Consider the following 138293-nt stretch of genomic DNA (forward strand, 5'->3'; position numbering starts at 1 on the left):
CCTGCCTCACAAATATGTCTGTCAGATATATTGGGCCAGAAGGCTGAAGATGATGCTTCCTCATTATAGAGAATTTTGGGTGACTGTTCAGGAAGCAAACTGTCATCTTCTCATTTGGGAAGCTGCTAACCTGCACTCCCAGTGTACTCAGGTAATTAATTTTATTCCTTCTCAAGTCTCTGATGAGGTTGAAGACCAGAGAGTTTAGTTTTACAATTAAGCTTAGTTGTTTAGGGGTTAAGATGTTTTTAGGCCTAGATAGATGTTTTAAGATGATAATGATGAGATATGATAGATATTGATTTATATTCAGAATTTTAGACTCACAGAGATAGGAAAGATGTTTTCTTCAAGGTTGCCAAACACAGGTAACCAAAACACTAGGAATCTAACATATATATAATTCCTGATTGTTTCGTGGCTCTTCTTGCTGTAGGCAGTTTATTGTATATATGTGTAATAACATAAATGTATATGTAAAAATAAAAACAAAACAAATTCCCTTTTAGTTTATATTCATTCTATCAGTTCTGCTCCTTTAGAAAATCTTGACTAATACACGCAGCTCTTGGGAAGGTGAGGCAGGTAAGTCTTTTTTTTTGTTTGTTTGTTTGTTTTTGTTTTGTTTTGTTTTTCGAGACAGGGTTTCTCTGTGTAACAGCCCTGGCTGTCCTCGACTTGCTTTCTGACCAGGCTGGCCTCGAACTCACAGAGATCCACCTGCCTCTGCCTCCCGAGTGCTGGGATTAAAGGCATGTGCCACCACGCCCAGCTGAGGCAGGAAAGTCTTAAGTCAGGGCTACATTGTGACACCTTGTCTCACAAAACAAGAAAATCTTGTTACTGCTTTATTGTATAAGCTATTTCCTTTTTGGGCCTTATTGTGTACCTGCCCCCTTGGAGTATGTTGAGATCAGACTCTAGTTATGAGTCAAATGGGAACAGAGGATGCTCACAGTGAGACTTCTTGCAAGTCACCACAGGGCTTCTAGGATAGGCAGGAGTCTTTTCTGATTCTTTGAACTTTCAAGGCTAAATTAAACACAAATTTTATTCATTCTGGTCTGTCAAACAGACAGGTGTCAGTCAAACCAGGGTAGGGGGTACATTTCTTTTATTTCTATCTCTGATAAAATATCTGACAGACAACTAATTTAAGGGAAAAGATCACAATTTCCAGATTATGAATGAATTTGAGGCCAACCTAGGCTACATAACACCTTGTCTCAAAGAAGTAGTACTCTTGGGCCTAGGATTCAGAGCTGTGAGAAAAAAGGTGATGGCTAGGGGTCTTGTCTGAGAGCAGTAGTGCTAACACCTGTTCCAGGTGTCTCAGAGGTGCATGCAATGCAGCCAGGTTGCCAAGTGCTAGAAGATATGAAAAGGCGAATAGCTAGGGACACAGGGGCTGCCCTGCTCATGGCTAGGTAAAGAGGTCTTGCTAGGGAGCTGCTTGCAGGAAGGAGCCTTGTGGTCTCTTTGGAAGAGACTGAGAGATGTCCAGATGGCAAAGCATATATGCATCTATGGTCAGAGTCATCAAGCAGAGACACAAACTGGATTGGAATGCCCACAAGCCAGCAATTCCCCTCCTAGGATCTATAAATAGATCCCAAGAAAGACCCATAATATCGGAGACAAGGACCAACTCATGCGTGTACTGATGGGAGCATAATTGAGTAAATTGCAGTGTGTCCATACAGTGGCTGCTGCTCAGCAATGCAGAGGACAGAAAGGATATAGTAGGTAATATGGATGAGTCCCACAGACATGACAAGAATCAAAAGTGTACAGTTTCATTGGTGAACATGCCAACAGTCAGTGAGATCCACCTACAGCCTGAGGTGGCAGAAAAAGGGTCAAGTTCTGCAGTGACAGTGGCCTGAAGGAGGCACAAGAAAATTTCCAATAGTTTGCTCAAATGATGTTTACATACGTGGGTACACACAGGTAAAAACCTTAGGCGTATATTTTATGCACACTAAGCCTCAACAAGAATGTATTCAGTGGACAGGCATGATGGGACACACCCTTCATTCTGGCACTCAAGTGAAATGTAAGAAAATCAGGAGTTCAGTGTCATCTTTAGCTACACAGAAAGTTTGAGGCTAGCCTGGACTCTTTGAGACCCTGTTTCAGAGGAAACAAAAAAATGTGTTCAGTGGGTGTTCAGGGTATCTGTTCTATACAACCCTACAATGGTGACTGGATGTCATTATTGGCCATGCATCATTTTAAGATCATGAACCCTAATTAATATTAGGTATGGACTTAGTTAGCAAGAGAGTCTCAATGTGGAGCCTCAACTGCGACAGATGCAAGAGGATAGGGAAAGTTCTGAAGATGAAGTGTGGGGCAGATAGGCACTCTCCCCTTTCCCTTCAGGTTTTCCATAAAGTCATCTGTCTGCAGCCGTTGCTGAGTGAATACACACAAGGATCTAGGTTCCCTACCCAGCCCTTCAAAATTAAAATAAAACAAGGTGCACGCCTGTAATCCCAGCACGTAGGCAGCTGAGGCAGGTGGCTTTCAGGCCAGCCAAGGCCTTGTCTCAAAACCCCCCAAATGGTGATGATAAAATTATAAACACACGCACACACAAAGTGTGGGAGCTGAAGAGCAGTGGTAGAGTGCCTGCCTTCTCAGCAAGTACAAGGTCATAGATTTGATCCCTAGCACAGCAGGAGAGGGCTGCAGGGATAGGGAGATGGTTCACTGCATAAGCACGAGAGCCTGAGTTTGCATCGCTAATGCATGTAAGGCGGGGAATAGCAATCTGTAGTCTTAGTGTTGAGGAATCAGAGACAGTTAGATCCCTGAGGCTTGCCAGACAGACAGTCTAGCTGAGTTCAGTGAGGGACTCTGGCTTAAACAATAAGGTGGATGAAGAAAGATGACTGAGTGGGTAAGAGCACTTGCTGCAAAAACATGAGGACCTAAGTTCAAATCTCCAGTACCTACATAAAATGCAGCCATGGTCACATACTCCTTATAACCTTAGCACTGTGTAATTCAGTGAGAGACACTGTCTCAAGGGAATAAGAGGGAAAGTGATAAAGCAGGACACCAGATCCCTTCCTCTAGCCTCAGTCTGTGCACATAAACTCACACACACACACCGATATACAGTACACACTTACATTAAATCAATAAATAATAAGGTAGGTAGACAGTGATTGAGGAAGTCTGGCCTCCATACATGTGCATTGCATATGCATTTTCACGTGGACAAACATGTACATATACGAAAAGGTATCTTCTTGTTGTTTATTTTATTTTATTTTTTTGGTTTTTCAAGACAGGGTCTCTCTTTTAGCCCTCATTGTCCTGAACTCGTTTTGTAGAACCAAGCTGGCCTCAAACTCACAGAGAACCACCTGCCTCTGCCTCCCAAGTGCTGGGATTAAAGGCATGGGCCACCAGGCCCGAGTTGCTCTTTCTTTTTTTTTCTTTTTCCTTTTTGGTTTTTGGATACATGGTTTCTCTGTGTTTTTCAAGACAGGGTTTCTCTGTGTAATACCCCTGGCTGTCCTGGACTTGCTCCTGCCTCTGCCTCCCTAGTGCTGGGAATAAAAGTGTGTGCCACCACTACCTGGTCAAGTGTGTCGTTTTTAAAAATAGCCTGGGAGGTAGCACAGGCCTAAAGGCTCTCTGAATAGAGGTATAGTTATGTTATCCTGAACATATGACTTCTACTTGGATGTTCCCACACTCCCATGCCACACCTCACCTCTGCCCTCCTCATAGCTGCCTGGCAAGAAGAGAAGTGGAATGTATCACTAGCTGAACTGCCAGATGCCTGTCTGTCTGTCTGCCTGCCTGCCTGTCTGTCTGTCTCTCTCTGTCTCTGTCTCTGTCTCTCTGTCTCTGTCTCTCTGTCTCTGTCTCTCTCTCTCTCTGTCTCTCTCTCTCTCTCTCTCTCTCTCTCTCTCTCTCTCTCTCTGTTTCTCTGCCTCTGTCTCTGTCTCTCTCTGTGTTTTTTTGGTTTTGGTTTTTCGAGACAGAGTTTCTCTGTGTCGCCTTGGCTGTCCTGGACTCTCTTTGTTGATCAGGCTGGCCTGGAACTCACAGAGATCTGCCTGCCTCTGCCTCCTGAGTGCTGGGATTAAAGGCCTGCGCTACAACTGCTTGGCCATTTTTTTCTTTTGAAGCCTTCCACTAATTCAGTCAGTTAATGAAGAAGTAGCTGTAATTTCAACACTGTGGAGGCTGAGATGGGAAGACTGCATCGAGGCCTATAACCCTAGGAACTTGGAAGGCCAAAGTAGAAGGATCACAAGTTCAAGGCCAGCCTGGGCTACCTAGTGACCTCCGGGCCAGTCTGGGCAATTTAGTGAGACCCTGTATCAAATAAAAAGTTAAAAAGGGAGTTGGAGAGGTAACTCAGTGGTAGAGTTTTGTTTGTCTACCAAGGCTCCAATCCTCATCCTGGGGTGGGGGAACTAAGCATCTGAAATCGTCACATTCAGGAGAATCAGGAGTTCAAGGGCAGCCTTCGTTAAATAGTAAGTTCCAGGCCAGTTTGCACTAAATAAAATCCTGTTTGTGGGGGTGAGCTTTATGTTGGCTTCCCATTGGTTTAGGTCCACGGACACTCCACGGATGAGATGACTACACCAGGTTTACACTGGCTTACCTGAACTCTGGGTGCCAAGTGGAGACTTGCAGGTGGCTTTAGTTGCTGTATCCCATTGGGTAAGAAAAAGGCTTCCAAGACTTCAGAGCCTTCAGCCACAGTCTGCCCCTTGAGGTGGTGTTTACCTCCTTTAGGAATCAGGGGTCCTAACGATGAGAGCTAAAACTTGATATCAAGGGGCCATCAGGGAGCTGGAGAGATGGCTCAGAGGTTAAGAGCACTGCTTGCTCTTCCAAAGGTCCTGAGTTCAATTCCCAGCAACCACATGGTGGCTCATAACTATCTCTAATGTGATGTGATGCCTTCTTCTGGACTGCAGGTGTACATGCAGGCAAATACATAATTAATAAATACATCTTTAAAAAAAAGAGGCCATCAGTAGAAAGGGGACCCTGAGGCCCACAGTGTAATAGTAACACCCAAGGCCTGGCAGTGGAGTGAAGAAGAAACAGCGAAGGCTGGATTGGGGCCACAGACCTCAGGGTATCCGCTGTCCACCGATGCAGCTCCCACAGCACGCAAGGCGTAAGAGAGTAAGAACTCACTCAGTCATGGTGAAAGGGTCTCTTTATTTCCAGGTTTTTATTTGCCTGTTATAATTTTGACATTATGTACATATATATATATATATACTTTTGTTTTTTGTAGAGGGCTCATCAACAGACCAAGCAAAGGCATACAGGGAAGCCACAACTACTGGGCAGTAAGTAGCACAGCAGTGCTGGGAAAACCAATCTTTGCTCCCCCCCCCCCTTTTTGTCTGCCTTTATTTTTCCTGGAGTTGGATCATCAAAGCTAACTGCTATAAAACAGAGAAACCACCTAGAGACTCTGACATCTGCCTACACACTAGTGGCATATGGGGAAAGGGCAAGGGCACAAACTTTCAAAGTCACAGTGTATTTACATTCCCAACGTGGGGGACAGGGGAAGGGGCTGAGGATAAGAGCTGGGGGCAGGCAGGGCTGCTAAGGGGTCCTGGGGGTATGGTGACAGCAGGGAGGAACCCAGCCAGTGCCAGTAAGAAGAGGTGTGCCTATCTCCGGCAGTGACAGAGGCCACTTTGATGTTGTCTGGTGGGTACCGAAGGCAATGTGAGTGACTTTGTGTGTGTGTAGCTCCTGAAAGGTGGAATAGCAATGGGAGGAGGGTATGAACCCGGGGTGCTAAGCGGGGGAGAAAGGGGAACAACTCTGGGCTTTCCAGATGGCCTCTTCTACACAGGTGGCCAGCTTGCTCAGGTCCCCATCCTGATTAGAACAAAAATGGCCAAGAATAGGGAACAGATGGTGGGTACAGAGTTCTGTCCCCAGTCAGGCTAGCCAGGGGTGGCTGGAGAAAGAAGAGGTGCCAACCTAGTCCTGAGGAGACCCCACCATGCGCATTCCCAGTCAAAGAGTGAGAAGGACAGTAGCTCAGAGACACCTCAGAGGACATTCCTTTGTCTTCTTTCCCCAAACTGTGAGCTCTCTGTACAAACAGGTCAGCAAGGCAGCACCTGAAGATCCCTGATGTGGGAGTGAGCTGCCCCGAGCTGGGGCAGAGCAGCGTATGCCCAGGAAAGGGTGCAGCTGGGTTTTGGCAATAAGGAGGGTAGTGGGTGCTAAGAAGGGGACTCAAAGTTCCTCTCCTCTGCTCCAGTCAAGTCTTCCATGGGCTGTGGAGAGAGGGAAGAGCCTTGATCCCAAAGTCAGCAGGTCAGCGGCATGGTGCATCACCCAGGTATCTTGGCGCCTGGCTCTCCTGCACCTGTGGCCCTAGGCCCAGGCCTGCTTTACCTGGCTGGATCTCACTATTCTAGGGCTACTGCAGGATTGATAGGCGAGGTGGCCCCTGAGCTGTCATTGCCTCCTGCTGCCTCCTTCTCTTTCTTCCCACTGTACTGGCCGATGAAAGAGCCATCTTCATTGAACTGGACGTCCACACTGCCCCCGTAATCAGCCAGGCTGTCATCACTGCCTAGGGGTTTGATGTCTCCATTGAGAGATGGCTGGCTGCTGCCAAAGGCCTTCTCTTCGTTGTCACTGTGTGGAGAGAAGATGAAGTGTAAGTAGGTGCATTGCAGGGCCCTGGCAGGAGGCTCCAGCAAGTCACCCTGGTAGGTCTTTGTCCTCTTTTATTTGCCTGTCCCCACAGGAAATTTCAGGATTCGTGTTGACATACTTCTGGGAAATCAGGCTGTATACATGATGCCACAGGGCCTGTGCGTACTGCTGGAGTTTTTCTTGGGGTTCAAGGCAGCCAGGAGGGTGATAGGCAGCCCAGCAACTAGAGTTTTAACACGAGAAGAGCTGGGCATGTTGGTTTCTCCCCAAAAGGGTAAACCGATGGGCCCCCAAAGGCAAAGTGAGGGTCCCTCCCCAGTCCCTGGGCTCTAACTGGACATCTCTGCTGTCCCACCTTACCTCTCCAGGGACCTGAAGTCACCCCGAAGCACAGAAAAGAGAGAGGAGTTGAGTAAGAAACAAAGGTCAAGCGGAAGTGGGCCAAGCCCTGCTCCTGCCCCTGCTCACCTGTACTCGCCGAAGGTCTCGTCTTTCATGGGCCGGGCTTCCGAGTCTACCTGAGTATCCTCCTTGTCCTTCACTACAGACATGCCAGAGCAGTGAGCTTCTCCTGCCCTCCCCCATCCCTTGTCCCGCTGCGCTGACAGCCTGTCTTGACAGCACTTAGAAGACTTCAGAGGGACCCACCCATCGCATGTGGGTCCAACTGCCACCGGTTTAGGCTCTGTGGCCCCAGGCTGGGAAGAAGGTGTCTTTGGCCTCTGGTCTGCACCCCACCTCTGTGATTATGCTTATCATGGAACTCTCAAGCATGGGCCCTTGGGGCAAGGTGGCTTTTGGGTTCTCTCAGCTGTGTGCACCCTACCCCTGAGCCTGCACGGTCTCCACGGTTACCTGAGTACTTGCCGCCCTTGCTGCGTTTGATGAAGCAGAGGATGAGCAGGATGAGGAGCAAAAGAATGATAGCACTGACAAAGGCGATGAACCAGCCCTCAGAGGCGAAGCTACCTGTAGTAGAAACTCGCACGGGGCCTGAAGGCACACAACAGGAAAGAAACAAAGCCCAGGCCCTGGGATGAGCTGTGGGGCCAAGGGGCACACCACTACATTTCTAAGCCTGAGCAGCACTCTCTGCTTTAAGGTATGGTGCTCAGGACTCATGTGAAGTTACAGGGGCCCTCTGGGGCCAGGCCGTGCCACAGTCACAGATAAGAAGGAGAGAGAGAGAAGAGAGCCCTCTGTAGATGGTGTAGGGAAAGGCACGCTGGCCAAAGCACACCCACATTTCTGGGAGGCAAAAGAGCTGTGCAGTTCAAGGCTGCTAAGGGCTGCATGCAACAAACCCAGCAGTGTCACCTAGGGCTTCCTGGCAGAGGACGGTGGCCCCAGGGCCTCACCAGTGCCATTAGTCTTCACTGCCAGATGGTGCAGGAGGATCTTCTCCTTCATCAGGTGGATCTCGTACTTGGTGTCAGGCTGTAGGTCCCACTGTGTGTAGGAGCTCTGATTGTAGCTGACGGACTGAGGCTGAGGCTGGCGATCAGGGATCACTTTCCCTTCTGCACAGATGAGGCACGGTGGCAGGGAGACTCAGCAGGAGGACTGGGGACACCTTTGAGGCAGGGGGCAGAGCCTTAGCTCCCCACCCTAGGGATATCTCTGCACTTACCTGGCAAGGGTTTGAACAAGATATGGAATCTGAAATTGCACTGGCCCTCCCGAGGGACCCAGGAGACCACACTGTAGTTTTCACCTGCTGTGGCCGAGATGTTGCCAAAATCTGGGGAATGTAGGAGCAAAGGGGAGCACAAGGCCCTTCAAACACCCACTCTTCTGAGCTTAGCCTCCCAGTCAGCCTCTTCCCCTGGTCAAGCACAGGGGAACAATCAAACTAACGCTACCAAACCCCTCGCTCCAGCTCACCAAACAGGGCCATGGTGCCTCCTTCCCGCACAATGGCCTCTCCAGGGCCCTGCTGGGTAGTGGCCTGAAGCTGGAAGCGGTACTGCAGATCAGGGCTGAGGTTGGTGAGATTGTGTGTCAGGAGCTCCGGGTCGGAAAGGTTGAAGAACAACTGCTCCTTGTTTTCGCCACCCACTGTCAAAAGAAGTAAGGGGTTGGCTTCAGTTATCAGCCCAGGGCCTTTCTGAGTCTCCCAGCCTCCACTCCAGGTACAGTGCACGCACAGGGGTGGTAGGAGAGCAGGTAGCCCGTGAGCACTCCATTGTGGCTGAGTGGTGGCTGCCAGTGCAGTAGCAGGCTAGTGTCCGACTGGCACTCCAGATGTAATGCCTCAGGGTGGCCAGGCACTGTGGAAGCATAGAAGGGTAGAAGGTCCTCACCTGAGTCCAAGAAGAAGGAACAGGGATGCAGGTGTAGGGTTGGGTGCAGGCTTACCTCCCTCTGGGGTGCTGAAGGTCCATTCACTTGCAGGCCCCAAGCCCCGCCCATTAAAGGCCTGCACCCCCACATGGTAGAAGCTGTAAGGACGCAAGCCACTGAGGATGGCACTGGTGGTGTTGGCAGGCACCACCATGTGGCTTTTGTGGATATGCCTCTTGCTGTGCCTTCTCTGACTGCCCTTCCACCAGTATGTGACCTGTACAGTGGGCCAACAGACCTTGTAAGGGCAAAAGTCATCCAACCCAAGAACTTCCAGGAGAGCTGCTCCCGCACGAGACTCCCCATCCTCAATTCCATCATATTCCTCGTTAGTTCCCCCCATATCCTGAGTCCTTACGTTGTATCCCCTGAGGTGGCCCTTAACTTGGGCCGAGTCCACAGGCCTCCACCTGACCAGCACAGTGCTTGAGTTGAAGATTGTAATGTCTTCCAGGTCAGGGCTTACCTGGGGGTCTGAAAACAGCCAGTTATTTGGAGAATTCACAGGCCCTCACCTGAGACAGCAGACCAGACTCCTTTCACAGGAGAGTGAGCTGCAGGCCTCACAAGAGACAATTCAGTGAAGAATGGGGCCTCCACAAAGAAAGCAGTAACTTACACAGAGAAATCACACACACACAAAATCTTGACTGGGTGCTCAAAATTACCATTTGGTGGTACTCCAGACTCAAGGAAATCCACAAGGCATGGAAGCTTAGCTGGCATGCTGGGACTGAAGTGAGTTGGATTCTTTTATATTTTGGAATAATAAGATATCTTGAGGATAAGTTCTATGTCTAAATCCATGGGGTTTCTCTCTGCAGTCTGGGCTGTCCTGGACCTGACTATGTATCCCAGGGTATCCCCCCTCAGCTTCTGCGATGATACACTTAACTTTATACTAAGATATACAGTCTCCTGGAACCCAGGCCAGCCTCAAACTCTATATGCAGCTGAGGATGGTCTTGAACTTCCAATGCCCCTGCCACCACCTCCTGTGTGCTGGGATTACAGGTGTGTACCACCATACTTGCTTTATATGGTGCTGGGGATCCAATCCAGTCTTCAGTATACACTAGGCAAGCACTCTACCAAATGAGCTACCTTCCAGCCTTATATATGCTACACTATTTTTAGCAAGCTTGTATTTTCACTGATCCAACACAAAAAAGTCAAGTGTGGAATTTCCCACTTAGGGTGCCATGTTTCAGCTCCTGGAGCATCTCAGAGTTGGGATTTTCTGATGAGGGATGCTCAGCCTATACCAGATACTCTCTGGACCAGAGAGAGGAAGTGCTGTCAAAGATAGTGCTGGGTCACTCAACTAGAATAGTGAGTGCTATTTCTGCTAATGGCAGAGATGTGGCAATTTGAGCTGTGCAGAATTATAATATCACCTTATCTCTGGGAAAGCATGTCCTTGCTTGTAGGCATTGTACACTGATGCACTTAGAGTGGGGGCACCTCTACGTGGGGGCTGGCTATGGCAAGCGAAGAGTGACATATATATGTGCGCAGGCTGACATACATGAGGACTCCAGCCCCCAGCCTCCAAGCTCCAGGATGTGGGCCAGGCCCACTCCAATACTCACAGTCTTCCCCGGAGTAGCCAATGGTGACTTGGGGCTCAGGGCCCTTGCCCTGGTTGTTCACTGCCTGGACTTTGATCTCATAAGGCACAAAGGTGGAAGTGTTAGACACCACCAGGAAAGGGTCGCTCACAGTCTGTTCCTTCCAGGTCTCCTGCTTGCCCTGTGGGCGCCACTGCACGCGGTACTGAATCTGAGGGGCATTCCAATCCATCCACTGGAGGGGCTGGAGGAGACCGATAGAAAAGAAGGCCGTTGGACAAGAGTGCCCATCTTCTGTACCTTGTCTCTAGCCCACATATTCCCTGAGCATTGGTTTCCTCTGTAGCACAACCCAAGGGACAGCCAATAGCTGGGTCCTGGCTTCATATCCATGATGCAAATCAGGGTAGGGACCCTCACCTGCCATGTGATGACCATGTTGTTGGTCTCATTCCCTTCACCTCTCACATCCATGGGGTTCTTCTCTGGGGCTGGAAAGTAATGTGTCAACCTATCAGTACTGCTGCACGGACAAGGAGCAAATGCTCCATTCTGGTCCCTGAAGCCCTAAACCAGCAGCCTCTAAAGTGCAACACAGCCCTCCCTGCTGCCCCTGGAACTCTGGAAGCAGGGGGCATGGGCACAGCACCTCTCTAGCCCCTTCCCACAGAACCTAGAGCCCAGTGACTAGCACCCCTTCCAGGTGATCTGGGAGAGGGTGCTGCCTTGGCTTACCTGCTTCAGGTGTGACCACAGTCTCTGAGACAGGACTGGGTTCCCCAGGGCCATATTTGTTGATGGCAGTGACCCGAAAGGTATAGTGGATATAGGGGGACAGCTTGAGAGTAGTAGAGGTCTGATTTCCTGGCACCTTGCCCAAACTGTACCATTTCTCAGGAGCCCTTTCCTTGTCCTCAAATTCAATGTCATACTCTGCCAAGAAACAAATCCACAGTGGAGTAATGAAGCACTGGCCCAGGGCTCCCTGAGGGCCACAGAAAGTGGATTCTCATGGAAGGTGAGATACATGCTGTAAAGGAACATGACCTCCGCCCCCAGAAAACAAGCATGGGCCTCAGTGAGGCAGAGAGGACGGGCCCAGCAGGAGGGAGAGCCACACTCCAGCTTCTTACTCTCAATGGGAGAGTTGTGCTCCTCGGCGGGGCTCCAAGACAAGTGCACCTGGCTCTGCTTCAGCAGGTGGCGGTCAGACAGCTCCAGGTGAAGCACTGGCCCAGGGCTCCCTGAGGGCCACAGAAAGTGGATTCTCATGGAAGGTGGATTCTCTGGACTCCTCAAGAGCCATCCACATGCTTCCACCCCCAACTCAGAATGTCCAGCAACAGGGGCTTGGACATGGTGGGCCAAAAGATAGGTACCTTTGTACCTAACACTAGATTAGGACTTACCCACCACTAAGAGCTGTGCCCTGCTCTCCACCTCATCCAGTTCAGTGCTGGCCACACAGCTGTAGTTGCCCTGGTCACTGTAGTTCAGGCTCTTGATGACCAGTTGCCCATATCGTATGGAATACCTAGAGGTGGTGCGTGCGGCAGATGCAGCATTTTCCTGCCATCCCTGAGCATTTCCCTTGTCCCACCATGGACTTCCCCCTCTGAGCAGGAATGCCTGCTGCCTGGATGAAGCTAGTTCTGACTCCCAGTTTTTCCCGCTCTGCTCCCAGTTTAGGGGCTGGGGGCCCTCACTTGTCACTGTTCCCAGGTGCCTGGAGGTTTCTCCCATCTCCACGCCAAGTGATGTTGGACTGTAAAGAGGGATCAAAGGAGGCCTGGCAAGTGAACGTCACCCTTGCACCTTTCTTCTCAATTGTGCTCTGGGGTCCCTGTATTATCTGGGTTGCTTCTGAGGGGAAGAAAGGGGAGGGAAAGTCAATTTGACTGATGGTCTCCACAGACTTTGACCCTACCTCCCAAGAGGTCTGACAGTCATGTGTGGGCATTGTCTAACCTTTAACCTGCAGGTTTGCCAAAATAGTCACAATGTTCTGGTCATTGGCAGCCTGGCAGAAATAGCGTCCAGTGTCATTGGCCTGGAGGTCTCTGATACCCAGGGTTCCATTCGCATGGTGGAAAAATCGTTCATCCTGAAGCACAGTGGTTCCTTCCTCATCCAGCCTAGAGCAAGCAGAGAGCCTGGCTTGGACCAACCAGCTTTGCCTCCCTGCCCTCCTAGGATCTTTGGACAAGAAGATAGCTTAGAAGTCTCCATAGGATTGGCACTCACCACTGGACATTGGGAACAGGAGCTCCAAAGGCTTTGCACACCAAGTAAGCAGTACTGCCCTCAACTGCCATGTATGTCTGATTGTCTTTTGTTAGGATCCTGGCTGGCAGCTCTAGGGGAAGAATAGTCTCAGGAGACAGGATAGGTCTAGAGGTTCCAAGTATGGGAGAAGCCAGTGGCTCCCCAGATGGCACACACAGACCCTTAGGAGCCATACTTGTTGGCTTCCCCATTCCAGGCTGTCCCTCTCAGCCTTGGTTACATAGTCCCCTTAGCCTTGTGTGTACTTCAGCCACAAGGATTCTACCAATTATTGGAGACTCAAAGAGCAGTCAATATCTTCCCCAAAGCCTTCCCTGCCCAGCCCCCAATCTACATGAGTATCTGTGACAGAAGTCATCAGACTATCCTGGGTTACATCTTGTCCAGAGTGCACCCCTGCTTAGATATAAGGACATGACCCTGCCTACTCTACAACTCCCATTCCCAGCTATTGTGAGGATGTAGGAGAGGTGGGCCTTAGAAAGGAGCAAGGCACCCCAAGAAGCTATGCTCCATCAGCTGCTGGCTGAGTGGTTTTGGTGGACTGGAGGGACAGACTGACAGTGATGAAGCAAGGATGAGCAGGTGGGTTGGAGGGAAGAAAGGACAAAGGGAAAGAGGGCAGGAAGAAGGTAAGGCCACACAGCCTATTGGCTCTGCACTCACGGACAACATAGATGTAGGCATTGGCTAGTAGGAGCCCATGTCTGTTGCGGGCCTCACACTGGGTCACCATTGTGTCACTTGGTTGAACGTTACTCAGGATCAAAGACCCCTGCTCAATCCGGTACTTCTGGTCCTTGTTCACCTCTGTGTGCAACAGGCAGGGCCCAAAGGCCCAGGTCAGAATACTGAGCTGTGCTCAGTGCCCTCTTCAGCCTCTTCTTCCTCCCCTTGATGTTTTACTGTACCCTCTACACACCCAACCACTGCTGAGGCCCTGCTTACTCTCCATAGACATTCCGTTGATTCTCCAGGTGACTTCTGGCTGAGGCCTGCCCTGTACTTGGCAGTCGAGGCGGGCAGTCTCTCCTGGCCCATACAAATGGCTCTGGGGCTTCTGCAGCCAATATGGGGCAGCTGAGCAGAAGGAAAGAGCAGCCTGAGCCTGAAGCCTGCTCTGGCCCTAGGTGCAGGCCCTGTCTTTTCCTGTGACAGTGGCCATTGCAGGCCATCAACCCTGAAAGCCATTCCGAGGAGCCTGTGGGGGCTGGGGAAGGGTATACCAGACCCATACCTTCCACAGTGACATAGTAGGCATGGCGGGCACTGCCTAGTGAGTTCTCAGCAATGCAGGTATACTCGCCATCGTCCTCCTCACCCACATTGAGTAGCTGCAGGGTTTTGTTGTGGTTTTGGTAGATCACACGGTCTGTTGGCATAGGGTCACTGGGGTGCAGCCACCTAACAGTAGGTGTAGGGCTGCCCAGGGTCACAACAACAAGGGAGAAGAGAAGAGAGAGACAACAAAATCACTCAGTTCTAAGGCCTCAACCTACTTGGGCCACCCAGCTCCAGCCATCCACCCCAGAAGCCCGCACTCACAATCCCTCAGCAATGCACTCCAGGATCAATGGCTGCCCCTGCAAAGCTACCAGGTGGCTGCTGGAGTTGGTGGGGAAGAGTAGGCGTGGCTTCCGGTCAATCATGCTGTTGGCTACCAGGAGAAAGAGAGTGAGTCACTAGATTTGGAGGACTCAGAAATCCCAGTGGGGTGCTAGGCCGCTGCTTGCTCCTATGTTAAAAAGAATGAGCCTTGGGCAAGGGCAGCCTGGAGAGATGGCTCAGTGATTAAGACCACTGTCTGCTCTTCCAGAGGTCCTGAGTCCAATTCCCAGCAACCACATGGTGTCTCATGGCCATCTCTAATGTGATCTGATGCCCTCTTCTGGCCTGCAGGCATACATGCAGATAGAACACTGTATACATAATAAATAATTAAATCTTAAAAAAAAAAAAAACTAGCTGGGCATGGTGGTGTACGCCTTTAATCCGACCACTCGGGAGGCAGAGGCAGGTGGATCTCTGTGAGTTTGAGGCCAGCCTGGACTACAAAACAAGTCCAGACCAGCCAAGGCTACACGGAGAGACTCTGTCTCCAAAAACCAAAACCAAACAAACAAACAAACAAAACAAAAAAAAAAAAAAAAAGAAAGAAAGAAAGAAAGAAAAGAAAAAAGAAAAAGAAAGAAAGAATGGCTACAGTATGGTTCAGTGGTAGAAAGTTTGCCTAACATTCAAGAGGTTCTGGGTTCCAGGAGAAAAATAGATGCGTGACGGGTACAGTGGCCACGCCTATAATATTAGTATCCATTCAAGACTTTGAGGCAGAACAATCAGAGTTCAAAGCAAGAGTGGTCTACAGAGCGAAACTACTTTTTGTTTGTTTGTTTGTTGTTTTTGTTTGTTTTGTTGTTGTTGTTGCTTTTTGAGACAGGGTTTCTCTGTGTTGCCTTGGCTGTCCTGGACTCAATTTGTAGACCAGGCTGGCCGCAAACTCACAGAGATCCACCTGCCTCTGCCTCCTGAGTGCTGGGATTAAAGGTGCGCGCCACCAACACCCGGCTGAAACTAGTTTTTTAAAGTATGTCCTAGCAACCTGTCATAACACATTACTCCAATCCCAGGACCTGGGATTGAAGCAGGCAGATTTCTGTGAGTTCAAGATCATTCTGATCTACATAGTAAGTTCCAGGCCAGCCAGGCCTAGAGTAAGATTCTGTCTTAAAAAAAAAAAAAAAAAAAAAAAAAAAGGGCATGTCTATCCATCTGCCTTCAACACCTTGGAGAGGCTCTATCTCAGTGGGTAAAGTTGAGAGCCAAGATGCCTTTCAGGACATTTGGGATTGTGTGACCCTTTGCTTGAAGGAAAGAAAAGAGTAGAATAGGGTTGGGACTCACTGGGTTTGACCCGGAGATAAATAGGTTCCTTTTGAATGATGGTACGGGTGCCAGGGAAGTGGGCATTGCAAATGTAGTCTGAATAACTGTCTTCGGGAACCACATTGGCAAAATACAGGTCTCCATTCTGGCCCATGGACACCCGCTCATCTTGTTTGATGTGCCAAATCTCTGCAGAAGGGACAAGGAGACAGCGGTGAGAGTGTGGGAGGAGACCCCAGCCCAGCCCCCAAGGCCCAGGCACCCACTGCTGTTCATCCAGTAGATCCTCAGCGGGGCTGCACTGGGTGGAGGGTTGCAAGGCAGAACTACTGACTCTCCTTCTTCTACTTCCACAGGTTTTACAGTCTCCTTCGGCCACTTGGGGGCACCTAGAAAGGACAGAGGTTGGTACTCTCATCCTGGTCAAAACAGTTGAAGACAGGAAGAAGGAAAGACAGGAGGGGAACTGTCTTGGTGATTCACAGGGGTGTGAAAGAGTGAGGTGGAAGTTCACATAATGGGAGGCAAAAATTCTGGGTGCTTTTGAGGCTCACAGTGGAGATGGAGGCTCCACAGCAAAGAGATGGTAAGCAAGAGGCCAAGTGAGCAAGAAGGGTTAATCTACCACAGTTCTCAGCTCTCCCACCCACCCTGAGGAAAGGACAAGAATGGTGGGGGAGGGCTGAGGTGCAGCAGTGGGGGAGGGGAGCTACGGAGGGATGCAGGAGCCACAGACCCTTCCATCATCTTGACATGGGAAACCATGGCAACGGTTCCCAAGGTAACTGAAGGGGCAGGGAAGGGAGAGGAGAGTGCTTTAGGAGGCAGAAAGCTCAGGGAGGATGGAATACAGAGGGAAAACCCCAGGGAAAGGGAGACGCAGTTAAAAACGGAGCAGGAGCCAGGAATGAGAGAGGTGGAGAAGCCACCCATTCAGCCAGTCCACAGCCCCAAGCCCGCCAGCAGTGATCACAAAATAGGTAATAAGAAGGACTGATAGAAGGAGGGAGCGATGAGGTAAAAGTGGAGAAAGAGGGTGAAATGGTGGGGCAGAGCACCACAGAAAAAGGGAAGGGGCAATGGAGACAGGGTGTGGTAAGGGCTGCCAGGGCACTTAGGCACCTCAATCATCACACAACCAGCTAAGGTGACAGTGGTTGCCAGTCAGACCCGCACCCAGCTCCCAGAATCTAAGGAGCTCCCTTTTAGGTACCCCAAGCCCTCCCTGGCTCTGCAGTGCCTCGCACCCTCAGCCACGAGCTGGATCTCATGTGACATGGCAGTTCCCAGCGTATTGCTGGCATAGCAGCGATAGACGCCCTGAAACCTCTGGGCAAAGCTGTTGTTGCCTTCGATGGTGAAGGAGCCAGAATAGGGCGCCTCATGTACAACGACACCCAGTTCTTCCTTGGGTTTGAAATGGACGCCATCTTTGGTCCAGCGGAACCTGTGGGCAGAGCATGGATGAGAGGTCCTAGCACCCAAAACACGCTGCAACAGGATAGGGATGAGAGTTCATGAAGCCAGGGAACCCCAGGGTGTGGGCCCAGAGTGGGCAGGAACTCAGGGTCACAACTCAGAAGTTAGGTGACCCAGGGAAGCCTGAGGACAGAAGTCACCAACAGGGGCTCAGAGGGTGGGGCTACTTACTCCACTTGGGGTCTGCCTCTGGCCTCACATTTGAGGCTTATGTCATCTGTTGGGAAGACAACCAGGCGCCGTGGAGACTGATCTGTGATGACAGGTGGCTCCATCACTGGAGACAAAATAAGACAAATGGGGAAATTTTTGTCTGATAATACCATGGCCTCAACCTCCATCTCATCCTGAGGAACCCCATGGCCAGGGAGGATGTGGGGAAAACAATAAGCTAAGAGATAGGCAGAGTCAGAAATTGGCACATAATGGACAACAAAGAAAAGGCAGCCATAGAAGTTAGAGAAAGGAGACAGGCAGAGAAACAAATACACAAAGAGACATAAAGACAACACTATGGCCATATTACCCTGAATGCATCTGATGTCAGAAATTAAGTTGGCCTGGTTAGTACTTGGGTGAGAGAGATGGAAAGAACAAAAAGTCAAGAGAGGCAACAAAAAAACCAAAGAAAGCAAGAAGGGCAATTCTAGCCAGGCTGTGGTGGCGCACGCCTTTAATCTCAGCACTCGGGAGGCAGAGGCAGGTGGATCTCTGTGAGTTCGAGGCCAGCCTGGTCTACAGAGTGAGTCCAGGACAGCCAACTCTCCCTCCAAAAACAATAGCAATTCCTAATGGGAAGAGACGGCATAGAGCTACAGAAATAGAGCATGAAAGGGACAGAAACTTTAACAGAAGCAGAGACAGAGCAACGACGCTAAACCCAGCTGAGAGAAGAAGCCAAGAGTTAAAGGACAAGGGACCCCAGTCAGAAAAAGCCCCAACCACACCCACCTACAGCACTAAAGGAAAGCCAAGTGTCCTCCAATACGCAGAGCACAGGTGTGCTGGCTCAGCCCAAGGCCCCCCTCCGCCCTCTGTTTGAAGCCTTTAAGTGCACACTCCCGTTCCTCCAACTTACCATGGTGGCCTTTATCTGAGAATCCAGACAGCAAGGGAGAGAAGAGAGAAATATGCTGATGGCAGGAGGAGAAACAAACTGGAGCAGACTCCCATGGAGAAGAGAAGTGGCAAGGTTATGGAAATTCAGGGGCACTGGATAGAATCCCTGGATGGCACGATGTCCGACAATAAAGGATTCACCAGACACAGCCCCAGGATTTTTAGGCCCAGAAATACAAAATTTTTGCTTTTAGTAAAGGGTGCTCTTATAGCCCCTGCCAAGGTTGGGAAAGGACTACAGAACTAACCTCTTCTCCCAAGATGCCTTAGAAGGTTTGGAGGCAGACAGCTCAGCAACTGGCGCCCTCCCCTGCTCCAGCCCACGTCCCTCCTAATCCAATTAGTGCAGCTCAGTGTTTTCAATTAAGAAGGCCCAGCCTTCAGAGCCTGGTGCCCCTCCTCCTAAAGCCCTCCCAAAGGTCCTGCTAGCATCTGAGTCTCCATAGCCCTCAGGACCTGTGCCAGCTCTCCTTCTTTCCTTCCTTCCTTCCTCCCTGGAGACCACCAAGCTCCCAGGGGCAGAGGGAGCTGCCCCAACCCCAGGACTCAACTGAGCAGCAGAGGGATGGAGGGAGGGGAGAGGAGGGAATAGGAACACTGGGTTGCTTCTGAAAGCTTTGTCTCTGCAGAGTTCTGCTTCGGCAGAAGGCTCCCAGAAGAGAAAAAGGGACTCCCTAGGAACAACACAGACATCTATGAGCTGGGGAGGAGCCAATCTGAGAGCGAGAATGACAGCAGTGACAGGATGAGGGGAATCAACTCAGTGGAAGAAACAAGAAGGGAGACAAAGGGGCCTGGAAAAGCTGTCACAGGAGAGATGGAGGGCAGGTCTCAATAGGGAGGCAGCATGTCTGCCTGCTGCTGCATTGTACAAGAATCAGTACCAAGGGCTGGTCATTGCCCAGGGCAGTCTCAGAGCTGCTGTGGTCTCTGGCCTAGTTATCTGTCCTCACTGTCACTTTTTTTTTCTAAATTCACCCTGCCCCCACCTCACAGAGGCACACCCAGGCGAGATAGGCAAGCCCAGCTGGCAATCGGGGAGGTTGGCACCCAGCATAAGGCCTTGGCATTTCAGATTAGAAAAAGCAAGTGAAAGACAAGAAGGGAGGGAAGAAGGACCAGTACATGCCTATGAGTGTGCATAATTGAGGGTCTGGCACATATGTGGGTGTTCTAGAATGTGCATATCAAGTGTCTGCTGGTGTATGTGTGTGTACCTGGGCCTTAATAGAGCACACATGCACTTGTTTGCGTGTGCTTATATCTCAGTGCACAGTGTTGTGCTATGTAGCCCCTCTGTCTATATAGATGACTGCTCCTTGATGTTTGTGTAGATAACTGTTCCTTTAAACGTAAATCACTTGTGTGTGTTTCTGTTGGTGTGTCCCATTCTATCCATATCTCTGTACCTACTTGGAACAAGTGTCTGGCTCACATGCCCAGCACATTTATATGTCTCTCAGCATCTCTGGTGGATAAGAGACCTCTATGTGAGTGTCTAAGGAAGTAGCCTCAATCTCTGTGTCATCAGTCTCTCTTCACCTCCCCCAAAGCTTGCAATATCCTGATGTCAAGTGCCTCCCAAGTTCACCTCTCTCGGCTCCTATCCCATTCTTGGCAGTCTTTCCCACCCATGCTCCAGAGCTTTCAGTCTTTATACCTCAGAGAAAAAGATGGCAAAGTGTACAGGGATTAAAGCCCAGTAACTCAATATGGTACTCTCTGAAATGCTCTTTCTTTCAGGATGACAACCACTTAGTGCACTGAAACTTGGGAGGAAATCCCATCACTGTAAACATGCCCTTCATATTTAAACATGGTCTACTCATCCCATTACAATGAAATGTTACAGGCAAATATTTTCACATCTCCACAAACATGACCTCTAAATAAGTTAGAGTTACTCACAAAGTTACTCAAATAAAATTAAATTCAACTGGGTGTGGTGGCGCACACCTTTAATCCCAGCACTCGGGAGGCAGAGGCAGGCGGATCACTTGAGTTCGAGGCCAGCCTGGTCTACATAGTGAGTCCAGGACAGCCAAGCCTAACACAGAGAGACCCTGTCTGGAAAAAAAAGAGGAGTAGGAGGAAGAAGAAATTAAAATCATATCCAAAAATAGCCACGTATTCAGTCAAAACACACACATTGTATACACACAAATGCACAACCCAACTCTAAAGCTTAGTCTCACTCTACACCTACATGACACCATAGCCACACACTTACCTGTGGTATTCCGTAAGCATCACAGACACATGTTCCAGCCCTTCCCTCATTGCCTCCAAATAATTACACACCAGAAAGAATTCAGAAGGCTGTTGAGTCAGGAGATCTTTTGCACTGTGTGCTGTCCGCGGTGCTGAAGGCATGTATGTCCTGTCCATGGTACTGACACTCCCATGTTTTCTTCCTGACCCTTCTAAAGGTAAAGAGTGTCCTGGGTACCTTTTGCCCACCCCATGCTACAGAATGAGTGAGGGATAAAAATGAAGAGAAAGTGAAGAGGCAGAAGATTAAATAAGAGCTCATCACAGCAGGAGGTGCTGAAACTCCCTTCAGCTACTCACATTCGTCAGGAATCTGTATGAGTAGGCAGGGGCTGCAGAGGAGGAGAGGCCACATGTACCACAGTGCCAGGACCATCTTCCTGTCGCTCAGTGGCTCGGTGCAGCACAACTGGCCAGATTCCACTCACCCTCCCGCTGGAGGGAAGAGGGGGCTGGTGGTTGGTTTACAGCGGTAGCTGCTGACAGTAGGGGTCACTGAGAGAAGGAAGGAGGGAAGGTGGGAGAGGAGAGAGAAAGAGAGTGGGTAGGACAGCCATTAATGATTAATTTCTAGGCAAAGGCCAGATCTTGGCCCACCCTCAGTTCCACCTCCAGCTGACAAGTTCACCCCCCCCCTGCTTTTCCTCCTCCCCATATTCTTTACACAAGCAATTCCAGCATGGAAGGAGAGACCTGTAAGAGACCACTTTGGGTGGGGCTCCAGATGCCCTTTCATTTTCTCTTGGCTTGTGTTTCCCTACCAGCTGCCACAATTAACTCCCCTGTGTGTACTGCCATGCGTGTACTGATATACCTGTGAGCAGGTGTCCTGTGAGCCTGTGCATGGATGCAAGTCTGCATGTAAGGAGGATTTACGTGGCTATGTATGTGCATGAATGAACATACATTGTGTCTGGAGAAATCAGTGTGTAGTTTCTAGCTTTTTTGTGTGTTTGAAAGTATCCATGGAGGATGAAGACCTGTGACTCCTACCTAGCTTGCACACATGTATGTAAAGAGTGTTTCTTGCTGGGGGTGGAGGCGCACACCTGTAATCCCAGCACTCTGGGAGGCAGAGGCAGACAGATTTTTGTGAGTTCCAGGCCAGCCTGGTCTATAAAGTGAGTCTAGGACAGACTAACCTACACAGAGAAACCCTGCCTCAAAAATCAAACAAACAAAAAAGGAAGAAATAAAGAAAAAGAGGAGGCTGGAGGGATGGCTCAGAAGTTAGGAGCACTGGCTGTTCTTCCAGAGGTCCTGAGTTCAATTCTTATGGTGGCTCACAACCATCTATAATGAGATCTGGTGCCCTTTTCTGGCCTGCAGGTGTATATGCAGGCAAAGCACTATATACATAATAAATAAATATTTAAAAAAAAAGAAAGAAGGAAGGAAAAAAGAACACTTCTTGTAGTTTCATTGTTATCTTTCCAAGAGCTCACTGACCCCTGGGAGCTATTTGCACCTATGAGCTGGAGGCTTGGGGAATAGGAAAGAAGGAAATTGGCCCAAGATAACTGCACTTCACAGACCAGGCACAAGAAATGGAAGAGAGGATGAGGAATGAAGTCTGCTCTTAAGAACTGGGAGAAAGCCGGGCAGTGGTGGCGCATGCCTTTAATCACAGCACTTGGGAGGCAGAGGCAGGCAGATCTCTGTGAGTTCGAGGCCAGCCTGGTCTACAAAGTGAGTCCAGGACAGCCAAGGCTACACAGAGAAACCCTGTCACAAAAAGACAAACAAACAAACAAAAAGAACTAGGAGAAAAGCCGGGCGTGGTGGCGCACACCTGTAATCCCAGCACTTGGGAGGCAGAGGCAGGGGGATCTCTGTGAGTTCAAGGCCAGCTCAGTCTACAGAGCGAGTCCAGGACAGCCAGGGCTACACAGAGAAACCCTGTCTCAAAAACCAAAACAAAAGAAAGAACTGAAGGAAAAGAAACCATTTCTTTGCTATTCTTCAGCCCTCAGAGAGAGCAGTAATGGGACTTATGTCCTCCCTATTGCTACATGTTCCAGGGTCAGGGCATGGTCACAGAAAGCTCGGGGACAACATGTCCCAAGACACTTCTCAGACACTTCTCATGTCTGTCTCAGCACTTGGTTCTTTTTTTTTTTTTTTTTTTTTTTTTTTTTTTTTTTTTTTGAGTCTTCAGAGTTCAACTGCTAGATGCACCCACTCTAAGCCCACGTCATTTCAAGCATGTTCTCCTGGATGCAGTGGGACCTGGAGACTGAGGGTCCAAGACAAGGATCAGGAGCATAAATACATGTCCAAGAAAACAGGCCACTTTGACTGACAGAATAAAAAGAATGAAAGAGGCAAGCGTGATGAACAAACGAACATGCAGACAAAGGAAGAGCTTGTTGGGTGACTGAGCTTGAATTCCTGATCCCCAATCTGGATGCCCTCAATAAATTCATCTGACCAGGATCTTATCAAAGAGAAGACCTTATCTAGAACACATAAACGTAAAAAACAAGTCAGTGGGGTTGATAAGATGGTTCCACGGGTATAGATGGCACGAGTTTGATCCCTAGAACCCACGTAATGGAAGGAGAGAACTGCTCCAAACAAACTGCTCTCTGATCTCTAAGTAAGCACCATGGCATAAATTAATATAATAATTTAATAAATATAAAAGAAAAATGAGAACACCCAAAGGGTAAGTCAAGAGTCCCAGAATGCCATAAGTCAAGAGTCCCGGAATGTTACGGTAAGGCATCTGAACTCCATCAGGAGACAGCCAGGAGTCACAAATCAATTTCATACAAGGAGGTGATCTGAGAGTAGCAGTCAACTTGTAGCTTTGCCCTCCAAAGCTGGTGAGGGTGTCAGAGCACCAGAGTGGGTCAACAGAGATAGCCTGGAGGACAAGGGAATGACTAAAACACTAGGAAGTGGAAAATGGATGGGCAGTACAAACCTTCAAAAACTGAGCTAGGGCCCAGAATAGTATAGCGGTTTTGTTTTACAAACACCTCCCCCAACAAAGCCAGTGATAGCAGAGCCAGGCAGCCCCAGGCAGCCTTAGTCTTGACTTCAAGGCCTGTAGGAAGCTGTAGGAGACTCAGATCAGAGAGCAAGGGATCAAACAACAGCCTTGGGAGCTCTAAGCCCTGGTCTGAGGTGGGGGTAGGGTGGGGACTGGAGCAAGGGAAGCTCAAAGAACTGGCCTGTTTGGGAGGGTACTTTGATGCTCTGTGTGTTGAACTGGTGATTTCTACCAAGCCACTTTGTCATTTTTATCCAAGCCTATGATCCGACAATGAGATCTGGTATAAATGCAAAATGGGAATATTGTGTTATTCTTGTATGTGTCTCATCCTGAATCTATCTTAATAACCACACATTCAATTTATTTTTATGTCTCCTAGTACTTGCCATCCCTCTTGCCACTGTGCTGGACACTCAGAAACAGGCAGGAAGGAGCCAGGAGACTGAGAATCCTTTGACAGTGTGGGAGGGGGCTCTCCTGTCTCCCTTCCTACTGCTGCTGGGTCTCTGATCTCTCACCATTCCTCAGGCAATTATAGAGAGAGCTAAGGTTGTTAGCTCAGCAGGCCCTGACCCCCCATCAGCACTATGGAGGGCAAAGGGAGGGGGGTAAGTGTTCCACAGATGGAGCCAAGGCCCAGCCTGCCAAGGGTGACAGACAGAGTGAGAAAGAGGCAAGAGGCGGGAGGGAGCAGGAGAGTCTGAGGAGCAGGGTTAGGGGGCTGGGAACAGATGACAAAGACAGCTGTTAGATTACTAGATAGCCAAGAGATAAACAAGATGGAGAAGTATAGAAACAGACCTGCGCAGTAAGGACAGGAAAAAAGAAGTGAAAGGGTGAGAGGCAAGCGCTGAGAAATGGCAGAGAAAGAAGAGCTAGGGGTCGGTGTGTATACATGCATGCAAGCCACTGCTGCCTCCCTCTGCAGTAGTCCCAGTCCCTAGTAAGGGTGCCAGGCAAGGGTTACAGGAAGGAGAGACAATGAGTCGTGATTAGTGGAAGGGCTTCTCAGCTTGGAGGTCAGTCTGGGTGCAGAAGGGCGGGGTGGGGGTGGGGGGAGTAGAGATGCTGAGCACTGAGGCCCGAGAGACAACAAAGCAGCACAGTGACAGTGGTGAGCCCCTGCCCACTTGTGGCACTGGAGCAGGAGGACAGTTATAAGACAAGATAAATGATTCACTGTTGGCTAACGCACATGTGCCGGAGAACAGGTGGAGCTTACTGCAGGGAGGAGGGATGAGAGGGAGAGCCGCTAGAGGAGCTCAGCGCAGTCTTCCAAGATTGCCGCTGAGTGCACGTTGGCACAGAATAGGCAGCCGCCTGGCTGGGGGAGGAGCACATGAAATCACAGGCACAACGGTGTGTGTGGTGTGTGTGTGTGGTGTGATGTGTGAGTGTGTCTGTGTGTGATGCGTGTAGCAATCATGTACACCCGTCGCCGTGTACACTTACCACCGCATTGTGGAGTGTAAGACAAAGCTGAGTGTGCTCCCAAGTGAAGCCAGCCCCCAATCATCCTGCCCACATTGTGGCAGTCTTATATTGGCAGGGAGGAGAAGGGTGTGGCAAGCACCGAGAGGGGCATGCCTAGGAGGTGATGGTCAAGACCACAGGTCTATGAGGTGGAGCTCAGTAACAGCTCTTGAGGAGCCTCACCTTGCGCCCTGCCTGAGTCCCACGGGGAGTCCTCTTGTCTACACTACACTATGTCATTGTCATCAGTACTGCATTCCTGGCAAAGCCAGTTGTTAGGGAAAGGCCTGAGAGGTCATATAACCTGTCTGAGGCCTGGGGTCATTGCATCCCTGCATACACACACACACACACACACACACACACACACACACACACACACACACACACACATGCTCCAAGAATGCCCTGCAAATGCACACTCCAAGGATGCCCTGCAAATGCACTTGGAACACATGCCTAACCAGCTCCAGTCTTTCCCAAAGGAGCAGCAAGAAGAGGACCCTTCAAAGGTGGATCAAATAATCCCTGAACTTCCTAGTCAAAGTCTAGGGGAATGGCATCAGGCCAGAATGGTAGCAGTACTGGGGGCTCAGTGCTTTGGCTATATGTCAGGGTCAGGATGGATGACAAGTACCTGTTTCTCAGGCCTGGGAGAAAGTAGAAGAGCTTTGGCATCTTGCTGATAGTGACATGATGGTATCAGTGTCACCTAAACCTTATTTATTCACTATGCCCCTTTAAGGCCCCCCCATCCCAGCCAAGTAGGCTATGGCTGTTGGGTTTCTATGGTGATGGAGCCTGACAGCAAAGGTGGGGGAAGCCCTGCTGTAGCCTTTTGGGTTATTTAGATAATACATAAAGAGGACCGCTTGAGAAAGCCCCCAGAAACACCTGGAAGCCCAGAAGTCTTAGTCTCTTCTCTACCTCCTCCTTAAGGGGAGACTGGAGAGAGTATACCCCATTCTACCTCAGCATCCCTTATCCCAGCCCCCTCATCCTGCCTGAGGCTTCTGTCTCCAAGGCAACTAAGGCTCACCTGTTAAGGACTATTCTCCTTAAATGGTGGGAAGGGAGTGGATGGAGGTTAACCCTTTGTGAGGAAAGGAGAGAGGATCCTCATCAGTGGCTGGTCCCACCCTACACCCTTCAACCAGGATTTCTACCAGCCCCACTTTCCCACTTTCTCTTTTCTTTTTTGGTTTGTTTGTTTGTTTTTGTTGTTGTTGTTTTGTTTTTTGTTTTTGGCTTTTTGAGACAGGTTTTCTCTGTGTAACATCTCTGGCTGTTCTGGAACTCACTCTGTAGACCAGGCTGGCCTCGAACTCACAGAGATTCCCCTGCCTCTGCCTCTGCCTCTGCTGGGATTAAAGGTGTGTGTGACCACGCCCAGCTCTTTTTTTTTTTTTTTTTTAAGATTTCTTTATTTATTATGTATACAGTGTTCTGCCTGCATGGACGCCTGCACCGTAGAAGAGGGCACTAGTTCTCATTTTAGATGGCTGTGAGACACCATGTTGTTGCTGGGAATTGAACTCAGGACCTCTGGAAGAGCAGGCAGTGCTCTTAACCTCTGAGCCGTCTCTCCAGCCCCCAGCTTATTTTCTTAAGTGAACTCTTAGCACCTACCAGGGACTGTTCTAAGCACTTTTCCACAGACTCATTTCATCCTTATGAAATTTGATACACAACAACATTGAGTCCTGGAGCGGAACTGTGTGAAGTTTTAAATGCAGCTGCCAGAAGTTCCTCTAGTATCCTAATTTGTTTCTGCTTGGATCCTAGAAAACCAGAGGCCTGGTCAAGGATGGCCTCCAAGTCACTCTGGCCCCTGGGAAGGGCTTATTTGCTAGGCAAATATAGGAAGTGGAGTGGAGTCTTGGGAGGGCAGGCATGAGAAAGTGCCTTGTAAGAAACATGTCTTCATGGAGCAGGCCTGGCCCCAGACAACCTATCTGCCCCTCTGTGTGCTTCCCTCAGCCTGAAGCCTGTGGGACTCATGATCCAAGTACTCAGTTTAAGAGAAGCCAACTGCTTTTCTTGTCGGACTCAGAGGCAGGCTGGGGTTCCTTGTCCCTCCCTACTAGCCAGAAGTTCAACCTGCTATTGTTACCTAGGCTCACAAAGGTCTACGGACCGGACCGCAATGACTCTGTTTCTAAGGGGTGAGAGAGACCAAGCAGGAGCCAGAGATCACCCTGAGAACAGAGACCTGAGTTCCAGCTTTCCAGAGCCCTGAAGGCAGAGTCATGATGCAGCAGTGGATGTCAGGGCTCTCCTGGCCCTGGATTTCATGGGCCTTACACTGAGGGGCTTCGGGGGCCAGGCCAGAGGAGACAACCAACCTCCTTGGGTAAGATGCCCACCAAACAAATAGCTGCAGGAGGCTGTGAGTGAATGTGGTGAACAGAGCAGCAGCTGACTTGTCTCCAGTTCCAAAATGACTTCTGGAAATGGCTCAGACACTGCCAGGCCCCAACAGACCCTTGGGGCTTTTATTCCCAAAAGGTTAAAGGGCAGAAGAGGCACAGGAAGCCTGAGAGTGGACAATGGTGCTTCTGTCCTTCCTGTGGCCTGAGCATTCCTAAGGCATGAACGAAGCCATCTGGGGAGGGGGCCCATGGGAATAGCCCCTTCCATTGAGGCCAAAGCCTGTCCCGGTCAGACTCTGTGTCCCCAACAAGAACCAGTGATGCATCACCCAGCCACCACCCTGGTCCCACCTCTTCCCAGCATAGACTCTTTTCAAGCCACTGAAGGGACCCTTGGAAACACAGGATGTGCATGTGTGCATCTCAAGACCATACATACAGATATATATACAAATAGGAGCCCAATGCAGGCAAACGAGACTAATTCAAGTTACACAGATACACACTTGAGACCAGATATATGAGCCTCACACATGCAAATAAAAACACTCGAACACATACACATAGGCCCAAAGCTTCTCAGCAACCCAATTCTCCCAGGCAAAACTCCAGATTAGGACTACCCTCCCCCCAGTTCTGCTTGGCACTGGATGCTTTATGCTGAAATTCTGAGGAAGGAGGGATCCCCTAAAGAGAGTCCTCATCCTTCAAGCTCCATCTTCAGACCAAAATTGAGATGGACAGGCTCCAAAGTCCCTCATGGATAAGTGCATATTCTACTACCTTCCTGCCCCACCCAGCCCCAGGCTGGGTTTAGGGACCAGGAACTGGCACAGGCTGCTGGATTTAGGGGCCAGGGACTGGCACAGGCTGCTGGGTTTAGGGGCCAGGGACTGGCACAGGCTGCTAAGTGGAGACTGAGTTGGCCTTGCAGCTTTGCAACCTAGAGAAGCCATGGCAAGCTCCTGGGTCCTTGGGTTGGGGGTAGTGGACAAAGAAAAGCTTCCAGAAAGGCCAGCAGAGCACACTTCCCCCTGGCAAAAGGACTCCCCGCCCTCTTCTGACTCCTCCCTCTCTCTCCAACCACAGCCATTAGGAAGCCACAAAGATCCTGTTGATATTTGGGAAGTAGGCAGGGTGGTCATAAGATGCTTCTCTCTACCCTCCAGGGTCAGGCAAGGCCATATGGGGGTGTTTAAGCACAATTTAGGGGAATGGTGACAATTGAGGTACACTAAGGGTCACCTCTATTACTGGGACTAGCAACTTAGTCCCAAGCTCACAGCCATCAGGAGCTCTTGAGAGAGGGCAACACTTTAGGGGAAGTACAGCGTGGAGCAAAGAAATGCAAGCTAAACAAAAGGGCAATCAGAATAGAGCAAAGGACACCAACTGGAAGGGGAAGTGGGCAGGCAGAGGCACGGAGGAGGAAAGACAGGAGAAGAGGATGCATGCCACCCTCCATGAGCAAATGAGGAAGGAAGAGCATGAGGATGACAAGGAGCCTGGGAAAGAAGAAAAGATGACCAGATTAAAACAAGTGACAGATAGAAAGGTTATAGGGCCCCAAGGATGGGCTACTGAGGGCCTATTCAAGTTGGCCCCACACAGGGACCTAAGCCTTCCTCATCATGGGAGAGGTGAGAGGGCAAAGACACAGCCAGCTTGGGACACTAGTCCTGGAATTCAGACCCACCCCCAGAGCCTGAACTAGACCCAGACATGCCTTGGCCATAAAGGGAGGCATGGCAAATCTCCACACTGGGACACATGAGGTCTCAGAGGCCAGTAGGCACTGATAGGATCATTGGGCTGGATCACTCTGCAAGATCATGTCATCCTCACAGTGCATTTTGGGTGGTATTAGTGACCATTTGCCTTGAAAAAGACCTTCAATACAGCGATGAATCACCATTTCTCACATGATAGCCAGCAAAACTGAAGCTCAAATTCAGTGTGGTGGCACAGGCCTATCATCCCACCATTCAGGAAGGTTGAGTTAGCCTGGTCTACAGAGAACATTCCAGGACAGCCAAGGCTACACAGAGAAACCCTGTCTCAAAAAGAAAAAAGAGTTTAAAAATCACAGAGAGGAGCCGGGTGTGGTGGTACATGCCTGTAAGCCTAGTACTCAGGAGGCAGAGGCAGGAGGATCAATGTGAGTTCGAGGCCAGCCTGGTCTACAGAGCGACTTCAGGACAGCCAGGGCTACACAGAGAAACCTTGTCTTGAAAATCAAAAACCAAACCAAGCCAAACAAAAATTCAGAGAGAAAGAAAAAGGGTAGGGATGAAGCTCAGAAATAGGTATTTCAGAGGGACAAGGGTGGTATTGGACCGAGGGGAGGCGGCACCCGGGTGGCAGTGGCTGGTGCTCTGGCCCAAGCAGGTACTCAGCAGGGAGAATCTGTCTAACAAATGGCTACCCACCCATGCTTGCTTCTTGAACAGTCATTCTTTGAACAGCTCCCATGCCTGGCTACTTGTGCCATGGTGCTCTGCAGAAGGCTAGGGGATGGGCACTGGGGGAGGAGTCTCTTGGGAGTAGGTGGTAGCAATCCAGGAGGGCTGCGCTACGCTGTGCTGATCCCTCTCCTCGGTAATCAGATCACCAGCAAGTCCTAATTTCTTTTGTTCTTCTCTGACTATTTGAAATGTATTTCAATAAGTTGCTCCTGTATATTTCAAATGTATTGTGACAAGACGTATTGCTTTGGGGATCATACACACAAAAAAATAGAGAATGACAGACGTTCAGATACAGCAAGGAAGCAGAAAAGTGGGGAGTTCCCAGCCCTGCCACCAACTCCCCATGTGGCCACAGACACTTGAGTGTGCCTGAAGGCTTGGTGCCTGAACAGTGCACCAAGCATACAGCTATATAGACGCTGCGCCAGGTGAAAAGCTAGGTTTTGCAAGTGCCACCACCTGCAGCTAGGAGCCCATCAGAAGTCATGGGCAGGCCCCACCCTAGCCACCCTACTAAAGGATTATAAAGGTAGGAAGAAAGCCTGCTGGACCTTATTCACCACAAGGGCCATGTGAGTCAGCAAAGATAATGTCTTTAGGCTGCCAGCAACCCCTACCATTGGATTCGCATTATTCAGGATCAAGGCATCTACCTAAAAGGGACGTTAGGCCCCCAGACAGATGGTGGTCATACCTCCCTGAGACAGATGCAGTGGCTTATACCTGTTGTTCTTTTCAATTCCTGTCAATCGACACCCTAAAACTCTGAACCTGACAGAAGAGAATAAGGTATGAAAGCTTCCACCTCCCATAATTAAAGAGACTGTAAGACATGAAAATGGCCAAAATTGCTGCAGTCTCTACAGAAAGGGTCCCAGGCGCCTTGCTTCCAGAAGTCCCTGGTCCTGAGCCACCGAGGCCCTTCTTTCCTTATTCCTACCTGATGAACCGATGGTCTACACCCATGTGCACCCAGAGGCACGTCAGGGGTGCCTAAACCCATCTCTCCTAGTGTAGCCTTTATTGGTCCAAAAAAGCCTAAGGGAAGAGGCCCCCTGCTGCGCCTGAGAAGACAGATTTTGCAGATTATTTGAGGGGATCCCCGGAGGGAATTTGGAAAGGAAGAGGTGAAGAACAAAGCTCCCTCCCCACTTTGGGGTGGAGGGATAGGCAGCGCCCATCTCTGTTCCCTCTCCTCCCGCTGCCAGAGGAGCTTCGCTCAATCTCCCTGACACCATGCTAGACACTGGGTTTTTCCAGCAAACAGGACTTTAGAATGGGGGTGATGAGGAACAGCCACGCCCAGAGCCACACCCCACAGCGGTCGACCGCGTTAGAGGGACATTGCGCTGGGTTCACATTTCCCTCCTCACACTTGCATATACACCCATAAGGATATGCCCATTTCAGCCTCACCTGCCCACACAGAACCTGCTTGACCACTCTTGTACCCCTCCCTAAGCGTGCATTTGGGGTGCCGCCCAGTTACCCCTCACCTGTCAGGCTCTGGCACCTAGCCATCTTCCCCAGTCCCATTCCAGACCGCAGTGCTCAGAGCCCGGTGCCTAGTATGGGTGGGGCTCTAGCCTCCCTTCGCTCTACCGAGGCAGGCACGAAACCCGCTAGTCCTTCTGCCCAAGGCAGGGCTGGTCTGGAACGCAGATTCTCGCTGCTGCAGCCAAGGGAACAAACCAGCCCGCCTTACCTGCGTCCTTTGGTTTCCTGCCCAGCCTATATGCACGCCGACCTCGGACCGGCCACCCAGCGCCTCCGTGATGCTGCTGCCTACTCGGATGCTGCTGCGGTGGCGGCGGCAGCGGCGGGCGGGGCGGCGTGCGCGGAGGGGAGGCGTGGGGGGGGAGAGAAGGAGGAGGAGGAGTGAGATCACCTCCCCCGCAGCAGGCCCCGCCTCACCACACCCTCGCTCCTTGTTTCATCTGAACCCAGCCACAGAGCCAGGCGCGCGATAGGGACCCCTCGGGGGTCCTCTCCAGGAGTTCCGCAGTCCCGGAATCCCCGAGACTAGAGTGACCCCAACCTTACCATCGGGGATACCCGCTGCCCTGGAGGCTTGGATTGGGAATCGTTGATAGGAGTATTTTCGGGATCCCCGGGCTGGGAAGCGGGGAGAGGATCCAAGCTGGGAACCAGATTGCCCCGCCTCTGCTTGGCCTTTGAGGGTACTGACCAGTGATGGGCACTCATATACAATTGGGTCCAGGCCGCGCCCTGGTCATGTGTTTGAATGTCTCCACACCCTTTCGGCAGAACCCCGATAACCTCGAGCTCCTTTTCGAACCCCTGCCTATCCAAGACGCTAGGTTAGGGTCTTTCAGGGATGTGCGCATGAACCTGAGCCCCCAATCTACGAAGGAGGTGTGGCGGGGCATGGGCTCCTGCACACCCCAATTGCCTAGGCCAGAAGCGAAAGGTCGCAGAGAGGGCGCCCTTCGACCTGAAACCCCCTACTCCTGATCTTCCTCCCACTTCCCGCCTGCTCAATGCCTTATTTCTTTGTCCTCGGGATTGGCCTCTTCCTGACCTTTCCTGCCCACCCCACTCTTGCTTACAGCCCTTTGGGGAAAGCTTCTGGAAGGAAGGAGCTCTTCCCAGTGGCACCCCCTCCCAGGCTCATGGCTGTGACTTCCCAAGCGAGGCGAAGTGGAGGAGGGTGGAATTCCAAAGTGAGTCCAGCTAGCCAAAGCCACAGGGCAAGGAAGGCCTAGGGCCCAGATGGCAGATTGCAGCCCTGGTAGGTATGGTATTTTTATGGGCATGCCTGTTACTCAGTGAAGCATGCTGTGGGCCCTCTGCTCAGCCTGCCAACACTCCGTTCGTGCTGCAGTGCCCTGATCCCAGGAAATCACTTTTGGCAGTTTGACCTGGTCTCCCTCCTCATAGGATCGCCAGCTTCCTTTCTCACAAAAGATAAAAAAAACTTGAGAGCACCCACCAGCCCTCTATGAAGGTCTGGAGGTTGTGTTTGACCGAGTCTTTAGGAAGAGGCACCTGAGTGAAGGTGGAGGCCCAGGCAGGGAGCTCAGGGGACACTGCCCCTTCCACAGGCCTACCGCTTGACTCACATGGGTTCAGAAGGAAGCTGCCAACAGTCCTCATGGTGCAAGTCTTCAGGAGACAGCAAGAGACAGAACCTGCCTGGGTCGTGAAACCAGGGCCCTCCTGAACCGGGCAGAGAAGGGTATTTTCCATGAGGCATTGAGCTGAGATCAGCTTCCTGGCTGCACTGATATAAAAGTGATAGGCCACACCATTGGCTTCTCCTGGCCAGCTGCTGCCTCCACGGCCCCACTCCCAGACTGCACCCAAGCCCTAGCTCGACCTAATCTAGGCTTGATGCTGTCCTGGAACGCACTCTATAGCCCAGGCTCGTTTTAACCTATATCTCCCAGTCTCAGCCTGCTGAGTGCTGGGATTACAGGTGTTCAGAATGCACAGCAAATCCTAGGGAGGCAGAGACAAACAGATAGATATCTTATAAGTGTCAGGCCAGCCTGGTTTACATAATGAGTTCCAGAAGAGCCAAGGCTATATAGTGAGACCCTGTCTCAAAAATAATCAATTACAAAGTAAAAATCTGCTTACCAGATATAAGAAACCATGCCTCAAAAATAACCAAAAAGAAAAAAATAATGTAGAAATTATTTTTAACCATGTGTATGTTGCTTGTCTATGCCGGTGCCCAGGGTGGGCAGAGGTGAAGATCCCCTGCATCTGGAATTATAAGCTTGATAAAGATGCCGGCACTGAGATGAAAGACTTGTGCTGCCGTGCTTACCTCAGTTTGATGAGTTTTGATACTTATCACTGTAGCCACCACCAAAATTAAGCTGTAGAATATTTCTATCACCTCCTCAAAGCCTCCAAAGCCCTTTCACAGCTATCCTTTATATTTTGGTCCCTAACTTCCACTCATTGGTGTGCTATCTTTTCTAGAATTCATTATAAATACCATCATATCATATTTATTCTTTTGTGTAGCTTAATTCACAAAGCATAGCTCTTGAGATTAAGCACAACTACCTCTTCCCACCCTCCCAGTGTGTGTGTCTGTGTGTGTGTGTATGTGTGTGTGTGTGTGTGTGTGTGTGTGTGTGTGTGTGTGTGTGTGCTGAGTAATAGTCCAGTGTTTGAATGTATCATGATGTATTTAGCTGTTTACTCATGGAAGTACCTAGGTTGCTTCCAGATTTTGGCAGTCGTGAATGAAGATGCAGTCATAAAATTTCATTTGTCTAAGTTATCTACCTAGTATAGAGTTGCTAAATTGTATAGTAAATTTATGTTCACTCATTTTGTCTTATAACTGCAGTTTGTAGCTGAGTATGGTAAGGCATGCCTGAAATCTTACTACCTGAGAAGCTGAGACAGAAATATCAGGAATTCAAGACCAAACCCAGTCTATGTAGTGAGTTTCAGGCCAGTCTAGTATGGAGTGAGACCCTGTCTCAAGTTGGATTCCACCCATGATGCTTGCTGGTGTGTTTGGGTTAGCTCATTGTGTGCTTTCTATTTGCCCTGTTTTCTCAGGTTTTCTTCTTGCCCCCACTTCAGATCAGTGAAGACTGTAAGACATGCCATCACGCTTTCCAAGGAACAGAGGCAGAAGATCTAAGGCAGGAGGCAGAAATCTGTGCTGTGACCATCTACAGAAAGGGATTTGGTGCAGAAAATCAAACACTTAGCCAGCTGTTGGATGGGTTACCAGAAAGGCCTCAGGGCTAGAGCTCCAGCTTCCTAGGGCAGATGTTGCATCTGCCACCACCAGCAAGGTGGGAAACTATCAGGCTGCAGAACAGCCTATGAGCTCAGTAATATAATAATGAGTGTTCAATAAGACATAGCACTGGATAAACATATATCAGATACAATATTCGACATACTAGAAGCCATCATTGTCACAAGTGCTCCCTCATACCAAGTGGTAGAGGACAGGCACAGGGAAACACAGATCCACTAGCAGAAATGCAGCTGCCTCTGTCTGTCCTCGGTGTCTTTGCCATATGAACACACTTGGCTGCCACAGGCGCATTTGTCTCCCAAAGCTCAAGTGCACAGCAATCTCAGAAAGCCCAGCATCTGCTGGCTAAAAGGTGGGGATGAGCCAATCATAGTGGCACACACCTTTAATCCTAGCACTTGGGAGCCAGAGGCAGGTGGGTCTCTGTGAGTTCAAGGTCAGCCTGGTCCAAAGAGGAAATTCCAGGACAGCCAAGGTTACACAGAGAAACCCTGTCTCAAAAACTCAAACCAACCAAGCAAACAAAAGGTGGGAACAGAGGAAAGACTGGTGATGTACACCTTAATTATGGTACTCAGGAGGTAGAGGCAGAAGGATCAGAATTCAAGGTATATAAAACAATTGTGTTCAGCCTGGCTTATGTGAGACCCTGTCTAAAAACAAAGTTGGTGAGATGGCAGTGAAGAGCACTCAAGCTCTTAAGAGCTCTTGCAGAAGATCCAAATTCAGTTCCCAGCACCTACATCGGAAGCGCACAACTGTCTGTGACATCAGCTCTAATTTCTTCTGGCCTTTGCAGACACCTGTATACCCCCCCCCCCTCATGCATGCGCGCGCGCACACGCACACACACACACACACACACACATAATTAAATTTTTAAATAAAATCTTTAAATAAGTAAGTAAATAAAGAGATGAAAAAATAAATAAATAAAGAGATGAAAGTGAAAGCTGAACCGGGCGTGGTGGCACACACATATAATCCCAGCACTTGGGAGGCAGAGGCAAGAGGATCGCTGTGAGTTCGAGGCCAGCCTGGTGGTCTACAGAGTGAGTCCAGGAGCCTGAGCTGTTATACAGAGAAACCTTGTCTCAAAAAACTAAAAGAAAAAAAAAGAAAGAAAGAAAAATAAAGCTGAGAGCAGACCCAAGTATACTCTCTTGGTCATCTTGAATTAAATGTATTTTCTCCTGGTTTTGTAGTAGTTACTGCAGCTATTTTACTGTCATGCATTCTTGTTTACTTGTTTATTGTTTTTTCATACAGGATTTCTCTGTGTAACAGCCCTGGCAGTCCTGGACTCACTCTGTAGTCCAGGCTGGCCTCGAACTCAGAACTCAGAGATTGGCCTGCCTCTGCCTCCCGCAAGTGTTAGGATTAAAGGAGTGCACTAGCATGCCCAGCATAACATGCATTCTTTTTTTAAGACACAAATCTTAGTTTAATAGAACTTTTGTAGTTTTTACACTCTCAGTGTGAGCTGTGGTAGAACTGGCTGCCCCACAAGTGGCCCAGTCCTGGGGACAAGGGAAAAAGGGGATGAGAAAAGCCCCAATCTTCCTCAGTGCTGGGGGAGGGGAGACACCACCCCCTTCTGCCCTCCTCTGAGATCCAGAAAGAGGGAGCAGATGAAACCTCAAGCCTAGGGCTTCTCCACGCCCCAGTGTAGTGACCAGGGGATGGAGAATGAGACAGAAGGAAAAGATGTTGATTCAAAAATGAGAAGCCAGGAGGTGAGGGCTGAAGGAGAAGTAAAGACAAACACCAGTAAAAAGTTGGGAGGGGAAAGTCAGGAGAACAAAAACAAAATCAGAGTCCACCCCAGATCTGAACCAGCCTGGAAAAAATGAAAAGTTCTTGAGTCCCATAGAGACATTATTGGGAGCAGTCAGCTCTGCAGCAAGGCATTCAGGCCTCAGTCCAGCCCTGGAGGCAAGATGGCGTGGCCTCGACAGCTCATCTTTGGCCTGACCCGTGGCATCCTCCTCATCCTCCTCATCTTCATCTTTGCCATCCTCTTTGTCCTTAGCCTCTTCCTCCTCCTGAAGATTCTTGTCTTCTTCCTTAAGCCTGCGCTCATCCTGCTTGCCATCCATCTCTCCATCCCAGTCCTCAGGCTTCTTAGCACAGGGTCGGGATGTGCTCGGCCTTGGAGTCTGTAGGGTCACCAATCTTGGCTTGTTGGTCCCAGGATTTTGGCTTGGCAGCATCAGGATCCTTTATCTACTTGGATGGCAGGAAGTCTCAATTGTCCTCCAGGGAGCCTGACTCTACCTGGTTGTTGTCAAATTTCACTTCCTAAGTGTTGTCCGGCTGTACAATCAGTGTGGAGAGGTGTGAATTCATCATCCTTGCAGTGGATATACTTGCTGATCAGCACATTCTTGCCCTTGTAGTTAAAGATGACACAAGTCTTCTTAGTACCAGGATTGCAGATGTATGGACCAAATAAGATGTTGTGTTCTGAATCTCCATGCCTGTCTTTCTGGTCCAAGCTACCAGGAAACAGCTTCACATAGCCACCCCCACCATCGATATTCTGCTTATGCCTCCCTGTGAACTGTCCCACAGTGTCTGGCCCTTGTTGTTGAAGGATTCAAATCGAGCGGACCGCACATAAAATTGGTCATCTTGGCTTGTCTGCCGCCCTTTATCCTTCTTGTGGTCCCTATAGAATTTGCCAGAACTGAGGGCAAGTTTGCCAAAATCTGACTTATGTTTGGATTCAACCCACCAGTTAGTCCAGCCATCTCCATCCAAGAATTTCTCTTTGAAATAGAGCGCAGGCTCTGTGTTTGCCAAGCGTAGGAGTAGGAGTGGCACTGGTGGGAGCATGGAGGGCTGACGGGACAGTGGCGCTTGGGCCCTTTCAAATGATCATCAGCAACGGCTCTGCAGTATTAAAACACGTAGTCTTTTTGTTTGTTTTGTTTGTTTTTTGAGACAGGGTTTCTCTGTATAGCCTTGGCTATCCTAAACTGGCTTTGTAGACCAGGCTGGCCTCAAACCCACAAAGATCCACCTGCCTCTGTCTCCCAAGTGCTGGGATTACAGGTGTGTGCCAGCACCCCGGGCCAGGTCTCCTCTTTTTCTCCAACCAACATTCTGACCTCCCCCCAGAACTTTTTTTAATTTTAATTTTTTGTTTTTCAAGATAGGGTTTCTCTCTGTCACCCTGGCTGTCCTGAACTCACTTTGTAGACCAGACAGCAATCCATCTGCCTCTGCCTCCTGAGTGCTGGGATTAAAGGTGTGTGCCACCACCACTTAGCTAATAACATGCATTATTAACAAAACATAAAGTTAATCACTATCATGGGATAACAATTGAGATGTAATATGAATAAATTAATAAACTATATTTAAAAAAAGTTAATCACTATCTCAGGTCTAGTGGTTATAATGTAAGTCTTTAAATTCCCTGATATTGGGTTGGGGATTTAGCTCAGTGGTAGAGCAATTGCCTAGTAAGCACAAGGCCCTGGGTTCGGTCCTCGGCTCTTTAAAAAAAAAAATCCTGGGATTCTTCTCTCAAAAGGTGGCACCCTTGGTGTGGCGGCATATTCATGTAATCCCAGCACTCTGGAGGCTGGGTTGGAAAAATTACAAATCTGAGACCAACCTAGGCTGCATAAGGCAATTCTATCTGGAAAAACAAAGAAAAGTGGTTCTAGGGAATCTTGCTGTCAGTTCAGGACCCCCAAGACCAAGTTCTCAGCACAAAGGAGGTTTATTTGCCCCAGAGTAACAGAGGGCATGAAATAAGAGACAAAGACAGGAGGTAGAGCAGAAAGTGAAGGGAACAGGGAGAAAGGGGAAAGGGTATTTGTCCTGAGGTGTGTGTGTGTGGGGGGGGTGTTGGGACATAGAACTGCCTCTGCATGGAGAGACCCATAGCCCATAGGCAAATGGCAGTTTATAAAGGCAAAAGGGGAAAGCCCTGGGTTAGGATGAGCGGTTAATTAGGTGATCCAAAGGGGGCTTCTGATTGCTGGACTTCAGTGCCTTGACAGCTGGACCTTGGTAGTCGGCCTCTAGAGGAGGAAGTGGCCAAGCAAGGGAACAGACCCTGGTGGCTGGCTTTAGGAAAGTAATCTAATGGGTTCTTAAGCAAGGCAGAGGGAACTGGGAGAAGGGCAGGGCCTGCCAGAGCCATGGCGGCCATGCTGGGGTGGGCTAGTGTCCCTTCAGTGGTGACGTGGCTTAGCTAGGAGAGTGCACTTTGTGAACCTGGTAGATAGGGCATGCCTATAACCCTAGCAGTCAGGGGATGAAGGTGAGAAGATCAGAAGTTCTAGGTCATCCTTGGCTACATATTAAGTTCAAGGTCAACTATTGGGTACATGAAACCCTGTTTCAAAAGACAAACGAAAAAAGAAAAGGAAAACGAAAAAGAAGGGTGTGTGTGCCTGTGTGTACACAGTACTGATCCTTAGAGACTTGTTTTGTATAGGTGTGTTAGGAAGGGTTTCTAGATTTTTAATTTGTTACATAGTCAGAAAGCTACAAGGATCATGAACTGCTGGTCAACTCTGCTGTTATCCTGGAATCTCCCTCTGAAGTGAAAGGCCCCTACATCTCTCAGAGCTGTCTCTGGTCATTGCCTCTGTCCTGCCTTCACACTGTCCTCAGTTTCCCTACTCTTAGTCTCAAGTACTATTGCTGTGTTCTATGGTGAGGAATTCTGTAATTTTGGTTTCTTTAAACAAAACAAACAAACAAACAAACAAACAAACTACAGGGCTGGAGAGATGGCTCAGAGGTTAAGAGCAGTGGCTGCTCTTCCAGAGGTCCTGAGTTCAATTCCCGGAAACCACATGGTAATGGCTCACAACCATCTATAATGGGATCTGGTGCCCCCTTCTGGCCTGTAGGTACACATGCAAATAGAGTGCTCATATACATTAAATAAATAAATAAATATTTAAGAAAAAAACTCCATATTCTTATAACATTTCTACTGACCAAGTGTAAGGTCAGTAGAAATATTATAAGATTATATTTTTGTTTTAATCCCAAGTGTGGGATGTGGGGCTTCTTCAGACACCCAGCAGCTGACTGTGATTTACCTCGTGTTCTAGCAGAGATGTGGTTTTGCCAGCTGCAAATAGTTTCTGTGTGTATGTGACCTTTAGAATTCTGGGAACTTTTCAGGAGGTATATAAACGCTAAGGCCCTGAGAGGTGGGGTTGGTGGTTGGTGGTTGTTCAGGGGGGTTGTTGCAGTTTGTTAGAAGTTGTGCTCGAAGGAGAAACAATAAGAAAGAAAGATTGATTGATTGATTAAAGGATCTCTCTCTCTCTCTCTCTCTCTCTCTCTCTCTCTCTCTCTCTCTCTCTCTCTCTCTCTTTCTCTCCTTGTCTAGAGATAGGGGGTGAAACAGGAGAGGGATAAAGGGTGGGAAAAAGAGGAACCCACATAGTAGCTCAGACCAGCTACAGTGTTCATTGCAAACTGATGCATACGGCTCTTCTCTAGCCCCTGAGCCATACTAAGCAAATCCAACCTCTTCTTGGAATGTCAAGTGAAGCCTGAAGCCACTATCCTGAACTTCTCCAGGGCAGGGATGCTCTATTCTGGGTCATGAGGGGAAATAGTTCCTTCTCTGTCTCCCTCAGTTTGACTTTTTTGTTTGTTTGGCTGGTTTTTAGTTTTCTCTGACCTCCCCCCAGAACTTTTTTAAATTTTTATTTTTTGTTTTTACAAGACAAGATTTCTCTGTGTAGCCCTGGCTGTCCTGGACCCCTTTGTAGACCAGGCTAGCCTCAAACTCACAGAGATCTGCCTGCCTCTGCATCTTGAGTGCTGGGATTACAGGTGTGCCTCATCTTGCCCGGCTTTTTCTTTCAATTTTGGTATTCAGTACTAAACCCAAGGCCTAGCATATTCTAGGCAAGCACTGAGCTACATCCTGAGCCATCTTTTTTATTTTAAGATTTATTTATTTATTTATTTTTATGTATACAGTGTTTGCCTGCATGTGTGCCTGCACGACAGAAGAGGGAACCAGATCACATTATAGATGGCCGTGAGCTACTATGTAGTTGCTGGGAATTGAACTCAGGACCTCTGGAAGAGCAGCCAGTGCTCTTAACCTCTGAGACATCTCTCTAGGACCCAAGCTATCTTTTAAAGCATTTTTACTCATCATTAATTTTTTTTTTTTATTCATTTGTTTATTTGGCTTTTTGAGACAGAGTTTCTTTGTATAAAAGCCCTGGTTGTCCTGGAACTCACTCTGTAGACCAGGCCTATGGAAGTCAGAGGACAGCTTTGTGGAGTCAGTGCTCTCCTACCTTTACCTGTGTTCAGGTCATCGGACACTTGTTGTACTCCCCTTCCCCCTGTTCTTACTAATCGTTTAATGTGTTTGTTTGTTTGTCTGTCTGTCTTTGAGACAGTTTCCATGTCACCCTGGCTGTTCAGGCTGGCCCAGACTCCTAGAGATCCTCTTGCGTTGCCTCCAGAGTGCTGGGACTAAAGGCACTCCCTATGGCCTCTTACTGTTTTTTATTTGAGTTGGGGCTCTCTCACTAATTTGCCAGGCTGGCCTGAACTTTATCTAGGGTAAGTTATGAGGATCTAGGATTATCAGCCTGGGCTACCTCATAGTTTGCTACCATGGCCAGCTTGACAAGATATCCAAAGGTCACCAGACTTCTGAGGGAAACCTCTATCCTGACAGCATGACAAAGAAAATACAACTGTAAAGATATAGACTTTTGCTGGGCAGTGATAGCACACGCCTGTAACCCCAGCACTCAGGAGGCAGAGACAGGCAGATTGCTGTGAGTTCGAGGCCAGCCTGGTCTACAAAGAGAGTCCAGGACAGTCAAGGCTACACAGAAAAACCCTGTCTTGAAAAGCAAAAAAAAAAAAAAAAAAAAAAAGACCAGCTTGGTCTATACAATGAGTTCCCAGCAGCCAGGGCTGTTATTCAGAGAAATCCTGTCTGTGTCAAAAAAAAAAACAAAACAAAAACCAACAACAACAAAAGCAACTTGAAAAGGAAAGGGTTTAGTTGACTTACATATTTGGAGTCACAGTTCACTGAGGGGAAGCCAAGACCGGAACTGAAACCTGACAGAGGCTGGAAGCAGGAGCTGCTGCAAAGACCACAGACAGTGCTACTTACTGGCTTGCTCACCTCATCGTTTGCTCATCTTGCTTTGTTATCAGACTCAGGGCCACCAGCCTAGGGCGGCCCAACCCTCTGCAAATGGCAGGCAAGAAGAAAATGTAGTTCAATAAGACTTAGACTGTTTGCTATAGGATGTTAACAAATGTTTATTCATCCCAGGTAGGGTGCCAATGACAAACCAAAGCAAGAGTCCATTCAAGTCTAACAATCAACCAATAGATTTAGTGGTTTACATATAGGTGCTTGGGTGACTTGAGGACAGCTACCTCACTGAAAAGCCCACTCCAACATGGATGAGATTAAGAAAAGCTACATCCTTGAGGCTTCTTGCACAACTCCAAGGCAGCTCCAGAAAAGAAAAAAAAAAATTCCCCAGGATTTGAGTAATGCTTCCATAATCCTAGAGAAATATCTTGGGAATCTTGTTACTGTCTGAGCCTCCTGAACCTCCCATTTTTCAGGAGCTTCCTAAACCTTGTGAGTTTACTTAGTTTGTTTTATGAGCATCCTTCCTTCAGACGGAATGACTCAATTCAAACCAACTTGCTCTATAAGGTTAGCATCAAGTGCTGGCCTAGAGCTCACCTGAGAGCAAATGCTGAGAGCCAGAAAGTGACACCAACTAAACCACCATCAGTAGATAAGTAGATTTTTTAAAAAAGGTGCTCAGCCATAAAAATGCTGGGGATGGAGCTCAGTGCCTATCATGTGCAAAGCTCTGAGTTCCACTCTCAGTACTGCACAACCCTGTGTGGTAGGGTACTCTTATAAGTCCAGGTTGAGGCAGGGGCATGGGAAGTTGGAGGTCATGAGCTTCTGACTAGTATGGCTATGTCTTCTCTTCTCATGGGGTTGGGGGGAAGGTAAGCATGGTGTGATGGGTGAGTACACCAGCTAACACAGCAGAAGCTGCATGCATTGACTTTTCCCACCCAGCCTCGGAAAGCAAGCAGCTCTTTTTTAGCAGATTATCTTAACCACAAGCAAGATGCAGACCTACTCTGACTGTAGGGGGAGGGCTAAATGCCACCTCTTGATGGGAGGTGCCAAGGCTCCAGGAGAACAAGTAGGATGGAGATCTTGTTAGGGTTACCTTGGAAGGTAATAGAGGCAGGCGGATCTCTGGGAGGTCAAGATCAGCCTGGTCTACATAGTGAGTTCCAGGACAGCAGGGCTACACGGAGAAACCCTGTCTCCAAAAACCAAACAAAACAGCCAGGCATGGTGGTACATGCCTGTAATCCCAGCACTCGGGAGGCAGAGGCAAGTAGATCTCCGTGAGTTCGAGGCCAGCCTGGTCTACAAAGTTAGTCCAGGACAGCCAGGGCTAACACAGAAAAAAAAAAAAAAAAAACACGTCTCAAAAAATCAAAACCAAAAAAGCAAAACAAAACAAAAAACCAAACAAACAAATTAACAAAACAAAACAAAAATAAAGCATGGTGCTACAAGCCTGCAATGCCAGCGCTTGGGAAGCGGAGGCAGGAGGCGCCATGCAAATCTGAAGCTTGCCTAATTTACTTAGGGAATCTAAGGCCATACTACCCTGAATGCACCTGATCTCATCTTATTTACTTAGGGAGTTCCAGGCTTACTAGGAGTCCCTGTTTTAAAATAGCAAGACCCCAAAACATACACTATATATATGTGTGTGTGATGGTGCAGATATGTGGAGTATGTATTGGGTGATATGTGCCCCTGTGCTACCCTAAAGGGCTGGGAGGGCCTGGAGCCCCACCAGACACTTTGGGCAGTAAAAGGAGACCTTGACTGTTGACAAGATCCCTGGGCTTGCACCTGGGCCATGGTAATGCTGTTTTGGTTGCTTGCCTTGCAGGTCAAGGGAAGAAGACAGACAGGAAAAAAAGGAGCTTGGCCTGGGGCGGGACCAAGCTAACTTGAACAGATAGGGAGCTATAGAAGGAAGGGGAGCTGGTGAATTACAGGCGGCAAGAGCTAGGTGGGAAAGAGGACCCTAAACATCTGGGTCCCTAAGCTCTCTTCTCTCAGGTTCTTTCACTTGGACCCCTGAACCTGCTGTTTGTGCACAAATGTATGAGTCTTTGTGTTGTATGAAACACGTATTTGAGGGTGTGTGTATGAAATGGGGGGTAAGTCAAGTAAGTATCCTGGAGAGTAGTCTGAAAGCCTCTCCTCCTGGGGCACAAGGAAGAGGGTGGGGGTGCTCCTGACTCCTCAGGTCTCTGGATGTGTCCTACAGGGACACATTTAGCTCTGGCTTAGCCCCTGCACCTCACTCCTTCCCTTTTTGTCCCTCCCTCATCTCCAGGCAATGAGCCCTAATTGAGGAAGAGGGGCTTGAATGGTCCTGAGAGGGCCTCCTATCCCCAGGCATTTAGCCCTTCGTGCCAGGGTGCAAAGACAAAGGTAAGCCTTACCTGGTTTGGGTAAGGAAGGTAGTAAGGCTTTGCCATGGAAAAGTAGGGATTCTGGGTCAAGTCCTAGCATTTTCAGCCTCAATTTGCCACTTAGGAGATGAGATGCTGCACTAAATAGTTTCCCACAGCCCTGCCATACCAGATGTTCTAGAAAAGTGGACCTGTGGAGTAGGAACAGGCAGGATGGAAGTTGCTGCTGAATTAAGCTGGGAACTGGGCTTGAGAGGGATGGTCCTGGGGACTGACCAAGGAAGCCTGTGGCAGGAAAGGAAATTGGAGGCCTGGAACATACTTCCTGGTGGATGGAGGAAGGAGGCCAGGGGAGGCACGAGGCTAGGGGAGGCGCGTGAGGGAGAGGAGGGGGAAGTCTCCTGTTTAGGTCATTTCCCTGAGGCTGGGTTGGGGCGGGGCCGACAATGGAGAACAGATCTGAGCACTGAGCCACCTTCACGCTGCTGCCCAGCAGCCCAGGAACAGAAGCAGGTAAGGGGCTACAAAAAGGTTCTGAGCCGCACACTTGGTCTCTCTTGCCCAGGCTTTAGCCCTCCGGTAGTGGTTTATCCACTGGGCAGGAGGACCTTAGTGTTTACCACTGATCCCTAATCACCAGTCTGGCTCTTGTGAGTTGCTTGGATGGGCCGCGGCTTTGTGCGTTGTTCTGTCTGACTGTTGTTTATATATTCCCTGTCCAGGTCTAAATACAGGCTGGACCTCCATCCTGTGAACACACCTGCAGAGAGGCAGCTGCCTCCTGGCACCTTTATCTGGTGCAGTGATCCTGAACAGTGGGGCTGGCTCCTTGAGTGGAGGCTGAGTTGGCCCCCGTGACAGGTGTGCAGGGCATCTGCAGCCACCCCACCATGCTCCTGGTGTCTACCATATCCGGTAAGGTTCCAGCCACTGGGCTCCTGACACCCCTCGCTTTGATGAGCTAGGTGGGCTAGGTGGGTTTGATGAAGCAGAGAAGCCTCTTTTTCTAAAGACCTCTTTCTCTTTCTTGTGAGCGGGTGGGCTGTCGTGAGGGGTTAGTTGAAGGGCAGGCACTACCTGCCTTCCAAACCACAGGCTACTTTAGGAGTCCCCTTTGTTGGGAGCCAGGAAATGGGCAGTAAGACTGACAAGGGGTTCAAGGTGCCAGCTTCACACCACCCCTGGAATTGGAACGTCTTCATTCTGGGGAGTACACAGCACCCTGCTAACTTGTCCCTCACCCTTGCACAGCTGTGCCTGGGCCACTTTTGCCCCCTAGCTCTCCCAGCAACAGCAGCCAGGAGGAGCTACTGGATGACCGAGACCCGCTGTTAGTCCGGGCTGAATTAGCCCTGCTTTCTACCGTCTTTGTGGCTGTGGCTTTGAGCAACGGCCTAGTGCTGGGTGCCCTAATACGACGGGGCCGGCGTGGCCGCTGGGCACCCATGCATGTCTTCATCAGCCATTTGTGCCTAGCTGACCTGGCTGTGGCTCTGTTTCAAGTACTGCCCCAGCTGGCTTGGGATGCTACTGACCGTTTCCATGGCCCTGATGCCCTGTGTCGGGCTGTCAAGTACCTGCAGATGGTGGGCATGTATGCCTCCTCCTACATGATTCTGGCCATGACGCTAGACCGCCACCGTGCCATCTGCCGCCCTATGCTGGCATACCGCCACGGAGGTGGGGCTCGCTGGAACCGGCCAGTGCTGGTGGCCTGGGCCTTCTCACTCCTTCTCAGCCTGCCTCAGCTCTTCATCTTTGCTCAACGTGATGTGGGAAATGGCAGTGGGGTGTTCGACTGCTGGGCCAGATTTGCAGAGCCCTGGGGCCTGCGTGCCTATGTCACCTGGATTGCCTTGATGGTGTTTGTGGCACCTGCTCTGGGCATTGCTGCCTGCCAGGTTCTTATCTTCCGGGAGATTCATGCCAGTCTGGTGCCAGGGCCATCTGAGAGGGCAGGGAGGCGTTGCAGAGGACACCGGACAAGCAGTCCCAGAGAAGGACCCCATGTGTCAGCAGCCATGGCCAAGACCGTGAGGATGACGCTGGTGATTGTGATTGTCTACGTGCTGTGCTGGGCACCCTTCTTCCTCGTGCAGCTGTGGGCAGCGTGGGACCCAGAGGCTCCTCTAGAAAGTGGGTATGGGTGTGGCTAAGGCTGGGGGTGGGGGTGGGGGTAAGGTTTTACCCATATACATCCAAGTACTTTACTTGCTACATTTATGCCCTACTAGTGGGTTCACATGTGGTGGCCCCATGGCTTGCTAGTGTGAGCAAGAGACACCCTGAGCTCCAGCCTGAACTCTCTTCTTCATAGGACCCCCTTTTGTGTTGCTCATGCTGCTGGCTAGCCTTAACAGCTGTACCAACCCCTGGATCTATGCTTCCTTCAGTAGCAGTGTCTCCTCGGAGCTTCGTAGCCTGCTTTGCTGTGCTCAGAGGCATACTACGCTCAGCCTGGGGCCTCAAGATGAGTCCTGTGCCACGGCCAGCTCCTCTCTGACCAAGGACACACCCTCCTGAGCAGCCATTGGGCTCTTTCCATCCTAAAACTCAGCGCAGCTCAGCTGACTGTCTGGGGTTGGCCCTGGGAGCTCAAGAGAGGGGAACTTTAGCTATCCTTGGTCCTCCCCTAGGTCTTATTGATCCCAGATATGTAAAAAGGAATATTCCAGGACTGTAAGAAAATCCTTAAGTTGGTTCCTTTGTGTCAGACATGAGAAGCACCTGAGACAGATGTCTCAAACTCTGGGAAGAGAACAAGCAACAGAGGTGTTTGTGCTTCCTACCCTGGCGAGCACACTGCAGTAAGGAGGAGTCCCAGGGAGCTGGAAGAAGGACCAGGGTAGGGCGAGTAGACCCTTCCTGTCATTCCTCCCCTCTGTCTATCTCCATAATAAAAGTCGCAATTCATTTTCCACATGAAAAAACTTTCCTTGGACCAGGTAAATGGTTGGTAAAGAGGCTGAAATACAAATATCCCTACACCCATAGATATACACCTGGTCAGGAAAGCGTGATATAAGCAACCAAGACTGCATTTTAGGAGCAGGTCCCCAAGTGACAATAAACAGCTCCATGTCAGAGGACCCTTTCCTGGAAGAGAACTGTTGGAGCTGTTCAACCTTCTGTCTTGGCATCTGGCACCTAGCAATGCAGGCTCTGGAAGCTGCCCTGCACCCGACCTGTTCAGCCCCCCAAGACAGAGTGTAGGCTATTACAACAGCAACCAGCTCATGGGTCTTTATGAATTGCTGCCACTTTCATCTTCCACAGGCACCGCCCAAGGCTTCTAAGCAAAGACGCAGGGGGATTGTCTCCAGCCTCCCTCCTTCGCCACCTCCCAAAGAGGCCTAGAATAGGGCTGAGGTGAAGCAGTAGGCCTGGGGGTGGTGGGCTGGAGGGAAAGCTGCCTTACAGTGTCTTGCGAGTTGAATCTAGACCCTGGGCATGGGGAGCTGAGGGGGAAGCTGGAGCCCCAGGTCCCCTGGAGAAGACTTTGTTTTTGCTGAAGTTGCTGCAGGCCAGGGGCTTCAGGTTTCGGGTTCCTAGGCTGGGGGAGGGTATAGATGCTGGCCTGTGGCCCTGGCGGACAGCAGTCTTTCCCAAGAGCTCCTTAAACACAGAGTCCATGTTCTGCACCACAGCCTAGCAGAAAGGAAAAATAGGGAGGGCTAGTGAGTTTCCTCCAATCTCTAAGCTGAGCTGTGGCTACCTACCATGCTGTGGTTAGGTCAGGCCAGGCCACGTCCCCTCCCTGGGCTACCTCTCCCACTCCATTCCAGTCATTTTCAGTCTTTCTTGGGGGACAGTAACTTCTTGGTCTGGTTCCAAAGAATGGGACACCTTTGAGCCCAAGGTCCCTCCTCTTCTCATCCCTACTTTTTCTCTGGTGCTGACAACATGCTGGGGACTTCTGGGTCAGTGTCTTACCCTGGATCCCCAGCTCCTGCCTGTTTACGGGCCTGCCCTAGGCCTAGGAGTGGGGCTGTTCTTCCTAAGACTTAACAATTTTCTTCAGACATTCCCTGACCAATCCATAGGAGGGGCCCAAAGGAACCACTACATAAAGGGGGTACTCATCAGAGCCTTGTTCTGAGACTACAATCTCCCTGTTATGCTAAGCACTTAGCCTTGAAATCTGTCCTGGAGCCACTCGCCCTAAACAGTCTGGCTTCTCTCTAGCTCACACCACAGCTGAGCTGATGCTCTTCTGCCCTCTCATCTCTGCCTCTGCTGCCTCTGTACCCCTAGCCCTGTCTCTCCACCCCATCTCTTTTTCTTGGTCCCCATGTCCTGCTCTAGATTGTGATTTGACTTGCTTGGACTGGGACCAAGGAGAGTTGCAATGGGCTTCACCTTGGGAATGGCAGAGACCATGTAGAAGAGGCGCCCCCTGCTGGCCCTATAGCGAGTCATGGCTTTTACCTTATCCATTTCCACGTGTTGCTCAGGAGAGGTAGGGACCAAACAGTGTCGTCTGTGCCCAGAGGAACCCATAGCCTCAGGTGGGGTGCCTAGTTCCAGCCTACAAAGCACAGATAAGAAGATCGATGATGACCCTGGGAAATCCTTGATGGAAACTGGCAGTGTCCATCTTAGGTATGGCCAAGGAGAGAGGTGAGCCTCCATGGTCCCCAAAGTCCTCTAGAACCTCTCCCAGTCACAAAAAGTTGACTCTGTTCTGTCCACACTTACTGTCATTTATGCAACAACTCCCTCAGTCCTATGTGGCGAAAACCTCAGCCCACACACTCAAGCTTAACAGCACCCAAGGCAAGTAGAGCCCTCTGAGGGGTCTTCCCAAAGGGCTGGCTCACCGACTGGTACTCTCCAAGCTCAGGGAGCCCTCTGGATGACTCCCATATTCTCCTGCAGCTTGCAATCCTGGACCAGCCATCGGCTTCTCATCCCTGGGCAAGGAAAAGATTGACTTGCTTTGGACTCTTTCCTAGCTGGAGCTTGGAGGCCAATGGCCCCAATCAAAGGCCTTGAGAATGATTGTTCTTGGGCCCATCTTGGGCCTATGGACTCTAGCTTGGGACTGGGGAAGGCAGCAACCTGGGTTAGAACAAGTCCTGTTTGAGCGTGTCAGAACGTCAGTGACTACCTCCAGAAAGAGGAAGAAAGCCTGGAAACTCTATGCTCAGTATGGGCTAAAAAGCAGCCATGAGCATCACAGCCCAGGAGATCTAAGGACGGATACAATGGGATCCTCCCTAGACACACAGATCACTCACTCCTCCGGAAGTGTGATGTACTTATGAGGAATGAGACCCCGTACTCCAGAATGCTCCCCTCGCCACCAGTCCCTGGATGCCCGAGCATACAGTCGCAGCACATCTCCTCGCTGGAACGTCAGCTCCTGGGCTGTGCGGCCAGTGTAGGCAAAGCAGGCCACAGCCTCCACAATGCCCTCTGGGTCTATGGGGAAGAGAGGGTCTGGCTGAGGGTAGAGTGCCTACACAGAAATGGGTAGGGTAAGGCCTTCCTGCTCCTTCCTCACCATCCTCCTGAGCTGTGCTCCCAGCTTCCAACTCTGGCTCTGGCTCCCCAGTGAGGCTCTCCAGCTGGCCATCCCTGATGTTTCAAGCAGAGTAAGGCAGACTTGCCTCCACTGATCCCCTCTCCCCCTAAGAAGCCCCAAAGCATACCCTAGGCAGCTGGCAGAAGGTGGTGCCATGCACTTCTCATAGATGGGGCCTGGCAACATAGCCAGGGATGGGAAAACACGTGCTGGTTGCAGGATAAGAGTCTGCACCAGCTGGTTCACCCGGCCCTGCAAGGCTACAGGGTCCAGGCCAGTGGGCACAGGCACCAGTGTGGGCCCGAAGCATACAGCCAAGTTGTAGGAGTCCATCATGTTCTCATCGCTGTACTGGGCCAGGCTGGGGAGACAGACAGGTCAGAGGCAGGGAGCTCCAACACTACTGGACCCCTTCACCCCCAACAGTCGACTGGCTCCCCACAAGTACTCACTGATTGAGGAAGGTGAAGAGATAGCGCAGGACCACTAGGACAGGTCTGGGCAGTCTGGATAACAGATGGCTCACGGACTCCACCCGCTCACCCACAGCTTCCAGTTCTGTGGCCAAGGCAGCCCAAGAGAGCAAACTGAGTAAAGCCGTAGCCAAGAGTACTAGTGGGTGGCTCTCCACCCAGCTGGCCTCAGACCTCACCTGCTGAAGCCAGCAGCTCATTAAACATGTCCAAGGGGAAGAGTGGCGGCTCCAGGCTCCGGAAGTACAGCTTCAGGACCCCAGCCACTGAGTCTAGGTCATGAGCAGTACAGCCATGCACCAGAGGGTCCTCCCCTGCGGAGGGTAACATGGGAAAATGAGGTCACCTGTGCCCACTGAAGCCACTGCCGCACTTGACGACCAGTCCTCACCTCTTTCAAAGGCATCTCGAATCTCCGTGATCCTGGCCTGGGCACCTGATACCCGGAAGATGCCTTCATGCTGCAGGCCTGTGGAGGACAAGGAGCTGACAGGCAGCATCCCTTACCCCACAAATTCCCACTGCCAGGATGGAAGAAGATAGGCTACACTTACCATTGAGGTTAATGAAGCGGATACAGCTCTCCACCACATGGGGCACAGGTGTGCCTGAGCTCTGGGGACAGAGAACAGATTTATTTCACTAGGACACAGCAAATCCCCTGATCATTCTATCACTTTTCTCCTAATAGTGTTACAATTGAAGTTTATTAGAATCTCTGTGAAGAAACTGATTTCCTTGTGCCATTTAAGTGGTGCTTTACCTTTCTAAAAAAATATTTACTTAAAATTTATTATGTATACAGTGCTCTGCCTGCATGTACCCCTGCCCACCGGAAGAGGGGACCAGATCTCATTATAGATGGTTGTGAGCCATCACCATGTGGTTGCTCGGAATTGCACCCAAGACCTCTGGAAGAGCAGCCAGTGCTCCTAACCACTGAGCCATCTCTCCAGCCCCTAGCACTTTACCTTTTATTAGCAAATTATTGCAAGCGTAATAAGACAATCAAAATCCAGATGTTGATCTTTAGCCAAAGAGCACTGCCAAACTTCTATTTGCTCATTCAAATGTCTGATTCTTATCAACGCTCTAGGTACATAATGACACGTGTGCAAACGACGCTGTTATCTTTCCTCCCTCCCTTTTGAGGCAGTGCTTCATTAATTTCAGGTTGGCCTAAAGCTCAGGCTGGCCTAACTGAGACTACTGGTAATCACCTGGCCCTCCTCCACCTAAGTGGCAGGGTTAGGCTGCTCCTGCAGATCTCTGCTGCGTTCATTTTTCCTGTTCAGAATTCTGCTGGCCCTTTGGGCCAAAGTATGGTCTATAAGCATCTTGTGCTGATCCTAATCACAGTGGGGAGTCCTCAAGAACTCCTCCCTAGAAATGTTGCAGGCCCGTGTTTTCTAAGTTCCTTAAGAGGTCCCTTTAAAGCTGGATATGGTGGCACACACCTTTAATCCCAACACTGTTTGAGGCCAGACTGGTCTACAGAGTGAGATTCTGTCACAAAGGACACAAAGCTAAGACAAACAGCAATAACAAACTAATGAAAAAGAGTTCCCTTGAATTGGTAGAGGCCACTAGGAAGGCCAGGGCAACCTCAGCAAAGCTGGCAATGGCCTGCACAGGAAAGAACACTTGCACTCTTCCCAGGAAGGTTAGGACTAGAGAGCATGACATTAGGCAGTCGCTTGGGCCACCAAGGCTAGAGAAAGACCAGAAGGGACAGGGGTGGTGTCCAATGAGTTGGAATGTGGGGCAAAGAAAGTACCTGAATAAATTTCTCCAAGTCTCCTCCAAAAAGTCTCTGGTTATACTGGGAGCTAGGATGGGTGTGATGGCTCTCGAGGAATTTTCTCTCTGTGCACTGGGTCCTGGGAAGAACAAACCATGGAGAAATCTCCCTATCCCTATCCCTATCCCAGCCAGGTTCCAGACCCTGAACTCCAAAATTATTCTAGAATACACTGGACAAATTGGGATGTCAGGGCCACAGGGTGCTGGAAGACTAGGGAAGATGAGGCCCTCTGAATAGGCCAGCACCTTATGAAGGACTCACCAAGATGGCTCTTGCTCTTCCTTGTTACCTGCAGAGGAGAGAATATTGGTCTGTCTCTCAGGCTGAGAATCTTCAATAAACTCCAGAGAAAGGAGGCTTGGACTAAAAGCTGAGTACAGCCAAAGACCAACCAAGGGACAGGAGAAACGCCAATGCCTATGCTGGGTTAGTTTGTGAATGCTAAACAATCTCTCTGGTCAGGGAGGAGCATGGGCCAGATCAGATGGTGGATGATGGGGCAGCTTTGGGCCCCAGACAGAGTATTGCTGGAGTAGGACCCACCTCGTTGAATAGCCTCCTGCAACATTTCATGCTTGGCCTGCAGCTTGGCAAGGATGCTCCGGCCACTCAGATATTCCTGCAGCTTCTGGGAAAACCAGAGTTTAAACCTCAACTCAGCCCTGTTTCCCTCTGCTGCCCCTTGTGGCCCTGTCCGGCCTGTCTAGTCCCACCGTAATATAGAAGGTCTCTGTCTCCTGCTGCTGGCTCCGTCTGCGGCCTGCCTGCCGGGTGCCTGGATCTGAGCTTGTAGACTTGAGGGACTCGGTGGAAGGGCTAGCCTGCAAAGAGTCCAGCATGTCCCCATCCTCTGACGCCACCACCTCTAGCAGAGCTTGAAGTGTTGCCTTCAGTGTCTTATTCACCTGAGGACACAGTGCCAGGGCAGTAAGTAGGGGACAGTGTAGGAGGAAAGATGCCTAAGTCTGCAGAGACAGGAAAGCTAACGCAAGCCAGGTGTGGTCAGGGCAGCTGAAGCTGAGAGAAAGCACTAGCGCCTGTTCCCCACCCAAGGCTGGGCCAATCATGCCTCTTCTGTCTCGATGGTCTTTTGGTCCAGGCGACTCTGGATATTTTGGGCTCTGGGCAAAATCTCATCCCGAAGTTCCATCTCAACCTGGATCTCAGCCACCTGCAGTGAGTAGTACCAGGGATTGAGGACTAGGTGAGGGTAGAGAGCTCAGGGGAGGCAATAAGGATAGTCCCGAGGAAATAGGACACATCTCTGTTGCTTGCCTCCAATTCCTGAGTGCTAGGATGACGGGCATTCACCACCATGCCAAGTGCTAGACATAGGCTTCGTGCATACTAGGTAAGCACTCTACAAACTGAGCTACAGTCTCACCTGAGGATATAACCTCTATCTTCAGTAAGCTGCAAATACCAGTATAAAGGAACACATAAAGTTTAAGTCATGTGAAAAGAAGTTGGGTGGTGGTGACACACACCTTTGATCCCAGCACTTGGGAGGCAGGGGCAGGCAGATCTCTGTGAGTTCGAGGCCAGCCTGGTCTACAGAGCAAGTCCAGGACAGCCAGGGCTACACAGGAAAGAAAGGAGGATAAAAGGAAGGAAGGAAGGAAGATGACCCTTGAGGAATGGAATAAGCCAGTCCTACAAGATAAATGCTGTGTGAGCCCACTACTGTGAGAGAACTTTATGTGTAAGTGCTGTAGCCAAGTTCACACAGACAGCAGCATAATGGGTTCCAGAAGCCATAAGAAGAGCAATAGAGACCTCCGTATTTATTAGGGACAAATTCTGTGTAAGAAAATAAGCAGCCCAGAAATAGGGTGATAGTCACACAGAAATGTAAATGTGCTTAGCAGCACTGAACGTTGGACCTGAAAATATCAGAAATAGGGCTGGAGAAATGGCTCAGAGGTTAAGGGCACTGACTGCCTTTCCAGAGATCCTGAGTTCAATTCCCAGCAACCACATGGTGGCACCTCACAACCATCTGTAATGTGATCTGATACCATCTTCTGGCCTGCAGGTATACACGCAAGCAGTGCTCTGTATACATAATAGTAAATAAATAAATCTTTTTTAAAAAAAAGAAAAGAAAATATCAAAAATAATATTTTTTATCAATTAAAAAGTGTGATCTATTGGGCTGGAGAGATTGGGCTGAAGAGAGTGGGATCTATTGGGCTCAGCAGTTAAGAACACTTGCTGTTCACCCAAAGGATCTGAGCTCAGTTTCCAGCACCCATGTTAGGTGGCTCATAACTATGTGTAACTGTAGCTCCAGGTGGTCCAGTACTCTCTTCTGGCCTCCACAGGCACTCACACACATGTTATATATATTCACACAGACACATACGTGCACATAATTTTTAAAAATCTTTTAAAAACTAATCATCTATTTAAAAGCAGACATAGTGAGGGCTGAAGAGGTGGCTCAGTGGTTAAAAGTTCTTACTCAATTTGCAGAAGAATAGAGAGAATTTGGTTACCAGCACATATACCATACAGTTCATAACCACTTGTATTCCAGCTCCAAGAGATCTATGCCCGCTTCTGACCTCTGCAGGCACCTGCATACAGATGTGCATGTACACACACACACACACACACACACACACACACACACACACACACACATTTATTTTGGGGTTTCAGGACAGGGCCTCTCTGTGTTTCTCTGTGGCTGTCCTAGAACTCATTTTGTAGTCCAGGCTAGCCTAACACTCAGAGATTTGCCTGCCTCTAACTCCCAGTGCTAGGACTGGGACTAAAGGTGTGTGCCACTACTGCCTGACAGTAAATTTATTTTTAATGTAGCAAAGAGTTGGATGAGATGCCAAAAAGAAATCTCTCTTAATAGAGATGGCAAACGGGAAAGGCAAAACAGAAGGAAATTAGAGAATCAATCAATCTGTGAGATCCAAGTACAAGGCAGGTGGGAGGTGGGGTGGAGACAGAGAGGAGAAGGAAGAGGAGGATCTCAAAGGAGCCCCAAACCATCAAGCAGACCAGTTTACTCATTGCCTAGCAGCAGGAGGGAAAATCGATCCCCAAGGCAGAGTGCCATGGAATTTTCCATTAGAGGAGAAAGCCTCCCCTCAAAGCTCCAGGGATGAGTACAGATGTCTGATGGGAAATGCTGCTGCATGCTGTATTTCTTCCCAAGTGTCTAGTATGAAATCTTTTTTGCTTTTGTTGTCAGTTTGTCTGTTTGTAGACAGGTTCTTACACTGAAGTCCAAGCTATGGGCTTCACTATGCAGCCCAGGCTAGCCTTAAACTCAGGCTACTCCTCCAGCCTTAGTTTCCCCAGTGCTAGGATGGCAAGCATGCACTACCATACATGGCTATGAACAGTTTTCAACATATACTGTGTGGATAGCCGTGGTAAACATCTGGAGTGCTGTGGTTGCACTGTGTTTGAGGGCAGCCCCTCTGGGTGAGCTGTCATAGCACACTGTTCTAATGGGCCATAGGCTAAGGAATTGAGGACGAAGAAATGAGGACCTTCAGCATTCTGGTATTTCCTGTTTGTTTTGTTTTAGTAAAGTATAAATTATGTGACTGTGAGTCCAGGACAGCCAAGGCTACACAGAGAAACCCTGTCTTGAAAGAAAAAAGCCTAAATTATGTGACTGACCCACATTAGCATGAAGTCCAGACAATGTGAGGCCCTTTGAAATCATGCATGAGACTTAATGATAGCAGTGGTAGGGGGTGGAATAAACTGACTCTCACCTCATCACCTTCATGGGGTTGGTAGTCAAAATGTGTAGAGAGACAGAAGGCCATGGAATGAACCTCAAGGACCTTGGCCCTGTCCCCTGGAGGATCCAGGGCCTCCAGAGCCTCTTCCAGGCTGCCTAAACCCTGCATCAGGGAGGCTTGGGTGCGGCTCTCAGCAGTTGTGTAGCTCCGGAGGGCCTGTCCCAGGGCCAAGTGGAAACCTGTGTCACAGCACTGGGAAAAAGCAAGCAGCCATTGTTGTGGGCCTGGAACCAGAGTCAAGGGCTCCAAGCATTTAAGCTCCAATACCATGGCCCCACCTGCCTGCCCACCCAGGACTCACATCAATAAGGTCCAAGATGTCATGTAGGTAGTAGTTGCTGACGGCGGCATTGACACTGGCCAGGCTGAGCAGGTACTCATTTCGGGCCTTAGTGCACTTAAGTTTATGCTCCAAGAACTTGGCCTGACGCTGTCCAAGACACCAAGGCACACCAGGGTCACCCACTTGGAGACCACTCTTCCCCATTCCCTCTGCAGACCAGCATGCCCAACATGCCACAGGTCCCTCATATTTAATCCATGAACTTCTTCACTCTGTCACAGACACCCTTGGTGCACCCTCAGTGCTCAGCTCTACTGTGCAGTCTCCCATACAACCCCCAGAACCTGTCTTGAGTCCTCAGCTCTTCACAGCTGATTGCCCCCACCCCACTGCCTTTGCCTTGGTTTGAGTCCTTCACATGCCTCGCTCTCATTCTCCAAAGTGGGAACAGATAGTAAAGTCAAAGGCAGACCCCGTGATGGAAATAAAAGCTAAGAGGACGTATGAGAAAGCCACTTAGGCGCCACTCAGCTTGGAGCCTCCCCACTCGTTCCATGGGGCTCTTCTCGAATGTTTCTTCTAGAGAAACGGCACCCAGTCACACATGCTGAGTTCTTGTGTTGCTAAAAATTTAGAAGTGTGCTGGAGAGATGGCTTAGGGGTTAAGAGCACTGACCGCTCTTCCAGAGGACTGGGGTTCAAATTCCAGTACCCACATGGCAGCTCATACCTGTCCGTAACTACAGGGTCTGACACCCTTACACAGACACGCATGCAGACAAAACACCAACGCACATAAAATTAAATTAAATTGAAAACTTAGAAGCTAGCAGGAAAAAGTCCTCTGGGCTTACAGTACTACCGCTCTGTGCTTCAGCAGGGCTGTGGGACAACAAGTTTGGAATATAATGTGATAGAATCAGTCTATCAGGACCTTATAATTGTCTTTCCCCATCTTTCAGGTCTGTTGAAACATCTGGAACTTAATGGAATTGTTTTTCTACATCCCAGAGCCATCAGGTCTGACCAGGAAGAAAGACTCTTTGCCCCAGGGATAGCCAAGGGCTTGTAAGCACAAAGGAGCTGGACAAAGAGGGAGCCCACCTTCTCCACTAGCCGCCCTCCTTTCTTGAGAGAGCTCTTTCGGAGGGGCCCTGCCTCAGTGGTGGTCGTGGCAGTAACAGTACTTGTGGTGGTGGCAGAGGCAGCAGTGGTGGCAGATAAGGCACTCCGGCCTGAGCGCTTCTCCTCCTGCCGCTCAGCTTCCCGGAGTTTGGTCTCAGCATTCATACTTTCCAAGTGGTACACATGGTATGTCTTCTTGGTCTGCAGGGAGGCCCAGGCAAGGCAGCCCTGCTGAAGGGCATGGCCAGGGACAGTCCCCCTCGGCCCCTTTAGCCCCCCCTGGGATTCAGAACAGAGAGTTGGGCCATTTCACCTAAGTATGCACCCATCTACCCACTCTGTTCCCAGAGCATAGAGGGGCCCCACGCCTGCTGCCCCCCCCCACTCAGACCTCCTGTTAAGCATTCATTCTCTTGAGCCTAACTGGGGGGTACAATGACTTGGGGATACTCCCGCTTCCACCTCTCAGCGCATAGTGGGGTCCTGCTTACTGTCTGAAGTTCTGAGACCACCTCCAGGAGCTCATCCTGCAGCTGCTGCACCAGGTCCTTACTCTGCAGATAAAGGGGCGTGTGTGAGCATAGCACTGCCCTGCTTAGCGCTTTCCACCATCCTGTGACAACTCACCCCACCTCAGATTGGTATGAGCCCACTTAGGCTCCAATTTCCACTTGGTTTCCCACGCCTCCCAACCACAGTGCCTCCAGATAGAGCCCCATGTGCTTCCTTAGTGAGACCCAGCGACCCTCCACAACTTGTACGAGCCTACCTTTTTGACAATGCGTCCCACATCCTCAGCGATGTGACTCAGGCGCTGAGCCAGGGGCCCAGCCATCATCTCACTGAGGGCGGCACTTTCCCGACTCTGCTGCCGTGTGTGCTCCAGCAGCATGGCCCAGCAGTGCAAGGGTGACAGGAGAGTCGGCTCCTTCCTAGAGCAGAGGAGTGCTCAGACCAGGGAGCCTAGTTCTCAGGCTCTGCAAGGCATGGCTGCCAGTGTGGTACCTACCGGAATTTTTGCTGCTCCTGGCTGCTGCCCCCAAGGCGACCACTGCGGCTGGCAAACCGTTCAGCCAACTTTTCCAGGCCCCGAGAGTACTCCAGCTCCACCTCGGCCCGGCGCCGCATGAACTCAGCTAGCTCCTGCAGCAAATCCCGTCGCAGCTCTCCCTGAAGCTCCAGGCAACGGAGCTGCTCACCCAACTGCAAGCGCATCGCTGCAAGGGGACCTTCATTCAGGCCTGGCCGCCACGCGCGGCGTGAACCAATCAGACCATTAAGAGACAGACAAGCAGCCATCCTGTCCACACCGAAGACTCCCTGACACCCGACTGAGCTAAAACTGGAGCTGAGCACAGAAGAAGTGTGTCCCGAAGCAAGGTGCCCAGTCCCAGCAGCCTCTGTGCACTTGAGAAGGGCCCTGAGGCAAGAAACTCTGTGCTGTGGCTTCTGTACTTCAAGAAGCTGTTCAGGGGCCGGACTGCTGTGGTACTCCACCAAGCCTGCAGGGACTTCAGACCAGGTCAAACCGGTCCCATAATTAAGGGCCATGAGCAAGTGTTTTGGTCAAGATTGATAAATGAAGGGACAGAAGGGGCTGGCCTAAGTTTTCTGTCATTTCCACCCCAGGGCTTTTCCCGCTATCCTATAGGAGAGCCAGGGCTGGGGGCCCCCACTCCACCACAGGCCTTTTGACATCTTATCTGTGACTTGATTTGGCAATACTTCTTCCCCTCACCCATATCTAAAGCAAAAGCTGCCTGTCCTGCAAGCTGCTAGCAACAGTGTGCCCCCACCCCCTACACTAAGGGCCCAGATAGCACCACCATCCACATCCCAATACATAGAGTACATAAGATGCACTGTCTTGGCTCATTTTGTTGTTGGTGGTGGTTTTTTGTTTTGCTTTGGTTTGGTTTTTTGAGACAGGGTTTGTCTGTGTAATAGCACTGGCTGTCCTGGAACTCTTTTTGTAGACCAGGCTGGCTTTGAACTCACAGAGATCCCCCTGCCTCTGCATCCCAAGTGCTGGGATTAAAGGTATGTGCCACCACACACTGCTGCTGGTGGTTTTTTGAGACAGGATTTCTCTGTGTAGCCTTGAATGTCCTAGACTCACTTTGTAGACCAGGCTGGCCTCAAACTCACAGAGATCCACCTGCCTCTGCCTCTGGAGTGCTGGGATCACAGGTGTGTAACTCCACTGATAAGCAGGGTATCAGCAGACAGGTCTTCAGCTATATCCTCAGAGCAGGACACTAATTGATTTCTTCATTTAGTAGAATGGTGACTTTGCATCTATTTCATTCCAGGCATATTCTAGACACAATGCCTATTTCTCTGGAGCTGGGACCATAGTTGGGGACAGAGAGCATGAGAAAGGAGCCATGATAGAATGACCAGGAGCAATCGGTGCTTATGAGACGGACAGAAAGACCAAGTGTGACAGTGCACTGAATCCCAATATTCAAGAAGTAGAAGCAAGAATATCTAAAATTCAAGGTCATATTTGGCTACACTGTGAATTTGAGGCTAGCTTGAGCTACACTGCCTTAAAAAAGAGTATACAAAAAGCAAGGGGGAGGAATCTGGGAGGAAAGCAGATGGCCAAAAGCTTGTGGTCTAGAATTTCCAGCTGGATGCCCAAGGAGAGATAAGGCATGCAGTAGAGCCCTGTGGACTCAAGTCATTTTCTGGGTCCCTCTAACTACTTGTCTAAGGAAAAGTTGATGAGCGCTGAGACCAGGGAGCCAGTCTGAAAGGTAAGCCCCAGGGTTAGCTGTTCAAAAGAAATTCATTGTGAAGACACCAGGATAGGTGGACTTCTGTCCTGACAGTGACTTTCCTGGAGCTACAAGACCAAATCCTTCTTAGGTATCTTTGCATTAGTCTTCCCATCTTCCCCTTTGGGTTTCCTCTCTCGGTCTGTCCCCTGCCTACACTCAGACTCCACTATAGAGTAGATGTGACTTCTTTAGTCCAGGTGCTCCACACCCAGCTGTCAGCAGGGTCCGCTCATCAGCCTTCTACCCCATCCACTAGACTTCACCAGGTCACTGGAACTGCTAAATTTCCACCAAGGGGACAAGTTAGGTGGACACAGCTGGTGTGTATGTGTGGAACCTCCCAACACCGAAGCCAACGCAAAGCAAAACAGAGCCCACAATACCAAGTAGTACTGCCACCAGCCTCCTGTAGCTGAAGTGGGCTGTGCCAGCCACTCACTAGAGTGAGTGCTAATGCTGCTGAGTTCAATCGGAGGCTCCACTAACTAAGAATAACAGATTTTAAAGAATGGCAATTTAAATTCATTTCGAGTAGGGTCCAAAGAGGACCTAGCAGGCCTTTCCTTGCAGCATCTGTCCTGTCCTCCAGAAAGGATGTGATACCCAAGGAGGTACCTATTCGAGCCGCACAATGCTAAGTAGACCACAGGCATTGTGCGGCTTCTCCACTCGCAGCAACAGCGCTTGGCTTCTCAGCATACATTCCAGCTGGTGTCAAGGAGTTACATATTGCAGGCCAAGTGCATCTGAGCTTCACAGAAGGCAGGGAACTGCTGCCCCAACCGTCCAGTTGTGCCACGGCAGAGCTTTCAGAGCTCAGTTCAAAGAACCCTGATCTCCCACCAAGCTAGTTCTAGCCCTTGACTAGCCCTATATGCTCCTGGCACCTTGGCTGTCCTTTGTTGTTGTCATTATCATATGTGAAATAAGCTACGTGTTGGGCTCTTTCCTAGTTTTCTCTCCTCAGATCCGTGTCTCACACAAGGGCAAGGGCTGCTTCTCTGCCGCACAATATGGTATTCCCAGAGTCTAGAGCAAAACAGATGTATTTAAAAAAAAAAGAGCTGGCAGCTGGAAGTGGTGGCACATGCTTGTCATCCCAGCTCTGGAAGGTTGAGGCAGAGGAGGTTGCAAGTTCCAGGCCAGCTTGAGTAAAATAATGAGTTCAAGACTAGCCTGGGCTACATACCAAGCTGCAGTCCCACTCACCCACCCACCCACCCGCGCGCGCGCACACACACACACACACACACACAAACAAAATAACAGATAACAAAAAGGAGTGAGAAATCCTACATATTTGCATTGCAGAGCTGGGAGCCAGGCCCCTGTAGGGCTTCCTGGGAGCCAGGCGTGCATTCTCTTTTTTTTTGTTTGTTTGTTTGTTTTTTTAAGATTTATTTATTATGTATACAGTATGCATCAGATCACATTATAGATGGTTGTGAGCCACCATGTGGTTGCTGGGAATTGAACTCAGGACCTCTGGAAGAGGAGTCAGTGCTCTTAACCGCTGAGCCGTCTCTCCAGCCCCCCAGGCGTGCATTCTCACTTCTGCTGACCAGTGGGGCAGAATAGAAGGCTTCCAAAGCACAGCTGTGCTGACCTTTCAGAATGTGGAGTGTCAAGACAGTGGCCCTGTTCCAGCATAATTTTCATTTTTTTGAGGGAGGTCAGTGAGAAATAAAAGCCACAAGAGCTGGACACCCTGAGTGGGGACCATCTGAAAGCTATTCTAGGGCCAAACTCCAGTTTCTTGGTGGGAACTAAGTGGCCTGTGTTTGCTGATTGAAGCCATTTCAAAGTCCTTGGGTTTCCTGACATTTTGAGGAAGTGGGATCACAGCCTCCGTCTGCCGGCTCCCCCTCAGCCGTCGCCTCAAGCTGCCTTTGGACACTAAGATGAGAAGGACTGAGTCAAGCTTTCAAAGGCAGCTAGCCATCTTCGCCTTATAACAGCAACGCGTCACTATCACTGAGATACACTTTAGTCTAAATCGCTTGCATCAAAGAAGTACAGTAGAAAACTCCAAGGGCCATTTCATTCCTCTTGGGAGCTGTGGTGCTATGTGACAGATGATAGGCCACTGTGCCTCTCTGAGCTTGGATTCACAACAAGCAAAATATAGTCATTGAGAGTGGTTAGAAAGTCAGCAACAAGAAACTGAGGGGGTGGTGCTTAGATGCTGCCTTCTTTCCTGTTTAAGAGTTACCTACCACACCCTAAAGAATGAAGCTGTCAGCTAAGAACTCACAGAGCTCATTTGCATGTGATTTGCATCGACCTGTTTGCCAGAATCCAGAGGTCTAATAGCCTAGGGCTGTAAAGCCAGCCCAGCTGAATTTCTCTAACCCACATTCACTCTCCTAGCCTGACCCAAGACCAATCACCTTAACTCAGTGCCAAAGGGAGGTGAAGGTGCTAAGACTTCATGGATTCTAGTGGTGCTGAGAGTGAGGTGTCAGGCCACTAGCAAAGTCAAGGTGGCCCATTATTCTCCAGCTAGAAAACCACCCTCTCAGTCTGCCCTTCCCTCAGGCTACCAGAGTCATTGCTGCCTGAATGAGCAGCAGGCGACCCAAACTGGGTAGAGAGGCGGGAGGGAGAGCATGGGCGGGCAGTTGAGGCCAAAGACACTGGGCCTGGGCTGCCCTCCTCCACTCACCCCATTCCAGGGGTACTTGAGGATCATCAGCCTCTGATGTCTCCGCTGTAAACCAGACCTAAAGCGCCCTCTCACCTTTGACTTGTGCCTCATACTCGGCCTGCAGCTCCCTCTCCCGCCGCAACTTCCCGTGCGCCGCCATGGCCGAGGGCGGATTGCGCCTTCGAGTCCCGACGCTCCCACGCGGCGGTGAGGCGAGACCGCCGAGCGCCAAGGACCAGGGGCGCCAAGGCCAGCACCCTCGGCCCGCTTCGCCCCGCCCCGCCCCGCCCCGCCCCCAACACGATCCCCGGAGGGGCGGGGCGACCTGGACCTGGCACTGCCAGGGTGGGCCCCATAAGGACAAGGCACCCCTGGCCAGGCTCACCTCCCTTGAGGCAGGCTGCTCCTCTACCTAGATCACCTTCAGCCTAAAGCTTCAACATGAAGCAGCCAATGTAAGAGAGCCGCAACACATCTGGGACCACCTGCTGCGGCTCCTCACCATCTGCAGAATGTCAGACATCTGCAATGTCAGACCACACCCCTATGGCCACCGGTCCTCAATACTAATGGACAGTGGCCCCATACCTCCTCCAGGCCCAAGACTGCCCCTATGTGGCCTGCCTCCCCCAGCCTTCCTGGATATCAGATGCCACCCTCCTTCCGGAGTCACAGCCTGAGTGAGGCCTAAGGGAGTTCAGACAGCTGGTGGATGGGAAGTTCCTCAGAGGACTGTAGGCCTGTGTTCCCTCTGGGCCCCCTCAGCGAGAGGAAGCAGGGTTCAGCTACAGTTCCCCTTCTACTCAGCCCCAAAGGAAAGAACTAGCCTCATTTCCCCATAGGTAGTTACCACTTCCTGCTGCCGGAAGAGACTTTTTGTCTCTTTTCCCTTGCATCTTGCACCTGTAGGGACCTATATTGGTGGGGGGAGCCAGCCTGGGGATGACTCCTATTGCCTCCTTTATCCAGAGATGATGGCAATTTGCTCCACCCCTGTCAACATTAAGCCACAGGGAACGACCTACTTGTTAATTTGTGATGTTTTGTTTTGTTGTGAGATAGGGTCTCATTCATAAGGCCTCACTCTGTAGCCCTGGCTGGCCTTACACAACAATCCAAGCTGGTCTTGGACTTGAAGTAATCTTTCTGTCTCTGTCCCGAGTGCTAGGATTATAGGGATGCACAACCACACCGGGCTTTTCCAGTCACTTGGGAAGGCAGGAGGCCAGTGACAAGCCACCTGTCTTCAGTTCAATGAAGAGAATGCCTTGGGGTATTCAGACGGTGGGAGACAGGCAAGGCACTTAGGGAGCATGCTGGAAGGTTCTACTACAAGGGGGCCCAGACCTGTACTTGCAATGCATGGATGTCAAAGTGCATGTGAGCACGTGGTAGCCTGACATGGAGATCTGGCAGGAGGGAGAGACTGTTCTGGCCTTTCAACCGTGTTCAATCAACTCTTGCCCTTAGCTCTTGGTCTCTACCTGCTCCCAGTATCAAAGCTAGGTGTTTAGAGAGCCTTGAGGAAAAGGTCTGGAAGCTAGCTAAATGTTGATAGGCCCAGGTCCTGGACTTCCAGAAACTGGTTGCAGAAGTAACAATGTTGCAGTCTTCTACCAAGGCAAAACAAGCCTGAATCCCTTCACACAGGACATAAATGGCTACCCATCCTTGTGAACTTGCTTTTATTCCAACAGTGCGTTTGACTAAGGGAAACCAGGCATCCATTCCCTCATTAGCTAAAGCAACCCGTCCTACCTGTCTTCCCTTCTGAGCCTTGACAAATCCACCTAGCAGACCCAGACCAGAGCAGGACTCATGCACACAAGACATGGCTGCTGGACTGGCCTTTTAATATCCTCAGTCCTTCTGCCAGAAATCTGAATGCTGCCCCATCTAGTCCCTTGTGATGAAACAGTGAAAAGCAAAGCAGAAAACTGGAGTGATTGGGCTGGAGAGATGGTTCAGAGGTTAAGGGCATTGACTGCTCCTCCAGAGGTCCTGAGTTCAATTCCCAGAAACCTCATGGTGGCTCACAACCATCTGTAACGTGATCCGGTGCCCTCTTCTGGCCTGTAGGTGGACACGCAGGAAGAGCACTGTATATGTGATAAACAAATAAATAAATCTTAAAAAAAAAAAAAAAAAAAAAAAAACCTAACTGGAGTGATTGACTCTGCACTTAGGGTACTTGTTGGGCATCTGAAGCCATGAGTGAAACTGCATTCTGTACCTTTAACTCTGTTTCTTTTGTTTTTGAGACAGGGCTGTCCTGGAACTCACTCTGTAGACCTGGCTGGCCTTGAACTCACAGGGATCCGCCTGCCTCTGCTTCCCTGAGTGCTAGGATTATAGGTGTGCGCCACCACACCTGGTATGTTCCTTTTTGGCTTTTAAATTTTTTAGTAATTTTATGTGTGCATGTATAATGTGTGTGTGTGTGTGTGTGTGTGTGTGCGCGCGCGCATGCATGTGCACACACTCAGTGCCCAGAGGCCAAAAGACAGTATCAGATCCCCAAGATACTGGAATTGCGATGATTGTGAACCTCCTTGTGGGTGCTGGTTGGTGCTCAGAAGCAAGCCAGGGTTGCAGGGTGATTTCCAGGCCAGCCTAAGCTACAGAGTGAGACATTACCTCAAAAATCAGATAAGCTGGATGAAGTGATGGTCTCCTAGCGGCAGAGAGCAGGGCTATATATGGACATATGGACACTGTCAAAACAAACAAAACTAAAACCAACAAGATAGGCAACAGAGATGGTTCCACAGTGGTTAAAGAGCTCTTCCAGAGAGCAGAGTTTAGTTTTTAGAATTCAAAGGTTGCTCTCAACCACTTAATACTTCACTTCTAGGGGATCTAACGCCCTCTTCTGCCCTCCGCAGGTACCCATACTCACGTACACACTGTTTACAAAGAGACTGGGCGCTAGATCTACAGGATTATTTATTCATGACGGAATCGTGCCAATCAGGCATCAAACTGTTTATATTCAACATGAAACCATTATGGTCAATATTTTGACTTTATGCACTTATCAGAACCCATAGAAAGATTAGATCACTCAGGGCTGCCTGCCTCTGTCTCCGGAATGCTGCAAGACTACTTTCATACGTGCAAGAAAGAACACCTGGTCCTGAGGAATGGTAACCGCAGGGCTGATGCGATCAGATTGGCTGGCTACCCTGGACAGAGGACCGACGGAGATGAGACGAATCTTAAGAGACAATGGGGCTTGGGAGAGAAAAAACGACTACGCAGCGAAGGTACGTGCTGGAGAAGTGTCCCGGGAGGCACCTCCGGCCACCCCAGCCTCAGCTCACAGTGCATCTAAGCCGGCGCTTCCAAGAGACGGATACCGCCGAAGCAGGGGAACTGCTGGGCCCCCAGGCCCTGGAGAGCCTGCGGTTTCCCCTTCCACACCTCCCACTCCGCCCAGGAAACCTAACCGACTAGGGGCGGGGCCGACAGCCAGGCTTCAATCGGCCGCCAATGACACACAAACAACCAGGGCTGAGGGCGGGCCTTGAAAGGATTCCACAAGCACCTTAAGGAGGATCCCGGAACTCCCACCAACTCCAGGGCGCGGCCAAGCTAGTGCGCATGTCCGCAGCTTTACCGCGGGGCATTTGGTCTGGCGCAGCAGAACCAATCAGAGCAAGAGAACTAAGGTCACCAGCTAGCGAACCGGAAGGAACTGAGGCCAGCACGCTGGGCGGGACTAGCCGCTGACTCGACTCAGAGACGATGTGCGCAGCCGCGACTTTTCTTCCCAGGCTCTGCTTTGTTGCTTTCTAACAGATCAGTTGTTCAACCAAAGAACTAAGCTCCAGGGCGAATTACTCAACATAGCGGCAGGTCGTGGTCATTTGCGGGAGTAGAGACATTATTAGCAATAATGACACCTCTGATGTCAGGCGCTGCAGTTAGGTTAACGGCCCAACAGAGCCCATCTAGGACCTAGGAGCCACTAGTGATGATCTAGAAGCCACACGTTTAGAGGAGCAAATGATAATGCAAGGGTGACGTTGTTATAAAGCGTTCAGGAGCGGGGTGGACTTTTTGTCTTTCTAGTTTAAAAAAACCAAAAGCCAAGCGTGGTGGGGGTTTCGAGTCAGGGTTTCTCTGTAGCCTTGGCTGTACCAGACTCACTCTGTAGACCAGGCTGGCCTCCATCTCACAGAGATCTGCCCGCCTCTACCTCCCAAGTGCTGGGATTAAAGGTGTGCACCACCACCCTACAGCAAACACAAAACATCGGGGGAGCTGGTTGGAGTGGCTCACGCCTGCAATCTCACAATTTTGGAGCCTGAGGCAGGGTTAGCACACATTTGAAGCCAGCCTGGGCTATGTAATGAGTTCTAGGCCAGCTTGTCTAGCACCCAAGAGGCCGAGTTATATCTCCAGCACTGTATAAACCGGGTGTGTTGTCACAGAGATCATGCCTTTCAAAAAAAAAAAGAAAAAAGGACTATGTAGTTGAACCTACAGGACCTAATAACGTGAGATATGGAGGGAAGAATCAAGGATAACAAGGAAGAGCCTGTGCAACCGGGATCCAGCTAGGACATCTCCAGATAAATGCAATGAGCAGCTGGACTTAGGCATTTGGGGTCCAGGAGGTATGAGCTGCGGCAGATGGTAGGCAGCATGACTAAGGAAGAGGTCTGAGAGTGGGACGGAAGAGGGCAAAGCAGGAAAGAACATTAAGGCAGGAGACCTGCCTCTGAAATGTGAGCTGACTGAAAACACCAAGGAATCATTTAGTTCAACCCTAGACAATCAGTAAGGACGTTCTGCAGGCCACCCAAGCCAGTTTTTCTGCCTACCCCAACTCAGTTCCTGAAGGTGGCCAGATTTGGGGTCCCATCTCCAAATGTGTGTGACCTGTGAGCACAATAAGCTCTGGGCTGTGAAGATGGCATCCCTGCCATAAAGGAGCTGGAAAGAAACACACCCCAGCACGCACACCCACAAATCCCCCAAAGCCACTGGGCAACATTTATTGTAAAAGCACATGAGGCGAGGCTGGGACCATGTGGGGCAGGCTCTCAGGAGGCAGAGTCAGAGGCCTCTGAGCTGTCTTTGACGTCTGTGCTCTCTGTGGTCTCACTGACCTCACTGAGGTCCTTGCTGTCCCCACCACTGTCGTCAGCAGCCAGGCTCTTCTCCTCACGACAGGCCTCTCCCGAGCTGAGAAGCACGCTGCCTTTGTTCTCCGCCTTGTTCTCCATGGCTGCCAGCACCGTGTGCCTGCCCCTTTCCTTCAGCTCCAGGTGCCGCCTCAGCTGCCGCCAGGAGCCCAGAGGGAAGCGGGTGGAAAGAGACAGGGCCTAAGTCTCCAGACAGGAGACAAGAGGAACCAGGCCCTGGGGCTGGCTGGGGGAAGGGACACAATGAGAAGCGGTAGGGCCAAGGCAGGAAATAGGACTGGGTAGAGATGCAGTTCAATCCTAGCTGTGTCCTAAGCCTGTTTCATCCTCTATAAAATGACAAGGGTCTTGTTACCTTCAAATGTGCTGCTGGGGAGCCCCCAACACAGAGCAGTGCCTCTCCAGGACCCTTTTCCCCAGCCCAGTTTAGTCCTAGATCTAAGCAGGCTGGCCATGACAGCCCCTGACCCTAGTAGTCCCACATCTTCTGTAGAAAAATCTTTTCCGGGTCTGGAGAGATGGCTCAGAGGTTAAGCACACTGACTGCTCCTCCTGAGGTCCTGAGTTCAATTCCCGGCAACCACATGGTGGCTCACAGCCATCTATAATGAGATCTGGTGCCCTCTTCTGGCCTGCAGGTGTATAAGCAGGCAGAGCACTGTGTACTTAATAATAAATAAATAAATCTTTAAAGAAAAATATTTTCCTACTGTCGTCCCTAGTCCCCCTTCAGGCTTCTTCCCCAAAGAACATCCCATGGCCTCCTCTAGAGTCAACCAAGGCCATGTCCCTACTTGACAGCTTAGGAAGTGAGAGAAAGGGGGCTCTGAGTCCTTGTAGCTTTAGAGCTACAAGGGTTGACATTCAACCTTGTCTTGCCTCCAGCCACCACTGCCCCACCCCATCTCACAGCCCTTAAGTTGCCACCTTTCCCAAGTACAGAATCTCCTCTTTTGCTGGAATTGCTGGCCTCGCCTGGCTGAACTCTTACCTCATCAGCCATCTGCGTTAGGTCGCGCTTCATTGCATATGCATCTTCCCCATCTGCATAGTATTTGGGTTCTACTTCACTGATCCTGGGGGTAGGATGGAGACACATGCTGGTGGGGCAAATTCTCTTGGTTCTTAGGCTACTGGGGTGGGTGTCATCTCCTCCTGCAGGATCTTTGTAGAGGCAAAGGCATCCTGAATGGACTCCTTTTTGTTTTTCATTTGAATGGAGTCTTCCAACAGCCATGATAGCTTTCTCTAGTCTCTCCAGCTAAGGCAAGCAGCATGTAGCATCCAAAGTACTTCCTATTCCTAGACTTGCTGCCACTCTGTCCCTAGCCTGACCAGCAAGGACCTGTGCTCTTTGAGTTGAGGCGGTTAATTCTGCCTCTTCTTTCCTCTCTCTGACCTACTCTGTACCTGCATGTAGGTGGTCATCATATAAAACCTAACTACTGCCCAGACAGCTGAGGGGAGGTGCGTGTGCACCGTTGAGTAGCAGTGACACTGGACGTGAAGCTGTCTGATGGCCTAGAAAGATTCCTTGACAGCCTGAGACAATGAGAGAGAGAGAGAGAGAGAGAGAGAGAGAGAGAGAGAGAGAGAGAGAGAGAGAATGTGTACATGTGGAGGCCAGAGGTAGATGTTGGATGTCTTGCTTTCCATCTTTTTTCCCATTCAAAATAGGGTTTCTCACTGAATCTGGAACTTGGCCATTCAACTAGGCTGGTGGGTTCTTCAGCAGTAGGATAACAGGTTTAGGGCACTGTACGTGGCTCTTATATTTGGGTGCTAGGGATCAAACTCAGGGCCTGCCAATTAAGCTATCTCCTTAGCAACCCCCTTTGGAGACAGGGTCTTGCTGTGTGGGTGAGACTTGCCTGGAATACCCTATGACTGGCCCCCAAACCAAAGTCCTCTACTTTGAGTGCAGAGATTAAGAGGTACGTACCTCCGTACCCAGCTGGGAACTGCTGACTCAAGTGTGGAAAGCAGTTCCCACCACAGGGGCATCCTTAGCTAGGTCAAAGAGCCCTCCATGAATCTGCGTGTTGAACCCAGAAAAGCCTGAAGGCCACTGCCTTGTCCCTATAGACTAATCCTCATTCTGCCCCCTCAAAGCCTGGCATGGCATTAGGTCCTCCAGTTAATCCACTCTAGCACACTTTCAAGTGGCACCAGGTACTGCCAGGTCCTCTCTTCATGGAGATGCTCACGTCCTGAGTAGACCTGCCCTTAGCCACCAGAACACCCATAGCTCTAGGCCCCGCATTGCTTTTGCTTCTGACCTTTCCCCTGCCATCCCCACTCATCTGCTCTTACTTAATGCTTCCCTAGTGAGACACTTCTCAGCCTTTGCTCATGTCCTAGCCTATCTCTCTGAACTTCTAGAACAGCGCTAAGAAGCCTTGTGTGTTCTTTACCACACTGCCCTTCACCGGCCTCACCAGCACCAAGCCATCCCCCCTCTACCACACACACAGAAAGCAGATGCCTCCTCCATGTTAGCGTGTCAGTGAACAGCCAATGAGCATACAGAGAGCCTTCCGCCAATGTCTGGAGTCCCTTCACTTTCTCCACCCACCTCAGCCAACTAGATGGATCATGCCACTAAAAAAAAAAACCCAAAAAACCAACTTGATCTACTTACTGAAAGTTGAGGGTATTGGAGTAGAGATGCAAAGCGGCCCGGTTACTGCAGGGGAAGAAGGCGCTGCTGAGCTTCACAAACTTGGCCCCTTTCCCAGTAATAACTCTCATCTTCTGAAGAACCCCTATCAATTGGGTACCTCTTCCTCCCCGCTCCCCAGCCTTGCCCTTCCCACCTCTTCCTGACATGCAGAGAGACATATTTGGCATTGAAATTCTCTATCATGGCTCGAGAGGCCTGGTCCATCAACTTCTGAGCCAGGCCAAGACGCCGGTGGGACCGCTTCACAGCCTGACAGAAGAAGGGCGGGTAGAAGTAAGACCTTGGCCACTCCTCCAATTATTTCCAGCCCACCTCTGCCAAAATCTCAGTAGCTATACTCACCAGTGAGGTGATATGGCCATGGGGCACATCATCTGGGTCCTCTTCCCTAGAAGAGAAAGCTAGAAAGGAGCCTGGTATGGGTGCAGTCTATCTGGAACACCTGTGCACAGCAGGCGTGCAGAGTGTGCCTTATCCTACAGCACCCAAGATCCAGGCAGAGAACTAGTAACTTCTGAATCAGAATAACCACCAACCACGCCCCAATCAAACCCCCATGCTACACACACCAGATATGTGCAGTGTCAATAGAACATCGCCCAAGACTGACCAAAAAAAAAAAAAAAAAAAAGTCAGCTGTTGGGCCACCAAGAGTACTACTAAATGCAGAGCTCTAAGCGAAGGGAGCCACTTTGAAAGAGCTCTAAGCTACTATTCCAATTCCGCAGCATTAGGACAAAGTGACCTTATTGTCAGAGACAGAGGGAGGAATGGAGACTGTGAGGTGGAGAGACAGTCTTCAACTGTCCAACTCAGAGCCTGTGCAACACGGACAGAAACACAGTAACAATATGAATCTGCTTAACAAACTCTGTGTTGGTTTCTCACTTCTAACAAGTGTACCATACAGGTAGGAGAGAACAAGTGTAGAGGAGGGGTGTGTGGAAATATTCTGTACCTTCTGCTCCACTTTTCTGTCAATTTAGAGCTACCCTATAACCCTGTTAATCAGAAAACAAAATCCACAGCGAGCTGGGCAAGTTAATGCCAGCACTGAGGCAGCTCAGCATTGAATGAAGGCTGGAGGTCGGAGGCCAGCCTGAGTCACACAGTGAGCACCAGTCTGCACACCAGCGTGAGAACCCCTCTCAAACTAATCCACAGCGGCATTCATCAGACAGCGGTGTCAGCGTACCATTCCCTTCTCCAAAGCCTTTGCCCCAGCCCAGTGACACCCAGTCTTAGCTTAGGCTCCTTTCTTTCTCCTTGGTGACTCACATTTTGGCCAAGACATACCCCACAATCTTCCCATTCTCATCCTCAGCAATGTAAGAGAGCTGGTGACAGAAAGGAAAAGGTGACTTGTGACATCTGGTGACCTGGATGGAATGCAAGGGGCCCGGGTCTCCCTACTCCACACTTGTGCCTTCTCTGTATCAGGAAGAGGCCCGGCACAGGTGGGAGTTCCATCTCCACCCTGTGTCTAGCTTACAGTCCCTAAAACACCCGTTCATTTGTCAGGCTTCCCCATCAGCCAGGGCCTCACTGTACCAAGGCTCTGCGGCCTTGCCCACCCCTTTTAGCCCACTCAGATGCAGCTTTTCCTCCTGTTGTGCCCTACACCCCTACAGAATGCCAACGCGGCCCACCTGGGGCCAGGAGAGGCCATGGTAGAAGTAGTACTTCATCTGATAGTTCTCAGGCAGGCAGAGCAGGTTGCAGTGCTGCATGTTCATCAGGTCCTCGGGCTGCGTGACAACGGCACGGTTAGTCCAGGTCTCCTCACACAAGCGGGAGCCCTGTTCTCTGTCAATCTCTGGGCCCCCGCCCCCTTCCCCCAGTCGGGTAGAGTTTTGACTACCCGACTTTGCACAAGGCTGGTTTCTATGCTCCGTGCAAAACGCGCCAGGGTCAGGACCTAGCAACAGCGCCCGGAGATGGCGGAGCCCGTTCGACGGAACCCTGACATTAGGCAAAGGAGGGATACTATAGCCGCGAGATGTCTAAAGCAGGCTTCAGCAGCCTTAAGGTCCGGCGGCCTTAGCCGTGCAGGGCCACAGCATCAGGTCCCTTGGCAGCATACGCACGCGGTCACCCGGTAAGGTGCCCCACGCGGTGCGGACACTGGCTCCCCGTCACCTCACCCTAGCATTGCGGATGTTCATCGCGGCAGCGAAGCTCGCGGGTCCTTTGTGGGTCGTGAATGCGTGCTTTCGGAGGCCACTCAGAAGCAAGGAAGGGAAGACAGGGGCCAGGGCTGGGACTGGGGCCAGGCTCCCGAGGACTGCGGCGGAAAAGGCGGACCGCTCCGACCGGCCTCCAGCGGAAGTGCGCAGCTACGGGATCCGCCTCCGAACCGCAGAACTAGAGAGCAAGGCACTTAGAGCCTATTGGACGCAGTGGGGCGGTGGCGAGGTGGTGCTTTCGAGGCCAGCGTGAAGGCCCTGCAAGGCAGGCGTCATGTGGAGTAGTTGTCCCCTCCCGCGGGCCCATAGACGAGCGCACACAAGCAGGTGGAACAGGATCAGCTTTATTTCGAGCCTCCTTGGGTGGGGACAGCGGGCGAGGAGCCGACAGAGGCGGGCCCGAGGCGGAGGAGCAGGGCTCCCAGAATCTGCTCGCACATCGCCAGGCACCGCGGCACGTGAAAGCAGCCTGTGGGGAGAATGGATCCCGGAGTTGTGGCCGAGCCAGGTGCCACAAACCCCTTCAGTCTCGTCCCGTTCTTCACTCACCTTTAAAAGGGCCTCCCTTGATGGTGAGGGCCACCTTTCCCTCTCGGTTCAAATAGCCAAACCATTCCCCGCACTCAGGATCACGAAACTAGAATAAGGAGACAATGACAGCTAGTGTCTGGCAGGACTCACCCGACTGTCACTGGCTGAGCATGGGGCCCTCGCTTGTCCCCTTTGCACCGCTATCAAAGGTCAAAGTAAAACTGGCATGGTTTCACAATCAGCACGTGTGTGTGTGTGTGTGTGTGTGTGTGTGTGTGTGTGTGTGGTTTTTCTTTTTTAAAGTTTTTCTTTTTCGGTTTTTCGAGACAGGGTTTCTCTGGGTAGCCTTGGCTGTCCTGGACTCGCATTGTAGACCAGGCTGGCCTCAAACTCAAGAGATCCACCCGCCTCTGCCTACTGAGTGCTAGGATTAAAGGCGTGCGCTACCACCCGGCATCACAATCAGTACTTTTAAGAAAACATATCCTGGAAAAATTGAATGCTGGTAGGTAGGAGACAGCAGGCCTTCTCAGCATGTAACCTAATGGGGAAGCAGGTGCAGGCAGTGTGCTGCACCACAGCGGGAACAGGCGCTCTACATTTGATTGTGGCATAAGTGCTATCTAACACTTTGAATTGAATGCTGAAAAAAGGACGCATTTTAGTGTGGCTGGTCTTTGCTACATTATGGCAAGGTTGCCTTCCCCTATTAGTAGATAGGAGAAAGAAGGATACAGAGCAGGGAGAAAGAGAGAGCCTTGAATCTAATTTCTTGCTTATTTGTGAAGCACCACTCCTAACAAGCCACACACCAATCCCCTCCCATTGGTGTCCTAGCATTTATATACCCTCTGAAAAGTTCCCAGAATTCCAAACTTCACATAATTGTAGAAACTATCTGCAGCTGGCAAAACCACACCACTTGCTAGAGCATAAGGAAAATCATTGTCAGCTGCTGCGGCAAAGCAGGCCCACATCCCCACACCTGGGATTAAAAGTGAAAACATTCCTATGATGATTTTGTGTTTTTAAAGAAATCAAAGCCGGGCGTGGTGGCGCACGCCTTTAATCCCAGCACTCGGGAGGCAGAGGCAGGCGGATCGCTGTGAGTTTGAGGTCAGCCTGGTCTACAAAGTGAGTCCAGGACAGCCAAGGCTACACAGAGAAACCCTGTCTCGAAAAACCAAAAAATAAAAAAAAATCAAAATTCCAGAATTCTCAATACATTTTAACTTATCTAAGTTTAAAAAAAGAAACAAGCAGGGCTGGAGAGATGGCTCAGCTCTTAAGAGCATTGGCTGCTCTTGCAGAGGTCCTGAGTTCAATTCCACATGGTGGCTCACAACCATCTATAATGAGATCCGGTGCCCTCTTCTGGCCTGCAGATGCACATGTGGTGAACACTGTATATATAATAAATAAATCTTTAAAAGAGAAAGAAAAAGAAACAAAAAATAAGCCAGGCATGGTGGTGCACACCTCTAATCCCAGCACTCGGGAGGTAGAGGCAGGCGGATCGCTGTGAGTTCAAGGCCAGCCTGGTCTACAGAGTGAGTCTAGGACAGCCAAGGCTACACAGAGAAACCCTGTCTCGAACAAAACAAAAAATAAACAAATAAAAAAGTAAAATTGAGGGAGACATAGAAGGAACTATACTGTATATGTAATAAATACATAAATCTTTAAAAATTGTGACATGAGTTGTAAAATTTTGTTTTGTTTTTGTTTTTCGAGACAGGGTTTTTCTGTGTGTAGCACTGGCTGTCCTGAACTCACTCTGTAGACCAGGCTGGCCTCAAACTCAGAGATCTGCCTGCTTCTGCCTCCTCAGTGCTGGAATTAAAGGCATACACCATCACAGCCAGCTTCATGAGTTGTAAATTTTAAACCGTGTGATGATTTGTTTACGTCTGTAATCCCAGCAGTCAGGAGGCTGAGGCAGAATTGCTTCAAGTTCAAGACCAGTACAGATTGTCTCAAATAGTGGTGGTGGTATATTTGTCAAGGAAGGTATAGCCAGCTCTGTATTTATTCCTTGTAACTTTTGAGTAGTCTTGTCATTATTATATATTGATTTTTTTAAAAAAAGATGTATTTATTTATTATTATGTATACAGTGTTTGCCTGCATGTACACCTGTGGGCCAGAAGAGGGCATCAGATCTCGTTATAGATGGTTGTGAGCCACCATGTGGTTGCTGGGAATTGAACTCAGGACCTTTGGAAAAGCGTCACAAAGAAAGTGGGGAATCTTAACCCCTGAGCCATCTTTCCAGCCCTCTATATTGATTTTGAGAAGGAGTCTCACTCTGTATCCCTGGCTGTCCTGGAACTTGCTCTGTGCCTCAGGCTGGCCTGCAACTCAATAGAGATCTTATCTCTGCCTCACCAAGGCTGGGAGTAAAGGCATGCACTGTAACTGGCTCATGTCCTTTGTTTGTTGTTTTTTGTTTTTCAAGACAGGGTCTCTCTGTGTAGCCCTGGCTGTCCTGGACTCACTCTGTAGACCAGGCTGGCCTCAAACTCACAGAGATCCACCTGCCTCTGCCTCCCTAGTGCTGGGACTAAAGGCATGTGATACCATGCCTTGCTGTTAATTTACCAGTATTGCCTAATAATTGTTTATTATCAGGCCTATAATTATTATTACTGCAGTATAACCTGCTAACAATCAAGCAAGACACAGACACCTGTTATATTTTAAAATAGCCTTAGTTAACCTGGGGCAGAACAGATATTAATCTTCTAAACTACTCCCATAGTGGGGCAGGTATGGGATACCTGTCCCAATCTCATGCCATCAGCTTCTAATAATTTCTATCAAGCTACCTCCCATCCATAATCCCAAATACTTGCTAATGTTCTTCATCTGGGCCAAATCCTCCCATGCTGGCCATGCGCTTCTCCTCCATCTAACCCATGGCGGCTTTCTTCTCCTCCCATCTCTCCTCTTCCCAAGATTCTCTCTGTCTCCCCAGCCTGGGAACCTTAGCCATGCCTAGCTCGTTTTCCTGCCCAGGTGCATGGCCTTTTATTAATTAGCATCAAAATACATAGACCAACAACACCTTTTTTGTTTGTTTGTTTGTTTTTGGTTTTTTGAGACAGGGTCTCTGTGTTAGCCTTGGCTGGCCTGGACTCACTTTGTAGATCAGGCTGGCCTTGAACTCACAGCGATCTGCCTGCCTCTGCCTCTGCCTCTGGAGTGCTCGGACTAAAGGTGTACGCCACCACACCTGGCTTACCTATTTTTAACTTCTTGGTCTTATACAAGAGAATGGGTCGGGGCGAGGAGAATAAAAACTAACCAATTCTCAAGATTGTGCCTTGGGCATCTAAATTTTTGGTCTTCTGTATTGTTATATTGCTTAGTGACTATCTACCTATTGATTATAACTTTTGCAATTTATTTTCTTGTTCTCATTTGAGACAGCAGCAAAGGCAGGCTTTGAACTCACAGTCCTCCTGCCTTGGCCTCCCAAGTGCTGAGATTACAGGGATGCACACCACAATAGGCTCTTGGAATTGTTTGTGTCATCTCCATCTTATTCAAGTGCATTATTTCATTTTATGGTTCAGATTGGTGACTTCTAATCCATACCCTTAACAAATATATTCAGTATCCAGGCAGAGATACACACTAATGGTTCATGTTGTTTGGAAGTAACACCAAGTATCTGAGAAAGCTCCAGTTGCCTGTTTAGATATAATGTAATAGGTTTTGATTTTTTCTTTTCGACTCCTTTTTTTTTTTTTTGCCTGTAGTCACAATAAAACCATGACGGATTGATTTCAGTTAGTTAGTACAAAACAGCCAAATGTAGTAGCACACAATTGCCACCGCCATGTTCAGCTACATCTGAATTTTAAGACCAGCTTGAGTTACGTGAGACATCTAAAAAAACAATCACACAGAAACTGTCATTTTCTTCTAGAACCAAAGCCACAGGCTGTAGAATGAAAAAGTTCCTGCTACAGCTGCAGGCCAACTACTAGAATAGTAACTTTAGAAATATCCCAGTAGTCTCCAGGTGTGGTGGGCACACACCAGTAATCCAAGCACTCTGGAGGCAGAGGCAGGTGGCTCTCTCAGTTGGAGGCCAGCCTGGTCTACAAAGTGAAATCCAGGACAGCCAGGGCTGTTACACGGAGAATCCTTGTCTTCAAAACCCAGAAAAAAAGAAAAAACAAGAAAAGCGCCTTGCAAACCTGAGGACCTCAATTTGGTCCAAGAAGTCATATGAAAAAAAGTCAAGGATAGCATACTTATAATCCCCCCACTGGAGAAGCAAAGATAGGATGACCCCAAGGGTTCGCCTATGAGACAACTCATAAGGCACCCTATCTTCTCAACACCACCTGACCTGCCTATATTCTCTCTCTCTCATTTGCACAGGGGTGGGGTGGGGGTGGAGGGAGGGTGGGGAATCTGACACCCTAGCTATTGGATTTCCTGTCAAGGCTCAGACTTGCTGGTTGGTCCTGGCCGATCAAGGTTGTCCCTGCTACATGGAGCCAGCTTGCCTGGGCCCTCCCAGCTTCTCTTCTGCCTTCTCTGGCTGCCTGTCATATCCTTCATATCCCTGCACTGGGCTTCCAGGGGACAAGGAGATAGCACTTACTTGGCGGAAGGTGTACTCAGCCACCTGGTAGAAGAGGCGCAGCAAGGCAGGGTCCCCACTGTCACGGTAACCCATGAGGAAGGCAATCATGGCTTCGCTGTGTGGCCACCACAGCTTCATGTCCCACTCCAGCTGAGGACAAAGTAGAGATATGCAGCTGAGGTTCCTATAGACCTTACGAGAATATTTAACATTCTCTGTTCTGGCTCAGTCTATCTGTCTCAGGACTTGGTACTTAATCATGAGACATGGAGAATGGAGTTTGAATAGTTCTTAAGAGTAGGGCTACCTTTCTGACCCGTATGTACCCAGACAGCTCCTTAAAAGGAGACAAGTACTCCCTTTAGCCCTTGAATTGGAATGCTGTCTGCCTTGTCACACTGTCTTTAAGCCCTTTGGACACTGCTGCTATGCATGGCTGGAGATCCCTCTGCAGATCTCCAGCAGGACAAGGAAACAACTGATCAAAACAATTCCACTCCTGCCTGCCACCAAATAAGAATCACGCAAGAGCCCTTTGAGCTACTGGCACCAAAGAGGACATGTGACTTGGTCTTTTAACAAACTCTCTTCTCTAATGGCTTGCATAGGATATTGGCTGGAGAGAATTGGGCTCTAGGTTCAAATTTTTTATTGATGTTGCTGCTGGGTTTTTTTGTTTGTTTGTTTTTGTTTTGGTTTGGTTTTGGTTTTTCGAGACAGGGTTTCTCTGTGTAGCCTTGGCTGTCCTGGATTCACTTTGTAGACCAGGCTGGCCTCGAACTCAGAGATCCAGCTGCCTCTGCCTCCCGAGTGCTCGGATTAAAGGCATGCACCACCATGCCTGGCTGTTGCTGCTGTTTTTGGGGGGAGGGGGCTTGGTTTTTGGAGACAGGGTTTCTCTGTGTAGCCCTGGCTGTCCTGAACTCACTCTGTAGACCAGGCTGGCCTTGAACTCACAGTGATCCGCTTGCCTCTGCCTCCCTGAGTGCTGGGGATTAAAGGCGTGCGCCTCCACACCTGGCCTTGCTGCTGTTTTTTGAGACAGGGTTTCATTATGTAGCTCTGGCTGTCTTAGAACTCACTATGTAGACCAGGGAGGCCTCAAGTTCACAAAGGTCCTCCTGCCTCTGCTTCCGAAGTGTTGGGATTAAAGGCATGTGCAACCATGCCTGATGTTCTTTGTTGTTTTTTAAAAAAGAGTTCACTCTGAACCTCAAACTTATAGTGTATGAAAAGATAACCTTGACCCAGCACTGGGAAGGCAGAGGCAGGTGTATCTCTGTGAGTTAAAGACCAGCCTGGTCTACAGAGCGAGTTCCAGAACAGCCAAGGCTACACAGAGAAACCCTGTCTCCAAAAACAAAAACAAAAAACAAAAAAAGATACCCTGAACTCCATAATCTCCTGTCTCTCTCTCTTAAATGCTACAATTACAGGGTGTGCCAGCATACTTGGGTCTAATCCACTTTCTCAAGTTTCAACAGATAAAGTTTATTTTAATTTAAATTTATTTTCTCTTATGTGTATGGGTGTTTTGCCTGCATGTGTGTGCAAGCTGCTCTGGGCACTCCCACCTGCGTAGGACAGAGATCATCAGCATCCTGGAAGTAGAAGAGGCCTCCATGCTCAGGGTCCCATCCAGAGTAGAAAGGCAACAAGAGAAACTTGTCAATAATGTGTGTTCGAAGTTTGGGGTCACCTTTCCTGAGAGCATACTGAAGCAGGAACCAGCCAGCTTCCAGTGCGTGGCCTAGTGAGGGTTAAAGGAAAGTCAGGCAGGAATCAGGGTTCCCTTTCCAGGTACCTGATTGCTTGAGCTTCTGGCACCTCCCTTCCTCCTCAAGTGTAAGAGACGTAAGAGACGCTTGAACTCTGTTACAGGATACCCTGCCTTTCTGCCTGGATTCCATTCCGTGAAAAAAAAAAAATATGTCCCAACACAGACACTGAAGCTCCTTATAGTGACAGTCTTAAAACCCACAGAAATAGCCGGGCACAGTGGCGCATGCCTTTAATCCCAGCACTCGGGAGGCAGAGGCAGGTGGAGCGTTGTGAGTTCGAGGCCAGCCTGGTCCACAAAGCAAGTCCAGGACAGCCAAGGCTAACACAGAGAAACCCTGTCTCGAAAAACCAAAAAAAAAAAAAAAAAGGGGGGGGGGGGCTGGAGAGATGGCTCAGAGGTTAAGAACACTGCCTGTTCTTCCAAAGGTCCTGAGTTCAATTCCCAGCAACCACATGGTGGCTCATAACCATCTATAATGTGCTCTAATGCCCTCTTCTGTCATGGAGGCAGAGCACTGTATACATAATAAATAAATAAATCTTAAAAAAAAAAAAAAGCCACAGAAGCACAAGACTGCTTTCATTTTAATCCCAGGTATAGGAATGTGGGGCGGCTTCAGCTTGTCAGCCACAGCTCACCATGGTTTGCTTCATGCTGTAACTGAAGCGTGCTTTTTGCCACCTGCAGATAATTTTTGTGTGTGATGTTTGGAATTCTGGGAATTCTGGAATTCAGAGAGTACATAAATGCTAGGGGCCTGAGAAGCGGGGTCATTGCTTGTTGGGCATTTAAGGAGGTTGGTTGTGCTTTATTAACAGCCATGGTTAAAGAATAAACAAAAGGAATTGGATAGATTAAGGGATTTTCCTAGTCCCTCTCTCCCTCTATCCTTGTTTCTCTCCTACCTACTGTTAGGGGGTGAAATGGGGGAGGGGAAGATAAAGCGGTGGGAAAACCCACAAAGTAGCAAAGACTAGCTACAAACCCCCTCCCATCCCATGCCCCAAACTCAAAAGAGGAGCTTTTCCCTAACAGGTCCAGCACACGCCTTCACCTGGGTTTTGGTGTCTTCCAAGGCAACCAGGAAGCTCTTTGCCATCTTCTGATACATTCTCCAGCACAACTTGTCCATCCCTCTGTCAGGAAGGGACAAGGGACAGATGTTTCCAGTTCCTTGTCACCCAACCAGAAAAATCTACTTTAAAAAGTCCTTTCCTCCACCCTTGGTACCAGCCATCTGCTACTCAATTGGTCCAAAGGGGCATTTTTGGCTTTGTGTTTTGAGACAGTGTTTGGTAGCCCAGGCTGGTCTCGAACTCACTATACACAAGCAAGACTTACCTTGAACTCTAGAGTCTCTGGTTTCTACCTCCAGAGCTCTGGAATTACAGATATGTGTACCATGCACTGCTCTAGAACATTTTTGGAATGGCTGATTGTCTCCCATGGGTCTAGTAGGTTCTGATCCCTGCTTTAGGTTCTGGGTCTCTCAAGTGAGGAGGGTAAAATGCTGAATGAGGAGGCAAGGCCAATTGGATGCCCACAGAAGCTGAGGAGTACCACAGATCCTGATCTCAGGATGTGCCTAGGGCTCTGTACTCTTCTTTCTGTCTTAGGACCCACTCATCTCTGCCCCAAGCAAGCTGGGCCCCACCTTCCTGAGGGCCCTGGGCTGTATTTCAAATGAACAAGCGTCCTTGGAGCCACCCGTCTAGAAAGCTGAAGAACAGACAGATGACTTCAGGTAGAGGGGCCCTTACGGAGTGGGAGAATGGGGTTGTTCAGCCTGCCCCTGTCTCTGTGCCCACCTGGACGTGCTGAAGAATCCTGTGGGCACACCAGTCTCCCAGGTCTGCATACTTGCCGCTCAGCACCTCGTCCTCCTCTCCAAGCTGCTCTACCAGGCTCAGCAGCATCATGGGCACCGCCATGGGCTCTGTGGCCAGGGCCCCCGAGAGCTGAGGCCGGCCTAGCCCAGCCGGGTCCTCCCGCACCCAGTGGACGATCTGATCCATCATCTCCACAGCTTCCTTCTGTGGGGAGACCAGGCAGGGGCTGCAAGCCCTGTCCCCCTGCCCCCACCCTCAGGGACTCAGGACTCAGCTTGCTCTCCAAGGACACCTGCTTTTCCTGCAGCTCTCCAGGGCCAGCCTCTGGAGGCCAAGCAGATCCTCCCAATACTGCGTGGGGAGAGGGGGTGTCTCTGGGATTCAGGTCACAGGCAAAAGGACCCAAGGAGGAAAGAGAGGACCTTTTCTACCTGGACACAGGGCATTGAGAGATTCCTGTTTGCCCAGAGTCCCTATGGTAGTACAGGAAGTGGGAGAGAGTTGAGGAGACAATATGGTCACAAAATGGTAGGAAAAGAGTGAATGGTACTTGTGACAGGCTCCCAGGCCTGTCTTCAGAGTACACGCTTACTCAACAGCCTGTCGCCATCCCTCCCACACACCTGATAATGCATTTCCCCTGTTACTTTCCACAGCTCATTCATGGCCATGGTGTAGAAACACTCGCTGAAAATGGTCCGCTGCACCTTCACTGGACGGCCATCCCGAGTAAGCACAAAGGCACACTTCTTGCCAGGTGGTGTCACCCGGGCATAACGCAGCAAAAACTCACCACCTAGTGGTTGGGGAGTATGCATGCTAGGTGAGGACTCTGAATATATGACCTCTTGAAACCTACCCAGGCCCTTTCCTTTTCTAGACCCCTTTAGATCCATCGAATAATGACCCAGTGCAGCTCCTGGGGAGATGGAGGCAGAAAAGGTACCTGCTTTTGCTGCATCCAGAAGCTCAACACGGTGGAAGCGCTCAAAACTGCGGTATAAGCGACAATACATCCATATCTGTGAGGGAACACAGTTTAAAAAGGGGCCACTGGGGTGGGGCGGGGAATCCTAGATATCCCTGGGGCTACCCTGTTGTGTGGCAGCTTAAAACGTGCGGACTGACCTGCCTTCCCTGGAGCCAGACATACTTCAGGTGATCATACACCTGCCCGTCGCGGCCGAGGCACGTGAAGAAGCCCCTGGGAGACAGGTATTGTTAGAAAAAGAGGGAAGGAGCCTTGCAGCCTTCCCCATATTTCCATTACTCTCCTGAAGCCAACAGATCTGTGAGTTGCCTCCGAGTGAGGTGGGGGTTTGGGAAGGGCCAAAGCCCTGGGAGGGTCATGGCGAAGCAGCTAACCCGTGTTCCTGGTCATGGGAGTGCTCCATCCAGAAAGCGACCACGTTGTCGAGCTCTTGGCCCACACGTTCCTTCCAGACCTGCAGGGTCTCCTGTTCCTTCTCCATGTCCTGTGATGTAACTCAGGTCAGGCCATGGAGGCACAACTCTTCTTTCACACTGACTTCCTGCATCAACTCTAGTGGGCCCCAGAGCTGCTTGACCCCACCCCACCCCCGGAGGGCCTCGAGCCAAGGATACCCTGCCACTTCTGAGCTGGGCTTCTGGCCCTACCATTGACTGGAGCTGTCCAGGACAGCACCTCTCCAGCCAACACTACCACTGACCTGTAATACTCGGAGTCCTCGGTCCATCATTCGATTGCCTCCAGGAAACTGAAGTTGGTTGCGATCTCGTGACTTTTCACTCAGCTGACTGAACAATGCTCCACCCACCTGATCCTCCACAGGGTTCGTAGGCGGGGCGGGACAGAGGGCGGGTTTTCAAACCCCGCCCTCTGCCCATCTAGGCAGGGGCCCAGCACTTTTGCTCTAGATCCCGCCAGCTGGAAACTGCATGAGGAAGTCTGAGCCCACAGGGAAGGAGTTGGGAGGAGATGGGATCTGGGCCTGAAAACTAAGGCTGGTGTTCCCAACAGATAGTGGGGGAAGGGTGCCCCTGGAAATGCCTGAACTCTGAGACCCTGTAACTCCTTTCTGCCAATTTGGTTCTTTTGTTGTTGTTGTTGTTTTGTTTTGTTTTTTTGTTTTTCAAGATAGGGTTTTTCTGTGTAGCCTTGGCTGTCCTGGACTAGCTTTGTAGAGCAGGCTGGCCTCAAACTCACACTGATCCGCCTGCCTCTGCTGGGATTAAAGGCGTGTGCCACCACGCCTGGCTCCAATTTGTTTTTTTAGCTGCTTCAGCTGTCTGTATCCAATAATTTACCGCCATTGGCCCTGGTTGCCAGTTGCTGGGTACTTCACCCAAGAGGAAGCAACCATGCAGAACAGAGCGGGCATCCTTCAGCTCTCTGGGCCTGCCTCCTAGCTATACAGTATAGGTTGGCTCTGAAACAGGCTGGTTGATGTTCTCTATTCTTGCTACCCATTGGGCACCCTCAATTGCTCCGCAGAATTCTGTGCAGAGTTCCAGCCAGAATGCCTGAGGTACTTTGGGGAGCTCGAACATATTTTGACTTTTTTTTCGTTTTATTTTATGTTTTGGTGACTTTTGCCTCTACTTATTTCTGTACATCATATGCATGCAATATCCTTAGAGACCAGGAGAGGGCACTGGATCCTCTGGGTTACAGGTGGTTGTGAATCTCCACTTGGGTGCTGGGAGTCAAACATGGGCCCTCTGGAAGAGCTAATAGCAGACTTAACTGCTGAGTCATCACTCCAATTCCTTGATCTTTTTTCTTCTCTTTTTTGTTTTTCGAGACAGGGTTTCTTTCTGTAGCCTTGGCTGTTCTGGACTCACTCTGTAGACCAGGCTGGCCTCGAACTGACAGCCATCCGCCTGCCTCCGCCTCCCGAGTGCTGGGATTAAAGGCGTGCGCCAACACACACACAGCTCCTTGATCATGTTGTTGTTTTGTTTTTTGAGACAGGGTTTCTCTGTTATTTTGGCTGTCCTGGATTTGCTTTGTAGACCACGCTATCCTCAAACTCAGTGACTCACCTACCTCTGCCTCCCAGAGTGCTGGGATTAAAGGTGTGCACCAACATGCCTGATTTGATCATGTTCTTAACTATGGACTGACTACAAACCAGGAGAAGATGCTGAGAACTGAACTCTGGTCCTTTGCAAGAGCAATACACTCTTAACTACCGAGCTCCAGCCTTGTATATTCCTTGCCTTAAGGGTACCCCATAGGTAATAGCTACAGGAGTGGAGTGGAAAGAACCCTTGCATTTCTGCCAGGCTAAGTGTCCACATGTCTTAACAAATCTGCACAGGCCTCTCCACTGGACAACTCACCAGCTGACCCATGTCCTCCTATCCCAGGATGTTGCTCCCAAGGCTCCTATCTGAAGGATAGTGTATTGCTTCTCTTCCTGGGCCTGAGGCAGGCTAGTGGAATGTCACCTAGCTCTCTCTACTGACAGGATACCTCAACTGTCCCAGGATGGGTTCCAACTGAGGCAGGGAAGAGTGTGGGTGGGAGGCCATAATGGACACCACATGCTAAGAAGTGCTGCTGTGGAGCCCAATTATGAGGTGAGCACTAAGAAAGGGCTTCTCAGAGGCCTACATTAGGCCTGCACTTAGGCGTTAGCATGCACTAAGTGTACAAATCTAGGTGCACAGCAGTACTAGGCCCACAGAAGGTAACTTTTGGCACCAAAATGGATGAGGAACAACAGCAACACATGGGCTGGAGATAGCGCACTGGCTAAGTGTACTGCTCTAGCAGAAGACCCAGGTTCAATCTCTAGCACACAAGTTGGGCAGCTCATAGCTGATTCTAACTCCAGCTCCAGAGAACTGTTGTTTGGTGTCTTGAGGGAACTTGCGCATACTCCGGTATCCACACATGAACACAGAATTAAAACAAAGGGAATGGCAGCAGAAATGTCAGTCAGACACACAGATATCAAACAAGAAGCCTTGGACCAAGTGAGGCTGTGCTCCCAGGCTGGCTTCCAACTGAGGCAGAGAAGAGTCTGGATGGGAGGTCATAATGGACACCACATGCTAAGAGGAAGTAAGATACTGAGGAAACATGTTCCCACAACCCTTTTTTCTCTTGCTCAAGAACTAGGGACCTAGAGACATGGGGACGGTGTGCTTGCTCCTCTCAGCCTGTTGCCACCTAGACCTGCCATCACTAGGCCAGGGCTGCCTTCAGGCTTTCTGCCCAGTTAGCACTATTCAACCAAATGACAGCTGCACCACTCAAATGGCTACTGGACTGCCAGGGTTAGTCATTCTGCCTCTTCCTTTTTGGAGGGTTGGCTTGCGCACAAAGCTAGAAGATTTGGTCCTAAAATATTGAGTAGCCATCACAGGTCAGACACACCTGTCCTGACACCCTAGGGCCTCTTGAACTTATGACAGTTAAGTATATAGAGGCTGCAGCTTACTCACATGTCCCGGAAAGCCAACTGCCAACAGCCAGCTAGGTCTTTGCCTTGGTCTGTACCTTAAGAGGGAGAATAGGTGATCTGATTTCCAAATGCAAAATCAGCAAGAGCTCAAGAGGCCCCTTAGCCTTGGTACCTAGTGTCTCTAGAGGCCCCAGGCCTGGTGGTGTACCTTGCTCTGAAGTCGTCTTAGAAGTGCTATTGAGAATTGCTCACCTATGGTTCCTGGTTACAAAAGGCCTCCAGTGGCTCAAGCAAACCTTGGGCAGGTCTCAGCTTCCCCTCTCCAAAGGTCACAAGACACTCTTGACACAGGGGTAGATACCAGATGGTTATTTCAAAAAAAGTATTTTTAATTGTTCAAAATAGCACAAAACAACATCGCACTATGGTAATATTGAGTCACAGGGATTACTCTACAATAGATGAACAGGGTAGTACTGTTCTCAGAAGAGAAATCAAAGGGTGCTTGGGAGAAGGGATAGGGAAAACAAAGGGACCAGGCCAGTAGGCTCCAACTTGACTAAACATGACGTTTTCCACAGAGAAATATAATACAAAACACTAGAGGCCCCAGGGGGTACAAGCCAGAGTGGCTGAAAACATTGGCTGTCCACTTTTAAATCCTTCAGTAACTTTCTTGCAAGCATACTCACTACCTAAAACTTGGGTCCTGGAGAGAAAAAAAATCCAGAGCTTGGGGACGCCGCCATGAAATTACTGAATTGGTATCAGGTGCCTACCCTCACCCTCTGTGGGACATGGCATACTTCACCCCCTTCCTGGGCTGCCTTCAAGGGGGCCAGATCCCACCTGTTCTGACCCTGCTATGTTGTTCAAGGTCAGTCTCTTCGAGTGATGCTGATGAAGGTAGACTCCACCTAAGCCCAAGCCCCTACATCTTAAGTGCTAACCCACGGGGAATAAAGTTCAATGTTTCACACTGTTCCAGAAACAGGCAGGGGCTAGCAACAGGAAACTGAGCTGGGCGTGTTTACCAGGTCCCACCCAAGACACTGTTTTCTCTCCTGCCCTAGCTGCTCTCTCAGCTTTTCCCCAGAAAGATCCCTGCCAATGATTAGCCGGGAAGGGGGGGGGGGAATGGGGGGATACGATACACATTCTGTACACAGCTAACAAAAAGGGATTAAACCCCCACACTCTAAGGCTAAAATTACAATAAAAAGTTAACTTCATTAATTTCAACTTAAAAAATACAACAAATGCAGCAGTTGGTGATGTGGCCCCCAGCCTCAAAAAAAGTGGGCCAAAGCCAGGGTCACTGGGGTCCACTCTGTGCCCACTGGATTTCACAGCCACTGCTCAGACCACCCAAGGCTCCTTTTCTCTTTCCTTTTTTGTAAAGAGGGAGAGGTGTTAAGTTGGGAGCACAAAGGCCTCTGAGATATGTTAAGCTTCCTGTGAGTTTGCTGGGCGAGATAGTCTGGCTAAGCCTGAAGAAGGGATGGGAGGGGCCTAGGAATACAAGGGTAGTAACAAAACAAAATAGAGCCAGGCAGAAACCCAGGATTGGGCACCTGTTGGGGAAAGCCTCTGAGGGAAATTAGGGGACACCCCTCCCCCTCCAGCTCTTGGTTGCCTCTCAGGCCAAGAGTGATTAACTACAAACAAGTGCAGGCTTAAGTGTGGGTGTTATCTCCTTTGTTTTCAATTTTAATTTCTCTTCCCAAAGTCTCTGAACTGTCCAGTCATACTTAGCCCAGGGAGGGCACCAGGCAGGGAGAAGGAAGGAGCACAACTTGCGCACATTTGCTTACTCGCCACTCTTTCCAATCTGCCTTATACTTCCTCCCAACAGCAATGGTAAGATGTGCTTTCTTTATTGTAAAAACAGAGGGAAAGGGGGGAGACTGAATGGTGGCCAGTGGCTGGTGAGGGTGAAGTGCAAAGGCCAGGTAGGCAGGGTGGGAGGGTGGGCCCTATAGGGCATTCCTGAAGCAGAGGGGTCTGGAGATCCAGATGCTGGCCAGCTTCCTCACTGACCATCAGCCTTAGACTTCTTTGGAGCAGATTTCCTTATGTAAAAAAGAGAGAAGAAATAGTTATAGAGGGCATCCCAAGAGCATCCCAAAAACACTGACTCAAGACCCTGTGTGGATATTGTCCCAAGCAGCTGATGAGAAATGGAGCCTACTTCCATTCTTAAGTATCCTCTACAGAAGATTCTTGGTAGAGACTTGCTGCTTACATTTCTGGAGACGACATAGGCCGCTTGCTGGCTGGCTTGGTGCCCGAGCTGTCTTTACTGGTTTCTGAAAGGAATGGGATAGATGATGAGCAGCCCAGCAAAGAGCAGCAACACTTGGGTGTACCCTACTTGTTACGGTCCTGACTGCCTGTGTCATCCTTCAGGTTTAGCTCCTGCCTCTCAATGTCCCCCACTGACAGATGCTTCCTGGGAGCTGGCCTCAGCCTGAGCTACCCATTTTTAAAAAGAGTTTGGAACATGCTGTTCTTGGGCCCGACTGCTTTTGCTTTCTTCTAGGTCTCCCTAACCTTTCTCACTTTTAGACATCCCAGAGTATCTCTGTGCATCCCCAGAGCATTGAGAGACTCCTCTATAGTACTCTACACCCTCTTCCCCATATCTGAAGCCTTCCTAGTCTAGTTAGGTTTGCTCTACTCAGTGCTTACCCCACCCCTGTGCCTTCCTTAAAACTTGCTTCAACACCTAGAAGAGATGGCTCAGTGGTTAAGAGCACTGACTACTCTTCCAGAGGACCTCGGTCCATTTCCCAGCACCCACATGGCAGGTCACACTGTCTGTAACACCAGTTCCAGGGGATCTGACACCCTCACACAGACATCCATGCAGGTAAAACACCAACACATATAAAAAGCAAACAAACAAACGAAACTTGTCTCAAAAAGGCTTATAAACCCTTACCTTGCAACCACCTCACTTGTGTGGCGGGGCCATAGCCCTTTTCATTTCGGGCAGCAATGCGGAAGATGATGGCAGGCTTGGTGGTATAGTCAATGTGGGCATTGGAGAGGCTGGAGGACTGCACGAGGCAGGAAGGGCTGGGCCCACAGTACACTCGCATGAAGGCCAGCTGGGCTGGGGTCGAGCTCTTGGGCTCACCAGTGGCCTGTGAGCTCTGGATGGCCAGGTACACAGAGTACTCGATGATCTTCCCGGAGGTCACAGACGGTGGCTCCCAGGTAAGGTGAGCACCATCTGGGCTCTAGAACCCAGGACATAAAGTCAAGCCTCGTCTTTTTCAGCTACTATGACTTCAGCCCACCCTTCCTATGCCCAAAGCCGGAGAGCTAAAAGCTTCTAGACCACAATAGATATTCCAGGGGCCAGTGAAATGGCTCAGCAGTATGGTAAAGGTGCCTGCTGCCAAGCCTGAAGACTGAATTCAATCTCCATGACCCATATGACCTTCACATGAGCACTGTGGCACACATATGCTCCCCCCACAAATAACCAAAAATGTAAGTAAAAACCTGAAAACAAAACAAAAAAACAATCCAGATATTCCACACCAAATTTTTAAAAGAGGCTTTATAATCCTACCCCTAACATCACCTAATCTATAATTTGTAACTTATCTTCTTGGTGCCTCAGTTTCTGCATTTGAGAATAGGACTAACAGGACTCTGGCCTCCTTAAACTTTCCGGACTAGACAAAAGATTATCAATGGAGAGCCTGGAACATAACCTCTGTCTAATAAGGGTCAGTGTGGCTACCTTGACCTTATCTGTCCACTCTTGGTTCAGCCAGCCCCTGGCTTTGTTCATACGTACCTCCCTAGGGGAGACAGCAGACCAACAGGGCAAAGAAAAGCCAGCCCATAGAAAGACTCACCTTGCTGATTTTAATAGCACAAGGAGCACCTGGGAAACCAGGTAGACAGGTCTTAAAGGCTGAGATCTCACTGAAGGGCCCCCGGCCACAAGCATTGATTCCAGCAACACGAAATTTATAAGCTGTGCCTGGCTGCAGCTCCTGCTTCTTTAGCTGGTTGTAGTCTGGGACTGTGCCTGAGTCATCCTAGGGGAAGAAGTGGAAAACCAGGCAAGAAGAAAATGGCATGAGGTCTGCAGTCAAAAAGAATGCTCTGCAGTTCAGGATTAGAGTGCTTGTCCGGGATAGCCAACATCCTAGAGGACCATGGGACCAAGAGGAAGTTCAGTGATCGCTGCCCCTTTATAGCAAGGCCTTAGGGACATTGTGAGGCAAACAAACTGGGGCTTGGTGCCATTAGGACCAGATCAAGTTTTAACTTTCTTACTCTCTGGGGGATGGTCTCCATTTGGCTGCCCCCCACCCCAATTTCCATACTGTTCAAGTGGCACAAAAGGAGCTCTCCTGTGAGCCCCTCTTGCAAGGCAGCAAAGCTATTTGTTTCTTTAATAGTTGTTTCACAGGCAGGGAAGGACCAGGATCCACAGCACTATCCAATTACTGGTATACTTACATCTGACTGAACAGCATCATCTGGTGGCAGAAAATAGTGTGTCACCATTACATTGGTACCCTTAATGACTCCCACATCAAACCACTGGTTCTCCTTCTTCACAGGGGCTTTGCTGGGTGGAGGTGGCAAGTCTGGTTTCTGGAGAACAGAAATGAGATGACATTAAGTCCTTGGGGCCCAAAGGCAGTGCTACCCCTATGCCCTGGGGCCGCTGTATCAGACTCACCACACCCAGGGACTCGATGCCATTGGCCACTTCAGTTAGACTAGCCGCAGCCTGAATCTTTGCTGGGCTGGCTACAACAACAGGCTGGGGAGCCACAAATGTGTTAGATGGAGCCAAGCCTGGGAAGAACAAATCAGTGGGAAGGTGGTTCTGTGTTGAGCCAGAACCTCCTGGAACCTCCATGCCACCCTTGCCACCCTGTGTCCATCTCCCACCAGGTTAAATTCTATCAATTCACCCCTGCCAAAAAGCAGCCCAGCTTACTCTCAGAGGCTGTTGAGGGTAGCAAGGCCACAGTGCTGGGGACAGCACTAGCTAGCTCGTTGAGGCAGCTGCTCTCGATTGATGGGTCATTGAGACTGTCGGCTGGGGCCAGAGCCTCAGTAGGAAGGTGGTGCTGCTGCTGGGCTTGAGCTTGAGCCTCCTGGAGCTGCTGCTGCTGCTGCACCAGGGCTGCAAGCTCCTGCTGTGTCAGCACAATAGGTATGGTGGTGGCCTGACCCTCTTGGCCCTCAGCTGAAAGGTGACCCAGTTCTGCTTGTGTCACTGCTGATGCTGCTTCAGATGTATCCATGGGCTCCCCAGTGCCTGCTCCAGGACCAAGAAAACTACTATTCAAAAGGAACACCAGCGTGCCTGGCCCAAGGAACAGTGATGGTGTCCCTGAGATTTTGATTCCCTAAGCTTCTTTTCCTGCCCACGCCCTCACCACTGGGCCCTGTGTCTTCTTCCTAGGACCAGCTGTCCTACACAGGCTTCCCTTGAGGCCCACTAGAGCACATCTTCCCTTCTCAAGTTGCTCCCACACTGTGCCTTAACCCTCCCTGTAAGGCTATCACTCATCCCAGGGGCCTTATCCCTCAAAAGCTGCCAGCTGATACCTACCCATGACGGCCTGCTGTGCAGCCTGGAGCACAGCCTGGATGGCCAAGGCTTGGGCTTCTTCAGTGGCAGCAGCTTGGGCAGCTGCCTCAGCAGCGGCAGTCACTGCTAGCTCCTCTGGGGTGAGCCCTGTTACCATAAGGGTTGTAGTGCCCGCCTGCGCCTCAGCCATCAGCTCTTGGGGAAGTGATAACTGGTCTACTTCGGACTGTGTGGGTGGGGGTGGTTGGACCACAACAGTGGCCACGACAGCAGAGTTGGCAGGCTCCTGGCCTGAAGATGGGTCCCCAGTGCTGCTCAGATCCATGGCGGCCTGGAGCTCAGGGGTCTGGGAGGCTGACAGGACCTCGGCGGACTCCCCCAACAGGGGCGTGGAGGCAGACTGCAGGAGTTGCCGTGGAGGCAGCTGCTGGCGAGGCCCTGGTGAGACCTGGAGTTCTTCTGGGGGCTGCAGGATGTCAACAGCAGAGAAGGGCATGTCAGAAGTTTCTGTGTTGGCTATGGTCACTGTTATCGTGGCTGGGATGGGGACTTCGGAAGTCAGAGCCCCTGGGGTAGTCTCAGTCAGTGACGAGATGTTCTAGAAAGGGAGAGAAGCCCCCGTCAGAGGGAGAGGGGAGGGACGGAGGCTAGAACCAGGCAGTGGGGCTGAAAAACAAGATGGCCTTTGTTTTTTCCCTGTAGGCCTGTAGAATCATCTGTGACAGGCTGGCCACCTTTTACCCCATGCTAAAAGTAGACAGGGAAGGTGGATCAAGAAGCAGCATGAAAGGTGTGGCAAGAGGAGAGCTCCTGGGTCACGTTTCAACTCATGCCCAGAAGGCTTCACTGTAGAGACAAACAGGGAAACAGCCAAGAAGGAAACCTGCAGCTGAGATAAAATACCAAGCCACCTCTAAGGAACTGTCTGCCTTCTGTCTCCCAGGCACCAGGATTGCCCTTTTATAGTCTGAAAGAAAAACCAAGCAGCACTACCATGCTTGGTACAAAGGCGACATCTGGTGTCCATCTCTGGACAGCACAGATGAAAGGCACAGTGGGCAAAAGGCCACACAGAAAGGACCCCCTCGGGGCTTACCGGCACAGAGGGACCCGGGACTGGTGTAGACTGTGTCACTGTGGTCACTGCTCGTGGCAGTGTGGAAGACACTGTTGTGATGGCACTGGCGCTGGTGATGTTTACGATGTCACCTTGAGTGTTTACCACCTCTCCCTGGTCACTGGCAGCCGGTGGAGGGTCTGTCAAAGGGGAGACCAGTTGACTTCCACTTGCTTTTACCACCACAGGCTTCCTAGAAACTCCTCCCCCCACCCTGGCTAACACAACCAGAGCACTTAGACCTGATTCTACTGGACACTCTCACTCACCTTGGTTTGAGCTCATGTTAGAGGTGACAGTGGTAGCTGTATGCGTGGTGCCTGTCTCATGGGTCTCGCAAGGAGGGTTGGAGCATACCCTCTGTGCTGAGAAAGAGGCCAGCAATGTGGTACCAGGCTGGGAGGCAACAGTGGGCACCGCTACCACCTCTAAGCCAGACTCCAGGGTTCCATGAGTGGGAGTGGCATCAGGAAGCAGGGCACCCACACTGACTGACATGGTGGTGCCAGTGGAAGTGGTCTGGTGTGTCTCGCAGGGACGGCCACCAGCAGGCTGTTGTCCACCCTCAGGCTGGCCTGCACCTCCGTTTGATGTGGCAGTGGTAGCTGTGTGTGTGGTGCCTGTCTCATGAGTCTCACAAGGTGGGTTGGAGCATACCCGCTGAGCACTGCCCGCATTGGAGGTAGTGGCGGTGTTGGTGGTTCCCGTGTCATGGGTCTCACATGGTGGGTTGGAGCAGACTTGGGTCACGGTAGCTGAAGGGCACAGCAGTGCCTCTAAGGCTGTCATAGTTATGGTGCTGCTGGGAGAGCTTGCCTGGAGGCTTTCATATGTGGATGTGGGGACCACCCGAGCCGCACCAAGCTCCCCAGCACCCATGACAGAGCAGGCTATGGCTGGGGTACTAGTTGTGTAAGTATGGTATGTCTCTGGCTGGCGCCCTGCGGGCATGTCCTTGCTGCTGGGGCCACTCAGCCCAACTCTGACACTTGGAAGGGCTAGCTGCACAAAGGCAGGGCCGTGGCCCCCAGCCTCCAGTGCCACACTTGGCCTGAGCAGTGGGCCACCTGAGCACGGCACTCCAGTGGCCTGGACAGTCATGGTGGTGCTGGTCATGGTGGTCTGCTGGGTTTGGCACTGAGGCTTCACAGTACCCTGGGCTCTCTCCAATGACCCAGGAGCCACAGTAATCCGCACTACAGTGGGGGCGTTAGAGGCACGACGAGTGTCTCGTTGCTGCCCAGTGCCCATGCTGGACATTGCTGTAGTGGCGGTGCTGGTGGTGCCTGTCTCATGAGTCTCACAGGGGGGATTCGAGCAGCCATGCTGTCCAGCCATGTTGGAGGTGGCTGTTGTGGCAGTGTTGGTAGTGCCTGTCTCATGGGTCTCACAGGGGGGATTTGAACAGACACGGACCACATTACCATTCTGTTGTCCCACAGCTGAGGTCACAAGAGAAGCAGCTGCCTCCTGTCTGTCACAAACAAACTGCACCTGGGTAGGCTGAGGATGTCCCCCAAGGTTAGCCACAACAGTGGTGGTGGCTGTGTTGGTGGTGCCGGTTTCATGGGTTTCACAGGGTGGGTTGGAGCACACAAGTGTCACAGTACCCGGCTGTACATCACCCTGGCCTGAATCAGCAATGGTAACTGTTGCCGTGGGCTGCTCTGTAGTAGGTGAAGCCAAAATGGATACAGGAAGGTCATGTACAGGTTGGGCCTCAACACCACTGGGTGCTGTGATCAGAGTCACCTGGGTAGGCTGTGAAACAGGCTGGGGACACAAAACGGAAGTGTTAGTGCCTGGACTGTGATTTCACATTTGCCTCTCCTACTATCCTATGCTCATCCATGCTAACTGGGACCACCAACCAGCTCTGCTAACTAGCCGAGGCAAATCTAAGATTCACTTGACTCATGATCTCAAAACAATGACTTACTCAGAAACCAGGATAGAAGGGCTATAAGGCAGAGATGAGGCAAGAGAGTGAGTTGGGCTATAGTCAAGGCCTTGTCCTGACAATGTACAAAGTCCAAAAATAGAGCCCTTACTACTTCTTGTCCAGTTTGAGAGAAAAAAAGACATGAGGGCAAATACCATATTCACACACAGCACTACATTATGACATCCTAGTGTCTACAAACTGGACATAGGTCACATAAGATATGTCACCAGAGCCAGGTGTGGTGGTGCACGCCTTTAATTCCAGCACTGGGGGGTGGGGGGGGGGCGGGCAAAAGCAGATAAGATTGATGTTGAGTTCAAGGCCAGCTTGGTCTACAAAGTGAGTCCAGGCCAGAGAAACCCTGTCTCGAGGGGGGTAGGGGGTAGGGGGTAGGGGGTAGGGGGCAGGGGGCAGGGAAGATATGTCACCAGGGAAGAAGACTGAGACAGAGATCACACTACATGTAGAAAAGCTGTCATAAATGCATAGGGCTGCAAAACAAAACCTAGAAAAGGGAGAAAATGCTTCCTGCTTTCATGTGGGGAGCACAGCTTTCTGGTGGTACAACCTTGGGACCCACTTACCTGCATTGTAATTGTGGGTGTGGTAAGCCCACCAGCAGCTGTTAATGTAGTCTGTGCAGCTGATACTGTGATGGCAGTAGGGTTGATCACCTGGCTTGAAAGAGTGGCAATAGTGCCCAAGGTGGTGATAGGTGTGGCCAGGGAGGCACTGGTGCTATGGGCCCCAGCTCCTGCAAGGCTGGTGGAGACAGTACCTGTCACTGTGCCTAAGGTTGTGACACCTAAAGAGAGGGAGAGGCGGAGGTAGAATGAAGCCTATTGCTGCCACCTTCTATCTAGCAGCATGTCTCTCTGAAGAGGGCTGGGGGACAAGGGAGCCACCAAAGACAGAAGACTCTGGAAAAGAGCACCTGCCATCCTCCCCCAGCCAGACTAGAGGTGATATCCAAAGGAAGACATGAGGGATAGAGAGCCCAGCCACAGCTGAGGAAGTGGCCTGTGGGCTACACACCTGTGGTGCCCTTCACAACCAATGTGGTGACAGCTGGCTTGACAGCAGAGACGGTGACAGGGGTGACCAGGCGAACGCCGCCCATGGAGCCCATGGGCACAGTGCGGAGGATGGTGCCTGGCTGTCCAGGGGCCCCCTTTAGCACCACCTGGAACACCAGAGCAAAGTGCCACCAATGTCACTTTCAGGCTGACTGGACTATGCTGCCCCTTTCAGGCCTGTTAGGAAGACACATGTGGCCTGCACTAGTTTGAGGTGAAAAGGGACCATGTGTGCCTCACCTGGGTCACTCCTTGCTGCCCATGGCCAGTAGCAATCTTGGGGACAGCAGTGATGATTTTGGCAGGTGCTCCTGTTCCAGAAGTCATCACCTTGGTAGTAATGATTGTGATGGGGGACTTAATGCCAGGACTGCTAGTAACACCTGCATTGGGGAAGGGTCCAGAGAAAATAAGTTCTGTGAGAGTCTCTCATCCTCCTGGCTTATACTTACCAGAATGAGCCTTTTGAAAACTGTATGTTTACCTGTGGCACCCGCCTGGGTGATAATGGCTGACATGGGAATTGTCTTAATGATGGTAGTTGTGCCAGGTTTGGTTGTGCTAGGAGAGACACTACTGATACCCAGGATGGTGGGCTTGGTTCCTGCTCCACTAGCCTGTGTGGTGGTGATGATGGTTGTGGGCTTGCCATCTGCTGAGGTTACCAGCTTCAGGATAGTTCCTGCTGGCAGGGGCCCTTTGGTCTGAAAGGGAAAAGGTGAGAACAGGAACTAATGCCAGAAACATTAGGTTTAGCTACTCTAACTCAGAGAATATTCTGACTACTGTGGGTGCTGTGCTATCAGCAGACCTTTGAGCCATTTGTGCTCATGGGAGGGTCTTCTGTCCTCATTTCCTAGTGCCCATTCACCTCTATGGCCCTGGAGTTTAGGGATGACTTCTGAGAGAGATTGAGAGCTCACCTGGATGATCTGAGTCACAGGGCCTGTAGATGCTTGGCCTGTGACTGCTGAAGTCTGAACTGGTTTGGTCTGGACCACTGACATCACTTTCCCCAGATTGGAAATCTAAAAAGGAAAGAATGGAGCAGGCAGTGATCTGGAACTAAACAAGGGCATGGCCTGGGCTGGGACTATACTGGAGTTGGCCCAAGACAGCAAGCCACCAGTGGCATTCGCCATAGCCTGACAGCTGTCACAAACAGCCAGGTGGTGCCTGCCACTCACCAGAGCACTGCCTCCTGGGACCGAGATGGGGCTCTTCACCAGGGTGATAGTCTTGGTGACTCCGCCTACCACTGTGGTCACCACCTGGGCTTGCTGGGCCACTGTTACAGTCCCTGATTTGTGTACCGTGATGATAGGACGGGTAGATGTGTTGGCAGCAGAGGACACAGATGTCCCCACTTGGGCAGCTGCAGTCTTTAGCATGCGAGTGGCTGGGTTGCTCACCTTGAGAAGCAGAGATGAATGAGAAACATAGTGTCAACATAATAGCTGTAGCTCTGCTGACCACCTGTCCACAAAGCATGGTTGGCTGAGCATCAAGAGAGCAGCCTGAACTCCCCACAGGTCTAGCCAAAGGCTGCACGTCCTTAAAGGTAATTTCATGTTACCATGCTAGTATGGATTATAAACCAATGGCCTGAAGGTTTGTTCCAAAGCCCGTAACAAATGCCACTCTTTCTTCAATCAGTGATCAGAAGTCACGAGTTCCAGGGCAAGCTCAGAACCAGGCCCAGAAGAAGTTAAGTACTCACCATGACAGGGGAGGAGGCCACTTTCACAGTGGCTGGAAGAGTGGTTGTGCCAGGTGTTACAGCCACTGTCTTGACAATGGTGGTGCCTGCTGGGACACTCAGTACTGTGGGTGCTGAGGAAGGAGGGATTTTCTGCGTGGCAGCAGCAGCAGCAGCCAATGCAGCCATCCCACTCATCTGTGGGTTGCTGCCAATCACCTGGGGTGGGCAGAAAGCATGTGAGCTGCAAGAGTTCCATCTGTCACCTACCTCCCAACTGAATGATCTTTTCAGAGCCTTCCATGAGGGCTCAGCAGCATCTCTTAGCTTTTTCTTTTTTCAGTTTTTCGAGACAGAGCTTCTCTGTGTAGCCTTGGCTGTCCTGGAGTCACTTTGTAGACCAGGCTGGCCTTGAACTCACATCGATCTGCCTAGAACTTTGTGCATGCTAGGAAAGCACTCAACCAGTTAAGCTACACTACCAACCCCTAAGCAGATTTTGTTTTGGTTTTTCCAGACAGGGTCTTTCTGTGTAGCCTTGGCTGTCCTGGACTCACTTTGTAGACCAGGCTGGCCTTGAACTCACAGAGATCTGCCTGCCTCTGCCTCCCTAGTGCTGGAATTATAGGCATGAACCACCGCACCCAGCTCCTGAGCAGATTTTTAATCAAAGAACCATAGTCAAGCTAGGCCTGGAACATATGCTTGTAATCCTAGCTACTCAAGAGGCTAAAGCAGAAAGAGCACATCTTAGTGAGACTGCTTCGAAAGTAAAAGCTAGGGATGTAATTAGGTTGAAGTATTTCCCTAACAGGGTTCTGCCCCCAGCACTGCAGAGATAAAGAAAGAAAAAGACAGTGAGCTTGTAAAGTATTTCCCTAACAGAATTCTGGCCCCAGCACTGCAGAGATAAAGAAAGAAAAAGACAGCTAGCTAGGCGTGGTGGTGCACACCTGTAATCTCAGGCAGCAGAGGCAGGGAGTTTGAGGCCAGCCTGGTCTACAAAGGGAGTCCAGGACAGCCAGGGCTACACAGAGAAACCCTGTCTTGAAAAACAACCAAACACACACACACACACACACACACACACAGACCAGAACTGGAGATCGCAGTCTAAGAACACATGCCTAGCATGCAGGCAGTAACGGGTTTCACATACAGACAACACCATCAACACTGCCATCGCCGCTGCTGGGTGTAATGGTTCATGCTTACAAGTCTAGCACTCAGGAGGCTTGAGGCAGGGGAATCTAAGTAGTAGATAGCCTGGGCTAAAGAGTAAGACTGTCAAAACCCAAAATAAAACACACCTTTGAGTTAAATACAGCTCATTCTCATAGACCTGGGTCAAACCCAGCTAGCCAGATTTTCCCTACTACCTTCCAAATCAGGAAGTCCACACTGAAAATGCCGCAAGGATCACATGAGAAACAAGCCCCCACCCCTCTCTCTCTTTGGTTTTTGAGACAGTTTCTCTGTGTAGCCCATGAACTCTCAGTGATCCACCTGTTTCTGCCTCCCCAGTGCTGGGATTAAAGATACACAGCATTTTCAATTCAGCAGCACCTTACAAACAAAGGCATATGATGGGAGCTGGTAGGCTTCATGCACGATAAGCAAGCATTCTATCAATAAGCTACATTATTCCCAGTGCTGGGGTATTTTCTAAAGATCACACAAGAACTCTGCTTATGCTACTGGGTCGCTACAAAGCCCAGTAACAGAGCCTCACCGTCCCCTGGGCACTCTGTGTGGGTACAACCATTCGCACACTGGCAGGCAGGGAGGTCACAGTGACTGGAGCTTTTCCAGCCTGGCTGGCAGGTCTCATGGTGACCAGTGGTGTTCCTGTTGTAGCCTGAGGACCAGTCACTTTGAGAACAGCAGGAACACCTGATAAAAAAGAGGGCTGATCATCAGGAGGGCCTCTTCCACACATATCCCACCACTCTGCCAAGTTCTTTATGTAATGACTTTTCTCTGCTCTCAGCACAGTCCCTGGCAGCAAGATAGTGCTCTTACCTCTAATCTCAAGAACAAGCCTGATCCACCAAGAACAGAGTAGCACCTACTATTAAAGCAATTAATGTCTCCAGTGACTAGGCCCTACACAAATGACTTTGGCCCTCGTGGCTTACCTTGAGTCCTGGCTGCAGCAGGCACAGAAATGGAACTGCCTGGCACTGTCGGCAAGACTTGGATGGTGGTCGTGCTTGGGGGTGCAGCAGCAGCCTGGGGCACAAGTGTGATGCCTACTTGGGTCAGTGGCTGTACAGCAGGTGCAGCTGCTGCTGGCGCAGGGCTCTTGGGAGGGTTGGCAGGCACAGATGGGACTGGATTGGGAGTGGGGGAGGTGGCCGTAGCAGCCGTGGCAGGAATGTCATATTTTTGGAGTTGTAGAAGGTAACTGTCGGCTGTTGCCACTGCACCCCAGCTAACCTCCAGTGAATTGGTATTGGCCCGTACTAGTTGTACTCGGGCTGGGGGAGGTGGCTTTTCTGTAATAAAACAAAACAACTGTTAAGACAGTTGTAGAGGTGACCTTCATTCACACTGTATGAAGGTGTGCCTCTGTATATACGATTGTTAATTGCTGAATTTTCTAAACTGGCAGTGAGTTAAATGCTAACAGATTCTGGAATTGTCAATACTACTGAATAATCTCCTGTCTCAATGTTATGTTCTCCAAGCAGGCCAGTAATCCCAGTACTCGGGAAGGCAGACAGGAGATCTCTGTGAGTTCAAGACCAGCCTGGTCTACACAGTGAGTTCCAGGACAGCCACGGCTACAGAGAGAAACCCAAAAACAAACAAACAAACAACAAAAAGGTTCTCCATCATCTCTGACTGGTCAATATAGAGCTGAACAGCCTATAGCAGGGAGGTAAGGAATTACTTGCAATCTCGATATGTGTGTGTCCGTCCCAGGTGGGGAGTTGCCACAAGTGCAGGAGTGGCTAGGGCAAGACTAGAGGCCAGGTAACAGGGCATGTGGCTGGGAAGAAGGCTGAGCAAGCATAGACAGGTTAGAACAGAGAAGGATCTGCCCAGCTAAAGTGCTTAAAGTTTATTATAATTGTAACAGGTCTCCATCTCATTATTTGGGAGCTAGAGTGGGTATAGAAAAAAAGCATTAATTCAATAATAGGGAGTAGAAAGGCTTCACTGCAACAGTGGAAATAGCAGCGGCCCAGAATCTTACCTGTCTCCAGATACCACAGGTCCTTGCAGCAGACCTGGTTGTTCCAGGCCTTGCGGTAGCCATCACGGCCACTCCAAATATATAGACGAGTATTGATGGCAACAGCGCAATGGCCGGCTCGAGCTCGAGGAATGTTGTCCTCCAGTGTATCCATCAGGATGGTTTCCCAGGCCATGGTATCTAGAGGTACATAGGTGCTAGGCCACACAGACGACAAAAGAAACCCATTCCCCAACTCCCAAGTTGCCCTTTATTCTTTTGTTGTCAGGGAAGGTAAGTTATTGAAGTATCAAATTAAAAGTAAAGAAAAATAAGGCAAAAAACACCATAAAAAGAAAATTAAGCCATAAAGTGAAAAGGTATTTGGAAGATAGAAAACGTGTGCATTCTCAGTCAAAATAAAAACAACTCAAATTTTTTGTTTCTTATTTTGTTTTTGAGATGAGGTTTTACTATGAAGATCTAGGTGGTCTTGAACTTAAGCAATCCACTTGCCTCTGCCTCCTGGATGCTAGAATGAAAGCTGTACATCATAGTAAAGAATGTGATAGCCAACCACAGTGGCACACACACTTGTAATCCCAGCGCTCAGGAGGCAGAGACAGGCAGATCAGGCCAGCCTCATCTACAAAGAGAGTCCAGGATAGCCAAGGCTACACAGGGAAATCTTGTCTTGAAACAACCCATCCCCCAAAAAGAATGTGATACTCACTGTGCATGAATATGAAATAATTCCAAAATATAATTAGGGAAAAGGGCTACTTAGCCTTGCATATGGTAGGCTAAAGGCCCGGAGCTATTGCCTATATAGAAGAGTTCCTGAAAATGGAGTACAAGAAACACCTCCCCTTCACTCTATGTGCTTTTGTACTTGGGGATGTCAGGCACATATGAAGAGCCCATTCAAACTAAAGAGAGCAGATTGAGAGCTCTCTATTTATTGGATACTTCTAGTAAATTCTAGAAGGATCCATGAGCCCAAGTTTGCTCTCCTTAGAACCACTCCACTCCTTGCCACTCTAAGCCTGAGAAAGCCATACCCAGGTTGAGACAAGCCAGCGTGTTGGTACACTTCCACTCCTTCTCGTGTGTGGCCACTTTGACATCGTCCATGACAAGAGGCACCCAGCCACCGAATACATACATTCTAGGAGAGTGAAGAAAAAGCAAGATAGGAAGAGAAGTACCAAGCTAGAGGATACCTCTTTTACCTAGAAGTTCTAAACATGCTCAGTTCTCTAGAAGCCCCAGGAATCCCTGAGGGTGCATGAAGCTTGTTTAATATGGCACTTCCTACCTGATGGTTCAGCTCTTACAAAGAACTGTCATTTGCATGGCAGGAGAACAATTGTTTTGCTCTAAGTTGTCCCTGAATTTCCATGGACCCTAGCTAGACCTTGGCATTCAGAAAGAATGCTGATTATATGAGGAACTACAGCAGTCTATACTCTTGATGGAGTACAGTCTTACAGGTCAAGGAAGGGTCTCAGGCTGAGTTACATGCAGTCCCTCCACCTTGAATCTGTCTTTGTTATGTTATAAGGTAGGTATGGGGCTGTTGAATGCCAGACCTGTCAGAACAAGGCCTTCTTGGGACTGAGGGATAGTCGACAAAACTGACTTGAGAACCCTTCAGGAGTCAGGGGCAGCTCAGGTCAGGGAAGAGAAAAGCAGACACTCACTTGTTTCCTATGGTGGTTGCAGAATGGAGGCTACGAGGAAGGGGGGCCACCCCACTAAGGCTGGGCTTATTCCACGTCAGTGTCTCTGCAGAAATGGAAAGAGAAATGCTGGATCAGATAGTACAGTCCCAGGGCTTAGGACAAGTGGGCCCTATACACCAACATAAGAACTGCACTCTGTCTTTCTAAATGCCTCAGCAGGCTCTCCAGTTTATTATCCTAACAGCTAGACTTCAGCATTTCCATAGCTGCTCGATTTGGGCAAGGAGGTTTCTTCCCAAATGTACTGGATACCCATTATAAGGCAGCACTACTCTCAGGGATGACACAGGGCCTTTGAGGCCACCCCAACCCCTCCTTTGTACCTTTATTTCCTGTAGAGCAATAACACTGGACAGACCACACTTAAGGAGATATTGCTACCTAAGTTTTGCTTAAATGCTGGGTGCTCTGATCCATAGGACAATATGACCAAGATCTACCTCCAACCCAATCCATCACCCACTTTATAACCCAAGTCAAATTGGTTTATAGGCAACAAATTTTACTGTTAGCCATATCAGAATACACCATTCCATATACAGACTATCCACTACTAAAGAATTAGTAGGGATTCTACCCAGATTGAGAAAATTCTATTCTAAAAAATTTGTACTCTCTCCCTATTCTCCTAAAAGACCACATAATAGTGCAACCAAGCCTTATTCTTTGTTTCCTATCCGCTGATAAGGCTAAGGGGGACACTACTAGCTCCTCATGAGGTCCACCGCACCAGGCAATGACAGACACTCAAGGCTCGCTACGCAGAAGACGACTGGCTTTGCTTTGAAACTACTGGAAGAGCATCAACTTCTTACCAATGTCCAGGGTCCAAAGGTCCCCTAGCCTGCAGCCACTCATTCCTCCATAGATCACCAGCTTGGATTTCTTGTTATCTTTTTCAGTGTAGACCACAGCAGTATGTGACTCCCGGGGTGGGGGCAGAACCCCATAAGTGATAGGGATGTCCCAGGCTACTACTCCAGAGCCTGGCCGTAGTTCGAGAATATATAAGTCATTCAGGTACCTGAGAAAGAGCAGTTATAGTAAGTCTCGAGCCTATGCGCCACAGGCCTCACCAGGTTCTCGGTGAACAGCAAATATGTTAGAACATAAAAGAGCAAAGGCTATGGACATTCCAAACTCTATTATCCTTGCCCCCAGAGAGGGGACTACCAGAAGCTCACAAGGTGAGTCCAGTTGGAGCAATGGAAGGGGTGTATATGCAAAGCTATAATGGCAGCCTTAATTTCAGAATCAGTAGCAGGCCTCTTCAGGCAATCATGTACAAAATGACAGGCCTTACAGCTGGACCTCCCTACAGTAAGGTGGCATCAGTTTGAAAGTATCTTTAGACAGTAAGAGCTTTGGCCACAGGCCTTGGAAAAGACCCATCAGGAAATATGTAAGCAGCAGAAGCTGCGAAGGAAGCAACAAGATCTAAGGTCTGAGGGATGGGACCAGGCCAAAGTAAAGCAGGCTTCTTCTACCTCTTGCCTAGTGTTCTCCTACAAGACCTACCCAAGGGTTCAGATTTCAAAGCTACAAACATCTTAAAAGGGCATTGAACACATTCTTTCATTGGCAACCCAGCACAGGAGAGAAACATGGCTCTGGTGGAGACAGTTGGCACAACCAACTTTAGAATTCCAGATGAATCTTGTACTTGGGGTACAAGTAGACCGACCCTGGTGGGGTTCTCCAGGGGAAAGGAAAAAAAAAAGACAAAGCCTCACCTCGGAATGTTGTTCTTGGGGTCCTCACTATCATTGGCCAGACCCCCAAATAGATAGCATTTGTTGCCCACGAGGGAGAAGCTGTGTCCAAGCCGAGGACATGGAGGAGGTCCATTTTTGGGCGTCTTTGCTTTCAGTCTCTTCCATTCCCAGCGACTTGCCTGTAAAATCAACACTTAAGAGAATGACTCTTGAGATGAGAAGGCCCCTGGTGGGGCCTGGGGCTATTATGTGGCATAAAGAGAAGGTAGTCTGGAGTGAGGAGTACACTGTAGGAACATGTAAATCCTAAAGAATTTGGTCCTATTCTCTTTCCTGACACTGTTCAAGGAGAGAACAGCCTTGGTAGACTCATAACTGATCCCTTCTACTAACTCTCCTGTCTTAACCCTTAAACCACTATAGGAAACACGAGGGAGAGTCCCATGGCTTGGGGCTGGAGAGACGGCTCAGAGGTTAAGAGCACCGACTGCTCATCCAAAGGTCCTGATTTCAATTCCCAGCAACCACACAGTGGCTCACAACCATCCATAATGAGATCTGATACCATCGTCTGGCCTGCAGGTGTACACGCAGAGAGCACTGTATACACAATAAACAAACAAACAAACAAACCAATCTTATTAAAAACAAAAAACGAATCCAGGCCCACAGAGGCTCTATGTTATTACCTGGAGCTCATAGAGGTCGTTGCTGTATTTTCCATACTCCACCATCCCACCAAACACCAGCAGGCGAGTACCATCACACACAAAGCCATAGGCTGCACATCCTGGAGGGATATCCCCTCTCACTGCTGGGATGAACCACTGGTTGGTTGCTGGAGAACAAAAGGAAATAGAAGTCAAAACATCCAGGAGCTTCTTGCCCCTGCCTCTTCTATTCTTCTTATTCGTTATGTCTTGTAATTTCCAACTCCTAGTCTTCAAAAACGAAGCCAAGAGAGGAGGGCTGAGCCAGCATCCTGTCCTTTAAGAGCACCATCACCCCAAATCTCTAGCATCTCTAGCCAAGCCATCTGTAGAGCTCTGGCTTTCAAACTACTGCACAACTGCATGCTTCTCATTATCAAGGTCATCTCAGAAGGCAGCAAAGTTACCACCAAGATAATTCATCAGCCTCTGGGAATCTAGTAGCCCCCGACTTCCTTTCTGACTGTTTACATGATTATCAAACTACTATACCCCAAATGTCCTCTAGAACCTATGCTTCTCCTCTTCAGAGCCTATGTTTCTCTCCCTGTACCACAGAGTTAGATAGCCAGAGCCCACAGCTGCACCTGTAGGTGGTCCTAGAAATACCACCTGTTACAGGCTGGTGCTTTCCCTCCATGCAGGCAGCTGACAGACAGATAGGAGAGACTGCTGGCTCAAAAGAGCTTGAGGCAAGAATTACCATCTGCTGACCTCCCAAGCTTAGCTGTCTCTACCTTGACTTCCTCACCCACTTGTCTCTCTCCTCCGTGACGGTTCACAGGCGCTGTGGCAGGGCCCACCACCACGCCCACACAAGTCCAGAATGTCTCAAGCCTCAAGTGGTAACTGAAGCAGAGATCATGTGAAACTTCTCAGGAGGAGCCCCTCACGCTCTAGGTGGGGGTAATGTGGAGAGGTCACCAAGAAAGGGCAAACCATGCCTGAGACATCTTGTGGTTCCCCAGGACAGTACAAGACAGTCTTTAGCTAGAATGGAGCCCTTCCCTAGCTTGCCTAGCAGTTTGCTCTTTCACCTAGGCTCCTATGCCCTTCATATCTGCAGCGGCAAGGGTTCCGGGAAATGTTAGAAGCAAACATGTTCTTTATGTTTATGTCATATATTTATAAAGGACAAGCCTTTCTCTTTCTTCCATCCCCTCCAAAATCTCTGAGACAGATCCCAGAGGCAGACTTGCTACATGTGCATGCCAGTCAGGTGATATCTGAGTAGGCTAAAGGAAGTACTTTGAGCTCTGGCAGAGGGGGCTGCAGGTACCATAGGAAAGAGCTTTAAAGTTAAGACCAGTCTGCTCTTGTAGAAGTAGATAGGAGGGAAGGTTTTGTTTTGGAGGTGGCTTCTGTAGACCAGTCTAGGATACGTATCTGCTTCTTAGCCATACTGTCCACACAGGGAGGCAGATTCACTTCTACAAGTTAAGAAATAAATGTTTGGGGGCTGGAGAGATGGCTCAGAGGTTAAGAGCACTGTCTGTTCTTCCAGAGGTCCTGAGTTCAATTCCCAGCAACCACATGGTGGCTCACAACCATCTATAATGTGATCTGGTGCCCTCTTCTGGCCTGTAGGTGGACATGCAATAGAACACTAGGCATAATAAATAAATCTTTGAGCCGGGCGTGGTGGCGCATGCCTTTAGTCCCAGCACTCGGGAGGCAGAGGCAGGCGGATCGCTGTGAGTTCGAGGCCAGCTTGGTCTACAAAGTGAGTCCAGGATGGCCAAAGCTACACAGAGAAATCCTGTCTCAAAAAACCAAAAATAAATAAATAAATAAATAAATAAATAAATAATCTTTGAAAAAAAAAGAGAGAGAGAAATAAATGTTTGATTTGGAGACCAATGTACTGAGAAAAAGAGGGAAACTGTTTTGCTTCTTTTCCCACTTTATTCAGATGCATTTTGGAAAAAGTTCTCTCCTCTGATCCATTTGTAAAATCCTGTACTCTTACCTCCAAGGCTCCATAAGCAACAAATTGCGCCCTGCCTTGCCTTAGGGGAGGAGGGTCTCCTAGGTGCACTTGGAACAGCTAGCTATCAAGACTCCTCAGTGGTTTAGCTGAGTCACTGAGACAACAGGCTGCCTAGCCCCCATCCTCTCTGCCATTTTCCTGCTGGAGTGACGTAGCTTGTACTGCTTGTGCACAACCATGCATGTGTCCATATAACAAATGCTGGTTCTTGACCACTTTCCTCATTCCTAGTGCAAGCATGAACCAAGAAATATAGTAGCTTTCAATACTAACTAAAGCATCTTGCACAAGTTGGGCGAGATGGCCTTAAACAACCCATGGAAGGAGTTTCATCTAAATTACAAAAAGAAAAGAATCCAGAGCATACCTATAATCCTAGCACTTGAAAGGTGGAGGCAGGAAGAGCAGGAGTTCAGGATTACCCTGGGCTATAAAAAAAAAACAAAAAAAACAAAAACAAAAAAAAAAAAAAAACAAAACAAAACAAAACAAAACTTTGTCTCAAAACAAAAAACACAAACAAAAGACCAGACCCTAAGGAGGAAAAAAAGGCCCAGGAAGAAAAACCCCTCACCTGAAGTCAGTAAAACGCAATAGGGACATGAACCTTGATTCAGTATCTGTCTCATGTATAGGAAGTCCCTCCCTCAGCTGAGAACCCTTGTTAAGGCATATAGGTAGGGGAGTCAGGAGGAGGCAAGGCTTGGGTGAAGGCTAAATGGCAAACGGGATTGGCCTACAGCTTTTCTATCAAGCTGACTCAGTAACTCAGCTGGCCAGGCCAGAAGTTAACTACGATGTTCCTAAGCCTCCCAGATCACCAGCTTCTCCTGAGACCCAAGAGGTACTAATCTGGCTTTAGAATGCTTCTTCTTGCATGGCAGAAGGCCTTCTGAATGCCCAGTCTGTCACAGAGTAGTTCCTGGTATGGAAATAACACTCCCTCTCCTCATCTCACCTATGAATCCCGCATTTTACTCCCTGCAAGTGTGCAAGTATGTGAATCTCCCTCTCCATCTTATAAATCTAACAGCTGCTCTCCATTGCCCCCAAACACCCAGGGGGGTATTATGTAACCTAACCCTGGGTCCCTCATTCTTGCTATGCTCTGGCATGTCCCTGGCCCTCTAGCCTGATCTTCACCAGAAGAGGGGAAATTGAGGAAAGGTCACCTGTTTGCAGGCTCCAGAGTGAGATACTTTTTACTTTCCCTTTCTTCTGCCCAACTTCATTCATAGCTTCTGCCTCCTCATCACCACCTAGACTGATACCCATGCACCAGAGAACACGGTGGATTCAAGGCACAGAGGAGCCCCAGACTCCTATTTCCCATCTGGAAGGTAGGGTGTGCACCCCTCCACTGAAGAAAAGAAAACCTGGAAGAACATGGAACCATGCCCAACCCTTGGTAGCAGAGCAAGGGTGATAAAGCACATAACTGAAGGTTTCTCTGAGTGAAAAAAATTTAAGCCAGAGCTTTGAAGAGTAAACAGGCTATCTCCTAATCAGCAAAACTAAGGAGCCAATCAGCAAGTGAGCCTGCTTAAGAAGTAAGAAAGGCCTGAAATAGATATATGGGAACATCTGACTTAGGTATATGGACCGAGGAAAGGGGATGTGTTTCTAAGGTGGTGATTTTCAGCCTAGTAACTGAATTAAGAAACAAGTGGTACAACAGTCCCCATAAAGGTTCACACTCTCGCCCACTTCTATCACTAGCTAGTGCTGTGCCCCTGAACCTGTCACTTCCTCTCTTGGACTGCAATTTCCTTATGTGTAGGAAATCCTATTAGATATTTTCCACCTGCCCCCAAAAGAGTCTATGGAGGAACTGGAGATGTGGCTCAGACTGATTCAGAAGTTGCTCAAGGCTCTGTTCCACACCCAACCCTAGGGTAGGGGGAGTTGTTGACGTCCAATATCCAGAGGCAAAAGCAGCCTGGGAGAGGTAAAGCACACACGCACACAGCTTCAGCACAGCACATTCTACTTCTGATTCTGGATCCTTGATCTTGAGGCCTCTTGAGTAATCTGAATTGCCTCATGGAAATAAAATTCCTCTATGAGAAGTAGCAACCCCAAGACCTACCAAAAGCCAGTAAAGGGTCTTTCAGACCCTGAAGTGACTGCCACTAAAGGAGCAAAGCCGTGTAATGCATGCACTCTCCAGCACACACAAACCCAGTCATTTCACTGGGTAACCCCTGGGTGAATTATACTCCACCTCCTGCAAACTGAAGAGCTGCCCAAGACAGCGCGCGCGCGCGCGCGCGCGCACACACACGCGCGCACACACACACACACACACACACACACACACACACACACACCCTGGATCTTTTTCCTCTCTGGAAACAAAACCAAGGTAAGCAGAAGAGGCACTTGTTGGGAAGGGTGGGCAGCCAGGATAGCACCAGGAGGGCTAGAACTTGGAGCCTGCCAAATACATGACACACCCTGAGCCCATCAAAACAAGGGGCACACCCTTTAAGGCGAAGAAGAGGGCAGCAGAGTCTGCTAGCTGCTCTCTCAAGTCACCTAAAAATTGATCAGGATAATTCAAAAACTTATTCTTGGAGGACTCTAGGCCTTTGCTTTAAGCTGGCTTTTAGGAGACTTCTAACAACCAGCTTCTTTGCAAAATGGTAACAAATCAACACCAGAGTAGCCAACTGATTTTGGTAAACTAATGAATATTTAGCGGTCCCAGGAAGCCAAGACAGAGGCTTGCAGTGGACTTTGGAGCTGACTGTAATTAGGCCCCTGCCCTACTTTCTAAAATTGTATTTCCCTGCCAGAAAGTATGCTCCAGGCCTTAGTAGAAGAAAGGTGTTCCAGGGACTGGAGAAGGTGCTGCTGCTCCTGTGGAGGGCAACTCTAAAAACAGCTCCACTACTCCACAAGTTGCACCCCTGCCCTTTGCCTTACCTTACTGGGCTCATTCCTGCCACCACAGCTGTCTGTGCTGGCACAAGAATCACCAACCCCCCCCCCCCCACCCTTCTACGGAGGCTCTGAGAAAAGCCCTGCTCTCTGGAGGCAACAGGTGCAGAGAGACAAGGAACTCAGGGGTGAACAACCCACCAGTCTTTCAAAGTCAACTTGGGAGAGGACTAGTTGAGAGGTATAGAGGCAGGCTTGCACTCAGCCACGCAGGGGAGGTGCTAGGGAGAGTCTGGCTCTAACCCTTGCTGCACGAACTACTCTACACCACGATCTGCTGCCTGTTTTCTCCCTCCTCAGAACAAGGAGTCAATCGGGGGTTGTCAATAAGAATGGCCTTGGTCCTGCCCTAAAATAAAGAGGAGGTGCCTGGGACCGCAGGGGCCCAGAAAGGATGAAAGTACACGGAAGAGGCTAAGGAGCTGGCAAGGGAGGAAGCACTGCAGGTTGCACCTCCTGCAGCAGAGGGAAGCTTCCAGTCCACCACAGGCAAGGGGGGCTGGCTCTGGCTGGCCACACTAGTATTCCAGGCTCTCACCTGGATGCAACTGGCACGAGCTTCCAGACTTGACAAGTCCCAGCACCTCTCCCCTAGGGCAAGGCAAAGGTCCTGGAGGCCTTTGGGCAGCAAACCCGCAACTCAGGCCCCTGTACTAGACGTGCAAAAAGAGCCAAGAGGCTACCAAGGGGAAGGATGCGACAAAGCTTTCTGCCCTAGAGACAGAGTAAAGAAACCAAGCAAGGAACAACATGTGGCTCCCATAAGGGAGGGGGCAGAGGCCAGGCTGCAGATCAGCCATACCTGCAGTCAGAGAGGCTCCTCCCAATTTGCAAGGGCTTGGGTTAGGGAAGGAGGCACTGGAAGGGACTTGTTAACCCCTTCCGTCTCACAGGAAAGGAAGCACTGAGCTCTCCGGACTCCTACGGCGGGGGGGGGGGGGGGGGGTGGGGAGCCTGAGCTGTTAGGGCACCAATTAGGAAAAGAAACAAATTGAAGAGAAACACACATACACACACACACACTCAGAACTCGTACAATACCCCAAAGTGTGTGTGTGTGTGTGTGTGTGTGTGTGTGTGTGTGTGTGTGTGGTGGGCAGTCTAACCAACATGCCATTAGGACTTGCCACGAGGGTCGCATTAGGTTGTTAAAAGTCTGCCCCTTAAAGAGTGCTGCCATAAAAAAAAAAAAAAAAAAAAAAAAAAAGAGTGCTCCCATCATTTTCTTGGTGCAGAGAAAGGGTCTGTGATCTAAAAATTGTCCTTTCTCCTGAACGAGCATGGGCGCTGGAGATGAGGACGAGCGCAGGAGGGGGGAGGATTCCGCCTGCGCCAAGAGAACACATCCGCTGCTGCGCCAGCCCCAGCCCGCCGCCGGGTAACGGTGTACGTCTGAAGTCACCATCGCAGGCGACATTCCCTCCCCCTTCACCAGTCGGACTAGAGGGTTTCTCTAAATGCAACCTTTAAACACAGGAGAGTCCGGGGGTGTAAGAGCGGGGGTTGAAAAACCAAGGAAGCGCAGGGATGGCGAGCAGAGCAAAGGGAGACGGAAACCACACCAGGAGAGAGGCAGAGAGACAGAGAGAGAAGTGGAGAAGACGGGGAAGCGAGGGGCTAGGCGAGAGATGGAGAGCCCGCGGGCTTCCACTCACCAGTGTTGTACACGTGCAGTTCGTCCACGATGCCCTCGTTGCCGCCGCCGAACACCACTATGAGCTCCTTGATGGCTACGGCACGGTGGCCGTGGCGGGGTCGGGGCACGGGACCCGACCAGCCCACCACCCGCTTCCAGCGGGGCTGCAGAAGCACCGCCGGCAAGTTGGCGGGCGACACGGCCGAAGCCATGGTTCCGGTTAAGGATGCAGCGGGAAGAAGTCACAGAACCGGAGGGAGACCCTTAATTCTTCACACACCCCCTTTCGTCTAAGGGAGCTCTCACGGAGGAGCGGCTCCTCACACAGCGGTGGATGACTCCATGGAGGCCGCCATCTTAACTATCCTCCCTCCCTTTGGCTCTTCTCCCCCTTCTTACTCGGCTCGTCTCCTTAAAAGCTCCTCAAAACTGTAGAGCACCTACTCCCGAGAAGCTGGAGGCCACTGAGCGCCGCCGCTCTAACTATTTGCCCGGGCGCTCCCGCTTAGAAGCTCAGGCAGGAGCCTCTGGGAGCCGCCATCTTGAGCCGCCTCTCTCTCCTCCCTTCCTCAGTCGTAGCCCTCCCCCGCCGGAAATGGCGGAGCCCCGGCCCGGTTCCCACACCCCCCAGTCCCCAGCACTGGCTGGCTTCCGGGGCGGGTGGAAGAGAGCCACAAATGCCGCGTTTGTCTCAGCCCCGCCGGCAGTCAGGCCACAATTGTGGAAGCCGCCATCTTGAGACCGTCGTGCTTCCCCGCCCAGCACTTAGTCCAGCCGTCGACCGCCAGTCAGCGCAGAGGTTCCTAAGTAATAAAGGCCTGTCAGCAGCTGGCGTGACGGCCCGAACGCCAAGCGCTGCCTGGGGGCCCCGCGCCGTACAGCTCCTGAGGTTTCGCACCTCTCCCTTGAGTCCGCCTCTGCTGTTCAGGCTGCGCCTGCCGCTCTGGGAGCCGCCATCTTGAGACTAACTTCCCCCTCCCCCCTATTCTCTTCTTCCTGGACAGTTGTTCCACAGCAAACCAAACGCAAGGCAGCGTCCAATCGTCGCTTCCCTCCTTCTGACTCCTTCCCACAGGATCCGCTCGAAAGAGCAGAAGTTATGCCCCGAAGTGACAACTGTACGGCAGAAGAAGCGGTAACGGCAGGGCGCTCATGCTTCCTCCCTGGGAGCCGCCATCTTGTGTGAAGAAGTAACAACTAAACATGGCGGCGGTCGGGAGAGGGGGCGGAGTCATAAGACGTCACCGTTCCCCCGCCTTCTCATGTCTCAGTTTCTGGGACCAAGACACTTAAAGGACCCACGGCCCATAAAGAATTAAAGCTTCTTAAAAGAGCTCTCCGCTGTCTGGTTGCGGGCGAGTCGGCGCTGCTGCGCAGTAGGCTAGACACATCTAAGCTCGGGTCAAGTGCAGTAACGCCCCGCCCTGCGGCCCCCCTCAGCGCTCGTCCACGCCTCCCTGGGAGCCGCCATCTTGCCACTTCCCCACGCCCGCCCGTCTGCGGGCGTCAATAGCGACTTTCAGCACAAAGCAAAGATGGTCAAGGCATCTGCGGGTGCCCGGATGAGAAATCTAACCTCCCCCAACCGTCATGGGTTCTGCCTCCCGGGAACTGTCTCTCGGGTCGCCGAAGGGACACAAACCCGAGAAATGGCCTTTAACTAGCAGAGGAGATAGGGCACATGGTAGTTAAGGGCGGCAGGGAGAAGACACTGCAACTGCGCTCTTGGCTGTGAAGCAGCTGTTTTCCCGCCCCGACCACTCAGCCGCCAGCCAGAACCCCGCCACAGAGCCGAGCTGGAGGCGGGGCGACAGCGGAAGGTGACGCCATGAGCTCCCAGGGGCGGAGCTGGCGCCCGCTCCCAGGCCCGCCAGCAACACCCCGGGGCGTCGCCGCCTCCGCCTGCGCCTCCGGAACAACCGGGTCGCGCGCTCCGAACCGCAAGGGCGATGGGCCACCCCCACCCAGCGGCTCGGCGAGGCTGAAGGCGCCGGAACCATGCCGACGCGGGAGCAGCCAGCACCACTCGCGTCACCTCGCGTCACCCGCCCCTCCAGCTTCCCAGGGCTTCTCGCCCCGCCTTTGCGCAGGCGTACAGCAGCTTTAAGGGTCCGCCCTTTTTTGAGATTTGAATTTTCCCTAGCAAAGCGAGAGAAGCAAAATACCCGGATGTTGAGCTCTGGCCTTTTCGCGCCAATATTGTAAGTTCACACAACAACCTTCAAAAGGGAACGTTACCGTTTTCATTACTATGTTCCAAGCCTAGGAGGCCGCTTAGGCACAGCAATGTCATCACTAACTATAACAACTATCATAGGCACCTTGTAGCACAGGGTCCTAAATTAATGTCACAGAGCCTAGACCAAAAGCAGATGATTTCTCCACATTTGCCTCTCTAGTTCATCCTTATATTAATTAACTTCTAGTGGTAATTTGGCATTTCCTGTAATTACCAATGTAGGAAGCAGAACATGGAGTATCAGACACACCTGTGACTTTGTCATCAAAGGACATGCACAGATCGTTGCAGGTCCTGTGCCTATTTTGTACAGATCTAGAAATTAAATTGCAAGCTCTCCCAGCAGTCTGAATGATTTTAGCTTTGATGTTATTGTATTGAACCTGTCAGTAGATCTTGTAATTTGTCAGCAATAGACATGCATGATACCATACCACGCTGTAAACAATGGGTATATAATAGTCTTGTTTTCATGTATTAAATTTATTTAGTAATTCTCGGTTTTAGTTTATCCAATTGCAAGTACTCATTTGGCAAAGGCCAGAGATGAGCCCCTGCTCAGTCTTTTTTTTTTTTTTTTTTTTGGTTTTTTGAGATAGGGTCTCTCTGTGTAGTCTTGGCCGTCCTGGACTCCTGGACTCTCTCTGTAGACCAGGCTGGCCTCCAACTCACAGCGATCCACTTGCCTCTGCCTCCTCAGTGCTGAGATAAAAGGCGTGCGCCACCACGCCTGGCTTTGGACAGTCTTTTTTTTTTTTTTTTTTTCTTTTTGGCTTTTTGAGACAGGGTTTCTCTGTGTAGCTCTGGCTGTCCTGGACTCACTCTGTAGACCAGGCTGGCCTCAAACTCACAGAGATCCGCCTGCTTCTGCCTCCTGAGTGCTGGGATTACAGGCGTGTGCCACCACACCCGGCTGGACAGTTTTTTATAGCCCCAAGTCCTCCCTGTTAAAATAGGGAGCTGAGCTGCTGGACTTCCAGGAGCTTGACTGAATGCAGCATGTTTTGCTCTCAAATTCAAAAATTGCTGTTTCATCTGGGTTCTGTGAGTTTATAAGTGGCTAAGGTTATCCAGATCTTCTGATAGTGACCTAGGCTATACCTTCATATCTGCAGAAAGGTCACACAGTCCTGGGGCACAACAGAATGTTCTCATAAATGCTGCAAAAAGCCACCTCTGTTCCACTGCCTGGTAGAGACAGTAGGTGCTGCTTAAATCTATACAGCCACAGGAAAAAGGCTAGTGGAAGGAACACATATTTCATGAAAGAAGCTCTTTAGCTGGTAAATTGTTACACTTAGCTGGACATAGTGGTGAAAATTGGTAGCCAATGCCTGCTATATAACTCATTGCTATAGAAAAGGAGAGGGAGGTGTCACACTCTGCAGGATGTTCCCAAAAGCCCCAAGACCCGAGAGCCTTCCTTGTCTGTTGCTAGGGGTAAGCTCTGAAGAGCTGTTTGGCCCGGGGCAAAGGTTATAGCTGTAGAAGCAGTAGTGTGTACAAAGTAGCCAGCCTCGTTTTCCTGTGAGGATTAAGACAATTGGTATGTGACTTTCATCTGGTACTTAGGTGGACTCTGATCCTATTAAAGGAAGGGTTGCTTCATCTATACCTTCCGGGGTGTCCTCCTGGAGGCTCAAGTTTCTTAACCTATTTATGTGATTAACAAGTTAGTGACCGAGCATACGTCACTTATATCCGGACTAACCAAAACAATAGGAAATGAGGATTAATGGACACAATAACAAAACCGTAAGGATATCAGTTCCGAGGAACAATTCTCCTGGCACCATCAGCAGGATTTCTTCTTCTGGAACCGGGAGTAACCAGAACCTCAGCAGGAGCCGGAGCCCCGAAGCCTTCCCTTGAGCAGGTCTCTCTAGGAGCCTCTCGAAGTGCAGCCAAAACTATCCCAAGTCTCCAAAAAGCCCGCCTCCAGTTCTGGGCTCATTTATATATCTCCTCCCAGAGTCTGTTCACGGGATCTATTCAGCTGGCAACAATCAAGCTCCCGCACGAGGTGGTCGGTCTTCTAGTGGATTAACCTCACCTGTTCTCTCACAAGACTGTTCCAATCCCGCACTTGGGATCCTAAAAAACAGGTTGATCTCCCCTTCATCCTCCTTTATCCAGTTGACAGGATCTGACTCCTAGCAGCAGTCCACCACCCTGCTTGCTGGAAGCTAGTAGAGTCAGGCAGCTCCACATGGGTGGAGGGAAGGTTGTAGAGACACCAAGTGAGGCCTAGCTTGCGTCCCAGCTGAAGCCTCTTCAAGGATACATGTGGATGGCACTTTGACTCTAGCCAAAAGGGTGGCTACAAGGGATATGATGAGATCTAAGGGTACTTAAGGAAGATTCGGGGCCTCAGGATACAGGTCATGTTAACCCTGGCTTGGAGGTGAAAATCTAAGAGCAGATGTGGCTCCCACACATGGAGACAAGTTCAGGACGAAAGCTTCAGTTGATGGTGGTAATGAGTTTGAGAGAGCAGTGGGACTCACATATACTAACCTGGTGCTCCTTCTTAGCAAGAGATACTCAAGGCAAGCAAGCCTCACATTAAGTCCAGCAGCCATAGCCCCAGGATCCAGGGGACTCCAGGACATACCTGAGAAGCCAAAGAGCAGATGGGTCTGGTGAATGGATAAGGGAGGAGAATAGAAGCCAACTGGGTCCTACCCTAAACTTCAGGAAGGAAGTTGGACATTTGGTCTTCAAACTAAACAGTACTTGCTCATGCTTGTAATTCCAGGACTTGGAAAGTTAAGGCAAGAGAATGGGGCTGGTAAGACAGGCATTAGCCTGGACTACAGTAGGAGATTCTGTCTTAGAAACAAATATATATATATTACTAAGTGATTTAATGTATAATAGCCCATTGTGGGGCTGAAAACGAAGCTCAGTGGTATGTACAAGGCAGGCATGTATAAGGCCCTAGGTTCCACCCCTCAGCAGTACCAAAAAACAAAACAAAAACCCCAGGTTTTTTGTTTTATTTTTGTTGTTGTTAGTTTTTCAAGACAGGATCTCTCTGTGTAGCCTTGGCTGTCCTAGACTCACTTTGTAGACCAGGCTGGCCTTGAACTCACACTGATCTGCCTGCCTCTGCCTCCCAAGTACTGGGATTAAATGCATGTCCAGTTAAGAAGCAGTTTTATATAAATAATTCTCCATGCTTTATTATTTATTTGTATATTTTTATTTTTATATTGAATCCAAGGGCTCATATATTCTAGGCAAGTGTCTTACCACTGAGCTATATCTCCAAACTTTTGTTTTTAAACTTTTTGAGTCAGTGTTTCCTTTCTTTCTTTGTTTTTTTCTTCTTTTGGGTTTTTGAGACAGTGTTTCTCTGTGTAACAGCCCTGGCTGTCCTGGAATCTTTTTATAGACCAGGCTGGCCTCGAACTCACAGAGATCCACTCTGCCTCCCGAGTGCTGGGATTATAGGCATGCACCCCCATGCCCAGCTGAGTCAGGGTTTTATTAAGGCAGGTTTCCTTTAAACTTTCAATTCTCCTGCTTCAGCCTCCATATCAGCTGGGGTTACAGATATGAGCCATGATGCTACACTTTTTTCCCCAGTCAGGGTTTCTCTGTGTAGCTCTGGCTGTCCTTGACTCACTTTGCAGACCAGGCAGGCTGGCCTCGAACTTACAATGATCCACCTGCCTCTCTCTTGCCTCCCAAGTGTGCCACATTTTTTTCTTAAAGTTGAGAGTTTTGGGTTTGTTGTTGTTTTCTTCTTTGGTGTTTTGAGACAGGGTTTCTCTGTATAAATGCCCTGGCTATCCTGGAATTCACTATGTAGACCAGGCTGGGCTCGAACTCACAGAGATCCATCTGCTTCTACTAACCCAGTGCTGGGATCAAAGGTATGTGCTACCACTGCTGTTGTTTTTGTTTGTTTGCTTTTGAAATTTATTTTTAATTTATGTATATGGCTGTTTCGCCTGCATGTACGCCTGTGCACGGCACACAGTAGCCTCACAGGCCAGAACAGGGCATCAGATCCCCCTGGTTGTAAGCTTCCGTATGGGTGCTGAGAGGCAAACCGCAGCCTCTGCAACAGTGTTCTTAACCAGCCCAAGTTGAGAGTTTGTTAAATAGATTAGAGATAGTATGAACTACAGAGTTGAGGTCCAGGATGGAGGAGGTGACACTGTGACAGTTAAGAAAAGAACAATAGAGCCAGGTGTGGTGGCTGTTACATAGAGAAACCCTGTCTCGGGAAAAAAAAAAAATAGAAAAGAACAACAATACGCTGAGTATAGCATGTGTGAATCCCAGCACTCAGGAAGCTGAGAGAGGAAGACCGCTGCAAGTTTGAAGCCTGCACCCTGGACAGTGTTGTGAGATTCTGTTTCAAAAAAATGAACTTTTTTGAGACAGGGTTTCTCTGTGTAGCCCTGGCTGTCCTGGACTCACTCTGTAGACCAGGCTAGCCTCGAACTCACAGCGATCCCTCTGCCTCTGCCTCCCAAGTGCTGGGATTAAAGGCATCCACCACCACCACCTGGCAAAAAATGAATATTTAAAAAAATAACACACACACACACACACACAAAAAAAAAAAACTTAAAAAAACTGGGTGTGGTAGCTCATGCCTGTAATCTCAGAAGGCCAGAAGGTGAGACAAGCAGATTATCACCCTTTTGGGCTCAGCCTGGATCATGAATTGAGTTCTAGGACAGCATGGACTACAAAAAGAGGCCACGTTTCAAGAAGAGAAAAAAGGGGGGATGGGGAAATACTATGCACTGGACACATGGGTACAAGCTTCAAGGAAGAGTTGTCAATTTCCACATTTTTAATGGTTTTTCAAGACAGGGTTTTCCTGTGTAACCATGGCTGTGCTAGAAATCACTCTGAAGAGCAGGCTGGCCTTGAACTCAGAGAGATCTGCCTCTGTTGGTCTCTTCCTCCTCTTCTTCCTCCTCCTTCTCTTCCTCTTCTCCTTCTTTGGTTTTTTGAGACAGGGTTTCTCTGTATATCTTGGACTCACTTTGTAGACCAGGCTGGCCTCGAACTCACAGCAGATCTACCTGCCTCTGTTTCCCAAGTGCTGGGATTAAAGGTGTGAGCCACCACCGCCCAGCTCAAGAGAAGGGTCAGCTTGCTCAAATGCACAACTGATCTGTCAGTTAGTTACCTAAAGCCTCAGAGCTTTCAGTGTCTCACAAGGGCAGCCAACATCTCCCTATGCCATGCCCCAGTTGCAACCTGTCCCAGGTTCCATTACTCTCTCTCTCTCTCTCTCTCTCTCTCTCTCTCTCTCTCTCTCTCTCTCTCTCTCTTTTTCCGAGACAGGGTTTCTCTGTGTAGCGCCGCCACCACCTGGCTTGCTGGTCTCTTCTTCTTCTTCTTCCTCCTCCTCCTCCTCCTCCTCCTCCTCCTCCTCCTCCTCCTCCTCTTCTTCTTCTTCTTCTTCTTCTTCTTCTTCTTCTTCTTCTTCTTTTCCCCCCAAGACAGGGTCTCTTTATGTAGCCCTGGCTGTCTGGACTCACTTTGTAGACCAGGCTGGCCTCGAACTCACAGCGATCTACCTGCCTCTGCCTCCCAAGTGCTGGGATTAAAGGCATGGACCACCACTGCCCGGCCTGCTGGTCTCTTTTTTTTCCCCCCAAGACAGGGTTTCTCTGTGTAGCCTTGACTGTCCTGGACTCCCTTTGTAGACTAGGCTGGCCTCGAACTCACAGCAATCCACCTGCCTCTCGAGTGCTGGGATTAAAGGCGTGTGCCACCACACCCAGCTGGTCTCTTCTTACTCAAAGCTAATTTCCACATTTTATTGGTGAGCAAATTGGTTCTGGTCACATGGCTGAGAGAAAGCTAGGCCTGGAATGCACAGAGCTCGGCATTAGAACTTAAGGGCCTCTCTTTGTGTCCGTCCTCCCTCATCTCTGCCCTCTTGGCTGTGATCGGCTGTGTGTCATTTTCAGAGTGTTGAGTTGAGCTTACTCTCTCTTCAATGCTAATTCATTTGTCTCTGGGAGTGGTGGGTCTTGCCTCTTATCTCAACACTTGGCAGGTAGAAGCAGGAGTAAGTTTTTATTAAGTCAGCTTGGGCTATAATGTAAAACTCCCCCTCCCAAAAAAAGCAAGGTGGCACTTGCCTTTAATCCCAGCAGTTGGGAGGCAGAAGCAGAGGCAGGAGGATCGCTGTGAGTTCCAGGCCAGCCTAGTCTACAAAGTGAGTCCAGGCCAGCCAAGGCCACACAGAGAGACCCTGTCTCGGAGAAAAAAAAAAGCAAGGAGCGATGGACTTGAGAGCATTGTATACAAGTATGGAAGTGTCAAGGAATAATAAAGGATTAAAAACAAAAACAAGGACTTAGCACTCTGAGGCAAAGCAAAGACAAGCAGACAGCTGTGATCATGAGGTCAGTCTGGTCTACATATCCAGTCTCAGGCCAATCAAGGACACATAGTGAGACCCTGTCTCAAAAAAGAAAAACTAACAACCCGTGAGATGATTTATGATTTAGCAAGTAAAAGCACTTGCCATCAAGCTTGATGACCCCTGAATTAAATACATCCCTGAGACACACCTAATGGGAGGAGAGAACTGACTTCTGCAAGTTGTTCCTCTGGCCTCTACATGTGTGTGTACACATAAGAATACACACACACATAAATTTAATAAATTTTAAAAAACTAAATAAGTATGCCTTTAGCCAGGCAATGGTAGCGCACACTTTTAATCCCAGCACTCAGGAGGCAGAGGCAGACGGATCTGTGAGTTTGAGACCAGCCTAGTGTACAAAGTGAGTTCCAGGGCAGCCAAGGCTACACAGAGAAACCCTGTCTTCAAACAAACAAACAAACAAAAAAGTACACCTTTAATCTCAGCACTAAGGAGGTAGAGAGGCAGTTTCAGGGGTTCCAGGAGAGCCAGAGGTACATAGTCACTGTCTCAAAAAGTGAAACCACCCCTGCACAGTTGCCTCTGCTTCTGTGGCTGTGTGACTGCAGGAAGTGGAAGGTCATTTATGGCTTGAGTCCTTTTCATAGGGCAGGAGGGGAAATCCTCATTGTCCTGCTTTAATTTGGTCCAGATTCCCAAACTCAGACTTCACCCAATGTTTTTTTTGTTTGTTTGGTTTTTCGAGACAGGGTTTCTGTGTATTTGTTTTTGTTTTTTGAGACAGGGTTTCTCTGGGTAGCCTTGGCTGTCCTAGACTCACTTTGTAGACCAGGCTGGCCTCGAACTCACAGAAATCTGCCTGCCTCTGCCTCCCGAGTGCTAGGATTACAGGCGTGTGCCACCACACCTGGCCTGGTTTGTTTATTTGTTTTTTTTTTTAAGTCCTTGGGACCAGCCTGGAAATGCCTATATCTGGAATCCCACCAAAAGGGAAGACTTCTAATTTGTAATGTAGACCTAGGAAATGTCATTGCACACATTTTAAAGCAACTAGTACATTGAGCAGGGTTTTTCTAGTCTATAGATGAAAAAGAACAGCTTAGGCACCAGGAGAGACAGATCCAAAGCCCTCAGGAAATAGAAACTTCCAGAGGCTGCTAAAGGGCTGTGAACTAGAAAATGAACACACTGTGAACACTGTTTTATTTACCGTGTGTGTGTGTGTGTGTGTGTGTGTGTGTGTGTGTGTGTGTGTGTGTGTGTGTGTGAAAACTGTTGGTGGAACTTGAAGCTGAGTGAGAATTGGGAAAATGTAGGGGTTTTTATTTTTTACTTTTGGTGTGTATGGGGGCAGGGGGTGTGTCGAGATAGGGTTTCTCTGTGTAACAGCCCTGGCTATCCTGGACTCATTTTACAAGTTGGCCTCAAACTCAAAGAGATGTGTCTGCTTCTGCCTTCCCGAGTGGCTGGGATGAAAGTGTGGGCCACCACACCCAGCTTCAAGGTTCATTTTTTGATTTTTTGAGACAGGGTTTCTCTGTGTAGCCTTGGCTGTCCTGGACTCCCTTTGTACACCAGGCTGGCTTGGAACTCACAGAGATCCACCTGCCTCTGCCTCCTGAGTGTTGGGATTAAAGGTATGTGCCACCATGCCTGGCTTTGGATGTTTTTTCTAACCACATTCTTTTTGTGACCATAGAGAAAAAGGCACACCAGGCCTTCTCTCTCTCTCTCTCTCTCTCTCTCTCTCTCTCTCTCTCTCTCTCTCTCTTTTGGTTTTTCAAGACAGGGTTTCTCTGTGTAGCCTTGGCTGTCCTGGACTCACTTTGTAGTCCAGGCTGGCCTCGAACTCACAGCGATCCACCTGCCTCTGCCTCCCAAGTGCTGGGATTAGAGGCGTGCGCCACCACGCCTGGCTCTACCAGGCCTTCTCATGGCATCCAATCAGGAGGACTCCTGCCTTCATCCAGCCTGCTGCTGTCACTGTAGACAAGGTCACAGCATCTACAGAAATCACAGAGATTTCTTGTGTGCTCAGCTAGGGAGGCTGATTGTACTTTTCAGGGGCCTTTATTTGGTTTCTGAATGAATCTGCCATTCTTAGATTCTCTCTGCCCCCATCAAAAATGAAGCCAAAGTGAGAGCAGGCCCTCTTCTACTTGGTTGTGACCATCTGCCTCTGTATGGCTACTAGGTACATGGGTATTTTCAACAGCCTCTTTGTAGAAGCGGCCTATGAGTACTTGTGCTGAAGCACCAGTGGCCAGCCTGCCCATGGCCTTCAACTCAATTATAAACATGGCCTCCATGCTCCTGGGAGTGTACTGGCTTTAAAGAAATGCAAGCACCCCTGGCTGTCCCATAGAGCTGCAGAGGGCTAATTACCTGACGGATGTCTTTGGCAGCATGGCCTTGGTCTATGGTCCTGTTTTGTGGCCGTGGGCCTGCATCCAGACATACCCCACTGCCATGGCTCCTTTGCCCACTTTTGCATGGCTAGTGGCCTAGTGCTTCCCCCAGAGAGGACTGGAGGCCCTGGTTGTTGCTGTGTTGAGTGTCTGTCTCTATCAAGTTACAACCTTGAGGACAAGGCACAGGGCTTTGGGGTAGCATTGGGTGCTCATGAAGTAGCAGCTATTCGAGAAGCCTTGTGCACCCACAAGCAGAACGGTGGTATCTCCGTAGCCACCTCCTGAGCTTTGGACCTGCTCTCTTGCCTGGGTTCTGAAGTTCTCAAGCTGTGTGACCATCAGCTTTTACAGTAGCATCCGACCCAGCAACTCACGGGCCACTTCTGGTCTAAGGTCTGTCATGTTCTCCAGCTCCACTTTGCATTTTTGTTTCTGACAAACTTAAACAAATGGCCAAGACTGTCCTAAAGAGACAATGTGCTAAAGTGGGAGTAGACCACGCCTAGCTGTGGTGAAATTCTAGTTGAATCTTTAGATCTAGAGCAAACATCAGAGTGAAGCAGCTGTTTTCCACTGTAGCTAGGGTAAACACCAGAATGGCCAGTTGTTTTCTAGAAGTACTTTGGCCCTGAAGAAATCACTGGAGAAACAGTGATTGTCTTCTGTTATCTATAGAGTTGTTTTTCTGAAGGAGCTTTGCAACCTTTGTTTGACTTTGGTCACAAGTATCTATTCCAGTAAGGGCAAAGCATTGTTCTTTCCACAGAGGAAAGGTCCCGTGTAGTCAGCCTGTCACCAGGTGGCTGGCTGGTCACCCTGGGGAATAGTACCATATCTGGGGCTCAGTGTTTGTCTCTGCTGTGGGCAGATATGACACTCAGCAGCAGCTGTACCCAGGTCAGCCTTGGTGAGTGGGCGTCCATGTTGTTGAGCCCATGCATAATCCCCATCTCTGCCACCATGGCCACTTTCTTTATGTGCCCATTGGGCAATGACAGAGAGAAACCAGGAAATAGGCTGACTGTGCACACAGTGGGCCATCCAGCCTATCTACTTAATCATTGATGCGCACAGTATCTCCCATCCTGTGCCCATTTGGAGAGATCTATCCACATACATCTTACCCGAAGTCTTTCTCACCAATTTTTCTCTTTTTCTTTTTCTTTTTCGAGACAGGGTTTCTCTGTGTAACCTTGACTGTCCTGGACTTACTTTGTAGACCAGGCTGGCCTCGAACTCACAGCTGATCCACCTGCCTCTGCCTTCCAAGTGCTGGGATTAGAGGCGTGCGCCACCACTGCCTGGCTCTCACCAATTTTTCAATCTTGTTCATTCCAAGTGACCAGCCAGCCAGTCCATTGGCTACAGTCTGTGAGTCAGTCAACAGTTGCACACCTGGCCATTTCTTCTTCTAAACAAACCGTATGACCATTTGTACTGCTCAAAGTTCTGCCTACTGTGAAGATTTCCCTTGAGGGTTGTCCCAGAAGTGGGTGGTGCCTGCATAATGTGCAGAACCATCAGTAAACCAGGTCCTCGTCTTTCTTCCTTACTCGGTCGATCTTAGAGAACACCCCATGAGGCTATAGATAGCATTGTAACCGGAGTACAAACATTTGGGCAACTTCTTCATGTAAATTTGCTTGTGCCTTCAGGACCTGCTTGGGCCTAATGACATATGTACCACTTCTGATAATGGATTGCTGCTGTGCTCTTATGACTTGGTGGGCCCAATATCAACTAGCTCATTATGGGCATTTCAGGTCACATGGTAACTTGGTGGCCCATTGTCAAACGTTCAGTTTCCACTAAGGCCTAATAGCAAGCTAAGAGTTGTCTTTCAAAGGGAGGAGACTTGTCTTCAGGTGATGGTAGAGCCTTGTTGCAGAATCCCAAAGGTCTCTTCTGTGATTCACCTACAGGGCCTGCCAAGGGCTCCAAACAGCATCCCTATCTATCACTGACACCTCAAGTACAATCCGGTCTGCTGGATCATATGGTCCAAGTGGTAGACATCATTCACAGCAGCCTTGGACCTGTTGAAAACCTTTTGTTCCATGCTCTACTCAAAGTTGGCAGCTTTGAGGGATGCTTGGTCTATGGGCCAGAGTAACACACCCAAGTGAAGAATGTGCTGTCTCCAGTGCCCACTAAACACTGCGCTTCTTTCTTGATGTTGGGAGGGGCCAGGTGCAATAACCTACCTTCACCTTAGAAGGAATATCTCTGCATGCCCCACACTACTGGACTCCTAAAAATTTCACTGAGGTAGACAGGTAGACAGTCTTTGAATTTTGGCTGAATTTATTTCCCATCCTCTGATCCACATATGTGCTACCAATGTCTTCAAAGTGGTTGCTTACTTGGTCCAATCAGCATAATGTCCTCTATATAATGCACCAGTATGATATTTTGTGGAAGAGACAAACAATCACGATTCCCTTCTATGGGGCCAGAGAGATGGCTCAGAGGTTAAGAGCACTGCCTGCTCTTCCAAAGGTCCTGAGCTCAATTCTCAGCAACTACATGGTGGCTCACAGCTATCTGTAATGAGATCTGGTGTCCTCTTCTGGCCTGCAGGTGTATATGCGATACAGAACACTGTATACATAATAAATAAATAAATCTTTAAAAAAGAAAAAGATAGCATCCATGGCCTGGCCTGGTTTAATCCCAGCACTTGGGAGGCAGAGGCCAGTGGAACTCTGTGAGTTTGAGGCCAGCCTGGTCTATAAAGTGAGCCCAGGACCGCCAGGGCTATTATATAGAGAAATGCTGTCTCAAAAAACAAACAAACAAAAAATCCCTTCTAGCCGGGCATGGTGGCGCACGCCTTTAATCCCAGCACCCGGGAGGCAGAGGCAGGTGGATCGCTGTGAGTTCAAGGCCAGCCTGGTCTACAAAGTGAGTCCAGGATGGCCAAGGCTACACAGAGAAACCCTGTCTCGAAAAAAAAAAATCCCTTCTGTGTTATAACACAGGGCAGCAGGAGAGTTAACATATCCTTGAGGTAAAGGTATAGTACTGGCCTTGCCAACTGAAAGCAAAGTTTTTCTGGCAGTCGCATATCAATTCTCTTTTTGCCCATCTCACCATCTTTCACCTAAAACACATCTAGACTATAATGCAGATTTTCTTAAAAATTACACATTTATATGTGTTTGTCACGGCATGCATGGAGGTCAGAGGACAACTTGTGGGAGTCATTTTCTCTTGCTATGTGATCATGATGGGTCCTAGGGAGAAAACTCAGGTTGTTGGGCTTTGGCACAAATCAAACATGTATTGATAAATAATAAATTTATTCTAAATATTTTTGGGGGTTATATATAAAAATTTTTTTTTGTTTTTTTTTGGGGGGGGGAAGGGTTTCGAGACAGGGTTTCTCTGTGTAGCCTTGGCCATCCTGGACTCACTTTGTAGACCAGGCTGGCCTCGAACTCACAGCGATCCGCCTGCCTCTGCCTCCCGAGTGCTGGGATTAAAGGCGTGCGCCACCACTGCTGGGCTCTGATCTCCTGTTTCCACCTTCCAAGTACTAGGATTATGGATGTGTGCCACTGTGCCTGGTCACTGAATATGTTGAAAAATCTTTTATTGTTGTCATTTTTTTTCGAGATTGCCACATTCAGTTAGTTACCTTGTAGACTCAATTTTCTTAACCAAAATATTTTATTAACAACTTATTGACAGAGTCTACATAAATTATAACCCGATTAACCAAAACAGTAGGAAATGAGGATTAATGAACACAGTAACAAAACCTTAAGGATATCAGTTCCGAGGAAAGATTCTCTGGTCAGGAGCTGCAGGATTTCTTCCACTGGAACCTGGGGTAACCAGACCCCAGAGCCTCAGCAGGAGCCTGAGCTCTGAAGCCTTCCCTCAGGTGGTTTTCTCTAGGAGTGTCTTGAAGGGCGGCGATGAACAGCCAAATCTATGCCAAGTCTCCAATCCGCGCAGCCACCAGTTCTGGGCTCATTTCTATATCTCCTCCCAGAGTCTGTTCACAGAATCGTTTTCATCTGGTAGCAATTAAGCTCCTGCACGAGGTGGTTGCTCTTCTAGTGAATTAACATCACCTGTTCTCTCACTAGAGCGTTCGATCCCACACTTGGGATCCTAAAGAGCAGGTTTCTCTCCTTCATCAACTCCATATGAGATTGTGACCTAGTTTTTTTTTTAAATATTACTTTGTGTGTGTGTGGACACACTCACACACTTACAGGAGCTCAGAAATCTACCAGATCTCCTAGGGCTGGAGTTATAGGCAGCTGTGAGCTGCTTGATGTGAGTGCTAGTGAACTCCTCTGGTCCTGCGCCAGGATAGACTGTGCAGGGGCACCTGTGGCAGAAGTGGACATGGAATGAACGCACCGTTCTATGTCAAAGGTGGCTGGACAGAGGCGCGTAGAGATCATACACCACCTTGTTTTGCTGTCATAAGAACTTTACCATTAAAATAAATTAAATAGCCAAAAAAAAAAAAAAAAAGTATATGCTCTTAACCACTGAGCCATCTCTCCAGCCCATGACCTACAGTTTTTTTTTTAAGTTGTGCCCTAGAAAAGGACAGCTGTGGGCACCTCCAGAAAACCACCCCATCTCAGATCTTGGGGAGGGTGAAGTTTTGCCTCCTTGATGGTGTGGGACCCTAAATCTTTGTGGATTGAGCTCTTCATCTAGGATCCAAGAACCCCTGTCAAAAGTTGTCTGCTGAGAACTGTAAGGTCGCATCCATTCCACACCTTTGAGCTGCATATGAGATCTTGGCCTACAGGGTTTTTTTTACTTTGTGTGGGGGCACACAAGGACAGAGCACAAGTACCACTGTAGTGACGATTTTGGAATTTTGGGTTCTTTGAAAAACACAGCAATATGTTTTTGTTTTAACCCCAGGTGTGGGGATACGGGGCTGCTTCGTAGCAGCCGACTATAATTTGCCACATGCTCTAGCAGAGGTGTGGTTTTGCCAGCTGCAGATAGTTTCAAGCTTGCCCCAAGGAACTCAAGTGCTTCTAATCAGCAGGACGCAGTTGAATGATAATGTCACCCACTTTCTGGCCCATGACTTTATTCAGGGATCTCTTTCCTTTCCTCTCTACGCTTTTTTTCTCTCATATCTAGTGTTAGGGGGTTGAAGGGGTAGAAGAAAAGGGCAGAGAAGGGTGGAAGAAAGAAAAACCCATAAAGTAGCAAACAGAAGCTACAAACGACTATTTCATTCTAGTTTTCATTTTTGCTAATATGTATTCAATAATTCTGAGAAAGTTCTGGTTTTTATTTAACTCCTGTGTCAGGCAGAGTCCTCACCAGAAAAAGGCAGCATGCTGAGATTTGGGTGACTCAAGACAGTTTCACAGAACTACTGAGTGGACGTGGTGCCTTAACTACTCTGGAAGCCTGAGAGGGTGTGGCTACAGAAGGGGGAAAGGGAGAGGTCTTAGTCACCCCCCTTTTCTCTGGTCTCCAGATTATATGCAGGTTTCATGAGACATTTAAAAATTCTTCAGTGTCAACTGGGTGGTGGTGGCACACACCTTTAATCCCAGCACTCGGGAGGCAGAGGCAGGCGGATCTCTGTGAGTTCGAGGCCAGCCTGGTCTACAGAGAGAGTCCAGGACAGCCAGGGCTACACAGAGAAACCCTGTCTCGAAAAACCAAGAAACCAGCAAGCCAATTCAAACAGCCAGAAGCCCTAGAGCCTATGCAGGCTGAGCAGAAGCTGAGAGGGCTCCTGGTATACCAGGGCCTAGGAAATGTCATTTGCACACATTTTAAAGCAACCTCCCCCCACCATTTTGAATGGAGTTTGTCTAACTGTGATCTGCTTTAGCCGTGTGAAGCTTGCTTCATTCCTCTTAAGCCAGGAGGCCTGTCCCAGCTGCTAGAACTGGTCCCTCACAATCCCTCAATCAGCCTTGGCCTAGGACCAGAAGGTCCCAAAAGAGGTGGAGAAAGCTTCTGGCCAGGCTTCCCTCATCTTCAGGCCTCCATCCACAGCGCCTCCACAGGGCTAAGCTCTGTTGGAGGGAAGGGTTGCTGCTGAATCCTTGTGACTGCTGCTCTCAGTCTTGCTGTTCCTTGTAGCATCTCTACAGCTGGAGAGACAATGGTTGGTTGCCAGACAGGACCTCGCCCATCTTTGACCTAATATTTAGAGGTTCCTAAGCTAGTGGAGGGAGATCTCAGAAGACATCTGCACCAATTCCTTACTTGACAGAATAAGAAACTGAAACTAGAGAGCTTAAACTTGCCTGTAAAGTCACAGCCCAGAGCATCAGAAGGCCAGGTGTCTACCAGGGGCCAAAAATCATTGTCTAGAAAATGCTTTTAGGTATTAGTGCTGAATATTTTCTCTCCAGGGAAATAAATGTTTTCTTAGCTGGGCATGATAGCACACATGCTTGGAATCCCAGCCCTCAGGAGAATTTGAAACGAGAATTTGAGACCACCAGGACCACGTTGCAAGATGTTTTCTTAGAACTGAAAAACAAAACTGAGTGTGGAGGTACACGCCTGTAATTCCAACACTCTAGGAGGCAGAGGCAGGCAGATCACTGTGAGTTCGAGGCCAGCCTGGTCTACAAAGTGAGTCCAGGACAGCCAAAGCTACACAGAGAAACCCTGTCTCAAAAAACAACAACAACAAAAAATGTTTGATTGTTTCTGCTGTGATCCAGACTCGTAGAGCAAGTAAGTTAACCAAATAGGAAAGTACAGAGAAGAATGTAATGACTTCCAGGGTCCTGGCCACCTCTTCACACATGTCATTCACGGTAGACTGGCATGCACACAATCTTAAGGCACATACAGGGGCTTCTGAGCGTTGTTATAAAGAAAATCCCAGCTGGGTGTGATGGCGTACACCTTTAATCCCAGTGCTCAGGAGGCAGGGGCAGCAGATCTCTGTGAATTCAGGGCCAGCCTCGTCCCAGAATTCCAAACATCATGCAGTCGCAAAAGCTATCTGCAGCTGGCAAAAGTATGCCCCTGAGACAAATCATAGTTGCCTGCTGGGAGGCAGCCCTATATCTCCACATCTGGGATTAAAGCAAAACATATCCCATAGTATTGCTGTGTTTTTAAATATATATATTTATTTGTTTATATATATGGGTATTTTGTCTGCATGTACATCTGCACACCAGAAATGGCTTCAGACAGGTGTGAACCACCATGTGGGTGCTGGGAATTGAACTCAGGACCTCTGGAAGAGCAGTCAGTGCTCTTAACCTCTGAGCCATCTCTCCAGCCCAATATTGCTGTTTTTTTTTTTTTTTAAAGAAACCAAAATTACAAAATTCTCACTACACACACATCAGATAAAAATAAAGATATCTAAAGAAAGTAATAGGAACAAATCTTTAAAAAAAAAATATAGTTATTCTCAGGGCCGAACTCTCTGCACGGAGTATGCTCAGTAGGAGGCTGTAGGTCCCATCTCAGCACCCAAACAATGATTCTCAAAGAGTAATTGCTTCAAAAAGGTCAATATCACCGTCTTGAGATCATGTTCCACAGGAGAAGGCAATGGGTCCACACTGCACCGCAGCCTGGAAGAACAAGTGAGATGCTTCTGCCCTTTAAGCCAGGCACCTCTACTAGGGAAGTAAGGCTTTGCTCTCCCTTTGAAGGTCTCTAATGGTAGAAACCCTGGATAATATAAATAAGGCAGTTTCAGCCCAGGCTCCTCAGTTTTGATCTTTTTTACACTCCTTCATTTTAGGTGATATGTGACTGTAGCTAGCAGGCTTGTGGCCATCTTGATGCCAGTACTGGGCTTTTGTGGGTCTAGAGAGTCACAGGCCTGGTGGGTGTGGTGGCAGACCTAGTCTTTTTTATCTTCTTGTATTTTTTTTCTGGTAGTTTCTTCCATTTCCACCTATTCTTTTGATCTTTGCTCTCTGTTTCTCTCCACAGTCCTGACCTCTTCTATCTATGCTTCCCTTGCCTGACTTCTACTAGGGTCTCTCAGCCAGTTTGTCTGCAGTTGCCATGACCTCAGCTAGTTCAGATCCCTTTCCCTGAAAGACACTGTCTCAGGATACAGTCGCTGTGAAGAAACACCCTGACCAAAGCAAGCTGGGGAGGACAGGGTTGAATTGGCTTTCATTACCACAGCGCTGCCCATCACTGAAGGAAGTCAGGACAGGAACCCACAGAGGACAGGAACCTGGAGGCAGGAGCTGATGCAGAGGCCATGGAGGGTGCTGCTTACTGACTTACTGGCTTACTCCCCATGGTTTGCTCAGCCTGCTCTCTTACAGAATCCAGAACCACCAGCCTAGGCATGGCACCACCCATAAGGGGCTGGAAACTCTTCCATCAACCACTGATTAAGAAAATGCCCTACACGCTTGCCCACAGCCTGCCTTTCTCTCTCTCTCTCTCTCTCTCTCTCTCTCTCTCTCTCTCTCTCTCTCTCTCTCTCTCTCTCCAGGTTTTCTCCGTGTTGTCTTGGCTGTCCTGGACTCACTCTTTAGACCAGGCTGGCCTCACACTCACAGCAATCATCCTGCCTCTGCCTCCCAACTGCTGGGATTAAAGGCGTGTGCCACCACACCACAGCCTGATGTTATGGAGGCATTTTCTCAATTGAGGCTATGTCCTCTTTGATGACTTTCACTTGTATCAAGTTGACATAAAACTAGCCAGTACAGACTTGAATCCTTATGCACAAAGCCATGGGTTCTATCTCTATCATCAAATAAATCAGAAGTAGACATAGAGACAGGAGGACCAGAAGTTCAAGGTCATAATCAGCTACATACTCAATTAGTTGGAGGCTAGCCTATGAGACATGAGACCCTGTCTCAAAATAAACAAATTTTTAAAGAAAGAAAGACATGGACAGTAACAGATTCAGTAGGCACTCAATCTTGCTCTCCCACAGGGAGCCCACAGAGAGCCAGTCCACCTCCCCCACCTTCCCCCTTTCCCCCGGGTAATGGAAACTTCAGGACTGTAATTGGTGTCCATCATATCTGTATCTTTTTTTCTTTTTTCTTTTTTGCCACTGCTGTTCAAGCAGCACCTCTGAGCGCACTCCCCTGCCTACTTGGTGCTTATGGGGGCCAGGAGAACACGTAGGTTTGCACAAAAGATGCCAGACCTCTTCCCAAAGGGCTTACTGAAGTGACTGCCCTGGTGCATCAACAGGATTTACCATGTAACTGAGCTGGTGGGGGTGACTTCACATTTTCTTTTGTTCTTTTTTTTTTTTTTTTTTTTTATTGTTTTTGGTTTTTTCGAGACAGGGTTTTTCTATGTACCCTTGGCTGTCCTAGACTTACTTTGTAGACCAGGCTGGCCTCAAACTCACAGAGAACTGCTTGCCTCTGCCTCCCAAGTACTGGGATTAAAGGTGTGTTCCATAATGCTCGGTTGTCTTTTGTTTTTATTTCACTTTCTCAGCTTTAAATCAAGATTGCCTCAAAAATTAAATAGATAAAAAAATTAAATAGGTGTGCCACATGATATAGCAATCCCTCTGAAGAGTTTCCTGAACAAGTTCTTCTCCATGCTTTTAAGGCTGTGGCTTCTCACAATGGGGATGACCCTTAAGGACACTACCCTCAGTGAAATAAGCCAGGCGCAAAAGGACAAATATGGGAGGCTGGAGAGATGGCTCAGTGGTTAAGAGTACTGGCTGCTCTTCCAGAGATCGTGAGTTCAATTCCCAGCAACCACATGGTGGCTCACAGCCATCCATAATGTGACTGATGCCCTCCTCTACCTGCAGATGTACATACAGGCAGAGCACTGTATACATAATAATAAACAAACATTTAAAAAAAAGGACAAATACTGTTCAGGTGCTAATTCTGGAGATCCCTACATTACTCAGATTGAGACACACACAGTGCTAGGAGGCAGAGGCTGGAAGGAGAGAAGGGGAGAATTAGTGCTTGATGGGCAGGGTTTCAGTTTCGCAAGGTGGAAGAGATCAAGTTGGGAGTGCTGACTCACACCTAGACTTTGGTGCTCAGGAGGCTGAGGTAGGAGGACTGCCATGAGTTTAAGGCCAGCTTGGACTTCATAGTGAGTTTGAGAGCAGACTGGACAAAAGACTAAGGGCCTGCCTCAAAAACCTTAAAAAAAAAAAAAAAAAAAGAAAAAAAGAAAAGAAAGAAAGAAAAGAAAAAAGAACAGATGAAAATACTCTTTAGGTGGTGGTGATGACTGCATGGCACTCTGAATATAATTCAGGCCACCAAAACTGTATTCACACTCCCAAGGGTTAGGATGGCAAGTTCATGCTGTGTGTATTTAACTACAGCACTGAGTGGTGAACCTAGGGCCTTATGAATTATTTTCTTTCTTTCTTTTTTTGAGACAGGGTTTCTCTGTGTAGCCCTGGCTGTCCTGAACTCACTTTGTAGACCAGGCTGGCCTTGAACTCACAGCAATACACCTGCCTCCACCTCCCCAGTGCTGAGATTAAAGGTGTGTGTCACCATGTCCGGTGGTCTTGTGAATTCTAAGCATACCTTCTACCACTGGGCTAACTCCCCAGTCCTATTAACTACCTTTTTTTTTTTTTTTTTTTAAATGTTAAGATTAAGTAGTGATATGGCCTGCTAGGTAAAAGTGCCTGTTGCCAAGCCTGACAACCTAACTTTTTTTAAATTTAAATACATTTTTTATTGAAAAATAAAATAATTCATATTATATCTCACTTGCTATCCCATCCCATGCATTCTTCCATTCCTCCCTCCCTCCCGCTTTCACCCCACTCCCCTTCCCTATGACTGTGACTAAGGGGGACCTCCTCCCCTTGAATATGATGCTAGGGTATCAAGTTTTTTCGTGGTAGTCGGCTATCCTTCCTCCGAGTGCCATCGGGCCTCTCCCCATCAAGGGGACATGGCCAAATATGGGGCACCAGAGTTCATATGAAAGTCAGTCCCCAGTCTCCACTTAACTGTGGAGAATGTCCTGTCCCTTGGGTAGATCTGGGTAGGGGTTTGATGATGACTGCACGTATTGTCCTTGGTTGGTGCCATAGATCCAGCAGAACTCTTGGGCCCAGATCCGCCCATCATAGTGTTCTTCTTGTAGGTTTCTAGGACCCTCTGGATCCATCTATTTCCCTACCTCCTATATTTTTCTCACCTAGAGTCCCAACAGGATGTCCTCCCCTGTTAGAGTCCACTAAAAGTGTACAGTAAGCCAGGCATGCCTTTAGTTCCAGCATTGGAAAGGCAGAGGCAGGAAGCCAGTCTAGTTTACAGAGTGAGCTCCAGGACAGCCAGAGCTACATAGTAAGACTGTGTATAAAAAAAAAAATGTACATACTAAGGCAGGCCTTCCTATCCTGCTTCTGCTTCTTGTGAGGAGGAGAGCCACTCCACTCTGTTCTGGAAGTTTGGTTTATGACATGTAAACATGTTTTCCCCCCTGAGACAGGGTTTCTCTGTGTAACAGCCCTGGCTGTCCTGGAACTCACCCTGTAGACCAGGCTGGCCTCAAACTCACAGCAATTCGCCTGCCTCTACCCCCTAAGTGCTGGGATTACAGGTGTGCGCCACCAACACTTGGTGATGTTTGTCAGTTGGGAGAGAGAGATGGGGGGGGCTCCGAGAAAGAAGAGGGCTGCTGGTGCTTCCCCCATGCTGCTCCTGGATGCTGCTGATGCATTTGGAGGAGAAGAACTTGGAGACGACCTGAAAGGAGGACTGGACTCGCCCCAAGGAACCCAAGGACCCTGAACAGCAGGAAGCAGCTCAGGAAAACCACGCCCCCTCTCCCCACTCACCTTCTTTCTCTCCTACCTGGTGGTGGGGTGTTGGAAGGGATTGGGGTGGAGAAGGGAGAAAGGGATTTAAGGAGCCCAAAATAAAAAATAGTTGTTAAGCAAGCCTATACCATTCCTGTGGCTATATGCCAGATTAGGGGACCCAAGTCACACTGGTAGCAGCTTACAGTGGACTTACTATCAAAGAAAGTGATCTGAGAGAAGCTGAATGCCCTTCAGGTTCATTTTCTATAGGAAAAATAATCCCATTCAAAAGCAAAAGCCTTAAGAAGACCCACCCCCTCCTCGGCCCTGGCCCTCTCACACCAAGCAAGATGGGAGAGCAGGTCCTGAGGTCATAAGAGCAGGAGAACTAGCCAGGTGTGGTAGCCCAGCACTCAGCCAGCAGAGGCAGGCAGATCGCTGTGAGTTCGAGGCCAGCCTGGTCTACAAAGCCAGTCTAGGACAGCCAGGGCTACACAGAGAGACCCTGTCTCAAAAAACCAAGAAAAAAATAACAATAACAACAAAAAACAAAAACAAAACCAAAAAACCCTCCTAGGGCATGTACATATATCCACACACAGACACACAAAGATACATAATTAAAACAAAATAAATCTTTTTAAAAAATTTTATTAATTTATTCATATTACATCTCAATTGTTAGCCCTTCCCCTGTTTCCTCCCATTCTTCCCTCCCTCCCACTTCCCCCCTTCTCCCCTCCCCTATGTCTGTGATTGAGGGAGACCTCCTCCCCCTATATATGCTCTTAGAATATCGAGTCTCTTCTTGGTAACTTGCTACCCTTCCTCTGAGTGCTGCCAGGCCTCCCCACCCCAGGGACATGGTCAGAAAAGGGGCACCAGAATTTGTGTGCGAGTCAGATCTCACTCTCCACTCAACGGTGGAGAATATCCTGTTCGTCAGCTAGGTCTTGGTAGGGGTTCGAAGCTTACTACCTATATTCTCCTTGGCTGGTGCCTTAGTTTGAGGAGGACCCCAGGACCCAGATCTGCCTGTCATAAAGCTCTTCTTGTAGGTTTCCAGGACCCTGTGGGTCCTACTATTTCCCCATTCTTCCATGCTACTCTCGCCTAAAGTCTCAATAGGATGTCCTCTCCTCTGATCCACTTTCTTGGTAAGTAAAGTTTTTCATGGTACGTATCCCTTGGACTAGTGTTTTGATATAAGTGAGTATATACCGTTTGTCTCTTTTTGCTTCTGGGTGAACTCACTCATTATGATAATTTCTAGATCAATCCATTTGTCCACAAATTTCAGGAATTCCTTGTTTTTAATAGCTGAGTAGTATTCCATAGTGTAAATGTACCACAGTTTCTTAGTCCATTCTTCTACTGAGGGACACTTAGGCTGTTTCCATGTTCTGGCTATTATGTATAAAGCAGCTATGAACATGGTTGAGCATATGTCCCTGTTGTGTGGTAGGGCATTTTCTGGGTATATTCCAAGGAGTGGGATATCTGGGTCTTGAGGAAGCCCTATTCCCATTTTTCTGAGAAAGCGCCAGATAGATTTCCAAAGTGGTTGTACTAGTTTGCATTCCCACCAGCAATGAAGGAGTGTTTCTCTCTCTCCACATCCTCGCCAGCATGTGGTGTCATTTGAGTTACAAAAATAAATCTTTAAAAATCACATTTACTTATTTTTGTGGGGGTACATATGAACATATTTGTGGAGGTCAGAGAAGAACTTTCTGGTTTGTTTGTCTGTTTGTTTTGAGACAGGATCTTACTGTGTAGTCTGCCTGGTGTAGAACTTTCTATATAGATCAGGCTGGCCTTGAATTCACAGGGATCTGCCTGCTTCTGCCTCCTGAGTGCAAGCCTTGGGATCAAAGATGTATGCTACCATGTCTGGCCAGATTTTTTTTTTTTTTCGTGTTTTGAGACAGAGTTTCTCTGTGTAGCCTTGGCTGTCTTGTACTCTCTTTGTAGATCAGGCTAGCCTCAAACTAACAAATGCTAGGATTATAGGCGCGTGCCACCACGCCCGGACAAAAGACAAATTTTAAGAGTTTTTTTTCCTGTCACAGTGATGGAAAAGTAAATAAACCTCATTAATAGTGAATATATTTCCTAACTACCTCTCGGCACTTTTGGTACGTTCACATTCTATAGATGTCTGCTCACCTGCCCTGGAATACAGCTTAGTTCTCCATCACTCACACAGCACAGTAAATCATCCTTTCACAGTTATTGTTTTATCTTCTACAATATACCACCATAGTCAACTATGTGTTAATTGTCAGTTTCTGACCAATAGCAGGTGGTTAATAATTCCTATTTGCGCTGGAGGTAGAGCTTAGTTGCTTGTATTTGCCTAACATGTACAACATGATGGGTTTCATCCCTGCAATCCCAGCACTCAGAAGGTAGAGGCAGGTGGATCAGGAGCTCCAATCATCCTTAGCCACATAAAAGTTCAAGTTCAGCTGGGGCTTCATGAGCTCTCCAAGGAACAAGAAATTAGGAAAAAGAAAAGTTGAAATGAGTGAATAAGTGGATTTTTCACTTCACTGGGGCTGGTGGCCCCAAGCTGTTCAAGAAGCTGGGTATTGTGGTGAAAGCTTATAATCTCAGCTTTTGGAAAACTGCAAGAGGATCTTAAGTTCCTATCTAAAAACAAACAAATAAAAGCTCTAGAGCTAAGGATGTGCACTGTGACAGAAGGCTATTATATGGTTGAGGCACTAGGCTTGATCCTTAGCAGCACAAAACTTACTAATAAGTTGTCAATACACTGAGTAGGACAGTGGCTTACTCTGTGAAATAAAGAGGGGCTGGAGAGCTGGCTCAGTGGGTAGGAATAATTGCTGCTCTTACAGAGAACCCAGCTCTCAGCACCCACCATTCAGGGCTCCTGTGCCTTGTAACTAGTGAGAGTATATGCTGAGAGTATATGCTTTCACCCCCACATCCAGCTGTGATATGAGACCAAGAAGGGTTTAGTGTGCTGGGCATGGTGGCCTACGCCTTTAATTCCATCACTCGGGAGGCAGAGGCAGGTGGATTTCTGTGAGTTCGAGGCCAGCCTGGTCTACAAAGTGGGTCCAGGACAGCCAAGGCTACACAGAGAAACCCTGTCTCAAAAACAAAACAAAACAAAGGGCTAGAAAGATGGCTCAGAAGTTATTCTTCCAAAGATCCTGAGTTCAATTCCCAGCAACCACATGGTGGCTCACAGTCGTCTTCTGGTGTGCAGGTGTACATGCAGGCAAAATACTGTATATATGATAAATCCTTTTTAAAAAAAGAAAAGAAAAAACAAAACAAAGAAGAGAAGTCTAGTTCAGAATTACAACGGTGATTCTAATTCAAGAAGAGTGCTGGTGGCTCTTTCAGAGGACCTGGGTTCAATGTCCTAGTACCTACAACTGTCCTATACTTCAGCTCCAGGAGACACCCACTTTTTTTTTTATCTTTATCAAATGTCTATGATTTACACATCATGCACCAAAATCCCTCTCCCCTGCCCCCAGTAAAATAAAACAGACAAAAAATCTTGTCACAGAAGCTATAGTGTATTACACAGTACAGCCTTTTGTCCACCTATGCTTAATTTCAAATGTTCATTGCTAAGAGTCATGGGTCTGGTTGGAGGCCTACACTATTGTTACTGGATCCTCACTGGGACTGTTCTCGGATATCTCATTGTTGCTGTGTGTCAAGGAGATTCTTAATCTTTGAATCTGCAGGTTTGGCCCCTTCATGTGTTCCAGCAGGTCATACATGGGGTAGATGTTGGGGTGAGGTTCACTCAGAGCCCTGGATCAGGGACCACTCCCTTGTCCTCAGGGCAGGGCCCGCTCTCTCACTCCCATATCATCATGGCATGGCCTGCTCTCCTGCTCCTGTGTCATCAGGGCAGGGCCTGCTCACCCATTCCTGGGTCCTCAGGGCAGGGTCCACTCTCCTGCTCCCATGGTATCAGGGTATGGCCGGCTCACCTGCTCCCGTGTCCTCAGGGCAGGACCGGCTCACCTGCTCCTAGAAACACCCACTTCTGACCTCTACAATAACCAGGCATATATGTGGTATACAGACAGACCAGACAGACATGCAGGCAAAACACTCATACATATATAAATAAAGCAACAAATAACAATGTAATAAAAACAAAGCTGGGCGGTAGTGGTGCACTCCTTTAATCCCAGCACTCAGGAGGCAGAGGCAGGCGGATCACTGTGAGTTCGAGGCCAGCCTGGTCTACAAAGTGAGTCTAGGACAGCCAAGGCTACACAGAGAAACCCTGTCTCGAAACCCCCCCCCCAAAATAAAAAATTTAAAAAATAAAAACAAAGTTAGAAAAATGTACCAGAGAGCCCTGTTTGATTCAAATTTCCAAAATATCAAGACAAAATACCTA

The 138293-nt window shown here is 49.4% G+C and overlaps 7 protein-coding genes and 1 pseudogene across 14 annotated transcripts; 2 read left to right on the forward strand and 6 right to left on the reverse strand.

The window, feature by feature from the left end:
- Positions 1-5252: 5252 nt before the first annotated feature.
- On the reverse strand, positions 5253-31781 carry L1cam (L1 cell adhesion molecule). Its single transcript, XM_051141180.1, has 28 exons — positions 31653-31781; positions 20934-21128; positions 18322-18336; positions 17415-17520; positions 17012-17211; positions 16031-16153; positions 15783-15953; positions 14427-14538; positions 14119-14303; positions 13830-13961; positions 13548-13691; positions 12840-12951; positions 12564-12730; positions 12302-12458; positions 12005-12129; positions 11729-11839; positions 11331-11528; positions 11016-11086; positions 10617-10839; positions 9383-9498; positions 9040-9241; positions 8829-8951; positions 8561-8739; positions 8312-8426; positions 8040-8201; positions 7537-7674; positions 7150-7222; positions 5253-6660 (listed from the first exon to the last, which is right to left on the reverse strand). Exons 2-28 carry the CDS (start codon positions 21007-21009, stop codon positions 6429-6431), a joined length of 3768 nt encoding a protein of 1255 aa, XP_050997137.1. The 5' UTR covers positions 21010-21128; positions 31653-31781; the 3' UTR covers positions 5253-6428.
- Positions 31782-36179: 4398 nt separating this feature from the next.
- Positions 36180-37544, reverse strand: LOC127185527 (calreticulin-like; annotated as a pseudogene).
- A 7133-nt stretch (positions 37545-44677) lies between these two features.
- Positions 44678-47165, forward strand: Avpr2 (arginine vasopressin receptor 2). Of its 3 annotated transcripts, none has more exons than XM_051141120.1 (4): positions 44678-44732; positions 44942-45134; positions 45471-46355; positions 46613-47165. In XM_051141120.1, the coding sequence occupies exons 2-4, from the start codon at positions 45110-45112 to the stop codon at positions 46720-46722; spliced, it is 1020 nt and encodes a 339-aa protein (XP_050997077.1). In that variant the 5' UTR covers positions 44678-44732; positions 44942-45109; the 3' UTR covers positions 46723-47165. The 3 variants fall into 3 exon arrangements, with proteins under 3 accessions (XP_050997077.1, XP_050997078.1, XP_050997076.1); XM_051141121.1 differs by having other exon boundaries at positions 46616-47165; XM_051141119.1 differs by having other exon boundaries at positions 44679-44732; positions 46537-47165.
- Positions 47166-47275: 110 nt separating this feature from the next.
- On the reverse strand, positions 47276-62902 carry Arhgap4 (Rho GTPase activating protein 4). The gene is made up of 22 exons (XM_051141122.1): positions 62734-62902; positions 58217-58424; positions 57977-58139; positions 57699-57761; positions 57187-57408; positions 56101-56229; positions 55770-55991; positions 53093-53194; positions 52737-52928; positions 52567-52651; positions 52285-52312; positions 51997-52099; positions 50774-50834; positions 50611-50688; positions 50399-50533; positions 50199-50304; positions 49874-50107; positions 49726-49799; positions 49460-49643; positions 49040-49132; positions 48648-48747; positions 47276-47867 (listed from the first exon to the last, which is right to left on the reverse strand). Exons 1-22 carry the CDS (start codon positions 62798-62800, stop codon positions 47634-47636), a joined length of 2883 nt encoding a protein of 960 aa, XP_050997079.1. The 5' UTR covers positions 62801-62902; the 3' UTR covers positions 47276-47633.
- Positions 62903-67612: 4710 nt separating this feature from the next.
- On the reverse strand, positions 67613-72747 carry Naa10 (N-alpha-acetyltransferase 10, NatA catalytic subunit). Of its 4 annotated transcripts, none has more exons than XM_051141175.1 (8): positions 72621-72746; positions 72126-72224; positions 71755-71813; positions 70819-70864; positions 70610-70725; positions 70435-70479; positions 68785-68869; positions 67613-68019 (listed from the first exon to the last, which is right to left on the reverse strand). In XM_051141175.1, exons 1-8 carry the CDS (start codon positions 72639-72641, stop codon positions 67813-67815), a joined length of 678 nt encoding a protein of 225 aa, XP_050997132.1. In that variant the 5' UTR covers positions 72642-72746; the 3' UTR covers positions 67613-67812. The 4 variants fall into 4 exon arrangements, with proteins under 4 accessions (XP_050997132.1, XP_050997131.1, XP_050997133.1 ...); XM_051141174.1 differs by having other exon boundaries at positions 67613-67928; positions 72621-72743; XM_051141176.1 differs by lacking the exon at positions 72621-72746 and adding an exon at positions 72395-72555 and having other exon boundaries at positions 67613-67928.
- Positions 72748-72863: 116 nt separating this feature from the next.
- Positions 72864-82905, reverse strand: Renbp (renin binding protein). The gene is made up of 10 exons (XM_051141178.1): positions 82774-82905; positions 82537-82612; positions 82355-82430; positions 82032-82204; positions 81388-81612; positions 80634-80715; positions 79371-79546; positions 77815-77946; positions 73212-73299; positions 72864-73131 (listed from the first exon to the last, which is right to left on the reverse strand). The coding sequence occupies exons 1-10, from the start codon at positions 82878-82880 to the stop codon at positions 73007-73009; spliced, it is 1260 nt and encodes a 419-aa protein (XP_050997135.1). The 5' UTR covers positions 82881-82905; the 3' UTR covers positions 72864-73006.
- A 3249-nt stretch (positions 82906-86154) lies between these two features.
- Positions 86155-112986, reverse strand: Hcfc1 (host cell factor C1). Of its 3 annotated transcripts, none has more exons than XM_051141333.1 (26): positions 111160-112986; positions 104551-104699; positions 103880-104040; positions 102962-103170; positions 102105-102189; positions 101463-101569; positions 100423-100602; positions 99359-99718; positions 98953-99113; positions 97242-97439; positions 96709-96933; positions 96445-96549; positions 96006-96225; positions 95762-95904; positions 95481-95628; positions 95030-95250; positions 92770-94273; positions 92480-92640; positions 91405-91981; positions 90784-91110; positions 90520-90638; positions 90294-90431; positions 89681-89866; positions 88750-89050; positions 88051-88114; positions 86155-87877 (listed from the first exon to the last, which is right to left on the reverse strand). In XM_051141333.1, exons 1-26 carry the CDS (start codon positions 111350-111352, stop codon positions 87838-87840), a joined length of 6282 nt encoding a protein of 2093 aa, XP_050997290.1. In that variant the 5' UTR covers positions 111353-112986; the 3' UTR covers positions 86155-87837. The 3 variants fall into 3 exon arrangements, with proteins under 3 accessions (XP_050997290.1, XP_050997291.1, XP_050997293.1); XM_051141334.1 differs by having other exon boundaries at positions 90784-91107; positions 111160-112985; XM_051141336.1 differs by having other exon boundaries at positions 90784-91107; positions 91405-91849; positions 111160-112984.
- Positions 112987-121950: 8964 nt separating this feature from the next.
- Positions 121951-122631, forward strand: Tmem187 (transmembrane protein 187). The gene is given in 4 exon segments (XM_051141956.1): positions 121951-121998; positions 122000-122278; positions 122280-122299; positions 122301-122631. Coding segments are annotated over 4 exon segments (678 nt in total).
- The last annotated feature ends 15662 nt before the right edge of the window (positions 122632-138293 follow it).

This window comes from Acomys russatus, chromosome X (assembly GCF_903995435.1).
Source record: "Acomys russatus chromosome X, mAcoRus1.1, whole genome shotgun sequence".
In the NCBI taxonomy this organism is placed as follows: Eukaryota; Metazoa; Chordata; class Mammalia; order Rodentia; family Muridae; genus Acomys; species Acomys russatus.

What these genes read in the sequence shown, in the direction of transcription:
- Arhgap4 (XM_051141122.1), bottom strand. Translation starts at nt 62,800, where the DNA reads ATGGCGGCGCACGGGAAGTTGCGGCGGGAGAGGGAGCTGCAGGCCGAG. An exon ending in CAGGAGCAGCAAAAATTCCG is followed by an intron (nt 58,140 to 58,216) that starts GTAGGTACCACA and finishes CCTCTGCTCTAG; the next exon opens with GAAGGAGCCGACTCTCCTGT. An exon ending in AGACCATCGAGACAGAAGAG is followed by an intron (nt 52,929 to 53,092) that starts GCATGATTGGCC and finishes CTGTGTCCTCAG; the next exon opens with GTGAATAAGACACTGAAGGC.
- Renbp (XM_051141178.1), bottom strand. Translation starts at nt 82,880, where the DNA reads ATGGAGAAGGAACAGGAGACCCTGCAGGTCTGGAAGGAACGTGTGGGC. An exon ending in GGATTCTTCAGCACGTCCAG is followed by an intron (nt 80,716 to 81,387) that starts GTGGGCACAGAG and finishes CCTTCCTGACAG; the next exon opens with AGGGATGGACAAGTTGTGCT. An exon ending in CTGAGTACACCTTCCGCCAA is followed by an intron (nt 73,300 to 77,814) that starts GTAAGTGCTATC and finishes TCCTTATTCTAG; the next exon opens with TTTCGTGATCCTGAGTGCGG.
- Naa10 (XM_051141174.1), bottom strand. Translation starts at nt 72,641, where the DNA reads ATGAACATCCGCAATGCTAGG. An exon ending in GGGTATGTCTTGGCCAAAAT is followed by an intron (nt 70,865 to 71,754) that starts GTGAGTCACCAA and finishes TTTCTCTTCTAG; the next exon opens with GGAAGAGGACCCAGATGATG. An exon ending in TCTCTGCATGTCAGGAAGAG is followed by an intron (nt 70,480 to 70,609) that starts GTGGGAAGGGCA and finishes CTTCCCCTGCAG; the next exon opens with TAACCGGGCCGCTTTGCATC.
- Hcfc1 (XM_051141333.1), bottom strand. Translation starts at nt 111,352, where the DNA reads ATGGCTTCGGCCGTGTCGCCCGCCAACTTGCCGGCGGTGCTTCTGCAG. An exon ending in CACCCACAATTACAATGCAG is followed by an intron (nt 94,274 to 95,029) that starts GTAAGTGGGTCC and finishes TTGTGTCCCCAG; the next exon opens with CCTGTTTCACAGCCTACCCA. An exon ending in ATGATGCTGTTCAGTCAGAT is followed by an intron (nt 89,867 to 90,293) that starts GTAAGTATACCA and finishes TTCTTCCCCTAG; the next exon opens with GATGACTCAGGCACAGTCCC.
- L1cam (XM_051141180.1), bottom strand. Translation starts at nt 21,009, where the DNA reads ATGGTCCTGGCACTGTGGTACATGTGGCCTCTCCTCCTCTGCAGCCCC. An exon ending in AGAGGCAGACCCCAAGTGGA is followed by an intron (nt 17,212 to 17,414) that starts GTAAGTAGCCCC and finishes CTCTGCCCACAG; the next exon opens with GTTCCGCTGGACCAAAGATG. An exon ending in GGCACAGCTCTTAGTGGTGG is followed by an intron (nt 11,840 to 12,004) that starts GTAAGTCCTAAT and finishes TGTGGCCCTCAG; the next exon opens with GGAGCCCTGGGCCAGTGCTT.
- Avpr2 (XM_051141119.1), top strand. Translation starts at nt 45,110, where the DNA reads ATGCTCCTGGTGTCTACCATATCCG. An exon ending in CCTGGTGTCTACCATATCCG is followed by an intron (nt 45,135 to 45,470) that starts GTAAGGTTCCAG and finishes ACCCTTGCACAG; the next exon opens with CTGTGCCTGGGCCACTTTTG. An exon ending in CCCAGAGGCTCCTCTAGAAA is followed by an intron (nt 46,356 to 46,536) that starts GTGGGTATGGGT and finishes TCTTCTTCATAG; the next exon opens with GACCCCCTTTTGTGTTGCTC.